This window comes from Takifugu rubripes, chromosome 15 (assembly GCF_901000725.2).
Source record: "Takifugu rubripes chromosome 15, fTakRub1.2, whole genome shotgun sequence".
NCBI lineage: Eukaryota > Metazoa > Chordata > Actinopteri > Tetraodontiformes > Tetraodontidae > Takifugu > Takifugu rubripes.
In genome coordinates this window covers 5,915,307-6,028,139 of record NC_042299.1, presented here as the reverse complement: position 1 = coordinate 6,028,139, position 112,833 = coordinate 5,915,307, and the positions used below count along the sequence as shown (strand labels likewise).

Sequence of the window (112,833 nt, the reverse complement as noted above, 5' to 3'; positions counted from 1 at the left end):
TTAAACATGGGGGCAAATAACCTGAACCTTGCTGGGTTACCCCTCCCCGCCCGGCGCTGGAGCCCCTTCAACAGCATCAAGGTTTGTGCTTACATCACATCCATGAGTTGCTGCAGATATTTTAATGCTGTTTTGGATCAATTCTCAGCAACAAGCAGTTCCACAATAGGACCAGACTATAGATTCATTTCTCTTTGATACAAAAATATTACAGTGAACTTAGTTGTAAATATGGGAGGAAGCTGTTCTGGGAAAAGATTGATTTTAAAACACATCTTATGTTTTAATCATTTTCACATAAAGGTAATTAGCCAGTCATCGTCATCCCTCCTGACTGGATGATGTAGACTTCTTTCTTCAGCATTTTACAGTGTTGCCAAATGTGCTTTAACCAACAAGTCTGACATTGCTGCTGCTCTCAGCTGAGAGGACTTCTGTGTTGGACGGTCTTTCTGGAGTGCACCCTGGCATTGTTCTCTGAGATCAAACAAGCACAACATTTCCTTTCTGCAGTCTCAATGATGAACATAGTCTCAGGCTGAATCTGGTTACCATGGCAGCCTGTGTCTTTCTGACCCCTCTGACCTTCTCTGCAGTTTTTCGTGTTGTGTCACAGTTTGCTGCAGCTGTCACAGCTTCTGGTGTCCGGCTACATGAAGAGCTCTATCTCCACCATTGAAAGGCGTTACGGCCTCTCCAGTCAGAAGTCGGGGGTGCTGGCTGCTTTTAATGAGGTGGGCAGGATTGAGTCTTTGACACGCATCCGTCTTCATTGTCACACTGTTGGATTCATGCCCAGGTGGGAAACACTGTCCTCATCGTCTTCGTGAGCTTCTTTGGGAGTCGAGTCCACCGACCACGGTTCATTGGAGGCGGAGCTCTGCTGGCCTGCCTCGCCTCCCTGCTGATGGCTGTGCCACATTTTCTGAGTGGGCCATATGAATACACCGACAGCATCAGTTGTGAGAGAAAACACTCAAACATAGACTACTTAAAATTTACAGTACGACGGTGTGGTGGGCTGTTGTACTACCACCCACCACCTAGGGCTGTTATATATATTTTCTATTTTTTTATTGACATTTGAATGACAATAGGTTTCTATGTTTCCTAACAGCCTCCATCGACAACACCTCTACCGTCTGCCAATCAGAGAACAATCTCAACACCAAACCTGAGAATCAGAGCTGCAGCCAGCAGGACAACCCCACCCAGCACGTAGTCTACCCACTGCTGCTGCTGGGTCAGCTCCTGCTGGGAATTGGTGCTGTTCCCATCCAGCCTTTTGGCATCTCCTACATTGATGACCATGCAAGCAAGAAGAACTCGCCTCTTTATCTCGGTACAACCACCAAGAACGCACTAGTTTACATATACTGGATATTACCCATTACCCATTCACTCCTACACACACACACATATACTATATATGTGTGTGTGTGTGTGTGTGTGTGTGTGTGTGTGTGTGTGTGTGTGTGTATACACACATACATACATACACACACACACACACTATATACACACTATATATATATATATACTCACTATATACACACTCTTCCATATACTCTTCCTTGCCCTCCTGGGCGGTGCCTCCTTCCTTCAGACTCGGGTCCTCTACCAGAGGCCTGGGAGTCTGAGGGTTCTGCGCAGGATCTTGGCTGTTCCTAGGACTGCGCTCTTCTGGACAGAGATCTCTGATGTGATTCCTGGTATCTGTTGGAGCATTCTACTCAGGTTGGGTGTTACTGCCCCTAGTGTCCCAATCACCACTGGGACCATTGTTGCCTTCATGCCCCACATTCTCTCGTTCCTCCTTAAGCCCTAGGTACTTCTCCAGCTTCTCGTGTTCCTTCTTCCTGATGTTGCTATCACTCGGGATTGCTACATCTATCACCACCACTGTCTTCCGGTGTTTATCCACCACCACTATGTCAGGCTGGTTGGCCACCATCATCTTGTCAGTCTGGATCTGGAAGTCCCACAGGATCTTGGCCTGCTTGTTCTCCACCACTTTCGGGGGTGTCTCCCACCTGGTTTCTGGGACCTCCAGTCCATACTCAGTACAGATGTTCCTGTACACTATGCCAGCCACCTGGTTATGCCGCTCCATGTATGCCTTGCCTGCGAGCATCTTGCACCCTGCTGTGATGTGCTGGATTGTCTTAGGGGCATCTCCACACAGTCTGCACCTGGGGTCTTGTCTGGTATGGTAGACCCTGGCCTCTATTGCTCTGGTGCTCAGGGCCTGTTCTTGTGCAGCCATGATTAGTGCCTCTGTGCTGTCTTTCAGTCCGGCCTTTGTCAGCCACTGGTATGTTTTCTCGATATCAGCCACTTCCTCAATTTGTCGGTGGTACATTCCATGCATGGGCTTGTCCTTCCATGATAGCCCCTCAGGTTCCTCCTCCTTGGTGGGCTATTGTTGCCTGAGGCATTCACTCAGCAGTGGGTCAGTGGGGGCCATCTTCTTGATGTATTCTTGGAGGCTTGTTGTTTCCTCCTGGACAGTAGTTCGGACACTTACTAGTCCTCGGCTCCCTTCCTTTCGCTTTGTGTACAGCCTCAGGACACTGGACTTAGGGTGAAACCCTCCGTGCATGGTGAGGAGCTTCCTTGTCTTGATGTCAGTGGCTTGTATCTCTTCCAGTGGCCAGGGTATTATGCCAGCAGGGTATCTGATTACTGGCAAGGCGTAGGTTTATGGCCTGGATCTTGTGCTTACCATTCAGCTGACTTTTCAGGACCTGTCTTAACCTCTGCAGGTATTTGGCTGTGGCTGACCTCCTAGCTGCCTCCTCATGGTTACCATTTGCCTGCGGGATCCCCAGGTATTTGTAGCTGTCCTGCACATCTGTGATGTTCCCTTCAGGTAGTTCAACCCAGTCAGTTGCGATCACCTTTCCCCTTCTAGATATCATCCGCCCAGATTTGTCTAGCCCGAATGACATTCCGATGTCTTTGCTGTAGATCCTAGTGAGGTGAATCAGGGAGTCGATGTCAGGCTCGTTCTTGGCATACAGCTTGATGTCATCCATGTAGAGGAGATGGCTGACGGTTGTTCCACTTCGGAACTGGTACCCATAGCCACTCTTGGTGATGATCTGGCTGAGGGGGTTTAGGCCTATGCAGAACAGCAGGGGGAACAGAGCATATATATATATATATATATATATGAATATGTAAAAGGGACCCTGGGTGGTTTTGCCCATTACTTCTGTGTACCCTTGAAAATAAGTGGTTACTGTGGTTAATCACAGTCCTTAATTCTGGGCTATTTTTCACTCGGAAATGTTGTTAAAATCAGATTAGTCTAGGCTTCAATTACTGCAAGGTTGGACTACTGTCATTCGCTGTAATTTAGGAGCCCAAAAAGTCGTGAATGTTCTCTTAACATTCAGTGTGTTTCTAGGCTGACTGACTTCGAGGCCCTGTCTGTTGTGTGAAATTGTGCACGCATGTGCACATTCCGGGGTGGCTACTCTGTTGTTTGGGTTGGTCTCAAATGTGGGTAAAAAAAAGTCTGACGAATAATGGGAACAATGTTACTACTCATCCTTTCAGGTGAAATAAAAAAATAATGCACGCTGAGCTGTGTGTTATTATCACATCAAATCAAATATCACATCAAACCTACAGAGATAATCTCATCTCCAGCTGCTCAGGTTCAGCCTCTTTTGTGTAAAGATAAGGGTGATTAAACTTCATGTTCATGTACTTTTCCTGTTGTTTCTAGGGCTCCTCTTGGCTGCGACCTCCATCGGTCCAGCCTTTGGCTTTATCACGGGCTCCATCATGTTGCGCTTCTATGTGGACTTTGACAAGTTGTCCAACGGTGAGAGGAAACGCCGTGCTGCCAACCAAAACATGTGAAATACCTCCACTGAGGTGGAGTTCATTTGCAAGAGTTATTTTAGAAAGAAGGGAGTATTAGCCATTTACAGCTGCCTCTCCTCACAGGGCCATTTCCCTCTGCATAAAACATTACAAAGACAAATGACTTGAGGGTTAAGGTGGGTTCAGAAGTTACTGTCAGATTCAGAAGCTATTTCCTCCATTTTGTTTCCTGCACATTTGGTGTTTGAACTGGATCAAGTTGAAATGAGCAGAGGAACAAATCAAACCAGTCGTGGTGGTGGTTTTAAAATGCTGAAAGCAGAGAGACCCATTCCAAAGAGAGGTGTGAGACAGTCAGTGCAGAGTTTTCTGAACAGGTTTTTCCTGTTGATTTCCTTTGCTGCTGTGAGTCGTTACGCCAACACAAGACAGAACTAAATAACTGAGAGATGTAGTAAAACACGACGCCAACAGGCCTCAGCCCCCTGAGAAAGTCCAGTGTTGATGGCTTCATCTGTTCCATAGACACACATGTGTCCTCACCATTTGTGTGTTGTCATAAAAAGTCCAAAGCTTTAAAAGTCTCTTTTTCTCCAGGCAACATTGACTTGACCCCGAAGGACCTTCGATGGGTGGGAGCCTGGTGGCTCGGCTTCTTGGTGGCATCCTGCCTCATCTTCATCACTGCATTACCTTACTTCTTCTTCCCCAGGAACATGCCTGACCAGGTGAGAACAAAAAGGCTGACAGAAAGAGCAAGAATTTACACTAGTAATCAATCTAGCTTCAAACACACCTTTCTTATGACCAGAGACGCAATGAGTCTCCTATTGTGTCCAAACCATCTTTATGCAAAAATCTTTAAGCACTTAAATGAGTTCATTTTAAAATCCTTCAAAATCTAAATAAATAAATCCCAGCATCCACGTTGAAATCAGCCATCTGTCATTTTAATATCGGTTATTTCAGTGCTTCTCCGAGCAGCTCAGACGTTGACCTCAGGAATGCTTTTAAATGAGGCCGGAAATGTGGACTTACAGTGGAAACCAGGGTGATTAGGCCAACTTTATTTATAGCGCTTTTAAAAACACTGACCATCGGGACCTTGTGTTATTGTTATCAGCTGAATTTTCATTTCCCCTATTGTCAAATGGTGTCTCCTGATCCAACAGAAACTTTTTGTGGTTTATGTTTCATTATTCATGGTCAATTTCTAACAACCCACAGGAGGTCTCTCAACAAAGTTATCTGTTAAAAAATTAAATCTGACTGGACGCCCAAGCTGAAGCTTCTCCGTCTATCGTTGTTACAGACATATTTCAAATCATTTGTTGTCCTGCCATTCCCACAAACAGCTGATGAATATACTTATGATGTTAAATCTGCTGAAGCAGCTAATCAGAATCATCAGGGGGAAAAGTCTTTCTGAAGCTTCTGAAAGGAATATCTCAGTTCTATGGTCCAGCCTCTGCGTTAGTTAGTGTTAGTGTAATACATTAATAACTGCACCAGATTCATCCAAACCAGAAACTCTGGATTAGCTCGGACATGAAAGCATCATCAGGAGAGCAAACCATCTCCAGGACTGCAGGAACACCCCTGAGACCTTTGACCACTCTCTGAGTCAACCCCCTGTCCCTCTCATTGTCCCTGTCGCACCCCCTGTTACTGACCTCAGTCATCATGAAGTGCTGCATCTCTTTAGCATAAAATTCCTCATCGCTGTCAACATTACAGACAACGAAGAGATTGCCAATAAATAGAGCGCTGACCAGCTGTTGCCACGACAACATCAGCAAAATGAGGGAAATGCTGGAAGTCAAGATATGGTGTGATGTTACAGAAGCAGCTCTCCTTCACATGTGCAGCATCTGAAACAATGCATCAATTGATGCATGAAGTGTAACAAAGCCATAAATCAAAGCTCAAATCAAGATTCAAGATTCAAGAGTACTTTATTGATCCCTTTAGGGGGTGTCCATCAGGGAAATTAGCATCTCCAAAGAAACGTACAGCACTGTACAAAATTTCCCACCACCATTACACCCCATTAAACCTATTAAAGATAATAAAAATATAATAAAATAAGAAATAAAATAGAATAAATTAAAAAATAGAATATGAATATAAATATAAAACTATAAAAATGTTCCAGTCCTTCTGTTGGCCCTCCTCCCCCCCTGTGAGGAGTTGAACAGCCTGATGGCTCGGGGGATGAATGAGTTCCCCAGTCTGTTTGTCCTGAACTTGGGGAGGCGCAGCCTCTGGCTAATCAGGCTTCTCTGGCTGTGGATGACAGTGTGCAGAGGGTGGCGGTCATTGTTGGTCATTGTCATTGGTCATTGTCCATGATGCTCCGCAGTTTGTCAATAGTTCTCCTCTCTGCCAAATCAGAGGATCGGTTTGGCTGTGCCTCCACAAACAAAGTTCTCCAACAATTGCTCAATAGCATTCTTTCCAAATGACTCCCTGCTGCCGAATGTCCACGGGGACCTCTGCTAAAAAAAAATTCTGCTCAGCAGGCTGAAGCATTTATCAGTATATTACACTGTCAGCTTTGAATTGGAAGTTGCTTTTTCCTCTTTCCGAGGCCTCTTTTTATTGTGCCTTCTCCGTAAAGCCACTGGAGTTTTATTGAAGGGCAGAATTTTGATTTCTCAGAACTTCAACTCAGAACTTTGATTTCAACACAGGTTCCTATCAGACCAGTTTTGAGCAACATGTTGGCACAGAACTTTTGAAGGTTCCTCTTATGACACTGGTGGGAAGGTTCAGCAGATTATAGTGGTTCTGTGACTGCTGCAGTGAGAGGAAGCTGCTGAAACTCACACAGAACATCTGCAGCTTAGATTCAGATCTCTGTGGTTGCAGGACTACAGAAGGAAAGACAATTCTGAGGCACAACCCTAAGCTCTACATTTACACCCCTTTTCAGCCAGACAGAGCTTTTCCTGTAGAGCCATTGCTACACTTATGAGCAGCCGAGATCAACTGTTCCAAAGGTAGAGCTGTAAAAATCCACATATCAATGGGCACCTGCAACACTTAAAGTCAGTTATCAAAGTCAAAAAAGTGTGTCTGCTGAAGAGAAAACAGATGAAAGTCCAGAACGTCATCGTGTGCAATGACATGGCCATCAGCCAACTTTATAGAATCACCTTGGACTTTTTTCAAACTACCTTCTATATTTTTTACTTCTTGATTCTTACTCTGTAGTAAATTCGTGTATATTTATATTTATACCTCTTAAAGGAGGAAGTACTTATTTATAACTGTGCATCTTGTGCTGCTCTGTCGTTTTTATAGCTTTCAAACTGTGGGATCAATAAACGTTTATCTCATTTAACACCAGTACAGCTACAGGAAGGAGCAAAGTGGTGTTTTAGACATGTCCTGGTTTGTCTCTTTAGTCCCCTGAAAACATGTCAATTGTTGTGTTGTATCTAAAATATCGTTGTCAGAGATTCTGTCTTCAACATTCTAATCATTCTAATACAAAGACTTTTGTTTCTTGACTTTGTGGGTGGACTTACATCAGGCCACAGTGAAGCCCAATGAAAATCATATAGGACATACTGTATTTCATTACATTTTTAGGCACACGATCAAGATGATGTGCACAAGGTTTCCAAACTGGAATTGTGTTATAGTTAAATGAGCAGGTGACCACATCAGAAAAAGGAAAATATTTGGTATTGCTTTTTAACCAGAATTTTGGGGCATTTATCTGAACAACAAAGCTGTTAATGTAAACATGAGAGCAGCCGCGTACCGGCACGTGGCCCAAAACCAAAGAGACTGCTTAGTGGTTCGGAAATGTCTCACATGTGACTTTGTGCTTCCAGGAGGACGCAGACGATGTGGAGCTCAGGCCAGACTGTGTGAAGAAGCAGACAGACCCTATTCAGGAACTCTCTCTTCTTCAGTTCCTCAAAAGTAAATCTTCTTTTCTGCTTCTGCTTCTGCCTGATGAGATGGAGATGAGAAGCTCCTCTCAGTCTTAGTTCATCAACAGATTTGAACAGAATTATTTCTTCTAACACTGAAAAGAATGTTCCAAAGTAATTATTTTTTGTTTTCTCATTACCGGTAGCTTGATTTATTTAATCCTCATCTATCCTCCACCGCCACCTGTCAGGTTTTCCTCAGGTTGCACTGCAAATGATGCGGACCCCCGTCTATCTGCTGGTAATCCTTGCCCAGGTTAACCAGGCAGCGCTGTTGGCTGGCCTCGCCACCTTCATGGCCAAGTTCATAGAGAGACAATTCAGCCAGACAGTCTCCTTGTCTACCATGATGATTGGTAATAGATCTTTAGCTTCATCAACATTTGAGTTTGGGCCCAGAAAATGGAGCAGATTCTGACTTCACTTTCTCTCCCGGTATGTCTCCAGGAGGAGTTTGTATCCCAGTGGCGGTACTGGGCACCATCCTGGGAGGAGTGGTGATGCGAAGGTTGAACCTGTCTGTCAGCGGCGCCAGCAAGTTGTGCACGGGCGCCGTCTTAGTCTGCCTGTTCTCCTCGTTGCCGCTGTTGCTCCTTGGTTGCTCCACCCAGAAGGTGGATGGAGTCTTCCCTCTTGGGTAACTACACAGTTGGTTATTAGGCACCAAGCACACAGATGAGAGAACCGCAGCCTTCAGCACCAACCCCCAGCAGATCTTCAGTGTTCTCACAGTCAAGTTTTTCCTGCTGTAATTTTGTTTTCAGTTCTGGTTCTCCGTCGTGCAGTGCTGGATGTCACTGTCCTCAGGGGGCGTTTAACCCAGTCTGCGGTTCCAACGGCGTGGAGTTCAGGTCTCCCTGCCATGCTGGCTGCAGCAGCATAGAGTTTGATGCCAGCGGCAAACCAAAAGTAAACATTTCTGTCCAGCTCTCTGTCACAGCTTCTAAGAAAACACCACACAAAAATTGAAATAAAAAGGGGAATTCATAGGAAAAGTGGTGAGAAGTGAAGTATCAAGTCACATCCAGTTACATGAAGTCAGTTAACACACAGCTGGATAACACAGTTAATAGTTTACAGGAAATGTGACGTTTTCCAGATACAATTCTCCATTTGGGATTTGGGTGGGAGTCTACAAAGAAATTCTCATTCCCATCATTCATGAAGTACATAAACACATTCAGCCCTGGAAAATATCAAGAGGTTTTAGTTTATTAATTCAGTTTTTTTAGATAATATTTAGTATTTTGTAATGTTGACGCATCCCAGCAGTGCCTCCTTTATAATCCTTTATTCTCTTTACATGTGCGTGCATTGCTTAAAAGACTCAGTCTAAAAAAAAAAAGTCTAAATTGTAGGTGTGTGTGTGTGTGTGTGTGTGTGTGCGTGTGTGTGTGTGTGTGTGTGTGTGTGTGTGTGTGTGCAGAATTACACTGACTGCCGGTGTGTGGATGGTCTGGGCTTCGCCTCTGCTGGGACCTGTGGAAGTGGCTGCTCCCACCTGTTGTTGCCTTTCATGGTGCTTCTCGCCATCACCAGCTTCGTGGCCTCCTTCTCACAGACGCCCTCCTTCATGATGATCCTCAGGTATGTGCTATCCACAGGACCTTCAACCCATAAATAATTTATGTTACAGATAAAAATGTTTTCCCTTTTTAGACTTTGGCTTTTCAATCTGATGTAATAATAAACATTAGATCTGGTTGGAGTTTGTTGCTTTGTGTCTCCACCGCAGGACGGTCCCTGCAGAGTACAAGTCCTTGGCCGTGGGAGTTCAGTACATGATGTTCAGGCTGCTTGGTAAGTCCAGTCTGCCACCACCAACACCACTAGCACTTACTGAAATATTTAAGAAATTTCCCTTCAAACCTGATTATCATATACAGCCATCAGGTAAACTGGTTCAGTTTCAGAAATTGCTCATGGGAAATGTAGTCCCATTTCTTCATTTTCACCTGCTATAGCTGGACTCATTAGTCAAATGTAAATCTGTGTGTAGCGTTTTTACCTGGTCCGGTGTTGTATGGGAGTGTCATTGATACCACCTGCATCCTGTGGGGCCGAAAGTGTGGGAAGCAGACTTCCTGTCTCTACTACAACCTGGACAAGTTCAGACAGAGGTGAGTCTGACCTTCTGTTTTGTTATATTTGTTATTTCTTTGCAGTAACATATTTATCAAGGACATTCAATTCTGCAGTGGAAGGAGAGGAGGACCACAAGGAAGATATTCAAAATGTGATAAAAGAGTATCATGACAGATGGAGGACAATATTACAAATGTTAACAGGCCACGAAGTTAACATTCAAGCAGATGTTATGGCTAATCTCTGTAGCATAGGCCTCTTAGAAACCCAGAGCCTGGCCTCAAAAACAAACAATAGTAGGAAAATCTATCACTTTTATCAGGAACCTTGAGCGGGTCCAAATGCCAAATTCTGTTTTGGCTTCAACAATCAAAAAACTGAAATCCTGAAATCCTTAACCAGAAGACTTTTTTCAGAATAGAGTCTGTGATCATGTGTGTGTGTGTGTGTGTGTGTGTGTGTGTGTGTGTGTGTGTGTGTGTGTGTGCGTGTGTGTGTGTGTGTGTGACGTGTGCAGGTTCCTGGGTCTGATGGCAGTGTTCGTGGGCGGTGCGCTGCTCAGCTTCCTCCTGACGATCGTGGTTCTGAGAAGAAGAGAAAAAGCCCTCCAACCTCACTGCAAAGGAAAGTATGAGCTGGTCAACGGGAACCAGAAAACAACTGAGAAAGATTCATCTGAAGAAAAGGAACTGAAGACCTGAGAGCAGAGAGAACTGGTGTTTCCTGAAAAGCTCATCCACACACTGACATTGAGGGCCTCCACATGTTAAATGGTAGTAATACTCCTTTTCCCATATTTTACTACAAGAAATAGTCAGAAAACTGACTGAGTGGCAGCTCCACTCAAGGAGCTTTTCAAGGAGGAATTCTGCTGTCAGCATTTAACATAAAAAACTGGTCAGAATTCGTTGTTACTTTATGAATAAATCTGTGAATATTTTCATTTATAAGCTTTTTGGGCCAGGTCAGTTGCTCTACTCTTGTGGAGATTGACCCAAGATTCAGAGGATCTGAAATCACAGGTGAAACTGTTGAGATCAGGCACCAAAGGTGGCATGAAGATCTCGCCTCTGCTGGTCTGTCCAGTCAGCAGTGTCCTCATCTTTATGGTACCAAGCCACAGAAAATCACAGACAGAAATCACATGAGCAGTTACCATCAACAACTAAACAATAGAAGATATCTTTTCTCAGTGTCTATTGTGATAACCAAGAGGGCTGATGAGCACTTCTGCTACCAGCCACCAATGGGCCACCCATGACTGCCATTCGTGCTCTTCATCTGCCTTACAATGTGAATTCCAATTTTTACTTCTGAATTAAGCTATATTTTAATGATTCTTTTGTATTTTCTACTTTTAATTTTAATGTTGAAATTGTTTTGCCTGTGGAGGCCACTGGGAGTCAAACAGCCTGGCGAGAAACAGGTGCCTCTGTTGGGCTTCACTACATTGTTTCACACTCATCAGATGACACATTACTGACACATGTGACTTTTGTATGAATTCAGCTCTGAAAGTGCAGTCAAATCTAGTTTTATGCAACTATATCAGTTTTGAATCATTTGTCATTTTTCTAAAATAAACTCTTTGCACAGAGAATAATGTGGACATTATTTTATGTCGTTCAGACCCCTCCTGTAGGTCTTCCTGTCCACTAACTTAAATATTTATGTCTTTCCACTCACATCACTGTTGCTGTAATGTTCTCAGAATGTCAGTAGTGATATAATTCACATGTGATCTGCACAAGAGGGCAGTTTGTGTTTTTAGGAAGTAGTTTTTTACTGTCTAGAAATAATGCTGAGGTCTGTTCGCAGGGTGAACAGAGCAGAGGTGATCCCTGCAAGCTAAAATAAACACATCAGAAACAACAACAGAATGGATGTTTGCTGCTTTTCTGCAACCATTCCATGTTAATATACCATAGTTAATCATAACTACTGGCACACACTGACCAGTAAATCTTGCCTATTCTCTCTTTAACAGCACACAGAGAGAAGTAAAGTGACAGTTCTAATCCCTGTGAACTTTGTCACAGCACTATTATAAAACATTCCTGAGTTCTTATCTCTCACAGTCAGACAAGCCCCGGCTGATATTCTGTTGGCAAAGATTATAACCAACGCTGAAAGCAAAGATGGGCTCATTTTCTGCTGCAAGTTCATGCATGAATCTTCAGCCACAAAAATACTGTCAAAACTTCCACTTGTTGTTGCTCAACAAAGTAAACAGAGTGCAGAACCTAGTGTAGGAGGTTGGGTTCAGTTACATTCCAGGATTATTAGTAATTCGTCATTTGCATCTGTCTTCCCAGCAGATTTGGGTCATTGCATCAGACTAGATCACACGGGATGAACAATATGATTTTATGCAAACAACTGAGATCTGGTAATGTCTAATAATACAAATAACTTGATCCAACCACACTGTGAAAAGAGGTGTGTGATTATTTAATTTAGCAGTTATGAGACAAGAAGGGGCTGTCATATGCTCATGGCCCTGCTGCAGCGCTCCCTTATCATGCAGTTCACACCCGCCACTGATATCAATGTTCCAACAGTGAAGGTTTTATTCTGAATATGCAATATAAAAGACTGTAAATGCCACACCGTCCATTCCAAAACACACACAGACAAAACTCTGACTCTAACCCCAACAACCTATTTGACCATCTCACACTCAAAGGAAATGAAGGAACATCCTTTCAAAATGTGATCAGTATTCTTTAGGTTGGGAAGGGTCATTACACTGGAGTTTCGAAAATAAAGACCTCTCCTTCCTAAGGTGACCCATGCCCATCCCCTTGTTTCCTGCTGCCTGACTTCTAACACTGGTTGTGACACAGTTTCCTCTTGAACTTCTGCAGAAATCCTCTGAGGAGCAGAAGTCACAACTGAGACCTTTGAAACTCATTATTTATCAGAACTAACAGAAGAGGCGGAAATAGATTAAGTGAATGTAAACAAACACCGATCAAATAGTTACTCGTTCTAAGTTGGCAAATAAATGTGTTTGAGTCATAAATACACAGGGACGTGAATAAAGAGATGGAATACTCAGGAGTTATTAGTTTCTGTCCGAGGGGGCGGATTTCTGTTTCTAATGTTTTGTGTCCCTCTAGTGAGAAAACTTGTGATAGCAGGCGCTGACAGGAATACGCCTGAACAAAATCTGAGAGGTTACAGATTGAAAGTTTTATTTATTGTTCATTTTAAACCTGGGATTTGTGAGGAACATCCAAAATGCCCTCACAAGAGAACTCAAGTAAATCCTCTCAAAAGCCTACAAATCTATGTAATAAGAATCTGTTATTGTGACATTCCATGAAATTCACTCAGTGTTGTTTTAGTGACTTGCTATCAGGCAGCTGTAGCTTTACATTGCATATTATTTCCCAATTTCTCATAAATTCCGAATGTTAACATAGACTTCAGATTCTGTTAAAGATTTTTTGAATATGAAATATGAAGGTTTATCAAACTCAGCAGATCATGAGATGGAATCCAAGACTGTTTTCCATTACATATTTTTTTGAAGAAACTGCCACATCTAACCACAAGTATTCTTTTATTGTCATCTTTATTTTCTTACACAAATGAAAACATTTGATTTTTTTTGTACGAAGAGGTCCTTTGAAAGTCTCAGAGTATCGTCAGTGTGTTTGTGAACCCAGATCAAAATATTTCAACATGAAAAATTGATCAAATATCCTTAAATGTATCTGCAACCAAAAGCAAACACCTGAAATCTCTCCTAGGACCTGCTAAGAGTGTGTGTGTGTGTGTGTGTGTGTGTGTGTGTGTGTGTGTGTGTGTGTGTGTGTGTGTGCGTGTGTGTGTGTGTGTGTGTGTGTGTGTGTGTGTGTGTGTGTGTGTGCACATGTGTTAAATTGTTAGGCCAGTAGGGTTGACCACCCTGCCGATGAAGAGCAATGCCCCCGACGTTTCATCCCGAATCAGGTAGAGGAATGGCCGGTCAGCTCGGTAGGACAGGTGTGTTGGTGCCGAACTAGAGGGGGGGTACTGGTTCCCTTCAGGTGCCATCTCCATGACAACCTTGTGGTTGACACTTGTGAGTTTAACAGGCTGAGGTGAGATCTTCTGCAACTCTGTGTTCAATAGCCAATCAGAAAGACCTGCAATGGAGGTAGAGAGGTAGGATGGCTGAGGGTGGGGGGGCAGAAATTGATTGATTTGGGGCCTTTAATGAACTTTTAAACACATTTGATGCTTCTTGTTGCAAGAGGGTGCACATTCAGCCCCCTTTGTACTGTTGCAAGATGGAGGTCTTCCACTCACCTAGGTCCCCCAGCAGTGGAAGCAGGTCTTTGGAGTAGCTGAGCCTGAGGACAGGCAGAGTGAGGGACACCTGGGCAGGAAGAAGCGTCATGGAGAGGTCCTGGACAAACTCAGCGGTTAGACTCTCCTCTAGCTGAGTCATGTTGGATGATAGGTCGTCTGGTAGGAAAAGGAACATGCTGACGTCATCTTGCATCGGGATCTGAGCGATCTGGAGGAGACAGTGGGCTGGGGTCACCTCAGAGGCTACGCTCCTTTAGATGCTCCCAAACTGTGTCAGCTACGACATCACACCATTCGCCCCAGCATATCCACGTGTACATACAGACATGACAGGAGCTGCACCACACTATCAAACACTGACGGATACAGTTACCGTGCACTTCAAATCGGAATCGACGCCCATTTTGACAGGATAGTTATCCTGTTTCATCATGGGGATACTGACAGGTGCCCCATCAGCAACTTGAAAGGTGTCCATTGCTCCACTCTGACTAAACCGCGTCACCCACTTCCCTGTTTGATGACGACAACAAGAACACCACAGGAGTGAGAAGAGGACTGGCAGGCCAATGTGCTTCGGGGAATCTGACCTACCTTTGAAGTAGGCAGCACTAACGGCGTTGGCTCCAGAGTTGCGTGGGAAATTTGAGGCCAGGAAGCCCTGCACCTTCCTGCCTGTCTGCTGCGACACCCAGTCATTGACTTCTTTTATATCCTTTCCCAGCACGGCTTTGGGACGAACGTTATATTGGTTTTCCACAAGCGCCAAGAATTCCTGCTTCAGACGAAGACCTGCAGACACATCCTCAATCAGATGTCTTCTGCTCTGTTTTTGTTGTGTTGTAAATGTCTTCAATTCTGCACCATCGTTTTTGACCAATGACACTCCAGTGTGAACCTACGACGTGACAGGTAGAGGCGTGCGGCGGTGCTCAGGCCTTTGCCGGGCGCCTTGACCGTGGCCAGGATGTTTTTCAAGGTGTCGTGGAGCTGAGGGTCATGCAGGGTGTGGTACCTCAGCGCTCTGAACAGCTGACTCTGAGCATGTTCAGATCCTCCTGGGTAGCATGAAAAAAGTACTCTGCTCAGACTTTGCCTGTTTTGTTCTGGCTTCCTGCTACTACAGCCATCAGCCACAATGTTAAAATGATTGTGTGACCTCTATGCCGATCGGAGATCAAACCACTGTCAGCTATACCTTGAGTCAAATATAGTCCAGGACAACGTGCAGAATGCTGAACTAGAGTTAAATCCCCCAAGTAAAGGTGGTATCTGCACTAGTATAATGTGTTACTACATTATAATTTCATATTAAAGCAGTTTAATAAGCTTGATTTCAGGATTTGTGTTGTCACCCATTGAGAGCTGTGTCAGCACCGCGGAGACGCTGATAGGGGCCAGAAAAACATTGTTCCCAGCTTCCTGGCTAGCCAGAGCACGGAAGAGGTTGTAGCCGAAGTCAGAGGTGGCGGCGCCCATCTTGGTCTGTGCCGTGGTGAAAAGCTCGACATGTTCTTCCTCTGCCACGGACTCCTCAGCCTCTGTCTCTGACTGTAGCACAGACATAAGGATGAACATCAGCAGGTTCTACTGCTCCTGCAGTGTTGGTAGTAAAATCAGACATTTACCTGAGCTTGGCAGAATCTCAGAATGACACCAATCACCAGCAAGAAAGTAGTTCCTTTCATCCTGGAGGACAAACACAGAAAACATTTCAACACAAGTCTGATCAGACAGATTTGGAACATTCCGGACAGACAGTTTGTACATTACAAGAACAAGGTACTACTTTGTGTCCCACAGCTGGTTTACGTTTGTGTGGACGAATGTAAACCAGCTGAAGATTGATGATCCAAGATCAACGACACTATTGTTCAAATCCATCTGAGCTTGAACAAATGTTGCCTGAATTTGTTCATTTATTGGTCACACTGTCACTTTAGCCCTTCTACAAACATCTGGAGTTGGTTGTCTGGAAACACACACACACACACACACACACACACACACACACACACACACGCTCATGCACACGCAAAATGGGAAATCCAGATGGGGTTGCCAAAAATGTCTTGAGGCAGCAGTTCCTTTTTGCTGACGATTCCTTTTCAACTCCAAATCTGAAACTACAAGATTTGGATTTAATACAGAATCAAATAATGATGAGTTTTATTTCTTCTATATTAGGACGTAATATGGAAATAAAATAGTAAGAAATGTATGTATGTGGTTTTTCCAGGGTGTCCCTTCCAGGGATCAGACCTGCAGCTCAAATATCTCCTGCTGTGACCTGAATTATATTCAGTGATGGGTGAGATGGTTAGAAGCTCAAACAAGCTATCAAACAGTAGAACCATTAAACACGCCCAGACCCTTCCAGGCGGACAAACCCTGCAAACAGGCCGTTATGTAAACTGACTGGAGGCACTCCAGCTGTGATTGTGTGTTTTGGCAGCGCGACGCGAAAAAGCTGCAGTAAATTTCATGTTTGGACAATCCATTTAAAAAACAAAGAGAAAAGTCGTTTTACTTATCGAGAATGTAAAAATAAATGGATCTTAGAATGTCTTCAGACTATGTGCGTTGTTCCATATCTGTCGAAAGAATAAGTGGGTGATGATACAATGTGCAAATTGTCTCCTGATCTGTTAAACTCAAGTCTTAAACCATGACCCAAAAGAACCAGAAGCGTAAAACGTCCCAAACGAAGCACGCAAAGGCGCACTCACCTCTCCGCTGCTCTCGGACGCTCCACGTCGCTCAGACTGTCTGCTGTTTGCGGAGGAGAGGTGGCTTCGCTCTGCGGACGCCCCCTTGGATCTGCGCCCGGAGCGCAGCGCGTTCCCGCCGAGGCGAGGGCGCGCAGAGTAACCGGACGCTTCTCTAATTATTCTGGTCTGATTTCATGTTTGATGTTGGTAAATGGCGTCGCACTTCTGCCCAAAGTTTCTGTACTTGTTAAACAGTTCATGAACCCTAACCCACATCTATTTTGTAATAAAAACAAATTCTAAAAACCAGCACTAAATTATAAGGGCTGTGAACAACTAGATCTCTCTTCATTAGCATCTGACTGACATATAGCTGGTTTGCAAATTGCTGACAGACGGAATAAAGGAAAAATACGTATTTCTTTATTAATGAACTGTCCCTTTAATGTTCAGTGTTGTCTCTATAGCTGACATGTTGTGGTTTTATTTTAATGGAGAAAAAACAAAAAACTGTTAACAAGTACACAACGCAAAGGTGAATATCCCAGAATCTTTCAAAACAGAAAAACACATAGAACATTTGAGAAGTAAAATTAAAAGATCATCTAGTTTGGGACAGGTTTCATCATCTTTTTTGCTTTTTCAGTCCATGTTCATGTTCTCACCAGTGGGGGCGCTGCATGCTGCTCTCTCAGTGAACAAGTTGTTGCTGTTTTTGTTATCCACACTAACAGGTTGGTCACTCATGGTTCCATTCACAAGTGGGTCGTCGTTAGACATGCGGTCATTGTCGGGGGCAGGATTTGTGACAATGCCCATGAAGAGGGGGACCAGAGAGGCATCATCCACCAAGGCAAACAGGAAGGGAGAGTTGACAGAGAACATGGAGATGGAGCGCAGGGTGGTAACAACAGTGGCGGCTGAGGCCTTCACACCTTCCTCGTTGAGTTCTACAGTGCTGGCATGGCGGACACTGCCAACCCTCAGAGGGTAGTCAGAAATTCCAGAAAGATTGGGACCAGAAAACAGTGAACAAAGACCTGATGGGAAGACAAAGACAGTTACAGACAGTTGGGTGGATATTAAGATCAAAAGAAATAATTATTTTCTTTCTGCATCTCCTCACCCATGCTTGTCAGTGCTTCCTGGAGCTCCTGGCGGTACTGTAATTTCACCTTGGGAAGGCTGACATGCATTATTTTCTCTTGAGGTAGACGTCTATAGAGGTCGGAGATGTTCAGCTTTGGAAGCAGTGATGACACGTTTCCACTGCCAGGAAGGGGCATGACGACGAGGAAGCTGGTGTTTCCCTTGAAAGCAAAACTGGCAACCTGTATAGGAAAGAATTCAATAAATTCCATCTTTCCTTTATCCTGCATCTCACCCACTACGTTCTAACTTCTGCATGAGGAAAAAGCTCCGTTTGCTCCCGACAGCTGATGCTTCACCTGCGATTTCAGTTCAGGATCATGCAGCAAACGGAAAGGGTACTGGAAAGACTTCATCATGTCTACTGACACAGAGTTCTTGTTGTCCAGGTAGAAGACTCCTTTAGAGGTCTCTAGAGGGTCAAATCGGGTCTGCCATTCACCTGGAGTGAGGAGAAACCATGAGGAATCCTGAAAGGTAACTTTGCTGCTTTGGTTTGGATGGTTCACCTTTAAAATACACAGCATTCATGAGCATCAGCACCACACCATGGGGAATTCTCTCCAGAAAATTTGAAATGTGACCATTGGTGGCATTTTCCACCCACTGGTTGACCTCCTCCACAGAAACCAGAGGGACAGGCCGGGATTGGTACCTGATTAAATGTTATAGATAAAATATAACAAATGTAAATTCTTTAAGTAGAAATGAGCAGCTGATGATCATTTTGTTTCTTTAGACTAGACCTGGCCAGAGATTCCTCCACAAAGGATCGCTTTATTTCGGATCCTGAGAAGAACAAAGTCAGATGCCACTAATCTCACACCAAATGCCTTAAAACCCACAAACTACTCCAAAGGGCTCACACACCTGGCCGCAGGTACATGCGCGTTGCAACTTCCAGCGATGTGTTCTTAAAATGTGCTAGCAGACCTCCAAGTATGTGATGATAACAAGGCAAATTGTGAGCATGAAGAGCCTTGAGAAGTAGGTTTTCTGTTTCGTTGTGAGCTCCTAAAAGCAAATAAAGCACAACTGTTTCAACAAATATGATGCTCTCGGTACAGGCAGATGAGAGATCCTGGAGCTGAAGCTTTTCCTTCTGACAAACAAAGCTGAACGCTGGCTCACCTAAGGTCAGATGAGCGAGGGCCAAGGCCACGCTGAGAGGGGACAGGATGACATTCGGCTGCTGCGAGACAATTGGAAGGTTCTCCAGGAGCTGTAGACCCAACTGCTCTATGGCGCCCCCAAGAGACCTCTGTTCTTCTGTGCTGACCAGCTGGGTCCTACAGTTGTGAGCCTCTGTTGTGTCCTCTTCATCACTGACAGGGACTGAGGCATTAGTAACTCCTGGCGTGGGCTCCTCCTGACAGCAGGAGACCAGGAAAGGTCAGTTTCCATAACAATAAAAAGCAAGTAATGAGAATGAGGATCTTACAGTCAGTCCTGGACAGCACAGACAAAGCAGCAGCAGGAGATGATGAAGGTTCATTTCCAAACAATGTTCCTGGGAAACACACAGAGCTTATTAGATTAAAATAATTGTTTGCAATGAAATGATCCAATCAGGAGCAGATGACAGTTTTTTGACTCCAGTGAAGACCAATGATACCACTCAGGAAAGTTCAGGCATTTAAGTACTTCAACTTTGGCCAGAGAACCAGGAAGAGGTGAGAAACAGTAGATGGTTCTACCTGCACGACCAGCATTGTTTCAGTTTCTACTAGACTATGTTTTTACAACTTCTTCTTACTTGGCTGAGTTTTACTATAATTTCAGCTCCTCCAGTGATGATCATTATGCATGCGTGAGGAGAGAGTCAGAGTCAGGCAAAACCATCAGGCTTGTTTATTCTATATTCTGCCTGTTTAACAGGCCACCATCGAGCCAAATGCCTGTGGACAAGAGTTCCTGCTGATATCTGTTGGTGCATCAGTGTGTCTTGCAGGTCCAGAGTCATTTGAGGTTTCAGATATGGCTGCTGTGTTTACCAGCGGACTAAAGGTTAATATCAGAGCCTTTTTTTTAGATGAGCTGTCAAACACTGAATATAAACCAGAATCCCATGAACTGCATGACTCGAGTGAAAGACTGCATGCACGAATCTCATAGATCACCAACTCTAAAACTACCTTTCTGATTCGCTCCTACAAAAGCTGGTTCACTTGGTGATATGCAGCAGACATTTTTCTTTTTTTTACAGATTTCAAAATGGGGCAAAATACTATACTATCAAAGCAGGTCAGAACTCACCTGGCCTGCTTGCAGAGGCAGATGAAGAGAAACCAAATGTGTCCAAAGACGAGTGAAATAAGAGCTCGGCAGATGTGATCAACCTTCTCGTTTCTGGTAAACGTAGTGGCTGGACTCACAACTGCTGGTCCACTATTGGCTGGTTAATAATCAACTGTGGATGGAACAGAAGTGTACCAGTGCTCACTACACAAGGCTGACACATACAAATAGACTTTATTAGTAATTCCATTCCTCCATATTCTCCAATTCCACTCTGATGCTTTGATATAAACTGCAGACCTCTAAAACACAAAATATAGCTCAGAAATTTGACAGTACTTATGCTACAATAATGAAATAAAAAGTTGGCAACAGGAGAATCTCATTCTGAACTATATTATTGCTCCAATGAAGAGGTAGTAGTTGGTCAGTTGGTTGTGTTGTGGCACACAGAGGCCTAATGACACCAAAAAGCAAAAATGTAGTCTGAAAATATCACACTGGACATACATTTACTAGAACATGTGGGCGTGTATTGATTTGCCTGTTTCCAGCTAAACGCCCCCACAGCTGCTCTGAAGCAATCAGGGTTCTTCCATGTCTGTTCTTAGGAGTATGAGTGGTTATCTTTAACAAAGCATAAAAAGGACAATATGCAAAGAATGTGTTCCATTAATTTTTGTGGTTGATTGCTTTTTGCACATTTCCGTGCTTGTTTACTTTATTTGATTTTAATCTGGCACTGTGGTACCCTTCGGACGGTGGGTAATTAACTTGGGCAAATAGTCCCCAACCACAGGGCCGCGAACCAGCACCGGTCCGTGGATCAATTGGTACCGGGCCACACAAGAAACAATTAAATATTTCCATTTTATGTATTAGCTGAGTCTGAACGATCTTTTATTTTGAAAAACCTTTTGAGAAATGACCGAATTCTCTTGGTTATGTCTTACGCTCCAAAATTGAAACCACAAGCAAGCAAAATGATTAAAAAACAGACGTCTTTGAAAATTTCTTTGCGAAAAAGATCAAGAGAATCAAGAGAAGAGCCCACTTCCAAGAAAAATAAAGCTTTTAACAGACAATATCAGGAGTTCTACTTGAAATATGGATTTATCCCAATTGGTGATTCCCGCGTACCAACCCAATTTGCGGCGACCGGCTCGCTAATGAGGGAATGAAGCTTTCAAAACTACTTCGCCACTTGGAGACCCAGCACCCTAGTTTTTGAAAGAAAACAAGGAACACGATGGGCAGAAGAAATTATTAAGGGCCACTACATCAGTAAATGTGATTGCACTGAGAGCATCTTACCTGGTGGTCCAGTATTCTGGATTAAAGTCATGGAAAATACCCTGCAATCGCCACCACAGCACTGAATACCCTGTTGCCATTTCTGACATCCTACCTGTGTGAAGCGGGATTTTCTGCGGTGACAGCAACCAAAAAAAAAAAAAAGAGTAGACTGGGAATAAGCAACACACTTCGGGTGTCATTGTCTCCCATCACTCCCAGACGGGACCGTCTTGTTGCAGAGAAACAAGCTCAGGGCTCCTATTGATTTGGCATTATGGTAAAATTTTCATAAAAATAAAATGTTCTTTATATTTGTTTTTGTGGCAAGAGAGTAGCGCTTGTGAGTCTTCATGGGCACACTTATCTGACAGTTCAACCCCCCCAGGCCGCAGTAAAATTGTCAAGCCTGCTAAAAAGGTTGGGGACCACTGAATAGAGGAGACCCCCCCCCCCCCCCCCCCCCCCCCAAACAAGCGAAAGGCTGCGCCTCCCCCTAGTGGAAACTGCAGACAGTGCGCCTTTAACTTGGCTTAAACTTAAATTAAATAAATAAAATGCTTTTATATCATTGTATCATACTAAATCACAGAGGTACATATTCTATGAACTTAGAATACTGTAATGGTCAATTACGCCTGAGTCATGTGACCCGGAAGTGTTAAACAACAAGCTGCTTTCTGCAGCGCAAAAAACCGAGAATAACCTATTACTTTTTAATCTAATAGTAGCTGATTTATTATTGATGTCACAAAAAACGATGTAGTGATAAAATGTTGTTACAAATAAACACTTTTCATGAAAGCTGAACTAAACACAACTAACGTTAGGCTAGCGATAGCTAGCCTTAGCTGCAGCTCCAGAGAGCTGTGACGGTAAAAACGACTTTCTTCTGAATTTGTGTGGCCCTTTACATCAGTTTTAGGTGCATTGTAATATTAGAACATTTACCTCGTATGAAAGCTGCGGTTAAGCAATTGTTCATTTCGTCAGTGTTTGCGTAAAAATGGCAGAACTGCATATGACCACGAGGTGGACGCAGCGGACAAACATCTGAAGTTGATGGTTAACAGCAGAACATCAGCCAGTGACAATAACAACGACCGGCTTCGCTTTTCTAAGTTTAACAAAACGAAGTAAAAATAACGCATATTTTAACTTGGTTTTAAATCGCAGGCATGTGTAAAGACCGGTTTGAATGTCTGCTCTCTCCTTGATTTAAATTACTCCACTGCTGATGGTTTTTAACATGTGAAATTTTAAAACAGCACTGAACTACGTTCTGCAAGTATTGCTTCAGAATAACCGTTAAAGTTTGTAGAAATATAACACGAAAAAGAAATTCTGAGCGGAACTAGAAAAGTTCAGAGTTCAACAATTTTGAAAATGAGCTAAAGGATGTCAGACAAACGTCTGAAAGCTCGTTCTGTAAATTTTTCAAACAAGTTTCATCAAAAACTGAGTTTGACAAAAGTTTGACCCAAAAGAAAAACACTGTTTTAAATCAACTACAAACTTGAAGACCCCTGGAGACAGATTCTTAGGAGCTCAACACAATAAACTGCAGTCTCAGAGCACTTCCTTTGTTCAATTGAACCAGCAAATGAATTGACAAAAACTATTTTTTTATTTTAATAAGCCCTATTTGCTAATTTCTTAAAAGACTCAGTAAAGTCTAAATTGTAGGTGTGTGTGTGTGTCTGTGTGTGTGCGTGTGTGTGTGTGTTGTTAAAGTTAATATTTATTTTGCCTGTGAAATTCACTGTGAATTTGTAGATGAGAGGGAGGGAGAGAGAGAGAGAGAGAGAGAGAAATGATGTAACAGTGTGAGCAGTGACAGGAGGGATAAGCATCCGAGACGTCTCCTGGTCATATCATCACCACCATCATCATTGTCATCATCACCACCACCATCGTCATCATTATCATGTCGGTTCTTCCTGTGAGGGTGAAACTGTTGCAGCGAGTCTGGACCCTGAAAGGAGCCATCATCCTCTTCTGCAGCCCGTTCATCCTGCTACCACTCGCTGTCAGCACCACGGTGAGCCCAGTTAACAGTTCCAGTATACTGGGAACAAACCATCAACCTAACAACTAACCTAGAAGAGCTTCAGGCACTTTAAACAACCAGTTTGCTGCTGATCAATAACCAAGAAAGTTGGCAGTTTAAAGTGAATGAAACTGTTTAGATTAAATGTGTTGATTCCACTGAGGAGTAAATCACTCATCATTTTACTGAACTGTTCCCATTTTGAGTAACCAGTTTAAATGTAACTAAAGTTACATTTAACATTTTACGCTCAACATTTTCCAGTACATTTCACACTTGTTTATCGACTGGGTCACTGGTTAAACTGGTTCTGGTTCTCTGTGCAGCCCCTCAGGTTGTGATCACAAGTGTCACTGATTGACAAATGTGGTTTAAAAGTTCAACAGTGAGAAACCAGAACCTCCCAGTCGTCCTGAACTGGAAGTGCTAGAGTTGTGCAGAAATGCTGCATGCTTTCATACCTGCTGACAAAAATCTTTATTAGTTATGCTTTTTGTCAGAGATGGAAATGAAAATATTAAATGTATAAATCTAAATGTGACTTTTAATGTTTTGAGTAATTTTTTGCACCAGCAAATGAAAGAGCCCGTTGTGCTCCAGTAGCTGACGTTTAGTTAATCATTGCTCTTCGTTACTGAATCACTGTCTTAAAAATCAGATTTGATTTGGTCCAAAAGAATTGATGTTATTTTAAAATAAAAGTTGGAAGCAAAGTTTGTAGTTTTTGTCCTTTTCCCAGATACCGACAGACAGACATGCTGGTGCACGTGCACGTGCACATCGGCCTGTGTGTCCTAGTGTTTTACGTGAAATAGAGTCAGTGTTTGAACAGTGTCATCAGCTCCCTGTGAAAAGAAACATCTCTGATCCAGAACACATTTGGACACTTAATTGCAGAACTACTGCTTTATCATGAAGGTTCTCTGGTGGTATTTCAATAGTTTAGAAGGCTTAGATATCTGTGATGACCGTGTGCATGACTGTTACCTAACCTTCTGACACAAATGTGTGAGAACTTTGAGCGGGATTCTGGAGTCGTGCGGGTGAAGGAAAACAGTTTGAGCAGATGGTAGTTTACCATCATGAGATCCCAGCAGGAGTCTGTAGCTCCTCCTGAAAAAACAGCGTCTGATTTCACAGTTTGATGGTGAAAGGAAAGATTCGGTCAGTTATATAGCCGGGCTTTTGTCAACAGATTCAACTTTAGTCTAAACGTCTGTGTATGTGTGTGTGCAGGAGGCAGCCTGTGCTTATGTCATCGCCCTCATGGCGGTGTACTGGTGCACTGAGGTGCTACCGCTGGCGGTGACGGCACTGCTGCCGACCGTCCTGTTTCCTGTCCTCGGGATCATGCAGTCCAAAGATGTGAGACTAAACACAAACATATACACACACACACACACACACACACACACGCACACACACACCCACACACACACACACACACACACACACACACACTTACTGCAAAAACAATGACAATTTGTCAGCCATGCTGTGCTTCATGTCAGACAGCAAAGACATCTTTTTGTGGTGACCAGGTGTGTATGCAGTACCTGAAGGACACAAACATGCTGTTTGTAGGCGGACTGATGGTGGCCGTGGCTGTGGAGCACTGGAACCTCCACAAACGCATAGCGCTCAGAGTGTTGCTGCTGGTCGGAGTCCGACCCGCCCTGTGAGTCTCCACCCGTTGTGCTTTAAAGCCTCCAGCCTCATCCTAATTTAATCCGAATGTTTTGCTGATCGTCCTCCATTTCTCAGGTTGATGCTGGGGTTCATGACAGTGACGGCTTTCTTGTCCATGTGGATCAGCAACACGGCTACCACGGCCATGATGGTGCCCATCGTCCAAGCCATCCTGGAGCAACTCAGCTCTAACACACACCCTGAACCCTCCACCATGAAGCAGAGAAAGAGTGTCTCTTTGCAGGCTGAATTAAGCAACAACAACCTGTCAAGTGTTTCCCCAGACATTGTGGAGAGTGGTACGAGACCAGCTCAGTATTTGAGCACATTTTATTATTTTTCAATCTTTTACTCTGTCTGACACCACTTTCTGAACTCCCAGAGTCAATCAGAAGACACAGCACCTCAGAGAAAATGGCCAACTCAGAGGAGAACAACTTCCTTGGAGAGAACAGACCTCCACCAGAGAATGACAGCGTTCGACCCGGTGAGGCGCTCTTTCACAGTTTGGGTTAAGACGTCATCATAAAATGGTCCAATTTGAAGCGATTGTGTGTCGCAGTGGTGGTGACTGTGGAGAACACAGAGCAGGAAGGTCTGAGTGATGAAGAGGAAGCGAGGAAGAGGATGAGTAAAGGTTTCCTGCTGTGTGTGTGCTATTCTGCAAGCATTGGAGGCATTGCGACTCTGACTGGTACTGGACCCAACTTGATTCTGGTCGGTCAGATGAACCAGTAAGTATCAAGAAGTCATTTAAATGTATCATCCACTAACTGCAGTATTTCTTTTTCATCTTTAACCTGATGGTTTTTATTGGTCTTGTTCTCTGCAGGCTCTTCCCACAGAATGATGACGTGATAAACTTTGCATCGTGGTTTGCATTTGCATTTCCTACCATGGTGCTGACATTGACCCTGGCCTGGTTCTGGCTGCAGTTCCTGTACATCGGCTCCAAGTGAGTCCTCGTCCTTACATTCTCATCATAACAGATTTGATTTAGAATCTGGTAAATTGGTAGATTATAAAGGTTTTCATGAAATTATTTTTTAGCCTGCGGAAGACATGGGCCTGCGGGACAACACAGTCAGAGAGGGAGCAACTGGCATACAAGGTGATCCGGGAAGAGCATCTGAGTTTGGGACCCATGAGTTATGCTGAGATGAACGTCCTGGCCCTCTTCATCCTCATGGTGGTGCTGTGGTTCACACGAGACCCACGTTTCATGGACGGCTGGGCCACCCACATCTTTAACGCCAAAGCAGAGTGAGTCCAAAAGTACCAAATACCTATAAAACTGCATAAGTGTGTATTTCATAGTTGCAAGGAGCCATTTCATATTTGTTTTCAGTATCAGAAATATTTCTGGAGACTATAAAACTAAAGAATTAGAAAGAGTTTTTCTTAAAAAATCAGAAAATTGTAAAAAGGGGAGCTTATGATTGTAGACATAAGTTAATTCCTCTCCTGGCTGGATATTGAAGATTTCAGTCAGAGAGCCAAATGAACCCAAAGTCAGACCTTGAACACACATAACTTGACATGAAGAACAAACAGAGAACTTTTGAGTTACGATCTGAGGGTTTCCAGTCAGTCACTGGCTGTAAATTAACCTGGAAAACCTTTTGTGAAACACTTCTAGTATATTCCTATATATGTAGGAACGTAGCTAAAGCTACAAATGCTAAAAATGCAGCAAAGAGAATTTTGATGGTGGATCTGGTTTTCCTTTCATTCCTTCCACAGTCAGGACTGGTCCCATTAAACCAGATTGGTTTGGTAAAGAGCTGTGGTTCCGAACACAATGCAAAATAAAGATTTATCTTTTTATGTAAAAATATGTAACCTGAGCTCAGAAGGACAAACTGTTCTGGGGTCAGCAGGACAGGGTTGTTTCTGATGAACCTGTTGATTGGTCCAAGGACAGCCATTCATAACCTTCTCATGATCCACTGAACTCGTCGGGAACTGTTTTTTTCCTCTTCGCTGTTGTGGTGTTTTATTGTGACACCCCATTGACGCAGGTTGTCACTTCCGAGAAAAGGGTGGACCTCAGCCTCGGGCCTGAAGGTCCGTTTCTGTCAAAGTTCTCTGCTTTCCCATGGCTCACGGGGGACAGTTGTCCCTGAGCGATACTCGTGACGAACGTTTGTTTATCCGTCAGGAAACGACGGCGCTCGCAGCTGGTTGTCCTGACCTGGTTGTGAATGAAGGTAAAGGGTCACCTTGAGCAGGTTTGTGCAAACCAAAGTTTCAACACTTCAATTTGCGATGACAATAATTCTGCAGCTGGACAAACTCACTCACTGATGAAGAAATGACTGATGAATGAGGACAGGAAGTTTCTGAACCTCCTGTCTCAGCAGCAAATTAACAAATGTTCATTTACAACAACTCAAAGTTTCAGTTGAGAAATGTTTCATTTAAACGTGCTTAAGTTAATGTCAATACTACTCTTGCTGAGGACAAAATCTTCCCTGGAAAAAAACAGATTTTCTCATCGGACTCCTACAATCATGGAAAATCTCTCCCACCCCCCCATAACACAGTGGACAAACTGAGAAGCAACTTCAGCAACAGACTCCTGCAGCCTCGCTGCTCTAAGGAACGGTACAGGAAGTCCTTCCTGCTGTCCGCCATCAAACTGTATAACTCATTCCTCTCTGTCAGAGCTGAGCTCTCTTTACCGGTCTTATGCATCAGCTCAGGTCCAAACCATTCAATAACAATAATTGTTTTAATGTTTATGTTGTAATTTTATTTCTATTTTATTCTATATTTACGTATATATGCTTATAATGCTTATAATATGTATATATTATATATATATATATGCTTATAATATATGCTGTATATATGCTTATAACGTTCTAATCTTATTTGTATTTATTTATTCTGTTTCTATACTTTGTATAGGTTGCGACTACAATTCAATTTCCCTACGGGGATGAATAAAGTACATCTTAATCTTAATCTTAAAAGGTCAGAAACCAGCTGAATTGGTGGATGTGGAGATCAGCCAGCTGCTGTTGCGTGTCTCTACAGTTTGTGATGAAATCTTCATTCACAAACTGAGTATTTCCTCATGCAAAGGACGGATCAATAACAGCCTACCGACAACATAAATCTGTCAAATATCAAAGAGATGAAAGTTGCCCTGGTGATTTTGTGAAGGATTTTCTGTTTTCCTGTCTGTGTTGTCCTCTGCAGGTTTGTCACTGATGCCAGCGTGTCTTTGTTTGTGGCAATTCTGCTATTCATTTTCCCCTCTGAGCCGCCCTATTTCCTGTGTTTCTGGAGAAGCTCTGACACAGGTAACACATGCACACGCCAGTTTACACACAGTGAACATGTGGTAAACGTTGCCACTAAACACCAGCTGTATGGGGCTTCGTGGTGTAGTGATTTAAAATGTTTGTTGTCCAATCAGAGACGCAGTCGTCAAAGGGCCCCGCCCCTCCTCTGCTCACCTGGCAAGTGACGCAGAAGAAGATGCCGTGGAACATTGTCCTGTTACTTGGAGGAGGCTTTGCTTTGGCTAAAGGGAGCGAGGTGTGTGTGTGTGTGTGTGTGTGTGTGTGTGTGTGTGTGTGTGTGTGTGTGTGTGTGTGTGTGTGTGTGTGTGTGTGTGTGTGTGTGACCATGTTTGAGACCATGTTCTACTCATGGTCCCAGCAGAACACTTTCATTCTCTCAACAGGCATCTGGTCTGTCCCGCTGGCTGGGCGATCAGATGACACCACTTCACTCTGTTCCTCCTTGGGCCATTGCCATCATCCTCTGCCTCCTCATCGCCACTTTCACTGAGTGTGCCAGCAATGTTGCCACGGCAACTCTGTTTTTGCCCATACTGGCCTCATTGGTATTTCCAGACACTCATGTGCCGGGTTTGCTGGCACGGTTTTCTTTCTGTCGTTAATACCAGACATTAACTGAAAGGTGTTCTTCTGTGTCCTGATCCAGTCTCGGTCTATCTGCCTGAACCCTCTGTATGTGATGATCCCCTGCACGCTCAGCGCATCCTTCGCCTTCATGCTGCCTGTGGCCACACCCCCCAATGCCATTGTCTTCTCCTACGGCTACCTCAAAGTGTCAGACATGGTGAGCCTTTGCTCCTGTAAGTGCAGGATAACAATAGTCACCCTTAAGCCATGATAACCCTCTTGCTCACCCTTCACAGGCTAAAACAGGAGTTGTAATGAACATTATCGGCATTGGCTGCATCACTCTGGCCATTAACAGCTGGGGTCGCGTGATGTTTGATTTGGACTCTTTTCCATCCTGGGCCAATGCTACAGCACCTGTGTAGATGTACCAACAACTGGTTTCATGAGTCACCTGTGCTGCGTCTGAGTCTCAGAAGACTTGAAAAGTACAGAACCACCTGGCTTGTAACTGTAAACTCATTACTGAGCTTTAATGGTAGCTTAAACTGCAGAACGTCCAATGAAGGTGGGCCTCAAATAATACTGAGCTTTAAAAAGAACAAGAACATGTGAGGAAAATATGTGAGGGCACAGTGTACGTCACAGAATAGATGTCTTTAGTGTCATTTTTTATTTAAAATACACAAACTGTATATTTTCTGACGCTATTGTTTCAAATAAGCAAATCCACTGTCACTTTTTGATGACACTGGAACATGTGGGCCGTTTTTAATAGATAACTGGCCTGTTCAAGGGTTAATCTTTGAAGATGAGAAGAATAGACTGTAATCTAATCTACAAGTCTACAGTCTACAACCAAATCTATTTGGTTATGCAGAATGTGCTGCAGGGGAATTTCAGTTAACACAGGAAACTCTGAACTCATTTGTATTGGCAGTCGTATTGATAAGTAAACAGGAAGGTCCTTTTAAAACTTATCTTCTCCTGATGGTAACAAGATCTTTCCATCAAGTGTTCACCTGCTCCTATTACCTCAAAGCACAGTAGCCCGAATTTGTCTTTTATAAACGTAAGTGTAATCAGATATGTATAAATGAAAACCACAATTTTAATCACATGTAAAATTGCAGAAATACAGTCTGATTCCAAATTGTAGGCTTAGAAAATAGGAATCTTCATTGAAAAATGTATTTGAGGTTTTTTTATTTGCAAATGCCATTAAGCTGTCTTATTTCTCTCATCATTTCATGTTTCTATTTAAATAAATGTGTGGTTAAATGTGAAAGTCTGTGTACACATTGGACATACGTCTAATCGTTTTTTACACATCTCTTTGTCATATTTGACATCAATCAATATTAATTACATTAAAATTAAATATGTGACATAAGTTGATAATTATGTCATACTCATAAATTGATAACTGTTGAATTTAATTCGCAAGTTTAAGTTCGCTATTGTGGCAAATGACAATATGATAATCAAATAACTATTTCCATAAAAATTTAAAGTGCAGGTTGGGGTTAAAGTGCAAGTGAAGGTTTAAAACATGTTCAGCTTCTTGTCAAATACTTCACTCTAGCGGTTAAAGTAGTAAATGCAGCTACCGTAAAATGACGCCAAATGACGTAAGGAGAATGCCGCAAACAAAATAAAAAAACAAAAGACTTCTGTTTCACAGCAAATAATCGCATTTTTAATTTTTTGAGGGATACGTAGTTATCGATTGTTAAATAATAAATAATTACCTAATAAAATCCTCTGGAATTTGTTGCATTTTTCAGAACCGTATCTCTCCGCGTCATGGAAACAGGTTTGAATCATAGTATTTGATGTGTTGTTAGCCTTTTAGCATAGTAGCGTTCCACTAAAAGTAAGCGATATAATTCACACAAGATACTTAACGGTACACATAATCTTTCTGTTTTAATCGAGTTTATGATAAGCGCCCTCAACTGATTATTTCCAGGAAAAAGAACACATTTAGTGGGACATTTCATTAATGCTTTTGGATCAGGGCTACTTAAGGCATTTCTGTAAGCCTTGTCAAATGTAACGAAGACGCTTCAAAGTTTCTAGTTTGACTATAGGATGAGAAAGTTTACAGTCAATGAAAGTTTAAATATTTGGCAGGTCATTTATCAAACACTTGTTTTCTTTCTCCTCTGCTCCAGAGGAGCAGGCGAGGAATCGTTTTCAGACAGAACTGGAGTTCGTACAATGTCTGGCCAACCCCAACTACCTAAACTGTAAGTAACTGTTTTTACAGTCTATTTCTTAATTAGGCTTCTTCGTATAGAGTCCCATTTAAATACAATCCTAGCACACATGTTGACAACAATAACATTTATGCTGTAAGTCTTAACTTAAAAACACAGATGTAATTTATCCTGCGTCAACAATGTAGTGTTTATTTTGTCTCAGTCGAAGGTGACTTCCTAAAATTGTCTTTGTTTTCTGTATGCAGTTTTGGCCCAGAGAGGTGTCTTTCGAGAGAAAACCTTTATTAACTACCTCAAGTACTTGTTGTATTGGAAGGAGCCTGAATATGCCAAGTACCTCAAGTATGTTGCTGGTAGACATGTCATCAGCACACATCATCACAGACCGACAGTAGATCACTGGCTCTTTCCAGTGGATTCATTTACTGAAGAAACTAGTTTGAATGTGTTGGTGTTTCTCATTTTTCCATCACCTCCTCTTCTCCACAGGTACCCTCACTGTCTGCACATGCTGGAGCTGCTGCAGTACGAGCACTTCAGGAAGGAGCTGGTCAATGCTCAGTGTGCCAAATTCATCGATGAACAGCAGCTGCTGCACTGGCAGCACTACTCCAGGAAACGCATGCGTCTGCAGCAGGCGCTCGCTGAGCAGCAGCAGCCTCAACAGCATCCGCCACCACATGGCAATGCTACCACCAAGTGATGAGAAAACTGTGGATTGTAACTTGATATATTTGGCATTGTAAATATTTTCTATCTTCAAATAAGTGTTTCCAAAATGAAGCATCATCATCATTTCTACTAATAAACAATGAATTTCTGTCACCCAAATCTGATTACTTTCTGATGGTTTGGTCTGAAGTTTTTGTGGTTTTGTTTTACTCACCCAATAGTAGAGGGATGTTCAACACTATAATTGTGGATCACAAGAAATACTGTAAATAATTTAACATTTGCAGAATATATGACAACATTCCTAGAGTAAAAAGTACACATGTAAATAAAATCAAAACATTTTAGAACAAGCTGGAATTGACATTCAACTAGTTTTATGTATTGATTTGTTCAGCTTATTAGTTGATTTGATGCTGACAAGGTTGGAACGAAATCGTTTTTATTCAGGAAAAACTCTTGGCCCGTTCATGCCCTTAACCTAAACTATCTATCGACAACGACCCCAGAATGCACTTCCGGTAATCGTTTCTTTGAGAACACCAGTGCAACTCTGATTGGTTGATTGGTGTAGCGGAACCCGGAAGGGACGTGTTCTGAAGTTACGGTGAATTTAAAAAAAATTCAGGACTTTCCACTACTTTTTAACACTACGCGAAGTATTCGAGCTTCTTTACTGATATAATGTTTTATCTTTATGTTCTTAATGCTTGAGCGAAATTTGTGGCGTGTTCCAGCTGTAAAATAATTTACCTCGGACATTTATTCACTTTTCACTCCAGAATTTGGTGTCGGTGAAGGTAACATCCAGTTTATTTATTTCCGTGCTGGTCTTTATTATATTAAACCGATCTCTCTCCAACTGCTCCAACAATCTGAATGCGTTTTTGGTCTAATCAGGGACGTGTTTTAGGTGTATAAAGTAGCATAATAAGCGACCACGTGTACCAAAGAAGCTAAGTAATATAGTCTAGATAAGAGCTCATTGCTAGCTAATAGCCACTTTTGTTGTGTTCTTTCTTGTTTCTCTTTTTGAACTCATCAGTGTGCAACATCCACAGAAACCTACTTTTTGGAGTCCTGCTGGATGTAGGAGGAGGCGAGAAGAGCACCCAAACCTTCTATAATCTCTGATACCCCCCATCATTAAGGCACAACTTTTAACCTCTCTTTTGGTTCCTCTTTGTGACCATTGAGAACAGGTGTCTGCTGTGATTTGGCAGGAGGATGTTGCGGGTGGCTGTGATCGGAGCTGGGGCAGCAGGACTCTGTGTAGCCCGGCACATCCTGTCTCGACTAAATGTCTTCGCCCCACCAGTGGTGTTTGAGCTCAGTGAAAACATTGGTGGCACCTGGTGTTATGACGAACGTGTTGGAACGTGTGACATTGGGCGGCTGATCCACAACAGCATGTACAGAGATCTCCGGTATGAAATGGCTCAGCTCTCTGGCCCCCGCAGGAAATCTAACAGATCAGCTGAGATTTGTCCCCTTTTTCCTGTCAGAACCAACCTGCCCAAGGAGGTGATGATGTTCCCTGATTTTCCCTTTGACTCCCAGTTGAGCAGCTTCCTGCCACACCAGGAAGTCCAAAATTACCTGAGGCAATACTGCGAGGAACACCACATCCGACCCCACATCAGGGTGAGTCCACGGATCTTGCCCCACTTCTAAACATTGATCCAACTAAATTGAGTTTACAACAATGGTTATCTTTCATGTGTGCACCAGTTCAACACAGCAGTGGAAAAAGTGACACCAGTTGTCATGACAACAGAAGGGGATAAGGTGAGGACGACGTGGGAAGTGACATCATCAGATTCCTCTGGGGGTCAAAGGACGGAGACCTTTGACTCTGTGTTTGTTTGCTCAGGGTGAGAAATTTACACTCTCTCAATAATAGAGACTTCCTGTTACCACCTGGGGAAACCACATTATTTACATTTAAACCAGTTGGATAATTTGTTTTTATTTTTAAGGCACTACTCAGACCCTCACATACCCAACATACCTGGGATTAAAAACTTTAAAGGTACAGTACACTAATTATGATCAAGAATTAGACCCAAACCTTGGCTACAGTGAGGTGTCTATTAAATTTTCATAGACAACCTATTTAAGATGACTTAATAACATGGTAAAATTAAAAAAAAATCTTCTTAGAACGTATCCATGTTTATATATTTATGGATTTCGAGAAATTTAGACTAACTTCAAATTTGCTGTCTTTGCAGGGAAGGTGCTACATAGTCATGACTATAAGTATGCAGAGCCGTTCTCGGGTCAGTCAGTGGTGGTTCTGGGAGCCAAAGCCTCAGGGTTGGACATTTCTATAGAACTGGCTAATGTTGGTGCCCAGGTAACGAATGGCACACTGCAGCTGTGCTCATGCTAACACCTGTACAACTGTGATTGATGCTGTGCAAGAAAAATGTGTCAAAGTTTTTACATGTTCGATTTCCTGTGAGTCAGTGCATAACTTGAAGGACTGAGGTGACACAGACAGACCCAGATGCATCAGAAACCCCCCTTTCTCTCTCTGCAGGTTATTCTGAGTCATGGGAACACTCGTCTCACCTTCCCTCTCCCCTCTGGAATTCAGCAGTCTGCCGTAGTGAAGGCAGTTGATGAGGACGGAAACATTTGCTTCCAGGTGATTGTCGTGAGTCTTCAAGTCCACACTGAGCTGGATCAGAACCTCTCAGGTTGTTGTTGTCTTCATGGTGTGATTCATGTTGAGGATTTTGTCACCTGTAGTAAGAGCACGTACACATGAAAAAAGTACAACTTGCTTTTCAGGACGGCTCTGTGGCTTCAGCCGATGTGCTGATGTTCTGCACCGGCTACAACTTCAGATATCCTTTTTTGGACGCGTCTCAGCTTGGCCTGGACATCCAGGACCATCTGGTGTCTCCCATGTACCTCTTCATGATGCCGCCGGCCTTCCCCTCCCTCTTCTTCATTGGCATCTGCAAGATCATCTGCCCGTTTCCTCACTTCAACTGTCAGGTAAGCCCACAGGGCGACAACGAAAAACGCTTTTAGTCGCCAAAAGGCCGAACATCTTTACGGCAATGATGGCAGTTTAAAGTTGAAAGACTAGAAGCTGAAATAGTTGTACTGGTAAATGGCTCCAGTTGTTTTAAAGACATTTAAACTTTAGTTTGAGACCATTTAGGAGGTCAGAGAGAGTTGAGCTTGAGTCTAGTCCGGTCTATGCAGGTCCAGTTTGCATTAGCTGTGCTGGATGGCCGTGTCACTTTACCGCCTGCATCCCAGATGAAAGATGAGGCGCAGAGGCAGCTGCGCTCCAGGCTGGACCAGGGAGTCCAACAGCGCCACCTTCTAGTGCTTGACCAGGATCAGTGGGAGTACTGTAACACTCTGGCCCGTATCGCCAACTTCACGCCGCTGCCGCCGGTGGTGCGCAGCCTTTATGAGGAGACGTGGCGACAGCGCCGCATTCACCCTCAAAACTACCGAAAGCTGAACTACAGGCTGGTGAGTGTCACCCAGTGGGAGCTGATCGACTGATGAAGCAACGGAGACACGTCGATGTCTCAACCTTAAACCTCGGACGTCCTGTTGCCTTTAATTAAAAGGACATTTTCAACCATGATCAGACCAGGCTGGGAGGTAACAGCTTAGCAGGTCCAAGTACTTCAGGACAGCTCATAAAATCCTTTTTTGAAGCTGGACTAATGACTCTTGCTCCAGAACCTTGGAATGATGGTCCTTATCTTCCAGGTGTTTCCCAGCTCTGGATCAGGACTAAAATCATAAAATTCCTTAAAATATCTGCTTTTAAATCTGCATTTATTTATATTTTACTCTCAAATGATCTTTGTGCCTTTTTTATGAAGTTTTACACTAATATGTCATTTGTTTGCTAATTATAATTTTCTAGCTGCTAATCTGGTCAGAACTTCTCGACCACATGGTGACAATGAAGGCATCTGTTTATCGAAATTCAAGTTATATTCTGTCATGTGGACATAAATTTGCTGCAAATGAAAATAAATCTTGTATTTTTATATTCATAAATGTGGCTTTTGTCACGATATAAGAAAATAAATACAGTGGAATCGGTGTTCTGCAGCCTTTATAGGTAAATTATACGGCTTAAGAATTTTAATAGTTCTGAATATAAAATGTAAAATGTGAGTTTGGACTGAAATATTCAGCTGATTAATTATTGGTGGTGGTGGCGGATGCTTGTGTTAACCATGAACAAGGCCGAGGACACGGAGCTGATGTCAACGATGCACTTTAATCCACTGACTGAGCACAACAACATCCAAATACGAGAATCTGATGTCACAGAAGGACTAAAAACAGCAACACCTGAGGCAGGAAGACGCGTCGAGCAGGTTGGACAGACATTTGACCCTTCTGGGCTTTACAGTTTACATAGATTATATAAATAATGTGCAACGAATGTGAGATATTTGTTCTTAAGCACATAAAGAAACAAAAATGTCAGCAGTTTTTTTTTTTTGACAGCACAATCTGGATTTTATACTAATTTTAAGAGTTTAATTCATCTCTAAAATGCTTTGATTATTCATTCCTCTGGGAATCATAAATTTGACATCAGTTTTTCACAAGATTTAAAATGGTTGCATATAAAAGAGAATCACTTTGTAATCAAAGTGTCAACCTTCAGAAGATCATTCGTTTACAGAATATTGACAAGGCCGCAGAGGGACCATTTTCTTTAATGTCTTTCTTGGTTTGTATTGGAATACTGTGTTCTAGAAGATGACCCTTGAAGACTTTGACTCATTTTCCAGATGAAGCTGTCTCTCGTCCTTCTCAGCTGCTTCTGGGTCATCTTCACCTACTCCTTCCTTTTTCAGGATCTTCAGTGGCCACCAGAGGGCGCCGCTTCGGTGAACGCTGCGAACAGTGCGTTCCGCCAGGCAGCAGCAGGGGGCGCCCTTGTCCCCTGTCAGGAAGTAGAGGAGTGCATTGAGCCAAGCATTACAGGATGCAAGCGGACGGGTGACCTTGTAGCAGATGGAGACGGTTTTCATGACATCACAGCTCCCATGCTGTCCTTGCCTCATCAGCAGGAAGAGGGTCCGAGTGACGTGGAAGGGCAGGAAACACAGTGCAAACAGCAGTGTGATAGTCACAATGGTTTTGATGGATTTGCGTCTCCGCCGGATGTAGTAGGAGTACTGTGATCCAGAGATGGAGACTGAGGTTCTCTCCCTTTCCCGAACTCCCTCTGCTGCCCCGTCACCCACTGGACCATCCTCTCCAACCTCGATTGAACTGGGAGGTGAGCGCAAGGTCTGAAATATTGTCCTGACCACCTGAGAGTAGCACCAAGCAATGATGACAAAGGGCACAAAGAAGCCAAGCAGGTGGAGGACTATGCCATACGGGACATAGTCAGCAAATTCTTTGTCGATGGCATCATCCCAGCAGTTCACATATCCCTCCTGTTCCTCCACATGAGTGTGATTCCAATCCTCCCTGTCACCCCCAGCCTCAGCGGCCTGACCCCCGCCTCGCCTGACGTATCCCGTCTGTGCAAACCTAAAGATGGGACAGGTGAGGATGAAGACCACCACCCACACTAGTGCACAGGTGCCCTTCACCACTCGTTTACTCTCCAGGGTGATGGTCCTCATCGGGTGGCAGATCCCCAGGTACCTGTGAACAGATGCTTAGGTTAGTTTGACTTCATAACCCTAAACTTTGACTTCTCCAGACATTTGTGGGTTGCTGGGTTCTTATCATGAGAATTAATATTTTAGGAGCACAAGAGCCCCACCAGATCCTGGAATCTGTCTTTAAAATTAATTTGTGTCTTTTGATATTTTAAATATAAATATATTTTAAAATCTTTTTTCTTCTGAAACTAGGCCAGCTAGTTTGTGGCAGAGTTCCACCTTTCCTGTAAGGGGGTCAAAGTTCAATTAGCTGCCGTCAAAAATTAACAATAAATGAGAGCGGCAGGTTTGTTAAGTGATCTTTGGTGTTTAATCTGCAGAGAGTTTTCAGTCAGGTTGAATAAATCTTCGGTAAGAATTGACAGTTGCGTGATCTAATGATGCTCATGCTAATGATGAGAGGTTTGATCAAGCACATGAACTTTCAGGATTCGTTAAGGAGCTATTGAGGAATTTCTTTTAATAGGTTGATTATAATGGTCACTAGCCTGCAAGTAACTGTCCCAATGGAGTAAAAACACAGTGTAGAAAAGCTAATTTAACTGGGCGTCCTACCTGTGCACAGAGATGCAGGTGAGGAAGAAGATGGAGCAGTAGAGGTTGAAGTAGAAGAGGAAGCGAACGAGGCGGCACATAAAGTCCCCGAACACCCACCGATCCCTCAGCACATAGCTCGCCACCAGGAATGGCAACGATAGACCATACATCAGGTCAGTGGTGGCCAGATTCACCATGTAAATCAGTGAGGTGTTCCATCGACGCCCTGCCCCTCCTCCGCCACCACCACAGCAGCGGTCCTGGTGGCGGCAGGATCGTAGCAGCACCACAGAGTTGAGCGTGAGGCTGAAGAGGAAGGTCAGCGAGTAGCAGACGGGCAGGAAGACGTATTTGTAGGACTCATCGATGCTGCAGGACGATGTGGATGACGATCCAGAAACGTTAGGTGGATGGTTCCCACCAGCAGCTGCCAAGTGGACGTCAGGAGGGATGTTCAGTCCCATGATGAAGGTTATTTCTGATAGGTTTCCCTGGCTGTCATCTTTACTGGGCCCATGTCTGATTATTCTGTCCGTCTGTCTAGAGGACTGCTCTGGGTCTCAAGCATGTCGAAGGACTTCAGTGAGAGAAAATACAGTCATTAGTTTGGAAAAGCTCGTTCAGAGTGTACTGCCGGTGTTTTGCTGATGGAGACGATGTTTCGCTCAATTAGGCCCTCAATCATTAACGAGTGTTTCCAAAAAAAAAGGTTCCTCTCTCTTCATGTTGTGGGTACAACATCACATTTAAGCACATACTGTATACTGTTTTTAGGAGGACATCATTGTAGTAAATGCATAGTTGAACATGGGCATTTAAAACTGATCTAACTTTATTGCTAACGAATCCATTGCCAGCTAAGCTTAGCTGATGGCGCAGATGGCTGCTGTAAAAGTGGGTCATAGTATTCAACATAAACATGTTGCAGCGGTCACATCTGTCAATCATTGTAGCAGCAGTTGTCAATGCTGCCATTAGCTATAAATATCAGAGCTATTGTTAGCCAGCATCAACCACCAGTGCTAATGGGAGCTTTACATGTAAAAATAAAGGTGAAGAACAGAAATCATGTGATTTTAGTCTTCTTACGCCTAAATGGTGTCAGTCTTCCAGGTATATTAGCACAACAAACAAAATAAACTGAAGCCTTATTCTGCCATCAATATGTTCATTTGAGAATCTGCCTGATCATAAGTTGTACATTTCAAAGATTTAAAAAATAAAATAAAATTTCTTTTTTGACTTTTAAAATTCCCAGTTTACAACTACATAGTTGGCTTTAAAATGAATCTATCTGAAAGGACTCAGATCACCGGTGTATTGGTGTCCTACCGTCTGTTGTCTTCTCAGTCCCACCAAGACGTCTGTGTCCTGCATGTGTGTTGCAGTGGGGTCTTTTAGGGTTTATTCTCTGACCTTCAGCTTCTTCATAAATAATTGATCAGCATTCTTTCATTCAGAACTGCAGGACTGAAACACAATCCAGGGACTGCAGAGGCGGTGTCACCTCAGTGCTGCTGCATTTTAAACACACTTTCAGACATAAGATTAGAAATTAAACTGCTCTTTGATGTTAAGCATCATGTCGTGTATTTATAGTTCCATTTAATCTGTACAATTATCATTACTGATTAATAATGTAGCAGGTTTGTTCTGGACATGGAAGCTTTTCAGAACCCAAAGTCTAATAATAAAAATGTCTGGTGTCTCAGCAGGATCACAAGAATTTTATCTTCTTTTTTGCCCTTGGATTTGAATCACTAGAGAAAATGAAAAAAACAAAAAGGGTCAGAAAAATAAATGGCTCACCTTCATCACAGCTGAGACTGTCGGACCTCATCTTCATATTACAAAGTGAAGAGCCATCACTCTTCCTCCTCCTCCTCCCTCTGTTTGTCTTACCACCACCATCTTCATCATCAGCTCATTATTCAATATAAAGGTTCATTTGCTGTAATATAAGTAGTTTTACTGCAGGTTTCCTTCCATCCCTTTAGAATCAGCAATAAAAGATCAAGATGTGAAAATACAAGCCAACACAGTTTATATTTGCTTATAGAAATACATTTGCAATTGATTTTATTTATAGTTTTAGTCACAGTGAAATGAAAAAACAGTCACTTATTTAAGGACGTCGGTTACAGAACATTACACTTTTAAGAGAAAACACGCAGCTTTGTGGGGTTCTTATTATACAAATTGGTCGATGTGAAACTGTGTGGCATTAAATCTATTCTAACTGCCGTCAGAAAGAAGCTTCACATTTTAAAAGAAAACATCATTTAGGTGGTGACGAAAACATCCAGATAAATAAAGAGGTGAAAGTGCATCATTTCACCATTTTTTTGTTAAGAATGTAGGTGAAAGTGTGGCGTTGGCTTTAGTTAAGAGGAATTATTACAGCAGCACTCTGGATTATACTTTGTTTCGTTGTCAGTATTCTTCTATCCAGAGGGGGGCGCTGTAAGCAACAGTTTAAAGTGGAAAGAAAACGTGAATTTGTCTGAGAAATTTTATCTGTTATCCTGAATACCTGTTTATCCTGCTACATATGCTGTGACCATGATGTTCCCTTGTTATAAGAAATAAGTAAACAAAATAAAACATAAGTTAAAATCCCTTATTTGCATATAAATTGATGCATTTGCTCCAACACTCCGTGACTTCCTTGACTTCTTTTTGTTCCCTCCAACAAGGATGCGTGTAAAAAAAAAACAGTAAATAACCACATATGAAATATTTTTGCAGTCAAACCTGAATGTGAACTCTCCCAGGTCTGAAAGTACCGTCAAAGGTCTCAAACCTGCCTTCAAACCTGAGGAAATGACACACAAGAGGTTCCGTCGCACCTTCGGTCTGGTCGTGTTTGTGAACAAGCTTCCAGCTCGGTGGAGGTTAGGGGCAGAACGGGCCTCGTCTCTCATTCTGGGCTTCAAATAGGATAATGAGCAGATTCGAATGTCAGAAGCACAAATTTGAGAACTGACTTGTCTGAGCTTTCACAGGCTCTATTGGTTGGTCTCCTAAACTGAACCAGACTGATGTCAGGACACCATGACGTGTTCTGTCTCAAGATCAGAGTCATCCTGGACAACTGGGGGGTTTTGTCTGTCCTGTAAACCTGAAAGATTTGTCTGCTTGGCCAATCCTGGTCCCAGAGTAGACATTCTCACACCATTGGTGCAGACTGTTCAGACCAGGTCCTGGTGTTAGGTCAGGTCCTGAACATCCAGCAACATGGCGTCCTGCTTCGTCCTCAACTGGTCTCGTACCAATAGGTGAGTCACCAACTCGGAGCTCAGAGCTGGAGGACAAACAAAAGACATGCTGGAAGATCTGAGGGGAAGAAGAGAACCATAAATATGTCGTCCTGGTTTCAGCTGCATCCCAAAGGTCAGGAAAGAGTCTCTTGTGCTGGTTCAGTGCAGTGGACTCGGCTGGCTTGGTTATTCTCCCAGAGCCATTTAAAACAAGCACAACCTCGATTAGCAGGAAGTTTCCACGATCGCCAGGCTGTTTACTACAGAACGGTTCAGGCTCCAGGCCATCAGACTTTGTGCAAAAGAAAAATTCCTCTCTGGAGCTCAAATTTTTATTTAGCGAAAAGTGAAATAAGGAGAAAAAGAGACAATTTCAGATGAGAAGAGTTCCTGATCAGAAGGGTGTGAAAATATCACAACAGGGAGCCCTCTAGGCAATGGAAGTGTGTGTTTATTTGTGTGCATGTGTGTGCACGCACGCACCGTGCACGCCTTGTTGAAGTGATGCTTTCAAACTGATGAGCTGTTCCAATGAACACTCTTGCAGCTCCCAACTATCCAGATGTTTCCGCTTGGCAACAATGCTGCTGCTGGACAGATGCTGTAACACACACGCGCGCACACACACACACATTCTTTTTTCCATCATCACTTTGTACAGTATTGATCTTCATCTGTCCTCACCTGCTTTTGCTTTTCTTCAGCCAACAGTTTGTCCCTCAGCGTCCTCAGAGCTGTGACCACTTCCTGTTTCAGGCCACCACAGTCCTGGTGGACATGAAGGTCAGAGGTCAGAAGAGCAGAAACCTGTTTGTCCGATATTATGATCATTGAAGGAAGCTAATGTCAGCGCTGCATTCAGAGGTTACAGCAGGAACAGGTCAACGCTTCGCTGACGGGACGCCGTCACCTTCTTCCTGCGAGCGTCCTCCTCATCTTCACTGTCGCTATTGTTGATGAAACACAGCTGCAGGTTTCTGTGGTTGTGGAATCTGTAACAAACAGTTTCAGCAGTTTGAGCTGAACTCACTGAAGTGATTCCTGACCGATGGTTTGTTTGTGTTAAGAACAAGAATTTAATCTTTTTCAGGAAAACACTGCTCATTGTTCTTCCAGCTGAACTCCTGCTGGTTTTTCCCAGGGTGAAAGCTGCTGCTGCGCAGCCACAAAGTGGTTGGGAGCATCTCACACCACCAGTTATATTAATCCATGTTTAGGCTGCTACTACAATTCAATTTCCCTACAGGGATGAATAAAGTAAATCTTGTATCTTGAATCTTAAATAGCAAAAACTTGAGCAGCCATTAAAAATATTAGGTATATTAGCATTAAGGAGGAGGTTTTTGTTCCAGCTCTTGATTATGATGCAGTAGAACGTCTGTAAACAATGGTTGCATTACCTCTGCGCCACTCGACACCTCCTGAATTCTTCCTGCTTTTCCTCCCGCATGTCGGTCCACATTCCCCCCTGGCCATACGCCATCCTTCCCCCGGCTCCTTTCTGAGGCAGACGGGAAGACGGAATAAAATGATGTCAGGTCAGCTGTGAGCAGGAAATCATCGGCACCCCACCAGAGAATGCCCAAATATGCATTATGGAGGCCATTGAACGCTCCCACACTTACAGTCACAACAAAGTTCCAGCTTTCAGAAATGTTATCAGAATAGAACCAACAACAGGTGAACACCTTTAAATCTGCCCTTGAAGTGGAGGCTTTAAATGGACAGAGAGTTTTCCTTCTATTGTGAAGTCATTCTTCTGTAGTTTAGAAAGGAACTTGGACTGTGAACTTTCATAGTAAGTGCTGCCTGTGCTAAAGAGTTAGCATCAGACCAGGGAGGGAAAGTCTCACACACTTTCTAGTTTAACAACAGATTTGTCATTGAGAGGAGAAAATACTGGATTGTTGTGATCCATTGGAGCCCAGTTGAAATCTCAATTTCCTTCATGTAAAATCCAGCAGCTCCAACAAGGAAACAACACAGGTTTGAAGCATTTGGGGGAAAAGATGCAAAGCTCCAGTTGAAAGGTCAGTCCATACAATGGCTAACTGCTAATTGTGGCTGACCTTTGAACTTTCCATCCTCTCTTGTTCCTGTTTCTCCAGCTCTGCGATCCGCTGGCTCAGGTCCTCCCAGTGCATGATGGGAAGGTCTGGACAGGCCACGCAGCTCTGTGCTGGGATGTGATTAAGCTTTTCCTCCTCGTCCTCCTCCTTTTCTTCTGCTGTTTCTTTCTCTCCCTCCATCCTCCTCTACAAATAAAACTGTGAAACATTCACATGAACAGAAATGTGAAAGTAAAGAATTACTTTCTCAATTAGTTAATTGTGTTTAAACCTTTGATTTTTAAACACAGTAGAGAAGATTTTAAGACTTTGATAAGTTCCCTTATTATAGCTCCTTATTTGTTATTTACTCATTTACATGTTTATTATTGGTTCAAGCTTTTTATGATGCCTGGTTCGTCCTTACTTGCAGAAGCTGTTGGTCTCTACTTGCATAACAATAAGACACGATGTTTGTGTTAGTTGTGTAATGATGATTCAGACTAAATGGCAATAAACAGAGGAAATAAAGTTAAAATTATATATTCTCTGATTAAATAGGGATGACATGTATAAGATGCTAGGATTCGTTTTAATATATAATTCCTGTTTCACAATAATGTCTAAATTGTAGTGTAGATAAATAAACCGGGGTGGAGATTAAGGTGGAGTTTTTATTCTCAGGTGAAATGACCCATAAGCAGGAGAAATAATTTCTCTGACATGATGTGTATATTTAATGCTGTTTATTATTATTATTATTATTATTATTACTACTACTACTACTACTACTACTATTATTATTATTATTATTATTATACGTTTACATCGTGATCTGACACTATGCAGATATCGTTAATAAAAGATAAGAAGACATCAAAAGTTCTTGACTATATAACCTTTTTATGGGCTTTCATTCAATTTGAACAAGTCAAAGTCCGAAATCAAACTTTTTGAAGACGTTCTGCCTGCTGGAAGCGTCCCGCACTGCGAGTCCGAGTCTGCCCTGTCGTTGAGCAACAGGGGGTCCTCGGAGGCTTTCACCCACCTCGGTCCAGGCGGCTCTGGATCCCTCTGCCATGTCGCTGTCCGTCACCCCCTGCCGCTGAGCGCGGAGAGGAGTTCAGGTTTTACTGCAAAATAACAGGGCAGAGCTAGGGGGAAAGTGTCCTAAAACCAGTATGAGTCCATCAGAAGGAAGCCGGGACCTCCCCCCTGTTCCTTCTGCCTCCCCCGTCCTCCCCTTTCCGCTCTTCCCTCTTTAACCTCTTAATATCGGCGGAGGGACAAAAAGTGAAACAGCAGAACTATCAGAACTAACACGCCACAAATTGAATTACTAGTTTCACATTAGAAGAACTAAAGAGGTGGAACAGATTAAAATAAAATATTTTTTCACAGGATAATTATTACTGCTATTCTTCCTTTTTCAGATACGCCCAGTAATATTAACATAACTTTATTCACACAAATATAAAAACATTGGGCTTCTGGGCCATTTTAGGAATATTTAAATCATCAAAATATTATTTTCATGAGTGAAATCGATTATTCAAGAAACAGAAATTATTTTAATCTCTTCATTCTTCATGAGCTACATGTTTTGACCATTGATATTTTTCCTTTTTACACGTTTCTTATTTTTCCTATTCACGTCATGTTTCTGAAGCAACCTCTTACAAAAAAATACTTTTTCCAACTTATATTAACAAATTGTAGATATTTTATTTACGCTGTTACAGAATTTTAAAAAAATACATATTGTAAGACTGAAGATAGGACCTAGAAAGACACAGTAACCCATATAAGACAAAGGAATGAAATATAAGAGGATTTTAAATAGACACCATACAATACTATTAAAATGAAATGATGAAACTATAACGACGTGGTGCTAAAGGGTGTTACATCTTTCTGGCAGTGAGCATGGGACGTTACCTTAATGCTTACTTTATGTTGATGTTCTTGTCTTTAAATGTAAAACTGGAGAGAAGCCAGACGTGGAAAATGGTTATGTTTTTCCAGCTTTGATACTGGGGTCTGACCCACGAAGACAGGCAGTGAAGGGGTTAAAAGGCGATTCTCCTGGTGTCCAGTTTCACCATTTTTTGGAGATGACGACTCGGAGCAGATGTCGGATTTCTAGGAGAGCAGCAGACAATTTAGTGACACAAAGAAAACTGCACAGCATTTCAGATATTTTCACACCATTTCACTGCTGTTACTGTGGCTTCCTAATACTGTATTTATGCATTAAGTTTCAGGTGGATTGTAATCATTTGGACGTTCTGAAGATGGTGTCATTTAATTTTTTTGCTCTGTTTCATTATAAAATCATCAGATATTCATTGTTGCTTTCACCTGATAGTCCAAAATCTGGACCCTAGCAGGTTTTGTTTTTTTTCCTAGCACCATTTAGCATAAATTAATGACCCCCTATCACGATATCCGTTTAGTGCAATATTTTAAGTCGATATATTTTTAAAGTGACTAACCAAAGCCAAAAAATAGTGAAATTGGAAAGGATAACTTGAATACATTTAATAAAACTATGTCAGCGCCTCAAATTTTCTAAAATGAGAAAGTTTATTTCAAACCCTTAAATTCCTTCAGGTGAGAAACTTTTTGGCTTGTTGGACCCCGGCTGCGGTACTTAGTTTGGCCAGCGAGTGGCGTCGTTTTCACAGATGGTGAACTACCTCTATTTGGTCTATGACTATGTTGTTAAAAAATATTTCTAAGTGTTGAATTTCTGTGGATTTTTGGTTCTATGGAGGACTGTTCAGCGTTTTGCTGACTGTAGGACCGACCGTGACGGAAGACTGCGGGACCTGCATTGGTTCGACCGTCTGGCCCTGCTGCTTAGCGGTTTTGTGATGTCTGACTGGAGGTTTAACTGCGACCCAAGTTAGCTAAACAGCTAATCTTAAAAGTCACGTCATCTGTGTGGACGCGAATTAAAAGTTTCACCGAGTAGCCGGGACAGCCGACTGACTTTGGAACTATATGCGCGTACGAAACTTTACTTTCGTGTCTTTTACGCAGGTTGCGAGTTTCGCTTCGTTTTCCACGCAGCCATTAAAATTTGCGTTGGAGACAGTAGCCAAATGAAGCGTAGTTTGGGCTTATAAATGGCGCTCCCGCAGTCAGTCGTTTGCTGTTGCGGTGCTTTTCACATGAAGATGTGGTAGACACAACGCCGTCGTGGTTCAGCCCGCTGTCTCGGCGGCTCCGGCTTTGGTACTCGTGAGGCCTGCGGGTCGGGCTTCTACCGGGCTTTAGTAGAACCCGACGCCGCTTCCAAAAGGTCGGAAGCCGGTACTTGGCATTCTACCCGCCTGGCCTGCGGACCAAGTGATGGAACGAATGGAAGTGGATCAGTGCGCAGGCGCAGGAGGAGGGGCGCTCCGTCGATCGAACAGCGCCCCCATGATCGCCAGTGTTAGGTTTGTGGCATTAAATGGGTTTTGTTAAAGTCACACATTTACTCCCAGTTTTCTGTTTATATTTAAAACCTACATAAAATATTTAATATCCGCCAAGTTTATAATTATCAGTTCACACTAAAGTTAATGTAAGCAGTAGTTTCTTTAGGAATTTGGGTGTTTATATTTTTAGTATATGGGGTGAAAAAACCGGCTTGAAGAAAATTGGGAAATATTCATGTTTGTAAATCTCTTAGTGACGGGATTACGGTCTTCAGTCCTGCATCCTCGGCTCGATACAGACGCAGCAGTGTGTCCATCAACCCCAGCTGCCCTTCACAGGTCAGTGAGACTTATGGCTCTTGTCCTTTTGTAGTCTTCATTCATTACTGGACCATCCTTTACTCTTATTTTTTTCCTTTAGTTTGTCCCTCTCTCTCCCTTTTCCCTAATTGGGGACAGGCACGACCAGAAGAGACAGGTGAGAACAAGAGTTTAGACTCTTACAGGTTCAGTGTTTCTCACTTTGGATGAATGTTTGTGGGGATAGTCTAAAGTATTATCCTCTTCCATCAAGCTTATTTTGGTGACACTCACATTTTTTGTATTTAAAGGCCAATGCAATGCAATTGACAGCTGTTTATGTTGGATACAGGAGGAGAGTATGGAAATGGTCCCCAGAGGGAGTCTGCAGAGGTTGAGGTACAGCACACTTTTATTTTCTGTTCTGCTTTTGCCAATTAAAGACGATGTTTTAACAGTGTGGGAAAATGACTGCAGCAGGTGTGTCAGATGATCCAGTGTCGCAGAGGCATTTCCTTGTTGTGTTGCTGTTGTGCACTCTAAGGTCTGGCATCTGTTTTCTCCTTGTTTCCAGTGCTTCCAGTCTGATCCCAATTCCTCCAGTCAGTCAGTGGCATGACCACACATCAGAGGTGAGCATCTCTCCTTAACAAGCTAGTAATAATTGTAGGCTGACTGAGACTGTCTCTGAGGTAATCCAGATTCCAGTTGGTGTTACTAGAGTGATCCAGCATTTCTCCTTTGTTCCTCTGCAGTGGTTTCACTCACAGGACAGCGGGGTCACGCCCAACTCCTCCCCGAGTCCTACCCGAAGGGTCAGGTAGATAGATCCTTTTTCTGCGGTGCGTGTTGTGGAAGCTTCTGTCTGAATGAGTCTTCTGACACGTGTGTTCACTGCAGACCAACAGTCAGCACAACAGTGAGATGGCCTGTGTTAACGCCACTCAAGAGAAAAGGTAATTCTCTGATGTGAGCAAGTACCCGCTGAAGTTCTGTTAACTACTTTTGAAAATGCCAGAGACCCAAATCACTGAAATTCCAATGATTTCTGAACAGAAATTATGTTTTATTGACTGACCTCTGACCTTCCAGATTCATATTTTCAAGATCTGCACTCTGAAAGGGACCAGTTAATTATCCCATCGTGTTCCTACTGACTATCAGTTAAAATTTGATCGTTTGTATGAAGAAAAAGGGTTTGTTTTCTTTTTAAAATGCGATGTGACCTGCTGGACCTGAGCATTTGGACCTGATAAAAGAAATTTTCTGATGTTTGGCCAGGATTGAATTTGTTTATAACTCTTAAACAAATATGATTATTTCTGAAAATGACTTGAAGGCAGAACCAAAACAACAATTGAATATCACTACTAGGAATTCCAGAAACATTTGGGGTTTAATTACTAACTGTAAATGCTCTATAAAGGGGTGTAAATGTTTCAAACTTCTAGACATTCCACAGTTTTTGTTATTTTAAAGATCATTTTCTTGACTTTCATGCCTCCTCTTGTTTCCCAGGTGGGGTAGAGTCTGATGGACCCCCAAAGAAGCTTTTTGTTGCTGGGGTAATGGATCCTGCCAGTCGCAGCAGCTACACAGTGAAGTAAGAAGAGCCTTGATGTCACACGTGCAGATGTTGGCATCAGGTTGGAGAAGTAACCCGCAGTTGTTTCTCCCATGCAGTGTTTCTCAGACATCGGTGGAATCCCCCTCTGCAGGAAGCAACATTCCAGAGTGCAGTCCTCTCTCTCCTTCTTCTCCATCTTCTTTCACCCAGTTTACTCCCCAGCAGCACCCAGGACACTAAACCCCCTTCAGCCTGAACCCTTGTCACTGTGTGTGATGAGCCGACCAGCGGCTCACCTGCAGCACCATCGACCCAAAATGCACTTTGTTTCTGCCAGTGTTACTCTAGACCTGGATATTTATTCCATTAGAAAGTGTGTCACAGCCAGTGAGGTGGGAGTTTGTCCATGATGATCCCCCCAAAACATTTACAGAGGATTCAGCATCACACGGCGTAAAGCTGGATTTTTACGTCATTGTGCTGAGAACTAAACACCAAACCACGTCGCTGTAGCCTGATGAAGCCAGAAATGTTCTGTGGAGGAAATGAATCAATGGAACGAAGCTCATTCTGACCAGACAGACATCTACTCACAAAGTCCTCCATCACCAAGACAAGACAAGCAAACATTTTAACACCGCTGACAGAAGCAACGTTCAGGCCATCTTCGCCTTTGATAGTAGGTTAGTAGGATTGAATCCAGACTTGTCATATCAGGGTAAAAATATCTGCTCTAGATCACCCTTTTGATCCAAGCTGAAAAAAATCCACTTCAAAGAGAAGAAGGATGATTTCACACCAAAACAAGCAGAGGATAACATTTATTTTTTTATACCTGAAAAACATGAAATTCAATATCTGAATCAAGATTTTATTTTTTCAATTTTCTATTCTGCCATTGTAGCTTTGATGCCCTGTTTTTACATGACCAGGCCTCAGAACTGCTGCCCCCCCCCCCCCCACAGCTTGTTAATAATGTATCTATATGTGAATATTGATCCACGGTCAACCTGCAGTCTGAGTGTAAATATTGAATCTGCAGGAAGCTGCTGGGTTCTGTTTCTAGTTGGCACCGGTCATGTCTGGCCCAACAAACATGAGCAGTGAACACAGCAAACTGAATGAGTTCTGCAGGCATTCCTCTCTAAAGCCTGCAGGGGTGGTGGCTTAAATACAGGCACCCCCATCACACATACATCATTCTCATAGCACTTAAATTAAAGGGATTGTGCGTTATGTGGCGGTTCATGAAGGCTTTGTATTTAATTTAGTGGCTCATCATTTGACCATAGCCCTGGGATTGACCGAAGGACTGGTTCCCTGGGACAGAATCAGGCCTCCTTCTGACATGAAAAGAACCTAAAAAGAAACAAAACAATCATTTTAAAAACACAATATACAGAATTGTTGCCAAATGTCCAAAACAATTCCATTTGTTGACACAAAGGAGATGTTTTTTCTGAGTAAATACAGTATTTAGGATTTAAAGACTTAAGACCTGTTTCTGTTATATCTTATAATTTTAGATAATTACTCCTGAAAAAATGACCCTGACTTTATTGAGCCGCCGAATAGTTTACTTAATAAACTCCCCTGAGAACTTCCACCCATGTGGAGACGCGATGTTACAGTAATGTGTAAAAATGACTAAGGTTTCAGACGACAGCACAAACTTGACTCAGTAGTTTAACTGCAGCCCAACAAGCTGCTCTTCTTACTGCATTTGCACTTCCTGTCTTGTACAGTTTTCTAAGATCACTCTTCATTGTGCCTCAACATACGTGTCTTCAAAAGGAAACATATCATCGCAGTAGTTTTGCCGCTTTACTTCTGCACCCTGTTTCAGAACAATCATTCCCACTTTGAGTTTGGTTCTCTCTCAATTCAAGCTTTAAATAAGAGAAAATAGAAGGAAGACTGAAAAGAAGCCAAAGCTCTCAGCGGTCCTAATGTTTTAGCGCAGCTCTTTGACAAACAAAAGTTAAAAAATAATGCAAGAATCATCTGAAATCTGTCCAAAGAGGATTCGTTTTGCTTCCAACACACATCCCCGATGCTCACTTGTGTTCATCCATCCAAGTTCATCGTCACTGATTAGCACCATTTCAGTCTTCTAACGTTTAATTTTTCATTTGTGATAATTTGCTGATGACCAGATGGAAATTCATCAGATCATTTAAAATTTTCAACAAACTGATTTTAAAATTTGCTGTTGGAGACACAAAGTCATGACCCGCTTGTGTGTAGCTGGAATTCACAGTGTGATTGCAGATTTTCCACATTCTTTATCAAATCTGTGCAGCCTTTAATTTCCATCAGGTGTTGAAAGCTGTTGTCATGTAACATAAAAATTCTGCCTCCAAAGTATTAATAAAATTAAATACATAACAATACTGTCATTAACAGCTTAGATGACGTCTATGCCAAAAAGTACACAATAAGTGCACAAAATATTTTTGCCAAAATAGGCTGCAATTACAGTTTGACAATGGAAGTGATCAATTATATAAATCAATGATGTAAAACTGAAAAGACAATCTGAAGTTTTCCTCCACTGAAATATAAAAACCTGCAGTCACATCTTGAAGTCCTCTGAAGTTTAGTTTCAAGGAGTTTTCAGTGTTAAAGATGGTTCTAAAAGGAATTTCCTTGGCCTGGAATGCCATCTGATGCTTGCTGAGATGCATACTTCTGGTTTGTCGCATGCCATAATGGAATTTCAGAAGACAAGGTGTTGACAGAATAATCTGAACTTGAATTACACTTTTAAGAGAATGTCTCTGAGGGCAGATCTAATTTCTGTCCTTTTCATTTTGGAAAATTGTTTCAAAGAACTCCCAAGGTCACTGAAAACATCCAGTTCTAACTTTATATTTTTAGGTTTATGTTTCAGCTTTTTTTCTAAAACTTAAAGCACTTTAATATATTTGTGAAGCAAAAATCTAAATTGATGTACTTTTATTTCTCCTCTCAAACGTGACAAAAAATGTACTGCCATTTTGTATGGAGTCAAAAACAAGCGAATTTCAACTTTTAAAAAGGGCTGCTGGCAATCTGGACAGTTGAAAGGGAGCTGAAGTGCATCTCCAAAAACTTCTTGACAGATTGTCTAAATGAGACACGCAAAGATGTATTTTTATGCAGCTGTAAGATATAAAAGTTCACCCTTCATTCCTCCTGTTGTAAAAATGATGCTGATTTATTGTGTAAGTTTGTCTAAGAAATACACATACACGTATATTGTATATGAAAATGATCAATAAAAAGATCAGAAACTTGTTTATCAGTTCTTTATTAATATTCACATCTCAATAAGGGCTTTTGGAGAGACAGCAGGAACTACTAGACAGCCTTCATTAAATAACAAATTCAACACTCTTGCTAATTTAATGTTTGCAACCGGACATGTTGCCATTGAACCTGAAAGTCACTAACATGTCCGCCTCCCGGCCATCTTCCCAGGCAGCATCTGTCTCTGATCAATTGATTTAAGATGGAAGAATAAAGACAAACCAACTGTTCTGAGAACATTCTTTTACTTCACATAATGAAAGAGTGTTCGACATCATTCGAAGCGAGAAACTGATATAAGGACCAAAGTTTATCCTGATCCTCAGCAAAGCCTACTCTCATGAAACAATGTTGTTTTAAGCTGATAACGGTTTAAAACACAAATGTACACACTTCTTTTCTTGAAGCAAATTTCAAATGTGTCATTTATATTGTCGCAATTTTTGTATAAAATACACAAGTCACTTCCAACATGTCGCAGCCGAGTCATTCACCAACGTAAAAAAATACCAACATCTTCATACTTTTAGAGTGTTCTTTCGACTGTTCGAATTCTTTTATCCTCCATGCCTAAAACCTAAAAATGCGCTGTGTGAACATCAGCAGATGGGAAACCAAGAAGAGGTGAAAGTGAGCCCTTCAGGGAGGTGAGGCAGCAGGTCAGCGGGAGAGGAGGGGAAGGTCGCTGGAGTTCATGATGAGGCTGGAGTCCAGGTTCAAACTCTCTGAGGAGACAAGACTGATCAAAGAGGAGAAATGTACTGACTGACACTGATGTCAGAATGAACAGATCTCTAAAACTGTTTACAGCATTTACCACACGCTCATTACAGCAGCTGGATAAAATGAATGTGTGTATGATGCACAGGCAACACACTGACCCTGGTCAAAGTTGAGCTTCTTGTTTGACGAGCCATCCCCCAGTCCTTCGATGTCCACCAGGTCGCTGTTAACGTCTGAATCATTCAATGCGCTGAGAGTCACATCTGCAACAGTAGAGGAGTGAGTCGAGCGTGAGTAGCCTTAATGCACTTCCTGTTTTGGTTTCTCACCTGCTGTCTTCTGTTTCTTGATGGCCATGGACATAGAAGGACTGTTCTGCATGCCTGTAGACACAACCACCTGTGAGGTCGGCACAGCAATCATCGCAGGTGTGGCGGGAGTGGGTGCAGGTGGCGTGGCTACGGCGGTCTTCTTGACAGTTTTTTTGGGTGACTCAGATGAAATTGGGACTCTGTTGTCCTCATACAACTTCCTCTTGACTGTGCTCTTAATTTGGGCTCTGCAAAAGAGGACAGGATTGGAACATGCCTTCAGCTAAATAATGGGTTCTCCCACCAGTTAAAACTAAAGACACCACAGATAAAAAGACATCAATACATTTTTATTTTTTTATAAGAACAGTTTTATTTAAAATACCATCCATCATTTGTTAGGATAAGGAGTAGAATTAAGTGAAAATGTTATAGTCTTCAAATGCTTGGGTACAACAAGTCCACCCAAAGCGTGTGCAGGCATGAGAAGACACACCGTACTTCACTCACACAGTGCGTTCTTTGATCACAGTACTGATGTTGTTCAGATCATCACCAAAGCGTCGCACCGCCAGACGGAGCATCTCGATCTCTGTCTCCGTCCACTTTGCCCTTTGGACAAAGACAAAGGCAATGTCACAACTAATAAACCTCATTTCCTACATCATTATCCACAAACTGAAACATTTAACTTAGGCCAGTGGCTCCAGAAGTTGTTCCAATCATACAACTTTTATTAACAGAAATTTAGTCTTGCGCCTATTGATCGTGCTAATTTACTGCATATGTGTGGAGAAACCAAAAAGAAGTCACACAGATGCTGTGTGCGTCTCACCCTGCAGGGCTGGAGTCTGACACTGGGTGCAGCTGCATGGTTAACTCTCCTAGTTTGGTGAAAGCAGCTCCAGCCGCTGAGAAGATCTCCCCCACCTGCAGGTAGAGGGTAATTTTTAAGATGGATTACGTATGCAATCAACAGTTTAAACCGATCTAGGGATTTGTATATTTAAAAGCAGAGTTATACTGTATGGGCCGACCAATGGAATCGGGAATGAAAAAGGTGGAGCACTCTTAAGGTAAGGTGTATCACAACTTAGATGATCCTTAAAGTCTAAATATTCTGGGGAGTGCAGACATTTCTGTTAACTGATTTTAATCACTTTTCTATGACAAAAAATATTAAATTTTACTTTTCTGTACACAGAGTGGATCTCACCTTTGCAGAGGCAGACGTCATGCCTGATTTATATGGTTGATTGTTTTATCTCCGTAACTTGTCCTTCGATCAAAACAATAGCACGAACACAACTAGCTCCTAGCTAAACTTGGCTTGGGTGACGCCAGCTAGCTCACTGTAGTTAGCGGGCTTCCATTTATATCTTACAAATTTATGCAGATGAACACGGTTTGGGAGATTTGTATTCAATAATCAAGCTGTGAATTCGTTTAAATTAACATGATGCATGTTGAGAAAAAAAATATTTCGTTGTCGCTTAACAAAGGTAAACGGGATAAAGGAAATACCGCGGGACTTAGGAAGTTGGACGCCATTGGTCAGATAACTGAAAAAGGCGGGGTCGTTATACTGGATTCTGATTGGACAACGAGGCGAGCTTCCCGATTCCTACCGAGTAAACCCGAGTTATGAGGATCAGCTGACTGTCCCCTCGTCCTTCGATGGAACATTTCTTCATTTAGTCGTGTAAAATATAACGATTCCTTTAGACCCAATATTCCAACATGCCGTCGCTGCTGTTCTGTGGGCCAAAGATGGCCGCGTGTGGAATCGTGATCAGCATCTGGGGAGTCATCATGCTGGTAAGAATGGCGGTGAGGGATGCGACTATTTGCTGGATTTTATGCTAGGTTGAAAAATATTCGCCAGGACTTTAATGTTTTAATTGAAAACAAATGTCACGTCCCTTTGGTGCTGTTTATTTAGTGACTTATCAAAATTTGGAAAATCTGTATCTGAATTATGTGGAGAAATAGCCAACATGAATGATCTCCTATGGAAACCGAGCGGGCCAAGCTAAATGAGATGATCTAATTCTGAATCAGCACGGTTTACTTTGATGTAAAACATCAACTTTTAATTAAGGGAATTATGCTTCTCTTGCTGCGTGATGTGACCTACTATCAGACTATGGTATACCGTTTAATTGATTTAATGTATACGATTAATTGATGAAGTCTAAAGCTCCGTAGAGTAGGTTCATGATGCCATAATCGAGTCATTAAGCGAACCCTATACCATACCAATATAGAATATATGACGTTTTCCTGATCAGCATACCGTAAATTTTAGTTTACCATGATTGCACAGATTACTTTATCTGACAGGATAGCTTTTGTTCTGCTGTTGGCTTTAGTCTAATCCAGTTATTCCAATTCCAATAATTGAAGCACAAACGGTCAACAATAATAAAAACAAAGGCTTAAAATAAAATGCTGTGCAGACTGGTTTTACTGTCCTCAATCAGCAAGAGTCTTAAATTGCCACTGATTAGGATTTAAATTAGATTTGCTGGGTACAAAACAATACATAGCAATGGTGCAATAAAATAATATATTTTAAATTCATATTCTTATGTATATTGTATTCACCCTCTGTACTATGTACAGGTATACAGGGGCTGAGTATCCATTTACCTGGATTATTGTAAATATACATCCTCTTTGTATATTCCAAATTCTATTCTATTCTATTTTATCTTATTTTTCTCTGCGTGCTCTTGCTGTTGTTGCACTGTAAATTTCCCCATGTGGGACAATAAAGAACCTCAATCTGAATCTGAATCAATCAATCACTCAATCAATCTTAATTTAAATAGCTTCTGTTACAATCCAAATTGTCTCTAGGCGCCTTACAGAATCTCAAGGCCTGAGAAAACTCCCCTTTAACCGGAGGTCCTTGAGCAGGACCAGGCTCATGTAGGGGGACCCTCCTGCTGATGGCCGGCTGGGTAGAGAGAGGAGAGGGTCAGGTCGGGTCAGGTTGGGTCAGATCTTAAAAGTATAGATGGAGTCAGCCTCCCGTACCTGGACAGGGAGCTGGTTCCACAGCAGGAGGGCCTGATAGCTAAATACTCGGCTCCCCGTTCTACCTTTAGAGACTCTGACGACCACAAGTAAACCAGCATTCTGAGAGCGGAGCGGTTTATCGGGATTTTAAGTTATCACTAGCTCCTCCAGGTAGGATGGAGCTAGGCCTCTGAGGACCTTGTAGGTCAAAAGAAAAATTGAAAAAAATATTCTAGATTTACTGGGGAGCCAATAAAGACATGCCAGTTCAGGAGTTATGTGATCTCTTTTGTCAATACCTGTCAGAACTCTAGCTGCAGCACTCTGGATCAACTGGGAGCTTCTTAAAGAGTTGTTTGGACACCCTGAAAATAGAGAATTACAATAGTCCAGCCTCGAAGTAAATGCATGAACTAACTTTTCAGCATCATGCCGCGTTAGTAGTTTCCTGATCTTTGTGATGTTTCTCAGGTGGAAAAAAAGGCACTTCTAGAGACTGTTTTAATGTGTGAGTTGAAGGACAGATTTTGATCAAAAGTTACTCCTAGATTCCTCACAGAGAGACTAGATGTTAATGAGATACCATCTAGAGTGATCATGTGATCTAATCTATCCCTGAGAGGTTCAGGACCAAACACCATGACCTCACTTTTTCCTGAGTTAAGGAGAAGGAAATTTGAGGACATCCAAGAATCTGTCTTTAAGCCAGGTCTGAAGCTTCACTAACTTCTGTCTCCTCTGGTTTCATGGATAAATAAAGCTGTGTCATCAGCATAACAATGAAAATTTATTCCATGCTGTCGAATAATGTTTCCTAAGAGAAGCATGTACAAGGTGAAAAGGATTGGTCCAAGTACAGAACCTTGTGGAACTCCATGGCTAACCCTACTGTATGAAGAGGGGATGCCATGGACATGAGCAAACTGGTATCTATCTGATAAATACGATTTAAGCCAGTCTAGTGCTGTCCCTTTAATCCCAATCACATCCTCCAGTCTATGTAACAGGATGATCAACTGTATCAAAAGCAGCACTGAGGTCCAGCAGAACCAGCATAGAAACCAGATCCATCTGATCTGAAGCTCTAAGAACATCATTAGTAACTTTAATAAGTGCTGTTTCTGTGCTGTGGTGAGCTCTAAAGCCTGACTGAAACATTTCAAACAAGCCGTTCCTTTGCTAGTACTCCAGTAACTGAGTCACCACCTTCTCAAGATTTTTAGAGATAAAAAAAGAACGGTTGGATATTGGCCTATAATTTGCTTACACATCAGGATCCAGTGATGGACAGTTTAATCTCTGCCACCTTTAACACCAATTTTATCCATCAGGCTGTGAGACTGCTGAACTCTCTATCCTCAGCCCCAGCCAGCAGAACCAAAGGACTGTCAGGAGTCAAATTTCTGTACACTAACTACCAGATGACTACCTCTGAATTATGCAAAATGCACACACCAGCTGCAACTATTACTATTATCATTGTTATTACTATTATATTGTTACCATTACTGCTGCTATAAGTATAATTACTACCACTGACTGCCTTGCACTACAAAAACCCCTTACCAATACTTAGAACTGGAGCAGTTCCCTCCTAGTATCATCTTCCTAAAATGTACACTGTTGAAACACCTCGAATGTTACACTCATATTTGTCTTATATCTTCTCTTTAGTACCTGTAAGACCATAAGCCTTAAGCAACTTGCACTTTATTTTATTTATCACTTAGGACTAGACTAGGACATGTTCATGCTCTTGTTTGTTGTGTCTGTGCACTTTAATGTTTATCCTGTCCCGCTCTGTCTTGATACTTGTCTATGCATGGGACAGTGGGAAACGTAATTTCGATTCCTTTGTCTGTCATGGACATGTGAAGAAATTGACAAATAAACCTGACTTGACTTGACCTTGTAGGACCGGGGTACATAACCTGTGTTGGATCGCAATACCTCCTGTATGTAGCTGCCGATCCGCGTGTTCGTTGAATGAAGACTTCGAGAAGTAAAGTATCAATTTCAAAATGTATTTAACAATAGAATCAATTCCAGACACAAATATTACAGAGCTCCGGGCCAGTTCATAACCCTAGCAACAACAGAGTCAATTGTCAGGGCATGAAGTCTGACCCCCTAACTATCCCTTGGCCCAGTCCTTTATAGTCACACACATGCAAATTCACAATGTCCATGCAATCCAATCCAGATCCCCCGCTGAGATGTCCCCGTCCTCTTCCTCCAGTCCCACTTGGTGTTGGTAGAGTTCTTCTCTTCCATTGTTTTCCCAGGTGGCCAGATCCCATTCTTCATGCAAATGTGATCATCATCAACCCCCCTGATGTCGCATTTACAATGAGTGTTTGACGCCTCCTGCCTGACTGGCTCCTGAGATAACAATAGAACAAACAACAATCCTGCAAATGGAATGTCTCTGTTTTTATTACATTTACCAATGAGTCTACCTTGCCTAACTTCTAAGAGAAGACAGAAACATATGGTGAAACACATAACAAGATAAAAACAATTCTCAACAATCCCCCTTTTGGCCTAGCCTAAGCTAGGCCAATACAAACAATTCATTGACAACTCCTCTTGATGTAATGAAGAATAATAGACGTTTAATCATGATGCCATCGTCTTTAGATGTTCCTCAATCCGTCCAAGCGTTCTCTGTGAATTACCTGCTGGGGTACATTGATTCCAATAATACCAGTGTTAGGGTTAATGTGTTAGGGTGTTAGTATGTTAGGGTTAGGGTTAACATGTAATGTTCGCTCTGCAACTTCAAAGTGGCCTGTCCACCTGTGCCCTGACCACTTTGCTTGATGACTCTCAGAAGAACCCACTCAGCTGTGTGTGGAATTCCTGGATCCTTACTGACTGGTTACAGAGGTTGCCTGTTGGGAGAAAACTGAGAGAGTCGTTTTTAGTTGACCAAAATAAAATCTACATTTCATAAAAGTGCCGGGCTGGCCTATGGATTGTAAATCTCTATTCTTAAAATGAGTTCCATTGTCAGATCTAATTTGTTTGGGAAACCATGTGCCGGATTAATCAAAAATTTAATAACGCTTTTTGCCTCTTCTACTTTTACGGGAACCGCCTCTGGCCAGCCAGTGTATGCATCCACTGCGACCAAGAGGTATCGGAACCTATTGACCCTATCTAACATATCAGTGAAATCTATAATTTTCTTGCCCATTGGGGCAACTGGAAACTTTATTCTCTGCATCATTCGTGGTTTCCCGCAGTGTGTCAGGCCGTGGGCCTCTTCCAGAACGGCATCTAACAGACCGGGCGGGAGAACAGGTCTGCCGTCTGGGCCCGCCAAATTCCTTCAACTTTCACAGCCCCCCTTTTCCTTCCAAACTGTTTTTTCATGTGGAGAAGCTTCTTCTTGATCACAACCTATTCTTTCCCTGTCGTATCTTGGAAGAATTTCCTGAACCGTTTTCTCTGCCATCAACAAACTGAAACTTTGTTTATAACCTGCTGCCTTCCTTGCTGCCTGATCTGCCGCCTCATTACCTTTTCCCTCTAAAGAGTTCTCCTTGCTGTGACCTTTGCACTTTACAACTGCGACCTCCGCTGGCTCCATGAGTGCCTGTGTCAGTTGCCTCATCTCTACTTCATGTTTTATAGGTGAGCCTGATGCTGTGTTAAACCCTGCCATATTTATCCCTTCATGTGTGTGTGTGTTATGTGTGGTGCAGTTAAAATCTTGTCCATCCTGGTCTGTCTAAGTGAGGTCATGGTGAATGCTGCTGAGCTGACCAGTGATACCACGCTATGTGTTGTAAGTACCGTCAGAGCGTGACCCATCACTAAATGTGCTGTTTTTTATAAAAAAAAAAAATTGCTACCCCTGCCACATGCCTTACACATGGTGGCTGCCTGTTTTCAATGGGGTCCAGTATTATACTTGCATCCATTAATACGGTACTTTCCTGTCACCCCCTTTTTTCTGAAAGAGAACACCGTTTGCTGTATGTTCTCCTTCAGAAACATCCAAAAAGAAAGTATCTTTATAATCTGGAACTGCCAAATGTGCCGCTGTGGTGAATGCCTGTTTAAGGGCAATGAACGCTTTCTCTCCCTCAGTTGTCCATGTTACCCGGGCTGCCAAATCACGCATTCCCTGTTCATTCACCATTGTACGTAGGGGCGTAGACTTTTCTGAAAATGCAGGAATAAAATGTCTATTATAGCTTGCGAGACCCAGAAATGACAACATTTCCTTTACAGTCTCTCATACCACTCATTCTGTTCAGCAGTAAGGTCAACCTGTGCAGCCACACCTTCAGGCCCAACACACAAACACGGTGATGTAATCATCCAGAAATTTCCCTGTAACTTTTCTCGAAACGCATCCTGATAGACCTCATTATTCCCACGGTCGTAAAATAGGGTGACATGATAGGGATCAACTGGCGGGGCAAAAGGACTTAGCATCGACAACCAGGACCTCCAGCTCTGAAACAATGCCACAACACCGACACCAGGTGAGGTCTCAGGCTCAGTTTCTCCCCAATAAATATCTGCCCACACCCCCTGTTCTGGCGAGGGTGTCGGACTCATCAGCATTTGTCCCTTCACACCTTGGTGTGAAATACAGCAGTTCAGTTTCCGTCCATTAGGAAATTGCACCACAAGACCTTTGTCTCCACACAGAATTGCTGCTCCTGTCCTCACAAGGAGATCTCGTCCCAACAGGTTGATATGGCAATGCGGTGAACACAGTCTGTCCGGCAAAACGAGTCACTAATGGCACAGAAAACGGCAGTCTCTCCGGTCTCCCTGAGAACCCCACAAGCTCGATGGTGTCAGATGAGATCGGCTCCGGTGATAAATTCCATGAGATGGTGGAACACTGCCTGGTACCTCCGGGTAGTTGTGATATGGACAGTCCCTTTGCCAATGACCATACCCTTTGCAGGCATGACACTGATCTCGGCCTAAGTACCCGCCTATCAAGCCGTATCCCTGCCCGCCGTGTCTCCCACACATGCCTCCCCTTGGAGTGGCCCAATACGGGTTTATCGGAGCAAAATCTTGTTGCGGACATAACTGATCTGGCTGCACCTGCCGAGGAAACTGCTGAACCATCTGTTTCTCTTCCTTTTGTTTATCATTAAGCTTTTTCAGTGCTTCATCTAACTGTATTTTTAGGAGCTGTTCCTGCGCTGTCATCACCTCCTCTTTCTTTCCCTGTTGTTTAGCTTTAAATCTGTTGATGTGGTGTGAAAGATGTCTCTCCCAGACATCCGCCGTACTGCCTGGAAGGTCAGGATTTCCTTCCATGGCTTCTTTCACTGATTGTGGAAGTCCTAAAATTATGGCCTGACGGAACAAAGTGGTGTGTAGATTATCTGAGCCAGGATGGCACCCTGTGGCACACATCCATTCCTCTTTACACCTCGTAAGGAACCCATGTGCCGACTCACTTTCCTCCCACTTAAATCTTAGATTCTGCATTGCTCCTGGAGATATTGGAAATACCTGTCTCATAGCTTCACCAACCCTGGTTGCACAAGGTCCAAAACGTGCAGCATTAGGTCTGTCTTTAATGCCTGCTGCTACTTCAACTTTATCCAAATCCCAGAGAGAGACTTGTCTCCCTAGAATTCCTCTAAAGTCTCCCATCGCCAGCTGCATGCTCTGTGTTAAACTAAAAAGTCTGGACATCCACTTGCCGCCTCCCTCTGCGGGTGGGGGCATCTTATCCACTAAACAATTGATATCTGTAATAGCAAATGGAACATATACTGGTTCCTGTCCTCCTCTTTTCTGTATCAGAGGGGCCTGGAACTGTGGCATTCCTGAAACGGGCCCCTTACTCCGCGTGTGTATTTGACCCACCTCCTCATTATTTATGGCCCCTGTCAACGGTTCACCTCTGTACTCACACTCACTCTCTTCCCATAATTCTAATTCACAATTTCCCGTACCCTGATCCTTTTCATATAATTCTGTCTGAGGATGAACATGCTCCAATTCTCCAATAAATGTAGCCGGAATTTTGTATGTATCTATCTTATTCTCACTCTCCTCTTTATCACTGCCATAACTCAATCTTGCCTTCTCCTCCCTGCGGTCAGCCCTGGCAAATCCTCCTGAGGGATCAACTCTTTTTACTTGTTTTATTTGATTGCTAGGTGTTTTAAAAATATCTAAAGTAGATTTTTGACTATCCTGTTTTTTAAATATAGTTTGTTGGGAGATTTTAGGGCAACCCACCTGAGCTTCCTCTCTAAATTCATTTTTTCCTAACTTATCTCCAACCTCTTTCTGTCTCTGTTTGATCCTTCTAACCTGTCTCCAAAGTTCACACACTGTCTCATGTAACTCCTGCAGTTCTTCATCTCTGTCCACATCTAACTGACCACTATTAATAGTCAAAACTGGCAATTGATATGGGGGTGGGGAAGAGGTAGTAGGTAATGATGGGTAAAGAGTGGTGTTAAGTGTCAATGTCTGATTTAAATCTTCTAATGGAGGCTTCTCAACATTAGGCACTCGTGTGACCCCCCCAGATCTGCAATAGTGCACCGCTGCACATGCCACAGCCACAACATGTATCCTTCGACGCCTATCTTCTAACTCCTTACCCTGTTTTTGCCATGATTTTCCTGCTATAAACCCTAATTTTGGATTATCCAAATGATCTTGTAATCTAGTGTGAATTTCTGACTCCCACTTACACAATGCTTCAGCTAAGTTAACCTTCACCTCTGGAGAGGGAAGAATCTTCTGCTTTTGAGCTTCCTTCCACAACTTTTTTATTGCATCCAATTCTCTTTCCCTCTCCTCTTCTTTCATGCCGCTCACCACCTGATCAAGAGTCCACTTCCACTGTTCTTCCACAGACCGAGGATAGGGAGAACATTCTCCCTGATCCCTACACGCTTTTCCACAATCCAGTTCCATCTTTAACTATGCTCCCAAGTGAGATTGAATGTGAATGACTCCAACGGTCAACTCAATGCCTCAGTGAAACAAGCTTCTAGATCAAACGTCTTTGATCCGGTTCCACTCTGGGGGTTAATTCCCAAGGACAAAGAGCCTTTTGATTCACGTTCACTCTGGCACTTTTCCACCCCACACAAAAACACAAATCTCGGGCGTCGGGAGTGTCCGTCCCGTCAACTACGCTCCGAGTCCCAACCCAAATCTTTTTGATATACAGTGCACTGCATACAGCAATACAGCACTGTACTATCTCCGGTTTACTCTAACCGTTACAGCACTGTACTAGTTACGGTTTACTCTAACCGTCTATTCCCTGTGTATTTCAACAGTACTTCCCTGTGTTTTACAACAGTACTTCCGGACTCTAACCGTAATTCCCTGTATTTTCAACAGTACTTACGGACTCTAACCGTATTTACTAGCGGACTCTAACCGTTTATTTTCCGGACTCTAACCGTAATTCCTAACGGACTCTAACCGTAATTCTTAACGGACTCTAACCGTAATTCTTAACGGACTCTAACCGTAATTCTTAACGGACTCTAACCGTACTTATTTACGGACTCGAACCGTAATTCCTGCAGTCGTTTCAATATTTTATATTTGTATCTGGAATTTATAACTAGGACACTTCAATTGACAGTGACGACAAATTTTTGGAAATAGCCAATCTGCAGAGCTTGATTAAACAGGTGTCTGCTTACCTTTTTATTAGGGATCCCTTGTCGTCAGTTGTCCTCCGAAGTGACCGTTGTTGAATTCCTTGCCTCAGATGACTTCTCTCTTCATCACGTCGGGGTCACCAAATTGTTGGATCGCAATACCTCCTGTATGTAGCTGCCGATCCGCGTGTTCGTTGAATGAAGACTTCGAGAAGTAAAGTATCAATTTCAAAATGTATTTAACAATAGAATCAATTCCAGACACAAATATTACAGAGCTCCGGGCCAGTTCATAACCCTAGCAACAACAGAGTCAATTGTCAGGGCATGAAGTCTGACCCCCTAACTATCCCTTGGCCCAGTCCTTTATAGTCACACACATGCAAATTCACAATGTCCATGCAATCCAATCCAGATCCCCCGCTGAGATGTCCCCGTCCTCTTCCTCCAGTCCCACTTGGTGTTGGTAGAGTTCTTCTCTTCCATTGTTTTCCCAGGTGGCCAGATCCCATTCTTCATGCAAATGTGATCATCATCAACCCCCCTGATGTCGCATTTACAATGAGTGTTTGACACCTCCTGCCTGACTGGCTCCTGAGATAACAATAGAACAAACAACAATCCTGCAAATGGAATGTCTCTGTTTTTATTACATTTACCAATGAGTCTACCTTGCCTAACTTCTAAGAGAAGACAGAAACATATGGTGAAACACATAACAAGATAAAAACAATTCTCAACACCTGTCACTAAAGAACAATTGAGCTGGTCCAGGATAGAGCTGCCTTTAATTGGTAAAACACCCATCAACAGGTGTGTTGGGATAGGATCAAAAAGACATGTGGTGGACTTGGATTTCTGAATTAGCAAAGACGCCTCAGAAAAATATATAGGGGTGAAGGAGTTTAAGGGCTCGTTGGAGACCCTGTATGTTCCACCAGTCAGCACAACTGGTGATGGTCCAGTTGTTGGGATGGCCTGGTTAGCTTTCTCTCTGATAGTTAGAACTTTATCAGTGAAGAAGCTCATGAAGTCTTCACCACTAAGGAAAGAAGGGATACGTGGATCTAAAACACTCTTGGTTAATTTGGCCAGTGCTAAAAAGAAATCTGGGGTTATTCTGGTTTTCTTTAATTAAAGAAGAAAAATAAGCTGTTCTAGCCATTCGGAGGGCCTTTTTTTTATAAACTAATAGACAGTCTTTCCAGGTTAAATAGTAGCTATCTATTTTACAAGAATACCGCTTCCTTTCTTGTCTTTGCACTTACTGCTTGAGGGCCTTAAGGTGTGAATTACACCAGGAAGCACACCTCCTCTGATATACTATTTTCTTCATTCTCGGGTGGTGGTGGCTACAGCTGAACGAATGCTAGAGATCATGATTCTTTGTCAGTCAAATGTTATGACTTAGTCAAATGCTATTATGACTTATTCCTACATTCTCAGCATTGTTGCTAGAAATCAAGAAACTTAAATAACATATAAAGCTAAGTTTAGTCCAGGGACTTTAAGTAGATCCTACTGCGCTACTACAGAGGAAAAAGCAAAGGTCTGTTTTTTAGTTTAACTCCTGTCAAAGTACCAGTACACTGTGTGGACCTGTGTAATTAATGTAACCAGTGGTAGTGACCACTGGTCCACGCCAGGGAGCAACTAGTCACAACCATCGAGAAGCTGGTCACGACCACACGGACCATCATAAGCACGATTACTGCTCGCATGTCTACTATTAAGATAACAATAATTAACCTGCAAATCTGGATGTTTTTTATACATGTATTACCAAATGACATCCACACAGATGTTGATCAGGAGTGGGGATTGTCCTCCGCCCAAACACCACCTGGATGAAATCCAGCTGGTCTTCGCTGCAGTGCCACAACTGCAGTAGCTGGTCATTGAGCTGGATTTGCTTAATTGCATTAGTGGATTTGCCGAAATAAACTGGTCCTGGAGCTAGCAGGAAAATTCTGAAATACAGCCAAACCTCTTCTGGGTCGATGCTGCTCCACACTCGGGCCATAGTGATCGATAACATTTGACCACAGAATCGCAGGTCCCTGAGTATATTTGGCTCCAGAAGCAGAGAAGCAGGCAGATGTGCAGACGTTCTGCTTCAAAGTTGGTGACTTGTTGGAAAAGTTGTGATTTCCTGTGTGGTATAAAACTGGTGTTAGGGCTGTTTCAACGAATGCGTCCTTCCGGCTCTCTGCTCTGATGTTACTGATGCTCACATTGAACTATTCTTATGCATTGTTCCAGGCAATGTTGGGGATTTTCTTCAGTGCTAAGTCAGCCGTTCTGATCGAGGATGTCCCATTTACTGAAGAGGACATTCGTAATGAGTGAGTTTTTAAATTGTGTACTTCAAACACTTGATACTCCTCTTATTTCAGTGTGTTCCTTTGATTATAATTGGTTCATCTGGAGCCCAGGTAAATATGCAGAAGCAAGTCTTATTAACCTGCCAGGACCCTTCAATCAGTCAGCTATCACACTTTACAACAACCTCTTTAGGGCCCAAACTGCTGTATAAAAACCAATTAATAAAATGGGCATTGAGATGTAACAGGAACTCTTTTGTGTTCTCCCTGCAGTAAGACCCCCCCTCAGAACATCTACAATCTCTACAACCAGGTCGGCATCAACTGCTTTATTGCTGCTGCCATTTATGTGGTAGTGGGCGCCGTGTCACTCTGCCAGGTGCGTCTCAACAAACGGCAGGAGTACATGGTGACATAAGGAAATGCAGCCAGGACCTGACCTCTGACCGCAACCCCCGATGATCAGACCTCAGCAGCAAGATCATCTTCATCTTTACTGAAGTCTTTTGCAGCTTAATTTGGGGCAGCATTGTTGGTTAGGCAGTCAGAATAAATCCTAATTATTTATTTTCTACTTTGATCTGTGTAGTGCTGTTGTTTGAAATGTTGCATCATTCTGTGAAATTGACCAAATGTTAATTGCCTGGATTCCTGTCGATGTTTGCTGTGGATGAAGGCACATCAACTCAAGTGTTGTGTGCGTCTGGATGTGTGCGTCTGATCTAAATGCATAGTAGATATGACCCTTGAAATCAACCCCATTCTTAAAATTGTGTGACATCATGTCAACTGGATCCTAGTAAAATGTCTTTTTTGTGGGTTGGATATGCTGGATTATCATCTACAATAAAGTGTGTGTAGACATTTTTCGTCTGGCTTTGCTTTGCATGGTTTGCTCATAGTGTGATGATGGTTGTTGCATAAACACCTGGTGATGCTCATTTAATGTGGAAGCTAGGGTTGCCACCTTGGATTTATGGATAAAAAAAATAACGGCCAAATTTTTAAACCGAATGCAGCTAAAAGGTTCAGTATTCTACACGGCGAAGAAGACATTATTTTAAAAAGACAGGAGATCAATAGCATTCCGCACCAACACATCAAAGCCTCATGATTTCAACCCGTTTTTATTCGTTTTTCTATCTTTCTAGAGATCACAGTTGTTTTAATTTGGTTATTCGTGCAAGTTTTGAGTGATGAGTGAGCACTGGAAGCGAATAGCCGGGAAGTGAAGGGATTTTCGTTTCGGGGCCCATGTTAACAGATTGCGTCTCTCACACCGGGCGCGAAGCGCCGCAAATGGCTGCAGTTAGCGCGCACCGTGCAGCGATTGTTTCGGCGCCTGGTCTATTTTGTGCATGAGCCGAGAGCGCGTGCGCACACGCAGGCGTTTTTCAGGAAGGACACTTCGGGGATACCGCCAAACCTGTGAACTCGCTTATCCAGGAAGATAGAAAGACACATCTGTAGACATCAACCTCTACCTTCTTTAAACGGACTACAAAATTCTTCACCTGTGACGAAAAAAAAAAAATCATTTTGCTGGCTGATCGCAATCATTCAAATTCCGAAGGTAACAAGTTAAACACGTTTTTTGTTGGTTTTTCATGCTGGTGTCTTCTGTGCGTCTCATCCATCTCTTCCCTCGCCAGTTTTCTCATCTCCTATTTAAAAACTGGAAAACAAGGCGCTCAAATACAAATGGAACCTGTGAGAACATGAAAGCATCTATAAAGACATTTATCTAATTTGTAGAACTTCGGACTAAGTATCGGGCATTTCTAATTATATAATACGCTTTTATATTAAATCATTCTATTGAAAACTAATTTTAAGCATGTGAAGATTTTCTAAAAACTGTTTAAAATATAGTTACGACTAACTCGAAAGTGAAAGCTGAAGTTTAGGGCGGCAAAATTTGACATAACGAAATGAGCACCAATGAGCAAATAATTCATGTTGATAAACAATCAAACTTACGAAGATAATCAAACAAATAACTACGTTCGTCCACACTCCTGAAATTCTCAACGGAACTGTTAGGTTAACAGTATTTAATTAGATATTACTATTTAAAGATATAATTCTATGAAACTAGACAATTTGAGGGTGTGCCTCACCCTCGAGCTGTCCCTGCCTGTCCATGTCTACCTTTTGCAACAGGCAACAGTGTTGCCCCCACCAAGCCAATTGAGTGCATATTGAGCAGTCTCAGCGCCTACACCAGGGGTGCTCACACTTTTTCAGCATGCGAGCTACTTAAGAAAAGCCAAAATGATCGACCCATTACATTTATTTAGAAAACTACTGAGGATTCTTACAATTTATGTTGCTGTACGTTGCATAACCACATATGTTGCACAAAACATAATTAACTATGTACATTTTTTGCCATTGTGGAAAAACTACTGGGACTTTCCCTTTCTCAGCAGGTATTCGGTTTTTGTATTTTCCATGAAGTAAAGTAAAAACTAAGAAATAAGAGAGTGGTTGCTGCTGAGAAAGTTCTGATGGAGTCTAACAAAAGAAACATTCAAATGGTTCATTCAGGTAGAGGATCAGGAGCAGCATAGAAACAGTGAGATTCCATTAGAGTGTTTGTGTAAAAGACAGGAGAAGGAATTTTGTCATAGGAGAATTCAACAATTGAAAAACATCTAAATGCAGACTTTTAGATCCACCAGGTCACACACACAAAAGCCAGAAGCTGTTGATGTGTGACATTCTTTCAGTTGTATTGCTTTTGAGCGTAAAGACAGATGGTAAATAAAATTGAGACATACATAGGATTTGAAAGACTGGCAGTGCAATGAAATAACATTTATCTGACCATTTCCAGCAGAAGGTCTAATATTCATCTTCTCTCTCTTGATCAGATGTCAGATATTTTAGAGGAGGAGTGGAAACAAACTCTTACCTTCATTTTGGAGGAGTTGGACAATCAACAGTTTAAAAAACTGCTGGAACTTTTGTCCAAGATTCCCAAAGGTCAGAAGACCCCTAAGATCCGGGGAAATATGGCGCAAATAATTATTGAGCACTATGGTCTTAAAGATTCTGTTGTTGCCATTGATGATGCCATGGAAAAGATACCGAGGCGGGACGACAAAATTCAGGAACCATTAAAAGCTTTTGAGGAAAAACTGAAGGCAAAAAAAGAGAAGAATACAGGTGAGCACTTGGGTCACAAATCAGTGGTTCTGAGTAAAAGATTTTAAATTTCAGTCATATCTTGTGATTTTCATTTTAACATACCTGGAATTCTAATTTTAGATGTTTTAATTTGTATAATTTGAGGTAAAAAGAGGAAAAGAAACCCAGTCCAGTTGACAGAGAAAACTACCTTGGATAAAAAGAGGAAACTTGATCCAAATACAACGGAACAAACAGAAGCAGGAGGTGGGTTAACAGAACCGACTGTGTCTCTAATATTAAATATTATGTGTTCACTAACACAGACTTGCTTCTCTTGCATGTCCATGTCAGGATTTGGAAGCTCATTCCAAAGTCTAATTTATCCATCCCTTCCCAATTATTAAGACAACTCAAACTGTTTTTCCTAAAACCATTCTTCATTTTATTTCTCCCTGTTGTAATAATACCGTGACCGGCATGTCTGACATTAGATAATCTGTTATTACACATGACTTCAGTTTGTTCTCAGTTCACTGAGAGGTAAATATCTTATGTAATAACAAAATAATTATTCATTCTTTTTTCATCATACTTTGGACCTCAAAAAAAGGTGTAATGTCTCTAATTTACATGATATTTCCAACTGTATAAACACTTGAAAATATTTTTTTGCATTAACTTTTAGATTCACGTCCTGTGATGACTAAAGGAATATTGGCTGGCCAACCTGCCACAGTAAGATTTCAGTGTGTTTGGCTTGAGTGGAGCAGAAATACATAAACATGCAGACGTTGTGCCTCTAACTGTTGAGCAAGGCACTCACAGGCTAAGACAGATGGTAAAAGGAACTGTGTTACTTAATCATTGAAAACTAATTACATAGATCTTTTCATTTCCAGGAGACAGACACTGCTTCTTGGGTCAGTAAATTCTCACAGATTATTCCCCCATAATTACAGTGATTTAAGATTTTCCTGCTCTTGCTTGTTCACAGAGCAAGTCCATCTGTGATCTGATAGCGGCCCATGAGGTCATCGCCACAGACACCATCCGGGGAAGAATCATGGACAAATCTGAACTGCAGACATACAAAACCCAGAAAAAAGATTTCTTCTTTTTGTTAGTCACAGATGAGACAGCCAGCATTAAAGTGATGGTGTATGGAAAACCACGCTACCAGAAACTCCAGAAAGGGAAGCACTACTTGTTCAGAAAATTAATAAGAGACAAAAAATTCTTCAAAGTTACATCACAGACCATCGTGGCTGAGTTGGGTGCTTTTGACATTCCAAAAGAGGTTGAGGAGGAAGCCAAGCGACTCTCCTTCCACAGCTCCTATGTCTCCATTGAAGAAGTTAAAAAAGGGGATTCGGGAATAGTATCAGTAAGCGTGGAAGGAACCATTACTGAGGTGAGCTCTAGCTTTGGCAGGTATCTGCTGCCCTCTTTAGCTGCTACATGTCCCCAACAGGCTGCATCCCAATCTGTTCCTAAGTATTCCATCCATATTTACTGTTTTAGCAAGTCTGAATCAGTTGTGGAAAGTTTGCCAGTCTTTCCAGTTGTACACGTCTAAACTTAATTTTCTACAGGTCTGCCCCATTGAAGTCATTATGGTTACCGATAATAACGCGAAGAGGAGGACAAAGAAGCAACATTTCCATATAAAAGACAACACAGACTCCATCGAGGTTGTCATCTGGGGTAGAAACGTCAAGAAATGCGAAAACTTGGCTGTCGGCGATGTCGTCAAACTGACAAACGTCAAAATCAACAAATACTTCGACTCCGTGACACTTCAGTCAACTTCTATCACCAACATTGAGCAGGTAGCTCCTCATTGCAGTCCAGATGTTCACTGATGATGAGCTCCAGCTTCCTCTTCTCTTCTCTGTCTTGTGTGCAGGTTCACAAGGTTACAATCCACAACCAAAAACTTAAGATTGTCGCAGTTACCAAATGCCAAAAGAGGCTGACTTACCTGGAGGTGATTTTGGACCAGAGATCTCATACGATGGTGGTGAAAACCAAACTTCTGGCTGAGGCATATAGCCTTAGCCTTGGTGAAAAATTCAGCAGCCATCTGGTGGAGGCACTTCCACTTATGGGAAAAGCACAAATAGTAGGAAATGAGATTAAAGCCATCCAAAATATTGAAGCCAGAATTTAACGGGTGGGTAAACCCATAGCTCCACATTCCTTTGATAAGGTTTTAAGGAGCATTGCAGCTTCCTATCCGTCTCGTTTCCTCCTGTCTTCTCATCTCTGAGTATTGGTTCCTACATACAGTTGTGTATTTACTCCAAATGGACATCTGCTTCTTCTGATTTGTGCTATTTTTTAAACTGTATGACTGTAGAAAATCATCCTATTGGTGGGTCCATCTCCTGTCAGCCACTGAGAAAGGGAGCAAGTGTCACTTCTGGGGGGTCTTTGGGCTTCCGTCACCACTGTTTCCACTCTCAGGTTATCTCGAGCAAATGGCACCAACTGTGGTTACAACCTAAAGAAAATCAATCAGGGGAGACCTTTTTTATATATAAAAAAGGATTTTTATCTTAGGTGTCACCCTTGTGAGTTTTTAAATCTGCCGATTGTTGCAAAGTTAGCAAGGCCTTTTCTTTCAAGCTTAATGTGGCAAGCTTATATCATATCATTTGTAAGGTTGTTTCACATTGTTAAATATATAGACATATCTGCACACCAATGATTGTATTGATGCAGTGTTAACTGATTCTGTACCAAAGAAAATCTGTCATTCACTAATATTTGGATTTTATCTTTTAGTTTAGTGCATGGATTTTAGCAGCAGAAATTTTAAGGGATGTTAAGTAACAAATGATCTTTTGGTCTGGAGGGACACAAATAATCTTGGATATTAATACCTTAATTACAATCAATAACTAAGGTGTAATATTGGATTGGCCAGTGGGCAGAGCCAGTGCTTCCAAAGGCAGGGATGTCGGGAACCCTTTCCTCAAGGGCCGCAACACAACCAGGTTTTCTGTCGTTCTACCCAGGAAAACTGCTTCGACAAAGTGAAGTGGATTTCAACATCCCTGAACGAAAAGCTAGAAAAATTTCTGGAGACCTCTGCCCCGTATCAGGTTATGCAGATGGCCCCCTACAGCGCTGGAACAACTGCAGCATTTGGCAGAATTTTTGATTTACCCATAATAAAGGGGAAGAAAAAAATGTAATCCCTATGACACAACATTCATGTAATAAGAAAACAGTTGTTCATTTTCTATTGTTTATTAAAAATTTCCATCAACAAAGTCTTTAGAAACATGCCTACAGTCACACAACTGCAAAGCAAAAGCTTCTTTTCGAGCAAGGAAAAAAAAAGTTTACGAGAACCAAAAACAGGCTGACGGGTCTGATCGCATTGAAGGAAAATCTGAAGATGAAGCGAAGTCTTTCATTCCAAACTTTGCATCCACTTTTAAATGTGGAAGATAAAATGACCTGAATCTGAACTGGAACTTTGTTTGGGAGGAAACACTTTACTTCAGGAATCGCACACGCACAAACACACACATCAAAAAGAATCTACAAAAATAGACCATCAGGATGTTTATGCTGTCCATCAATCAGCTTTAAACCTCATCACTCTTATTGATATTCAAATTGTATTTATTCACATATGGACACATGAACAGGAGACACTGTCGCTTGATGCAGTTTTTAATCATAATAAAACAAATAAGCAATAAGCCTGCTGCAACATTTCCCAGGGTCACGATTACCCACTGAGGTGGTGAGTGTGTCGAGGTGTCGCACCACCACAGAGGAGGAACCAGGGTCAGTAACAGCAACGTCAGAAGAAAATAAGGTGTAAGGTTATTGGGTCCATTTGTGCCAATCTTCTGGGTGACAGAATAAGAAACTTGAGATAAATTTTACTTGAATCTATAAATATTTGGCTTTTTTCTTTCTTCTTTTTTTTTTTAACACTAGAAAAGTTGGGAAATATACCATTTGGCTGTTTCTAACCTCCTGTCCCTGTTGATGAGGGTCCTGACCAAACAGTCGCTATTTAATCTCAAATGACCCACAATATTCATCCCCACATATTCATCAAGAAAAATAAAGTCCACTGGTCATAAAAGGCATCAGATCCACAGACCTGCCCTGAGCAACTATATACTTCTGAATGTTTTAAAATAGTCCGCTGAAGGACACACACAAACCCACTAACAAGAACTCCATATTAACATTTGTGTCCAAGCAGCAGCAGCACTTTTGTATCTGTCTGACCTCCTCATCTGGTGTCCTGAGCTCATGAACTGACGATGAGCTGTCGCAGGTATGACTGTGTGAGGCCTCGCAGCTCATCCAGCGCGTAATCCTCTGGCATGGGCAGGCGAGTGATGTGTGGCGCCAGCTGGGTCAGGGGGATGCTGGCGGCTCCCTCATCACTCTGCTGCAGGCTCAGTACTGCCCGCAAGATGTTCGCCGCGCGCTTGGCCATTTCTACAAAGAGGGACTGGTTAGGTAAAACCTGCACATTCAGACATGGAGGAACAATACAAGTGCCTCCACAAGCCACACTCAGTTCTACCCGATTGGGCGAGACGATCTCGGGCAGTGCTGCACGGCAACAGCTCTATCCTGCTGCAGAGGGACGTCACTTCTGAGTGGAGACGTTCCAGCTCGTAACCAGCGTTTTCCATCTGGTTACAAAGACACAAACCAGTGTTCTCCGTCAAGGATAACCCAAGTCATTTTCATTCTATTCTATTAATGTGTGTAACCTGTTTCATATTAAATGAATTTAAGTAACAGGAACTCTTAAGTTTAGGGATTCTAATTTGATTTTTTATGAAAATGAATCATTGTGAACAAAAATCATGCAGCTATCAGCCTTACCTGCTGGATCTCATGCAGCATCTTAATGACCCGGATATAGTCCAGGTAGACCCTGCCTGCTGTGTCCCAGTCCTGAATAGTAGCGCTGTGCTCAGGGACTGCCAGCCCCTCCAGGAACTCCAGCAGGTAGTCATGATTGTCATTGATGATGCAGTCTGCAGAACAAAAGGAGCAGCATTATAGAAAACATGACATATTGAGTAAGAACATTAACTTGAGTTGCCAAAATGATTCTACCGACCTGAGGCCAGGTGCTGGATCAGCAGTCGGTGACACTGGTTCCAGCGTTTGGCCTGGTACAGATGCAGGGCCTCTTGGTGCCGGTCTGCATCACAGCGAGCTCGGGTGGCTTTGGCCTCATGGATCCACTGCTCAGGGATCAGCAGCTTCTCTGTCAGGAAGTGCTCACGACGGACTGACTCGTCTGTCTCCTGCAGGGGGCAGTGGAGGGTCAGCATGTCCCTCACAGCTCGCTCCCGCTGACTGAAGAGGCAAAAAAAACCTAAAAAATTATATCAGTGCCAGGAACATTAATTTCTCCTCTAAAATGACAGATTCCCACTGTGGCAAGACCAATATCACCCCAACACATTAGTAATTAAAAAGGTGAGTATCAGATAAGGAAGATGAGTTGAATTTACATGTGATCAGGGATGTGCATCAGGATAAAGACGGCAAGGTGCCAGAGGCCAACACCCTCCAACTGAGCTGCATAGCTGCTGTGGAGGAGGCCCTGACGTGAGGCACTCAGGTGGCTGTAATGCAACGCTTGCAGAACGCCCCACAGGTGCCAGCTCAAACGATAATCCAGGCGTTCCCAGGTGATGGTCAGTGGATCCAGCAGCTGCTGCAGGCTGTAGTGTCTGCAAAAAAAGAGAAGAAAGAAATCTTGTATTGTCAGACGGATGCATTAATCAGGTGACAGTGTGTATTAAAGGCTAAGCTCAGTTATTTTAAAGATCTGATTACATTCAATATTAAATTGATTTGCAGACATGGGGCACTCACCTGTCACTGTAGAGTTTGAGCAGATGAAAGCAGAGGTCATACAGGGGTCGTTTACACTCTTCCTTCTCTTCCTCTTCCTCCATGTCCATTGGCTCTGCTTCCATATAGGAAGGCAAAGGTGCACAAGCATACTTGCCTTCCTCATCTGAACCCTAAACAGATATTGCGACAATGAGAAGTGCAGGAATTTCACAGATTTCTATGAAATTCAGGCTGAAAAACCAGTGTGACACTCACCTTGAAGGCAGCTTCGTATCTGGTTAGGGCATCAGCCACAGAGGCAGTGGGAGGTAGCATGAACCACAGGTGTACAGCCAAACAACGCTTCCAATCCAGCATAGAACAGACATTCACCTCTGCATCAGAGGAGTGCCACACCTGCAGCATGGAGGGAAAACCACGAGACACACTGAAATAACATTCACTGAAGCTCTTCTGGTGTGAAAGAAAGAAGCAAATATTATACCGGTTTCCCAGCAAGCAGTGCAAAGATGCACAATCGTTCCTCAGGCAGATAGCAGTCTGTCTGCATGCGGTTCCAGTCAGCGACCTGAACGAATGCTAGAGATCATGATTCTTTGTCAGTCAAATGTTATAACTTAGTCAAATGCTATTATGACTTATTCCTACATTCTCAGCATTGTTGCTAGAAATCAAGAAACTTAAATAACATATACAGCTAAGTTTAGTCCAGGGACTTTCAGTAGATCCTACTGAGCTACTACAGAGGAAAAAGCAAAGGTCTGTTTTTTAGTTTAACTCCAGTCAAAGTACCAGTACACTGTGTGGACCTGTGCAATTAATGTAACCAGTGGTAGTGACCACTGGTCCACGCCAGGGAGCAACTAGTCACAACCATCGAGAAGCTGGTCACGACCACACGGACCATCATAAGCACGATTACTGCTCGCATGTCTACTATTAAGATAACAATAATTAACCTGCAAATCTGGATGTTTTTTATACATGTATTACCAAATGACATCCACACAGATGTTGATCAGGAGTGGGGATTGTCCTCCGCCCAAACACCACCTGGATGAAATCCAGCTGGTCTTCGCTGCAGTGCCACAACTGCAGTAGCTGGTCATTGAGCTGGATTTGCTTAATTGCATTAGTGGATTTGCCGAAATAAACTGGTCCTGGAGCTAGCAGGAAAATTCTGAAATACAGCCAAACCTCTTCTGGGTCGATGCTGCTCCACACTCGGGCCATAGTGATCGATAACATTTGACCACAGAATCGCTGGTCCCTGAGTATATTTGGCTCCAGAAGCAGAGAAGCAGGCAGATGTGCAGACGTTCTGCTTCAAAGTTGTTGACTTGTTGGAAAAGTTGTGATTTCCTGTGTGGTATAAAACTGGTGTTAGGGCTGTTTCAACGAATGCGTCCTTCCGGCTCTCTGCTCTGATGTTACTGATGCTCACATTGAACTATTCTTATGCATTGTTCCAGGCAATGTTGGGGATTTTCTTCAGTGCTAAGTCAGCCGTTCTGATCGAAGATGTCCCATTTACTGTAGAGGACATTCGTAATGAGTGAGTTTTTAAATTGTGTACTTCAAACACTTGATACTCCTCTGATTTCAGTGTGTTCCTTTGATTATAATTGGTTCATCTAGAGCCCAGGTAAATATGCAGAAGCAAGTCTTATTAACCTGCCAGGACCCTTCAATCAGTCAGCTATCACACTTTACAACAACCTCTTTAGGGCCCAAACTGCTGTATAAAAACCAATTAATAAAATGGGCATTGAGATGTAACAGGAACTCTTTTGTGTTCTCCCTGCAGTAAGACCCCCCCTCAGAACATCCACAATCTCTACAACCAGGTCGGCATCAACTGCTTTATTGCTGCTGCCATTTATGTGGTAGTGGGCGCCGTGTCACTCTGCCAGGTGCGTCTCAACAAACGGCAGGAGTACATGGTGACATAAGGAAATGCAGCCAGGACCTGACCTCTGACCGCAACCCCCGATGATCAGACCTCAGCAGCAAGATCATCTTCATCTTTACTGAAGTCTTTTGCAGCTTAATTTGGGGCAGCATTGTTGGTTAGGCAGTCAGAATAAATCCTAATTATTTATTTTCTACTTTGATCTGTGTAGTGCTGTTGTTTGAAATGTTGCATCATTCTGTGAAATTGACCAAATGTTAATTGCCTGGATTCCTGTCGATGTTTGCTGTGGATGAAGGCACATCAACTCAAGTGTTGTGTGCGTCTGGATGTGCGTCTGATCTAAATGCATAGTAGATATGACCCTTGAAATCAATCCCATTCTTAAAATTGTGTGACATCATGTCAACTGGATCCTAGTAAAATGTCTTTTTTGTGTGTTGGATATGATGGATTATCATCTACAATAAAGTGTGTGTAGACATTTTTCGTCTGGCTTTGCTTTGCATGGTTTGCTCATAGTGTGATGATGGTTGTTGCATAAACACCTGGTGATGCTCATTTAATGTGGAAGCTAGGGTTGCCACCTTGGATTTATGGATAAAAAAATAACGGCCAAATTTTTAAACCGAATGCAGCTAAAAGGTTCAGTATTCTACAGGCGAAGAAGACATTATTTTAAAAAGACAGGAGATCAATAGCATTCCGCACCAACACATCAAAGCCTCATGATTTCAACCCGTTTTTATTCGTTTTTCTATCTTTCTAGAGATCACAGTTGTTTTAATTTGGTTATTCGTGCAAGTTTTGAGTGATGAGTGAGCACTGGAAGCGAATAGCCGGGAAGTGAAGGGATTTTCGTTTCGGGGCCCATGTTAACAGATTGCGTCTCTCACACCGGGCGCGAAGCGCCGCAAATGGCTGCAATTAGCGCGCACCGTGCAGCGATTGTTTCGGCGCCTGGTCTATTTTGTGCATGAGCCGAGAGCGCGTGCGCACACGCAGGCGTTTTTCAGGAAGGACACTTCGGGGACACCGCCAAACCTGTGAACTCGCTTATCCAGGAAGATAGAAAGACACATCTGTAGACATCAACCTCTACCTTCTTTAAACGGACTACAAAATTCTTCACCTGTGACGAAAAGTCACAGGTTAAACACGTTTTTTGTTGGTTTTTCATGCTGGTTTCTTCTGTGCGTCTCATCCATCTCTTCCCTCGCCAGTTTTCTCATCTCCTATTTAAAAACTGGAAAACAAGGCGCTCAAATACAAGTGGAACCTGTGAGAACATGAAAGCATCTATAAAGACATTTATTTAATTTGAAGAACTTCGGACTAAGTATCGGGCATTTCTAATTATATAATACGCTTTTATATTAAATCATTCTATTGAAAACTAATTTTAAGCATGTGAAGATTTTCTAAAAACTTTAAAATATAGTTACGACTAACTCGAAAGTGAAAGCTGAAGTTTAGGGCGGCAAAATTTGACATAACGAAATGAGCACCAATGAGCAAATAATTCATGTTGATAAACAATCAAACTTACGAAGATAATCAAACAAATAACTACGTTCGTCCACACTCCTGAAATTCTCAACGGAACTGTTAGGTTAACAGTATTTAATTAGATATTACTATTTAAAGATATAATTCTATGAAACTAGACAATTTGAGGGTGTGCCTCACCCTTTAGCTGTCCCTGCCTGTTGCAACAGGCAACAGTGTTGCCCCCGGCAACAGTGTTGCCCCCGGCAAGCCAATTGAGCAGTCTCAACGCCTACACCAGGGGTGCTCACACTTTTTCAGCATGCGAGCTACTTATGAAATGACCAAGTCAAAATGATCGACCCATTACATTTATTTAGAAAACTACTGAGGATTCTTACAATTTATGTTGCTGTACGTTGCATAACCACATATGTTGCACAAAACATAATTAACTATGTACATTTTTTGCCATTGTGAAAACTACTGGGACTTTCCCTTTCTCAGCAGGTATTCGGTTTTGTATTTTCCATGAACAGTCCGAAAATGCTGCTCCACATTTCCCTTCTTTGGTATTGCGATGGTAGACTGGCAAATGAGGCAAAAGCACTTTGAAAATGTCATCGTGAAAAAAGCCCTCCCATTCTGCATGAAAGTGATAGGGCTTTATTCTTCTTACTTGGTCCAGCTCCCCAGTCATTTTAATACCCTTTCTTAAGTTTAAGAGAAAAAAACAAAAGTGAAAAAATTAGCAGTAACAAACTGAGTAGCTTGTTAGCTTTGCTGCACTTATAGCCGTTGTTTGCGCATGTACAGTGACCTAAGTGTAAAAAAAATTCAGATATCATTTGACTGGCTGCCTTGTAGATCAATCAAGTGGCGGGAGGGATGATAGGCTGACGTCTATGTTTTTATTGTCACGCAATCATTTCCAAGTGCCAAAGAAATCCCTCCCTTCCGAAGTCACATTTTGAAAGAGTAGGTGGTGGAGAGAGAAAGAGCGGGAAAATATCACCAAGGAAGAAAACAAGCTGGAAAACGGTACAAAAGGGGTTGATTTCAACTGATTTTGACGTGTTTGTAAGAAAATTGTTAGTTTAGCAGCATGATGACAAAAATAACGTACAATTGTATCTGACTGGAGTTATTTTGTGAGAGTTTATAACAAGAGAAGTTTCAGATTATTTCAGAATCTTGTACACTAACTGTTCCAGTTTAGTTATGCAGTTACTTACATGTGCTAAAGATTTTTTTTTTGAAGTAAAAACTAAGAAATAAGAGAGTGGTTGCTGCTGAGAAAGTTCTGATGGAGTCTAACAAAAGAAACATTCAAATGGTTCATTCAGGTAGAGGATCAGGAGCAGCATAGAAACAGTGAGATTCCATTAGAGTGTTTGTATAAAAGACAGGAGAAGGAATTTTGTCATAGGAGAATTCAACAATTGAAAAACATCTAAATGCAGACTTTTAGATCCACCAGGTCACACACACAAAAGCCAGAAGCTGTTGATGTGTGACATTCTTTCAGTTCTATTGCTTTTGAGCGTAAAGACAGATGGTAAATAAAATTGAGACATACATAGGATTTGAAAGACTGGCAGTGCAATGAAATAACATTTATCTGACCATTTCCAGCAGAAGGTCTAATATTCATCTTCTCTCTCTTGATCAGATGTCAGATATTTTAGAGAAGGAGTGGAAACAAACTCTTACCTTCATTGTGGAGGAGTTGGACAATCAACAGTTTGAAAAACTGCTGGAACTTTTGTCCAAGATTCCCAAAGGTCAGAAGACCCCTAACATCCGGGGAAATATGGCGCAAATAATTAATGAGCACTATGGTCTTGAAGATTCTGTTTTTGCCATTGTTGATGCCATGGAAACGATACCGAGGCGGGACGACAAAATTCAGGAACCATTAAAAGCTTTTGTGGAAAAACTGAAGGCAAATACAGGTGAGCACTTGGGTCACAAATCAGTGGTTCTGAGTAAAAGATTTTAAATTTCAGTCATATCTTGTGATTTTCATTTTAACATACCTGGAATTCTAATTTTAGATGTTTTAATTTGTATAATTTGAGGTAAAAAGAGGAAAAGAAACCCAGTCCAGTTGACAGAGAAAACTACCTTGGATAAAAAGAGGAAACTTGATCCAAATACAACGGAACAAACAGAAGCAGGAGGTGGGTTAACAGAACCGACTGTGTCTCTAATATTAAATATTATGTGTTCACTAACACAGACTTGCTTCTCTTGCATGTCCATGTCAGGATTTGGAAGCTCATTCCAAAGTCTAATTTATCCATCCCTTCCCAATTATTAAGACAACTCAAACTGTTTTTCCTAAAACCATTCTTCATTTTATTTCTCCCTGTTGTAATAATACCCTGACTGGCATGTCTGACATTAGATAATCTGTTATTACATATGACTTCAGTTTGTTCTCAGTTCACTGAGAGGTAAATATCTTATGTAATAACAAAATAATTATTCATTCTTTTTTCATCATACTTTGGACCTCAAAGAAAGGTGTAATGTCTCTAATTTACATGATATTTCCAACTGTATAAACAAATATTTTTTTGCATTAACTTTTAGGTTCACGTCCTGTGATGGCTAAAGGAATATTGGCTGGCCAACCTGCCACAGTAAGATTTCAGTGTGTTTGGCTTGAGTGGAGCAGAAATACATAAACATGCAGACGTTGTGCCTCTAACTGTTGAGCAAGAAGGATGGTAAAAGGAACTGTGTTACTTAATCATTGAAAACTAATTACATAGATCTTTTCATTTCCAGGAGACAGACACTGCTTCTTGGGTAAGTAAATTCTCACAGATTATTCCCCCATAATTACAGTGATTTAAGATTTTCCTGCTCTTGCTTGTTCACAGAGCAAGTCCATCTGTGATCTGGTAGCGGCCCATGAGGTCGTTGCCACAGCCACCATCCGGGGAAGAATCATGGACAAATCTAAACTGCAGACATACAAAACCCAGAAAAAAGATTTCTTCTTTTTGTTAGTCACAGATGAGACAGCCAGCATTAAAATGATGGTGTATGGAAAACCACACTACCAGAAACTCCAGAAAGGGAAGCACTACTTGTTCAGAAAATTAATAAGAGACAAAAATCTCTTCAAAGTTACATTACAGACCATCGTGGCCGAGTTGGGTGCATTTGACATTCCAAAAGAGGTTGAGGAGAAAGCCAAGCGACTCTCCTCCCACGGCCCCTATGTCTCCATTGAAGAAGTTAAAAAATGGGATTCGGAAATACTACCAGTAAGCGTGGAAGGAACCATTACTAAGGTGAGCTCTAGCTTTGGGCAGGTGTCTGCTGCCCTCTCTAGCTGCTACATGTCCCGAACAGGCTGCATCCCAATCTGTTCCTAAGTATTCCATCCATATTTACTGTTTTAGCAAGTCTGAATCAGTTGTGGAAGTTTGCCAGTCTTTCCAGTTGTACACGTCTAAACTTAATTTTCTACAGGTCTGCCCCAGTGAACTCATGGTTAAGGGTAATAACGCAAAGAGGAGGACAAAGAAGCAACATTTTCATATAAAAGACAACACAGACTCCATCGAGGTTGTCATCTGGGGTAGAAACGTCAAGAAATGCGAAAACGTGGCTGTCGGTGATGTCGTCAAACTGACAAACATGAATATCAAAAACCTTGAATCCGTGACACTTCAGTCAACTGATATCACCAACATTGAGCAGGTAGCTCCTCATTGCAGTCCAGATGTTCACTGATGATGAGCTCCAGCTTCCTCTTCTCTTCTCTGTCTTGTGTGCAGGTTCGCAAGTTTACAATCCACAACCATCAACTTAAGATTGTCGCAGTTACCAAATGCCAAAAGATGCAGACTGACCTGGAGGTGATTTTGGATCAGAGATTTTATACGATGGTGGTGAAAAACAAACTTCTGGCTGAGGCATATAGCCTTAGCCTTGGTGAAAAATTCAGGAGCCAGCTGATGATGGCACTTCCACTTATGGGAGAAGCACAAATAGAAGGAAATGAGATTAAAGCCATCCAAAATATTGAAGCCAGAATTTAATGGGTGGGTAAACCCATAGCTCCACATTCCTTTGATAAGGTTTTAAGGAGCATTGCAGCTTCCTATCCGTCTCGTTTTCCTCCTGTCTTCTCATCTCTGAGTATTGGTTCCTACATACAGTTGTGTATTTACTCCAAATGGACATCTGCTTCTTCTGATTTGTGCTATTTTTTAAACTGTATGACTGTAGAAAATCATCCTATTGGTGGGTCCATCTCCTGTCAGCCACTAAGAAAGGGAGCAAGTGTCACTTCTGGGGGGTCTTTGGGCTTCCGTCAACACTGTTTCCACTCTCAGGTTACCTCGAGCAAATGGCACCAACTGTGGTTACAACCTAAAGAAAATCAATCAGGTGTCACCCTTGTGAGTTTTTAAATCTGCCGATTGTTGCAAAGTTAGCATGGCCTTTTCTTTCAAGCTTAATGTGGCAAGCTTATATCATATCATTTGTAAGGTTGTTTCACATTGTTAAATATATAGACATATCTGCACACCAATGATTGTATTGATGCAGTGTTAACTGATTCTGTACCAAAGAAAATCTGTCATTCACTAATATTTGGATTTTATCTTTTAGTTTAGTGCATGGATTTTAGCAGCAGAAATTATAAGGGATGTTAAGTAACAAATGATCTTTTAGTCTGGAGGGACACAAATAATCTTGGATATTAATACCTTAATTACAATCAATAACTAAGGTGTAATATTGGATTGGCCAGTGGGCAGAGCCAGTGCTTCCAAAGGCAGGGATGTCGGGAACCCTTTCCTCAAGGGCCGCAACACAACCAGGTTTTCTGTCGTTCTACCCAGGAAAACTGCTTCGACAAAGTGAAGTGGATTTCAACATCCCTGAACGAAAAGCTAGAAAAATTTCTGGAGACCTCTGCCCCGTATCAGGTTATGCAGATGGCCCCCTACAGCGCTGGAACAACTGCAGCATTTGGCAGAATTTTTGATTTACCCATAATAAAGGGGAAGAAAAAAATGTAATCCCTATGACACAACATTCATGTAATAAGAAAACAGTTGTTCATTTTCTATTGTTTATTAAAAATTTCCATCAACAAAGTCTTTAGAAACATGCCTACAGTCACACAACTGCAAAGCAAAAGCTTCTTTTCGAGCAAGGAAAAAAAAAGTTTACGAGAACCAAAAACAGGCTGACGGGTCTGATCGCATTGAAGGAAAATCTGAAGATGAAGCGAAGTCTTTCATTCCAAACTTTGCATCCACTTTTAAATGTGGAAGATAAAATGACCTGAATCTGAACTGGAACTTTGTTTGGGAGGAAACACTTTACTTCAGGAATCGCACACGCACAAACACACACATCAAAAAGAATCTACAAAAATAGACCATCAGGATGTTTATGCTGTCCATCAATCAGCTTTAAACCTCATCACTCTTATTGATATTCAAATTGTATTTATTCACATATGGACACATGAACAGGAGACACTGTCGCTTGATGCAGTTTTTAATCATAATAAAACAAATAGCGGGGCAATAAGCCTGCTGCAACATTTCCCAGGGTCACGATTACCCACTGAGGTGGTGAGTGTGTCGAGGTGTCGCACCACCACAGAGGAGGAACCAGGGTCAGTAACAGCAAATGAAATAAGTCTCGGCTACACAAACGCCAACAGCTGCAATGAACAAAAATGTACGTCAGAAGAAAATAAGGTGTAAGGTTATTGGGTCCATTTGTGCCAATCTTCTGGGTGACAGAATAAGAAACTTGAGATAAATTTTACTTGAATCTATAAATATTTGGCTTTTTTCTTTCTTCTTTTTTTTTTTACACTAGAAAAGTTGGGAAATACACCATTTGGCTGTTTCTAACCTCCTGTCCCTGTTGATGAGGGTCCTGACCAAACAGTCGCTATTTAATCTCAAATGACCCACAATATTCATCCCCACATATTCATCAAGAAAAATAAAGTCCACTGGTCATAAAAGGCATCAGATCCACAGACCTGCCCTGAGCAACTATATACTTCTGAATGTTTTAAAATAGTCCGCTGAAGGACACACACAAACCCACTAACAAGAACTCCATATTAACATTTGTGTCCAAGCAGCAGCAGCACTTTTGTATCTGTCTGACCTCCTCATCTGGTGTCCTGAGCTCATGAACTGACGATGAGCTGTCGCAGGTATGACTGTGTGAGGCCTCGCAGCTCATCCAGCGCGTAATCCTCTGGCATGGGCAGGCGAGTGATGTGTGGCGCCAGCTGGGTCAGGGGGATGCTGGCGGCTCCCTCATCACTCTGCTGCAGGCTCAGTACTGCCCGCAAGATGTTCGCCACGCGCTTGGCCATTTCTACAAAGAGGGATTGGTTAGGTAAAACCTGCACATTCAGACATGGAGGAACAATACAAGTGCCTCCACAAGCCACACTCAGTTCTACCCGATTGGGCGAGACGATCTCGGGCAGTGCTGCACGGCAACAGCTCTATCCTGCTGCAGAGGGACGTCACTTCTGAGTGGAGACGTTCCAGCTCGTAACCAGCGTTTTCCGTCTGGTTACAAAGACACAAACCAGTGTTCTCCGTCAAGGATAACCCAAGTCATTTTCATTCTATTCTATTAATGTGTGTAACCTGTTTCATATTAAATGAATTTAAGTAACAGGAACTCTTAAGTTTAGGGATTCTAATTTGATTTTTATGAAAATGAATCATTGTGAACAAAAATCATGCAGCTATCAGCCTTACCTGCTGGATCTCATGCAGCATCTTAATGACCCGGATATAGTCCAGGTAGACCCTGCCTGCTGTGTCCCAGTCCTGAATAGTAGCGCTGTGCTCAGGGACTGCCAGCCCCTCCAGGAACTCCAGCAGGTAGTCATGATTGTCATTGATGATGCAGTCTGCAGAACAAAAGGAGCAGCATTATAGAAAACATGACATATTGAGTAAGAACATTAACTTGAGTTGCCAAAATGATTCTACCGACCTGAGGCCAGGTGCTGGATCAGCAGTCGGTGACACTGGTTCCAGCGTTTGGCCTGGTACAGATGCAGGGCCTCTTGGTGCCGGTCTGCATCACAGCGAGCTCGGGTGGCTTTGGCCTCATGGATCCACTGCTCAGGGATCAGCAGCTTCTCTGTCAGGAAGCGCTCACGACGGACTGACTCGTCTGTCTCCTGCAGGGGGCAGTGGAGGGTCAGCATGTCCCTCACAGCTCGCTCCCGCTGACTGAAGAGGCAAAAAAAAAAAAGAAATATCAGTGCCAGGAACATTAATTTCTCCTCTAAAATGACAGATTCCCACTGTGGCAAGACCAATATCACCCCAACACATTAGTAATTAAAAAGGTGAGTATCAGATAAGGAAGATGAGTTGAATTTACATGTGATCAGGGATGTGCATCAGGATAAAGACGGCAAGGTGCCAGAGGCCAACACCCTCCAACTGAGCTGCATAGCTGCTGTGGAGGAGGCCCTGACGTGAGGCACTCAGGTGGCTGTAATGCAACGCTTGCAGAACGCCCCACAGGTGCCAGCTCAAACGATAATCCAGGCGTTCCCAGGTGATGGTCAGTGGATCCAGCAGCTGCTGCAGGCTGTAGTGTCTGCAAAAAAAGAGAAGAAAGAAATCTTGTATTGTCAGACGGATGCATTAATCAGGGGACAGTGTGTATTAAAGGCTAAGCTCAGTTATTTTAAAGATCTGATTACATTCAATATTAAATTGATTTGCAGACATGGGGCACTCACCTGTCACTGTAGAGTTTGAGCAGATGAAAGCAGAGGTCATACAGGGGTCGTTTACACTCTTCCTTCTCTTCCTCTTCCTCCATGTCCATTGGCTCTGCTTCCATATAGGAAGGCAAAGGTGCACAAGCATACTTGCCTTCCTCATCTGAACCCTAAACAGATATTGCGACAATGAGAAGTGCAGGAATTTCACAGATTTCTATGAAATTCAGGCTGAAAAACCAGTGTGACACTCACCTTGAAGGCAGCTTCGTATCTGGTTAGGGCATCAGCCACAGAGGCAGTGGGAGGTAGCATGAACCACAGGTGTACAGCCAAACAACGCTTCCAATCCAGCATAGAACAGACATTCACCTCTGCATCAGAGGAGTGCCACACCTGCAGCATGGAGGGAAAACCACGAGACACACTGAAATAACATTCACTGAAGCTCTTCTGGTGTGAAAGAAAGAAGCAAATATTATACCGGTTTCCCAGCAAGCAGTGCAAAGATGCACAATCGTTCCTCAGGCAGATAGCAGTCTGTCTGCATGCGGTTCCAGTCAGCGACCTGAACGAATGCTAGAGATCATGATTCTTTGTCAGTCAAATGTTATAACTTAGTCAAATGCTATTATGACTTATTCCTACATTCTCAGCATTGTTGCTAGAAATCAAGAAACTTAAATAACATATACAGCTAAGTTTAGTCCAGGGACTTTCAGTAGATCCTACTGAGCTACTACAGAGGAAAAAGCAAAGGTCTGTTTTTTAGTTTAACTCCAGTCAAAGTACCAGTACACTGTGTGGACCTGTGCAATTAATGTAACCAGTGGTAGTGACCACTGGTCCACGCCAGGGAGCAACTAGTCACAACCATCGAGAAGCTGGTCACGACCACACGGACCATCATAAGCACGATTACTGCTCGCATGTCTACTATTAAGATAACAATAATTAACCTGCAAATCTGGATGTTTTTTATACATGTATTACCAAATGACATCCACACAGATGTTGATCAGGAGTGGGGATTGTCCTCTGCCCAAACACCACCTGGATGAAATCCAGCTGGTCTTCGCTGCAGTGCCACAACTGCAGTAGCTGGTCATTGAGCTGGATTTGCTTAATTGCATTAGTGGATTTGCCGAAATAAACTGGTCCTGGAGCTAGCAGGAAAATTCTGAAATACAGCCAAACCTCTTCTGGGTCGATGCTGCTCCACACTCGGGCCATAGTGATCGATAACATTTTACCACAGAATCGCTGGTCCCTGAGTATATTTGGCTCCAGAAGCAGAGAAGCAGGCAGATGTGCAGACGTTCTGCTTCAAAGTTGTTGACTTGTTGGAAAAGTTGTGATTTCCTGTGTGGTATAAAACTGGTGTTAGGGCTGTTTCAACGAATGCGTCCTTCCGGCTCTCTGCTCTGATGTTACTGATGCTCACATTGAACTATTCTTATGCATTGTTCCAGGCAATGTTGGGGATTTTCTTCAGTGCTAAGTCAGCCGTTCTGATCGAGGATGTCCCATTTACTGAAGAGGACATTCGTAATGAGTGAGTTTTTAAATTGTGTACTTCAAACACTTGATACTCCTCTGATTTCAGTGTGTTCCTTTGATTATAATTGGTTCATCTAGAGCCCAGGTAAATATGCAGAAGCAAGTCTTATTAACCTGCCAGGACGCTTCAATCAGTCAGCTATCACACTTTACAACAACCTCTTTAGGGCCCAAACTGCTGTATAAAAACCAATTAATAAAATGGGCATTGAGATGTAACAGGAACTCTTTTGTGTTCTCCCTGCAGTAAGACCCCCCCTCAGAACATCCACAATCTCTACAACCAGGTCGGCATCAACTGCTTTATTGCTGCTGCCATTTATGTGGTAGTGGGCGCCGTGTCACTCTGCCAGGTGCGTCTCAACAAACGGCAGGAGTACATGGTGACATAAGGAAATGCAGCCAGGACCTGACCTCTGACCGCAACCCCCGATGATCAGACCTCAGCAGCAAGATCATCTTCATCTTTACTGAAGTCTTTTGCAGCTTAATTTGGGGCAGCATTGTTGGTTAGGCAGTCAGAATAAATCCTAATTATTTATTTTCTACTTTGATCTGTGTAGTGCTGTTGTTTGAAATGTTGCATCATTCTGTGAAATTGACCAAATGTTAATTGCCTGGATTCCTGTCGATGTTTGCTGTGGATGAAGGCACATCAACTCAAGTGTTGTGTGCGTCTGGATGTGCGTCTGATCTAAATGCATAGTACGATATGACCCTTGAAATCAATCCCATTCTTAAAATTGTGTGACATCATGTCAACTGGATCCTAGTAAAATGCCTTTTCTGTGGGTTGGATATGCTGGATTATCATCTACAATAAAGTGTGTGTAGACATTTTTTGTCTGGCTTTACTTTGCATGGTTTGCTCATAGTGTGATGATGGTTGTTGCATAAACACCTGGTGATGCTCATTTAATGTGGAAGCTAGGGTTGCCACCTTGGATTTATGGTCTATTTTGTGCATGAGCCGCGAGCGCGCGAGCACACGCAGGTTAAGGATGGGCGATACCACACTTTTGGGATTCGATACGATGCCGATACTTTTTCTTGTATTTTCATCGATATCAATACCGTTCAATTCTTACTGGCAATTTTTGTCATACAAAATATTATTACATTTAAGACAAATCACAAGACAAATACAGACCAATTTATTATGGTCAATTGATTACTAGGATTTCCTTATCCTTTACCAATACCAAATGAGTAGCTTGTGAGTATCGATATATCGATACCACGGGATCGATCCGCCCATCCTTAACGCAGGTGTTTTTCAGGAAGGACACTTCGGGGACACCGCCAAACCTGTGAACTCGCTTATGCAGGAAGATAGAAAGACACATCTGTAGACATCAACCGCTACCTTCTTTAAACGGACTACAAAATTCTTCACCTGTGGCGAAAAAAAAAATCATTTTGCTGGGCTGATCGCAATCATTCAAATTCCGAAGGTAACAAGTTAAACACGTTTTTTGTTGGTTTTTCATGCTGGTGTCTTCTGTGCGTCTCATCCATCTCTCCCCCTCGCCAGTTTTCTCATCTCCCATTTAAAAACTGGAAAACAAGGCGCTCAAATACAAGTGGAACCTGTGAGAGCATGAAAGCATCTATAAAGACAATTATCTAAGTTGAAGAACTTCGGACTAAGTATCGGGCATTTCTAATTATATAATATGCTTTTATATTAAATCATTCTATTGATAACTAATTTTAAGCAGGTGAAGATTTTCTAAAAACTGTTTAAAATATAGTTACGACTAACTCGAAAGTGAAAGCTGAAGTTTAGGGCGGCAAAATTTGACATAACGAAACCATCCAAATGAGCAAATAATTCATGTTGATAAACAATCAAACTTACGAAGATAATCAAACAAATAACTACGTTCGTCCACACTCCTGAAATTCTCAACGGAACTGTTAGGTTAACAGTATTTAATTAGATATTACTATTTAAAGATATAATTCTATGAAACTAGACAATTTGAGGGTGTGCCTCACCCTTTAGCTGTCCCTGCCTGTTGCAACAGGCAACAGTGTTGCCCCCGGCAACAGTGTTGCCCCCGGCAAGCCAATTGAGCAGTCTCAACGCCTACACCAGGGGTGCTCACACTTTTTCAGCATGCGAGCTACTTATGAAATGACCAAGTCAAAATGATCGACCCATTACATTTATTTAGAAAACTACTGAGGATTCTTACAATTTATGTTGCTGTACGTTGCATAACCACATATGTTGCACAAAACATAATTAACTATGTACATTTTTTGCCATTGTGAAAACTACTGGGACTTTCCCTTTCTCAGCAGGTATTCGGTTTTGTATTTTCCATGAACAGTCCGAAAATGCTGCTCCACATTTCCCTTCTTTGGTATTGCGATGGTAGACTGGCAAATGAGGCAAAAGCACTTTGAAAATGTCATCGTGAAAAAAGCCCTCCCATTCTGCATGAAAGTGATAGGGCTTTATTCTTCTTACTTGGTCCAGCTCCCCAGTCATTTTAATACCCTTTCTTAAGTTTAAGAGAAAAAAACAAAAGTGAAAAAATTAGCAGTAACAAACTGAGTAGCTTGTTAGCTTTGCTGCACTTATAGCCGTTGTTTGCGCATGTACAGTGACCTAAGTGTAAAAAAAATTCAGATATCATTTGACTGGCTGCCTTGTAGATCAATCAAGTGGCGGGAGGGATGATAGGCTGACGTCTATGTTTTTATTGTCACGCAATCATTTCCAAGTGCCAAAGAAATCCCTCCCTTCCGAAGTCACATTTTGAAAGAGTAGGTGGTGGAGAGAGAAAGAGCGGGAAAATATCACCAAGGAAGAAAACAAGCTGGAAAACGGTACAAAAGGGGTTGATTTCAACTGATTTGACGTGTTTGTAAGAAAATTGTTAGTTTAGCAGCATGATGACAAAAATAACGTACAATTGTATCTGACTGGAGTTATTTTGTGAGAGTTTATAACAAGAGAAGTTTCAGATTATTTCAGAATCTTGTACACTAACTGTTCCAGTTTAGTTATGCAGTTACTTACATGTGCTAAAGATTTTTTTTTTGAAGTAAAAACTAACTAGTGGTTGCTGCTGAGAAAGTTCTGATGGAGTCTAACAAAAGAAACATTCAAATGGTTCATTCAGGTAGAGGATCAGGAGCAGCAGAGAAACAGTGAGATTCCATTAGTGTGTTTGTATAAAAGACAGGAGAGGGAATTTTGTCATAGGAGAATTCAACAATTGAAAAACATCTAAATGCAGACTTTTAGATCCACCAGGTCACACACACAAAAGCCAGAAGCTGTTGATGTGTGACATTCTTTCAGTTCTATTGCTTTTGAGCGTAAAGACAGATGGTAAATAAAATTGAGACATACATAGGATTTGAAAGACTGGCAGTGCAATTAAATAACATTTATCTGACCATTTCCAGCAGAAGGTCTAATATTCATCTTCTCTCTCTTGATCAGATGTCAGATATTTTAGAGAAGGAGTGGAAACAAACTCTTACCTTAATTTTGGAGGAGTTGGACAAGCAACAGTTTAAAAAACTGCTGGAACTTTTGTCCAAGATTCCCAAAGGTCAGAAGACCCCTAAGATCTGGGGAAATATGGCGCAAATAATTATTGAGCACTATGGTCTTGAAGATTCTGTTTTTGCCATTGTTGATGCCATGGTAAAGATACCGAGGCGGGACGACAAAATTCAGGAACCTGTAGTATCTGACCCGTTCTATGCAGGCTTTACGGTTGTAAGGCCGTAATGTGTTTAACTCCCAACCTAAGCACAATATCAGGACATCCTCCACATGTGGGACCGGTGGCCTTCTTCCTTCTACAGGAACCTGTGGGCCCCTGGTACCTCGCACTAGGAAGATGTATAGCCTGAGACATCTTCAAGTATTCCCTTTTTTTAGTCATAACTGAACAATACACCATTGAGTTGACCATACGGTATAGCGTGAGAACACCAGAAAAGAATGTGTTTACTGCCCTCTATAAGAAGGGGGAATTGAGGTTGACTCCCCGGAGTTCTTCACCATCGGGACCTCGAGACCTCCCTCGGACAAACTGCAGTGTTCGATTGATGCCTGACTGTTCTCTCCAATAAACATCTTTGATAACCAAGTCAGTGTCTGCGAAGTTTCCTTCCTCATCAACACATCTCGGCAACCACCAGGAGAAGATTCACAACAAAGTATTAAAAGCTTTTGTGGAAAAACTGAAGGCAAAAGAAGAGAAGAATACAGGTGAGCACTTGGGTCACAAATCAGTGGTTCTGAGTAAAAGATTTTAAATTTCAGTCATATCTTGTGATTTTCATTTTAACATACCTGGAATTCTAATTTTAGATGTTTTAATTTGTATAATTTGAGGTAAAAAGAGGAAAAGAAACCCAGTCCAGTTGACAGAGAAAACTACCTTGGATAAAAAGAGGAAACTTGATCCAAATACAACGGAACAAACAGAAGCAGGAGGTGGGTTAACAGAACCGACTGTGTCTCTAATATTAAATATTATGTGTTCACTGACACAGACTTGCTTCTCTTGCATGTCCATGTCAGGATTTGGAAGCTCATTCCAAAGTCTAATTTATCCATCCCTTCCCAATTATTAAGACAACTCAAACTGTTTTTCCTAAAACCATTCTTCATTTTATTTCTCCCTGTTGTAATAATACCCTGACCGGCATGTCTGACATTAGATAATCTGTTATTACATATGACTTCAGTTTGTTCTCAGTTCACTGAGAGGTAAATATCTTATGTAATAACAAAATAATTATTCATTCTTTTTTCATCATACTTTGGACCTCAAAGAAAGGTGTAATGTCTCTAATTTACATGATATTTCCAACTGTATAAACAAATATTTTTTTGCATTAACTTTTAGGTTCACATCCTGTGATGGCTAAAGGAATATTGGCTGGCCAACCTGCCACAGTAAGATTTCAGTGTGTTTGGCTTGAGTGGAGCAGAAATACATAAACATGCAGACGTTGTGCCTCTAACTGTTGAGCAAGAAGGATGGTAAAAGGAACTGTGTTACTTAATCATTGAAAACTAATTACATAGATCTTTTCATTTCCAGGAGACAGACACTGCTTCTTGGGTAAGTAAATTCTCACAGATTATTCCCCCATAATTACAGTGATTTAAGATTTTCCTGCTCTTGCTTGTTCACAGAGCAAGTCCATCTGTGATCTGATAGCGGCCCATGAGGTCATCGCCACAGACACCATCCGGGGAAGAATCATGGACAAATCTGAACTGCAGACATACAATACCAAGAAAAAATATTTCTTCTTTTTGTTAGTCACAGATGAGACAGCCAGCATTAAAGTGATGGTGTATGGAAAACGATGCTACCAGAAACTCGAGAAAGGGAAGCACTACTTGTTCAGAAAATTAATAAGAGACAAAAATCTCTTCAAAGTTACATCACAGACCATCGTGGCCGAGTTGGGTGCTTTTGACATTCCAAAAGAGGTTGAGGAGAAAGCCAAGCGACTCTCCTCCCACAGCCCCTATGTCTCCATTGAAGAAGTTAAAAAATGGGATTCGGAAATACTACCAGTAAGCGTGGAAGGAACCATTACTAAGGTGAGCTCTAGCTTTGGGCAGGTGTCTGCTGCCCTCTCTAGCTGCTACATGTCCCCAACAGGCTGCATCCCAATCTGTTCCTAAGTATTACATCCATATTTACTGTTTTAGCAAGTCTGAATCAGTTGTGGAAGTTTGCCAGTCTTTCCAGTTGTACACGTCTAAACTTAATTTTCTACAGGTCTACCCCAGTGAACTCATGGTTAAGGGTAATAACGCGATGAGGAGGACAAAGATGCAACATTTTCATATAAAAGACAACACAGACTCCATCAAGGTTGTCATCTGGGATAGAAACGTCAAGAAATGCAAAAACTTGGCTGTCGACGATGTCGTCAAACTGACAGACGTGAAGATCAACAAATACTGCAAATCCGTGACACTTGAGTCAACTAATATCACCAACATTGAGCAGGTAGCTCCTCATTGCAGTCCAGATGTTCACTGATGATGAGCTCCAGCTTCCTCTTCTCTTCTCTGTCTTGTGTGCAGGTTCACAAGGTTACAATCCGCAACCAAAAACTTAAGATTGTCGCAGTTACCAAATGCCAAAAGATGCAGACTGACCTGGAGGTGATTTTGGACCAGAGATTTCATACGATGGTGGTGAAAAACAAACTTCTGGCTGAGGCATATAGCCTTAGCCTTGGTGAAAAATTCAGCAGCCATCTGGTGGAGGCACTTCCACTTATGGGAGAAGCACAAATAGAAGGAAATGAGATTAAAGCCATCCAAAATATTGAAGCCAGAATTTAATGGGTGGGTAAACCCATAGCTCCACATTCCTTTGATAAGGTTTTAAGGAGCATTGCAGCTTCCTATCCGTCTCGATTTCCTCCTGTCTTCTCATCTCTGAGTATTGGTTCCTACATACAGTTGTGTATTTACTCCAAATGGACATCTGCTTCTTCTGATTTGTGCTATTTTTTAAACTGTATGACTGTAGAAAATCATCCTATTGGTGGGTCCATCTCCTGTCAGCCACTGAGAAAGGGAGCAAGTGTCACTTCTGGGGGGTCTTTGGGCTTCCGTCAACAGTTTCCACTCTCAGGTTACCTCGCGCAAATGGCACCAACTGTGGTTACAACCTAAAGAAAATCAATCAGGGGAGACCTTTTTTATATATAAAAAAGGATTTTTATCTTAGGTGTCACCCTTGTGAGTTTTTAAATCTGCCGATTGTTGCAAAGTTAGCAAGGCCTTTTCTTTCAAGCTTAATGTGGCAAGCTTATATCATATCATTTGTAAGGTTGTTTCACATTGTTAAATATATAGACATATCTGCACACCAATGATTGTATTGATGCAGTGTTAACTGATTCTGTACCAAAGAAAATCTGTCATTCACTAATATTTGGATTTTATCTTTTAGTTTAGTGCATGGATTTTAGCAGCAGAAATTTTAAGGGATGTTAAGTAACAAATGATCTTTTGGTCTGGAGGGACACAAATAATCTTGGATATTAATACCTTAATTACAATCAATAGCCAGTGGGCAGAGCCAGTGCTTCCAAAGGCAGGGATGTCGGAACCCTTTCCTCAAGGGCCGCAACGCAACCAGGTTTTCTGTCGTTCTACCCAGGAAAACTGCTTCGACAAAGTGAAGTGGATTTCAACATCCCTGAACGAAAAGCTAGAAAAATTTCTGGAGACCTCTGGCCCATGTCAGGTTATGCAGATGGCCCCCTACAGCGCTGGAACAACTGCAGCATTTGGCAGAATTTTTGATTTACCCATAATAAAGGGGAAGAAAAAAATGTAATCCCTATGACACAACATTCATGTAATAAGAAAACAGTTGTTCATTTTCTATTGTTTATTAAAAATTTCCATCAACAAAGTCTTTAGAAACATGCCTACAGTCACACAACTGCAAAGCACAAGCTTCTTTTCGAGCAAGGAAAAAAAAAGTTTACTAGAACCAAAAACAGGCTGACGGGTCTGATCGCATTGGAGGAAAATCTGAAGATGAAGCGAAGTCTTTCATTCCAAACTTTGCATCCACTTAAATGTGGAAGATAAAATGACCTGAATCTGAACTGGAACTTTGGGAGGAAACACTTTACTTCAGGAATCGCACACGCACACACACATCAAAAAGAATCTACAAAAATAGACCATCAGGATGTTTATGCTGTCCATCAATCAGCTTTAAACCTCATCACTCTTATTGATATTCAAATTGTATTTATTCACATATGGACACATGAACAGGAGACACTGTCGCTTGATGCAGTTTTTAATCATAATAAAACAAATAGCGGGGCAATAAGCCTGCTGCAACATTTCCCAGGGTCACGATTACCCACTGAGGTGGTGAGTGTGTCGAGGTGTCGCACCACCACAGAGGAGGAACCAGGGTCAGTAACAGCAAATGAAATAAGTCTCGGCTACACAAACGCCAACAGCTGCAATGAACAAAAATGTACGTCAGAAGAAAATAAGGTGTAAGGTTATTGGGTCCATTTGTGCCAATCTTCTGGGTGACAGAATAAGAAACTTGAGATAAATTTTACTTGAATCTATAAATATTTGGCTTTTTTCTTTCTTCTTTTTTTTTTTTACACTAGAAAAGTTGGGAAATATACCATTTGGCTGTTTCTAACCTCCTGTCCCTGTTGATGAGGGTCCTGACCAAACAGTCGCTATTTAATCTCAAATGACCCACAATATTCATCCCCACATATTCATCAAGAAAAATAAAGTCCACTGGTCATAAAAGGCATCAGATCCACAGACCTGCCCTGAGCAACTATATACTTCTGAATGTTTTAAAATAGTCCGCTGAAGGACACACACAAACCCACTAACAAGAACTCCATATTAACATTTGTGTCCAAGCAGCAGCAGCACTTTTGTATCTGTCTGACCTCCTCATCTGGTGTCCTGAGCTCATGAACTGACGATGAGCTGTCGCAGGTATGACTGTGTGAGGCCTCGCAGCTCATCCAGCGCGTAATCCTCTGGCATGGGCAGGCGAGTGATGTGTGGCGCCAGCTGGGTCAGGGGGATGCTGGCGGCTCCCTCATCACTCTGCTGCAGGCTCAGTACTGCCCGCAAGATGTTCGCCACGCGCTTGGCCATTTCTACAAAGAGGGATTGGTTAGGTAAAACCTGCACATTCAGACATGGAGGAACAATACAAGTGCCTCCACAAGCCACACTCAGTTCTACCCGATTGGGCGAGACGATCTCGGGCAGTGCTGCACGGCAACAGCTCTATCCTGCTGCAGAGGGACGTCACTTCTGAGTGGAGACGTTCCAGCTCGTAACCAGCGTTTTCCGTCTGGTTACAAAGACACAAACCAGTGTTCTCCGTCAAGGATAACCCAAGTCATTTTCATTCTATTCTATTAATGTGTGTAACCTGTTTCATATTAAATGAATTTAAGTAACAGGAACTCTTAAGTTTAGGGATTCTAATTTGATTTTTTATGAAAATGAATCATTGTGAACAAAAATCATGCAGCTATCAGCCTTACCTGCTGGATCTCATGCAGCATCTTAATGACCCGGATATAGTCCAGGTAGACCCTGCCTGCTGTGTCCCAGTCCTGAATAGTAGCGCTGTGCTCAGGGACTGCCAGCCCCTCCAGGAACTCCAGCAGGTAGTCATGATTGTCATTGATGATGCAGTCTGCAGAACAAAAGGAGCAGCATTATAGAAAACATGACATATTGAGTAAGAACATTAACTTGAGTTGCCAAAATGATTCTACCGACCTGAGGCCAGGTGCTGGATCAGCAGTCGGTGACACTGGTTCCAGCGTTTGGCCTGGTACAGATGCAGGGCCTCTTGGTGCCGGTCTGCATCACAGCGAGCTCGGGTGGCTTTGGCCTCATGGATCCACTGCTCAGGGATCAGCAGCTTCTCTGTCAGGAAGCGCTCACGACGGACTGACTCGTCTGTCTCCTGCAGGGGGCAGTGGAGGGTCAGCATGTCCCTCACAGCTCGCTCCCGCTGACTGAAGAGGCAAAAAAAAAAAAAAAAAATATCAGTGCCAGGAACATTAATTTCTCCTCTAAAATGACAGATTCCCACTGTGGCAAGACCAATATCACCCCAACACATTAGTAATTAAAAAGGTGAGTATCAGATAAGGAAGATGAGTTGAATTTACATGTGATCAGGGATGTGCATCAGGATGAAGACGGCAAGGTGCCAGAGGCCAACACCCTCCAACTGAGCTGCATAGCTGCTGTGGAGGAGGCCCTGACGTGAGGCACTCAGGTGGCTGTAATGCAACGCTTGCAGAACGCCCCACAGGTGCCAGCTCAAACGATAATCCAGGCGTTCCCAGGTGATGGTCAGTGGATCCAGCAGCTGCTGCAGGCTGTAGTGTCTGCAAAAAAAGAGAAGAAAGAAATCTTGTATTGTCAGACGGATGCATTAATCAGGGGACAGTGTGTATTAAAGGCTAAGCTCAGTTATTTTAAAGATCTGATTACATTCAATATTAAATTGATTTGCAGACATGGGGCACTCACCTGTCACTGTAGAGTTTGAGCAGATGAAAGCAGAGGTCATACAGGGGTCGTTTACACTCTTCCTTCTCTTCCTCTTCCTCCATGTCCATTGGCTCTGCTTCCATATAGGAAGGCAAAGGTGCACAAGCATACTTGCCTTCCTCATCTGAACCCTAAACAGATATTGCGACAATGAGAAGTGCAGGAATTTCACAGATTTCCATGAAATTCAGGCTGAAAAACCAGTGTGACACTCACCTTGAAGGCAGCTTCGTATCTGGTTAGGGCATCAGCCACAGAGGCAGTGGGAGGTAGCATGAACCACAGGTGTACAGCCAAACAACGCTTCCAATCCAGCATAGAACAGACATTCACCTCTGCATCAGAGGAGTGCCACACCTGCAGCATGGAGGGAAAACCACGAGACACACTGAAATAACATTCACTGAAGCTCTTCTGGTGTGAAAGAAAGAAGCAAATATTATACCGGTTTCCCAGCAAGCAGTGCAAAGATGCGCAATCGTTCCTCAGGCAGATAGCAGTCTGTCTGCATGCGGTTCCAGTCAGCGAGCTGAAGAGCAAGCAGGTCTCGACAGTACTGAGAACCCATGGCCTGAGACAGCATCAGGGACAAACGGTGATCTCCTACAAACAAACGTTTAACCTTTTATCAAGAATTCCCAAGCTTGTATCATACAGGTTTGATTGTATTGTATAAACATTTATGGAATTATTCAAACTCTTGACATTTTTCTTAAACTCACCGTCCTTCTGAGCAAGTTCACAGGCCTCACTGATGCGGTTTCCTGACAAGTAGCTGAAGATGGCACCCGTACGGCAACCTTTCCCTGCCAGAGCCACCTCCTCATCCACCCGGTAGGTGGCTCCCTGGGACAGCCAGGATGAAAAGGTACGCCGCCTTTCCACCTGCTGCTTGTACTCACCAGGCACATTGATGTCTGGCTCCTGCACTGCTGGGCCTAAACGACCCCACAATGCCTTACACAAGGTCCAGACCTCATACCAGTGACCCAGAAGAACTGGAGGAAAGACCATAATTCCAGAGTTAATAATTGCCCCCTTAGTAGTTTGAGCATTCTGATTAATAAATTTTAAAAATTGGGACTGAGATGCAGAAAATTCAGAGACTGAATAATGAGAGCAGTCATGCCACCATGCACAGTACTTCTCTTACAGTCTCTGTTGCTCTGCTTCTCCTTCAGTTCAGTGATCCAGTCAGCATATTCATGCAGTGCTGCCACACCGGGCTGCAGCTGGACGAGAGGGCACATTGAGGAATCTGTAGTACGAACAGTGCTGTACTTCAGGCAAATCTCCAAAGGGTGTTGCAATAGTGCCTGACTTTCCTCTTCTTCCACACTCTTAGTCTTCAATGATGATGAATCAAGACCCCCAAGCTGCTCTAGCACCACCTTGTAGGGGGTCTCTCTTAAACTGCATGAGAAAAGATAGGTTTTTCTTCAAGCTACTTATGTGAATTTAATCATTTAAGCCTGTGTGGTTTAGAAGGTAGGATGGAAACATTGATGTACTGAGCTGGTGTGTCTCTCTTACGGTCTGTTCCTGGCAGTTTTCGGTGGGAAGCTGAAATTAGTCATTTCTTGGTGCTCAAGCATTTTGGATGGTGCTGAACTCAGCCGGTCACCACAATGCACAAGTGTCCACCCAGGACCCCACCCCACCCTGAAAGACCGTCCTGTGAACAGGCCAGCATCCATCAACAAGCTTCCCTACAAAACAAAATACACCATCTGTTACCATTTATCAATGTTGGCAGCTTACCCACAAATGGAACCTATACAGAACATAAGGACTGACCTTCCCCTGAGTGACTGACTCTTTGATTGGGATGGGTCCACCCAGTCGCCGCATACCAACTGTCTTGATAGGAGGTTCAGGAGCATGGGATGGCAGCAAAAAAGACGAAGGGGGCTGCACTGTCAACTTTGTGGACCATTGGACGGCTGTAGGAGGGTTAGGAGAGTCTGGCAACTGAGAGAGGAGGCCAGAGGCGAAACGAGTCTGAAGGAGACCACCCACTGCAGAGAGACATGTGTCATTTCATAGACCAAAAAAGGTTGATCTCCTAGACAGCATCGCCCACAATAAAAAAAAAACAACAAAAGTCTGAAACTTGTGTGTGGACAAAATCAGAAGCTAAAGAGGAGGAGATTTTACACACACACAGAAACAGAGAGAGAGATTTCCCACCAGAGGGTCGGCTTTGAGATCCTGGAAAGATGAGACGAGGGGAAGAAACATCACTGGAGAGCTTTATTGCCCCATAATCCTGGAACAGGTCCTTGTCTTCTTCATCCTCAGCAAACAGAGATGCCTTCATTATCTACAAACATAATAGGAGAAGGCATTTTTCTGATGATTTTTGTCTAGACTTCTTGATGGTAAGTGAGGACATGACATTAACCTGCAGAGTGTGCGGATTGATGCCCAGTGAGGACGCAATGTGGCTGGATGCAGAGATGCAGTCGTGCTCAGCAGAGACTACACCTCCAAGCTTTCCAAAAGACAAGTCCATCTCTTTAAGTGGCAGCTCACCCTCATCCTCTCCACCCAACATGCTATCTGCGGGGAGGCTCTGGGTGATATCAGCCATATCACTGTCCAGTTCCCCAAGTTGACACAGATCTGTGACCACTGTCGACTGAAGACAAACAAAGGGTAAAATGATCAACAAAATTTATTCGCTTTACTGAAGAAAATTTTAATTCACTTCTACAATGTTTTCCTTTTTTTATATAAATACAGGCAAACAAAATAGCCAGAAATACCTGTAAATGCATTGATACAGCATCATTGTAAGAGTTTTTAAGGATAATTTACTGTTATTAACTGTGTAAAAACATTGGTGCATGGCATGTCTGATGTGACATCACTGCGGGACCCTGCATCAGAACAGTTTTACCTCTTCATCGCAAACCAACATCCGTACACGGAACAAAGCACAATACCTGACAATGAATGACTGCTGAGAAAAGTGTTTATGCAAATGCGCTAAAGTGTATGAAATAAGAAGTCTTTCCAAGTTTAAAATAATTTCAGTTCCATCTCAAAGCTTTCACTTTGACACAATAATCTTTAAATCAAAACTGTAGTCCAAAAAGTTTTTGTTAGGAGAGCTTTTTGTGACATGATCACATGTTTAATTAACAGTGCTTGTGATAATGGTGAGTGTTTATGGTGGCAGGCTGCTCTACCTGAGCCTGTGGGGCCACCTGTTGCTGGGAAGAGGGAAACTTCTGTTGCAGACCAGAGGAAGGGACTGACATTGTCTTGAGCTTCTTGGGGTCAGTTTTCAGTGGGGCTTCCTCCTCCTCATCAGAATCTAGAAGACCATATTTGGAGAAATGGGCCACCTGTGGAGGAACGCAGGGTTACACCTGAGAAAATGAGTGCACGTTTGACTAACTAAGACTAAAAATAAGGAATAGGAATTTTCAATTGAGAAACAGGTAACACCACCACAGCACTTCTAAAATCTTACAACCTTGACTTGACTCTTTTACACCCTAACAACTGAAGAAAACAGTACTGGCATCCTGAGTCAGGGCAGCTCTTGTCTGAATATTGCGTGTAACCCAAATACACACACAAGTTGTGTAGATTAGGAGGTACCGACCTCAAACACCCAAGACCCAGTCTCTGGCCTGTATTCCAGGAAACGGGCTCCTTGTTTGCGAGACGCTTTCTCCAGACGACCCTCGTAATTCATCTCTGTCAGCCGCTCAGGGCTTCTGATCTGAGTGCATGTTGTCTTATCATTTGGCCAAACTCCATCCAAAGTCACTTCTGCTCGCCTGTCAGCAAACCAGGAAATAATTTTCCAACATTTTACTGATAAAGGCAATGTCCAGCCAATCATCACAGATACTTTCCCTCTAACGGATGCTTGATTCAGTCTTGGTCTACTCACCTGTTAAGCCCTTCTCCCTGTGGAGGCTTATTTTTATCATCCGGGTAAACGATGACCTCCTTGCGCCTGAAGTGGACGATCTCGTCAAGATTGAGTCCTGTCATGTTCACTTCACCAGGAAAGAAGATGGATCCATATCCTAAGTAGGCCAGTCAGAACACAGCAGTAAGATTCCGGTCAAGATGAGGGATGGTGTCTATGTGCTTGACGTGATGTCAGTTGAGATTAATTACCTTTCCTGCCAACAGAGAAATTCTCAACTACACACTCGCCATTTTCATCCACCATGTCAGCCAGGTCTTCCATGGATGGGATGGTGTAATATCCAATACGGTTTAGAACAATCCCTGTAAGCAGAAGGGTTAGCAATCGTTGAGACCATCAAGTGCACTACAGCTACAATATTACTAATATCACGACTCCTTCACTTGTAAAATTGAGGTCAAGGTAAGTGAGTTTGTTTCTGACCTGCAGGGTGTGGGGCATGTTTAGACTCCTGCTGCGGCTCCTCATCTCTGTCCTCCAGTAGAGAATCCTCCCCCAGAGATGCTGACACATCCTCGCTGCTCAGCTGAGGTATATAGCAACATGTCATTCACAGAAGATAAACACACACATCCACAGACAATGAGGTTAAACTGAACTATAACCATTTTAGAAGAGTATAATTTTCCCTGCTGGGGCTCTGCTGTGTGCAAATTTCAATGTTTCTGTGTGAAGATATAAAACATTCAATCTAGATGCAAATGCTCATCACATCCCCACTTGCTCCTCTAATTCACTCATTTAGAGTAAGAACATTCTTTGCTGACCTCCAGTCCATTCTTTGTTGCTCTTTGCATGTTAAGCTCACTGATGGTGTCTTGCAGGTGATTCTGTGTGCGTCCATGTGGGATGGGCTTTGCAATGGGGTTCACATAGAACTGAGTGACCTCTGGGTCATCATCAACCTGGGAACTTGGCCCCGGCACCTCTCTGAGCTCTTCATCCTCTTCCAAATGACTGCAGAAAAAAAACAAACAGAAAAGGAGTATAAACTAATGCCGTCAGAAGAATAACTATTGCTGAGGTCAAAATGCCTTGCAAAGTGACAAAATGGTTTATTAAAGAATTCAAGGTTATTTCTAAAGACAGCAATCCCAGTATAAAGCAATGTTTAATTTAACATAACGTGTAATAATTTTATCTGATACATCAGCACTGTAATGTGTTACCTGTGTCCATTGTGTGGATATGGGACTGGAGAGGCAAGATCATCTCTTTCTTTGTCGGGAGGACTGCTGTACTGACTACTTTTAAGGTTTTTCAGATCAAGTTTTTTTATGCTTTTCCTGTTGATCATAACAGAAAATTTTCATTAGTTCACGATCTTAGTTTACAATAGTGTTGCTAGCGATCAAATAGCCACCTTGGCTTGAAAGCTCCATTGGTGAGTGAGGGCTCGTCGTCATCCAGGACATCAAAGAGTTGTGACTTGGAGGCACCAGAAGATGAAAGTGCTTTGGGGCGGACACGCGTTGCAGGTCGAGGCGTCAACTTGTAGTGAGTGGGTGTAGTAAGAGCCTTCTGGGCTGTTGGATTTGTTGGTTTCAAGCGCTGTCAATACACAAATGTCATCATGAGCACTGAGAATAGTTTATTTACAGGACACGGGAAAGTGCTGCCTCGGCCATTAAAGATTGTTAAGAAATTAGGTCACCTCCTCTTTCTTCTTGGGGTCTGACAGCTGGTTTCTGAAGAGAGGTGAATCTCCATATGGTGAATAAGTCAGAAGGCTAAGCTGCTGCTGAAGCACTGCCTGCTGAGCAGCTGCTGCATTTGGGTCTGTTAGAGCTGCAGAAAAGTCACCATCAGACATGACACATACTATAATACTGCTGGAATGGACTAGCTCAATATGATGGGTTCAATCTGTTGCACTGGCAGATCACATTAATTCTAGATTATTTAAAGTTTAGGAAATGACGGTCAATCAGTCTTACCAACAGGTTGTTGGGTTGTTCCAAAACCAAGACTACTGCTTCCAGTGTTGAATCCAGCCCCCCCGAATGTTCCAATGGTTCCCAGTGTGGCTCCCAGTTTGTTCTGGTTGTTTCCAAATAGAGATGTCTGTCCTGTTCCCCCTACTAAACATATAACTCGGATCAGGTCCCCGGTACAACTGTGATGCTTAATGTAAGGGTCATACATGCTGCATCACAATTATCTTAATAAGGGGCCCTGTGGTTTAACAAAGTTCAGACCAAAGAAAAAACGTGTTTTTCACAACAGGTTTCTGTTTTAACACTCAGTGTCTGAAGTACAATTTCTACGACCGCAAAACCCCTACGTAAAGAGTTCTTTAAGTTCACATTTTAAAATGTGCTCAAGTTACAGGTTACGCTCAAGTTCTTTTCCTTATCTTGACCATCCCTTTCAGGGTCACGAGGAGGGTGTTGAAGTCTATCACCCTAGTCCATGCTTTTAAAATATGATTATTTTTTTTTACCCATACATTAATTTAAATGAGAACTTTGTTACCAAGTGTTAAACATCGTGTCACATTACAACTGATACACCACACTTTCCTACAATTCATATTTTGTGTGTATTGATTTAGTTTAGAACCTGCTCCAAAGTTGGTTCCCAAACCAGTTCCTAGTCCTCCAGTGGCTGGTTTGTTGCCGAACAAACTCCCTCCAGCAGTGTTTGCACCAAAACCTGAAATTTATCAGAAGGATCAGAAGCAATGTTTCAACCAATTCCATTACTGCTGTGGTCTGAATCAGCATATTTCCATGTCATCACTGGTTAGCATACCAAAAGTGGATGTGTTGGTACCAGCCCCTAAAGTGAGGGCTGGCTTGTTGCCAAACAGCCCGGTACCAGTACCGAAGGATGGTGCACTGGTAGTGGTGGTGCCAAAGCCAGCCGTCTTATTTCCAAATAAATTCTGCAATAACCGCAGATGCACAGAGATTACTATAAAATGACAACACAGAGCCAGTCACAGCAACATGGAAAGTACGATTTATGACACAAGTCCCCCCTTGGGTCTGCAAAACAAAAAATAACTACAACATATAAATATTCCAACCCTGGGTGAGGAGTCCTGCAGTTTGTTGTTGACACATCAGCTAGTAATAACTTTTTTTTTCATTTGTCTTTTCCCACCAACACTAAGGTGGAATGGCTATGAATAAGCAACAACTGGAAGAGGTGTTGAGGAAATACGCAAACATGAACACACGGCATAAAATAACTCACAAATGGGTATCAAATCTGTGGAAAGAGGTGAACCGAATGTCGGAGACAGTAGAGCGTCTGTTGCAAAGGGCATGTAGAGATGAAGAGTGTGCATGCGTGTTGCAGTGGGATGGTTCTTAAGGAGATGCTGTCAAGTGTCTTTACATCTAGCTACTGTTAGAAAGTTTGGTTAAAGGAAAGCCCCCACCTCCAAGACCGTAGATTCAAGACAGTATGATTAGCAAAATAACAAAAATCTACAAAAACAATAATATATAACAACAAATAACATCAGACCAACAGTGAGCTGTACCTGATTGCCCATGTTTCCAAATGCGGTGTTGGTGTTGCTGAATAGTCCTGTGCCCGCTCCGAAGCCAGTGGCAGTGCTAGTTTGAGCAGCTCCAAAGAGTCCACTTGGCTGTGGTGCTGCCGTGTTTCCAAATAAACCCTGGAAAGCAGATGGCCCCCATAATTCACATGCATCTATTCCACTGGAGATCTTGTTCATGTTTCTGTTATAGTGCTAATTAAATACAATTCAGTACTTTAAAACAAATTTAAAAAAAATCCATGACACTAAAAATATAATCCTACAACATCAATAAGGAACTGGCTGGGTATTTTGGATCATTCCATTTTTACCAATAGTCTTTGTTTATTCAAGTTCACTTTATGGGCCATGCTGATAAATCTAACTCTTACCTGTGAAAATAAAAAGGTAAAGGAATCTCTAAACTCTGATAACATGAGACTGGTTATACATACCATGTTGCCTGTGTTGGCTTGACCTATCGAGTTGTTGCCAAAGGAGAAACCAGTGCTAGGGGTAGTTGTGGTATGGCCAAATGGTTTGAACAGGCTACTGCCTGGCGGCTGTGTCTGACTGTTAAACAAGCCTCCTGTGGTGGCGCCAAAGCCACCAGTGGCGGCAGCTGCTGCTGCTGCTGAGGCAGCACATGAAAAAGATGTTAGTCAAAGTTTATTAGGTTTAATGGAGTTGTGCACAAACAATGAATTTGTTGCTAACTTGATGCCCCAAAGGTGCTTTTGTTCTGCCCAAACGAGAAGCCGGTGTTGGAAGCAGATGAGCCAAACAGGCCTGTGCTGGCACTGGAGGTTGCCGTGGCTGGGCCAAACAAACTGCCCGTCCCTGCTGTCATGGGGTTGGTGGGGCCCTTCCTACCTGCCTGGTAGTCTTCCAATCTCAACTCCTGCAATAAAAACAACTCCACTATCAGCACATGTAGATGAATCCAATAGTTAAAAGCAAAATTACAATATTTTAATTTTAGCCTCACCTCCAAGGATTTGTTCTCATACTCTTTCATAGCTGTAATGCACTGGTGCTTTGTGTTGATGCTTGTGGTCACACCAGCTTTTACCATTGTGTCACTACCAGTGGGAGGCTGAAAGGAAAAACGTATTAGTCTCAATTTTTATCCACATCCCTGTTCTTTAGAGGAACCCTTGAGCATTACAATGCTTCCAGCACAAAAGATGTGACTGAAGTACCCACATTGAATTTTATGGTTGTCCCTGGCTGCTGAGTGGAAGAGAAACCAGAATTTCCAAAAAGCGATGTGGTTCCACCAAATGGGTTTGAGGTGGTGTTGGTTGATCCAAAGAGTCCCCCACTGCTCGTGCTGGTTCCAAAGCCTGAAAATGAAGAGAAAAATCTTTACGTTTTGAAATTGTTTCCAATTCTAAGGATGTTTCATGTAAATCCAATCATGAACAGTTGCCTGCATTGATTTTGCAGAGCAGTTTACCATAAAACACTCCAGCCATTAGTTATTTAATTCAAATTAATTTTAAACACACATAATAGCAAAACTCACTTCCAAAGGAAGTGGGTTTGTTTGCACTGAAAGCATTGTTAGGTTGTGAGAAGAGACCGCCTGTGGTGCCAGTCCCAGAGTTGCCAAACAGGCTGTTTGACGTGCCGCTTACTGCCCCAAAACCAAAGCCAGTGCTGGTGGAGGAAGTGGCTGGCTGGCTGAATGTGCTGGATCCAAAAAGTCCACCTTTGAGACACAAACATGAACCAGACCGTCATGAATCTAAGGATTTTTCTTTAAACAGTTGTTGATAAAACTTCAAGACCGTTTCTACAGCACTGACACATTTTCTGTTACCGATACATGCAAAAAAATAAAATAAAATAAAAAACTTTAATGGAATGTTAATCTGAAAACATGAGCTAGTTGTTCAGAGAAACACATGTTTTAATCAACTGTTAATATAATTGGTATAAATTAATTCCGACAGATGATTATTCAGAGATAATCATCTATTTGAACATTAGGCTTATTCACATATACCGAATACAGAGAAAGTAAACAAACCAGGTTTATTCTGTGTTGAACCAAACAGCCCTCCAGTGTTAGTGGTGGTCCCAAATGCAGATGTGGCAAAGCCCCCAGTTGTCCCAAATCCTGTGTCTGTAGCAACAGTGCATGTATGAAACTGCTATATATGTAGCAATTAATTTATATAACATTAAATGTTTGACTGTCTTACAGAATATTGGGATATAAAGTTGAAATCAATTACAAATGACCAGAAACACAAACAGTGAACTGTTTTTAAACTGTAAAAGTAAAATGCTTAGATGAAACTTTAATGACTGTATATAAAATATAATTACTATTTCAGCAATTACAGCTGGCCTCAAAAGGGCAGAGGCCACAAAAGTTAATCTTAAGCTTGTAAACTTTGTTCTATCCGCATAAACTAATATTATCATTAAATTATCATAAAAGTAATAATGATCTTCTTGAATTACTTACTTTGTTGTCCAAAAGTGGATGAGGAGCCAAAGCCACTTGACCCTCCACCAAAAGGAGTACCAAAGGAGTTGTTAAACATCTTGTTGTGCTAGCAGAACCACATAGGCTTTCTGGAAAGACAATATAAAAAGATGGTGATCCCACTACTTTCCTCATTTGTAGCCGGCAAAATTTCCTAATAACTAACTATGATCATTAACGTTGGCCTAAATAACCGATTTCATTGTCAAGTATAACAAATTGTATTTAGAAGCACAAATTATTCCAAATGAAAACTGATTGGTTATTTATTCATATTTTCAGTTACGCCCTTACAACAAATTGTTCATCATGCGTACTGGAACACTCGGATATTGTACGCAGACAGATTGACAAACTGAAGACATAAATATGCAAAATTAATTTTAAGGTCGTAGCAAAGTTTAATGAAAACTTATTCTCTAATCAAAGCAAAGTTGGACCCTGAATTCACAAGATGACCCTCGAACTAGTCTAAACAAGACTCCACGTGTTGTAGACCGAGTTGTGCCGGGAGCCATTTTTATAGTAAATTAATCTCAATATCCCCTCAAAACCATCTCAAACAATATAACAACAATAAACTTGTCACTTTGCAAAACATAGCCGGACCACGAGTTGTACTACGCGAAACCAGAAGGTGGAATAATTTCCGTGTTAGCTAACGCCACTCTAGCTAGTGGGAGTTAGCGTCACGACCAAACCAATGTACACTCTTCCAGTTGAACAAGTAAAAAACGTTTTTAACCGATATGTGCGCACACCACCAGTAAACATCAATATTACCAGATGCACAAGCTTCTAGATGCTGTGTGGGAACCGTACCTACATTCGAGTAAGATAGCTCAAGTGCTAACTACTTAGCAACGCTGTGTAATCGTTAGCAAAACAATGGTAAGACAAACGGATAACGTCATAAACTTTAAATAGTTTCTCAACGGCGATTGGAGTGTTCGGCGTCTCTTGGGTTGTTCTCGGACAGAGTTAATAATCCAATATATCCAGCAATCAATGTCTTTAGCTAAAAATCGGCATAGCCGAGAATTTTTCTTCGTCAAGGAGGGAAAGCTGTTGGCCACAACGACGTCATGACGCATGTCGCACTTCTTCTTGTAGCGTCTCATTGGCGGTTGAAAAAAAAACAAAACCAAAAAAAACCCGAATTGATGCCTTACTGCCACCAACTGGAATGGAGTGTGGATTAAAAATCTGCGATACCCCCTTACAAAAATAAATAAATAAAATCGTGAAATTATAATCTGTCAATCGACTTCGCGATTCTATGGAAATGACATCTGACTCTTTAACACTCACTCACGAGTTCTGTTGTAGAATGTTAATGATGTCAAGTGGTACTTTGATGATTCTAAGATGCCACAGCAGTCACAATTTCCTGTATTATGTTATCCTATTGTAGAAAGTATATTGTTAGTGTCCAAACACAAGTCTCTATAATACCACCATCCTGTCCTTGCTTCCTTCCTTTGTCTTTGCCACCTTTCCCACACTTTGTGTTTGATACTGCTCTTATTTTCTTGTTTATATATTACAATATCTGAGTTACTGTGTGAATGGCTGTACTGTAGACTGAATTATCCTGAATATACCTTGTTTCTTCAGTCCACTGTGCTGCTAATGATCATTTCTCCCACATAAAGAGACTTCCCCACTGATCCTTTTCCCTACTGTAATGTGAAATACTGGGATACTAAAAGCTTCTAATGACTTAAATGAATTCTTTGACGCATCAAGATAACATTACATAACTGATAAAGTTATCAATGCATGCCTATACAACATGTGAAATGTAAATAAGCGCTCTATTCTTGCTCTTTCCAATAACATCAGATCTACTGTGGCAATTGGAAGTATCCAGGGTAGAGGAACTGTAGTACTGATGTTTAATTATGCCATTTCCAGTTCTATTGCTTTTTGCACCACTGCCCATTCAAAGCTTCCACCATCCCTTTTCTCCTTGCCCACAAAAGCTCCATTGAACAGCAATTACTTTGTGGCTGGTTCCTTTTATACTATCACATGCAAAATTAGAAAAATATCTAAAAAAAAATCCAACAAATGTATATTTTACATGGTCTCTGGAAAGTGACTTTAAAATGTTAATTTTTCACATCTTATCGTGAATGTTATCTAACACTACATTTGAAAATTAATTTACATAAATGTTTGTTGTTTATGTTTATAAACTGAATAGGCACTGCCTCTGTCTATTTTAAACTAACAAGCACTTTAGTCTGAAGATTCCAGAACATGCCATTACTGACCTACCAAGTCCTCAGGCCAAGCCCCATCTTACCTGGAGGAGCTAGGGACACCTTAAATTCCCAATAAACCACTCTACTCTCAGAATGCTAGTTTACTCCCCAGTGTCTCGAAAGGTAGAATGGGGGGCCTAGCATTTAAGCCCTCCTGCTGTGTAACCAGCTCCCTGTCTGGGTACGGGAGGCTAACTCCATCTCTACTTTTAAGATTAGACTTAAAACCTTCCTCTTTGAGAAAGCTTATAGTACAGTAATTCTGTAGTTCCAGTTATTATTCTAGACAGACTAATTATATAGAGGGTCATCTAATTGTTAGGTTAACATCTTAGTTATGCTGCTATAGGCCAAGGCTGCCGGGGTCTAGAAACATGATCACCTGACACACTTCTGTCACCCTACTGGGTCATGGCTGCCTCTCCTCTCCTCTCCTCTCCTCTCCTCTCCTCTCCTCTCCTCTCCTCTCCTCTCCTCTCCTCTCCTCTCCTCTCCTCTCCTCTCCTCTCCTCTCCTCTCCTCTCCTCTCCGTTTCCGGTGAGCGTGAGGGACGGGGGTGGATGTGTGAGTAGTGCAGAGTTTGAATTTACAATGCGGTGCTATTTCCTTTTTTTCTATCCTGCATGATCATGTAAGTTATTTAGTTTTGTTTTATTAGCAGTGTGGTTAATTTCGAGACTGTTTAGTTTTTCCATGTGGGTGGCGTTTGGGAGGAATGGCGTCCTCTGTTTCAACTCTAACATCCTCCAAGGTGTGCAGATAGTCCCACCGGGACGTTAGAGGTCAAAGGTCCTCCTGGCTGTTGTGGAGCAGGTGGGAGACGATAGTCTGTCCTTTGCTTCCTGCATGAATAAGATTGTTGTTGTTTTTCTGAGGTCGGAACCACTTGTTCACCAGTTAGTGCAGAGTGGCGTCTTTATCTGGGACCTGCTGGTGCAGGTGTCCTTGGTGTCCTCTGTGCAGATCACCGTGTCTGGCTTCCCACCGTTTATTCCTAATAAACTGCTGGAAACGGAACTCTGCAGGTTTGGGAAGATGGCCAGCATATTTAAAACGGTGAACTTAGGGTGTAAAGACCCTAAACGGAGGCACATTCAGTCTCCGAGGAGGCAGGTGTTCATGTTCCTGGACTCGCCCTCTCAGACTCTGGAGGTGTCCTTTTGAGTCAGATATGGTGACGGCATGTACATGGTGTACGCCAGCTCAGGCCACATGAAGTGTTTCGAGTGTGGAGATGTTGACATAAACACCTCACATGTCCCCATAAACAGCCAGCAGCTCCTCTTGCTGCTGCTGGGCAGCAGCTGGTTGTTGGCGGTGCCCACAGCAGCCACTCCCACGGCAACCACGCCTGTGGAGACGGTGGGGAAGAATGAGTCTGAGGGGGTTTTCTCGTTTGGGACCGACGCCGGTGATGCCATACCTGTCAATGTCCCCTAAACTGATAATGCTGGTGTGGATAGTGGTCCAGCAGGAACAGATGTTGCCTTCTACTGTGGTCACATTGACCGAGCAGCCTATAGCAACATTCCCACAGGCGGTTTCAATGTTCCAGGAACCAACCATCACCAGGTCCAGAGTTCAAAATATGGAACTGTTCCACAGTCAGGCATCATGTCAGGGGGAAGACTTGGAGTTTGACTCGTAGTCAGATGCTGTCTGCGGGAGAAAGTCCCAGGATCACAACCAACCTCTACACTCTGGAGGAGATACTTTTTTTTTTTTAGATGAAACCAAATAATCTGAAGCTATCCAGAGAAGAAACCCAGTCCAGTTGACAGAGAAAACTACCTTGGATACAATGACCTGGATGATTGAGAATCTACACAGACATTTTGAAAGGGGTTGTAGATTATGATTTTCTGCATGAGAAAAAAACGATTCAGGTTTTAAAAAAAAGCACATAATTACACTTAGGAAGGAGAAACAGGTAAAACAAAGTCCAAAATCTAATGATCATAGATCACATGGTGGATTCTTCTGTTGTGGTTCGGTTCTCCTCCCTTCATCTGCAGGAGCGACAGCCAGGGGCGGGCCGATCCCTGGGGAGCGCTGAGCCGCTGACGCACCTGCAGCTCGTTGCCTTGATTCGGCGGCTACTTAAACTCCCCTCTCTTTGCCTCGGGTGCTAGATTGTAGTTTCGCCACAGCGTCTAGCTCCCACCCTCTGTGATCTCCAGTTTTTCGCCTCCTGTTTTCCGTGTTTACTTCCAGCGTGTGAGTTTGTTCCAGTGCCTCGGCACTGCGTTTCGTTTGTACTTTTTCTCGACGGTTTTTTCCCTTTATGTAGGGGTGGGAAAGTGAAGCCTCATGAAGCACTGAGGCTTTCCTAACAATTGTGTCGAAAAACATTCAAAGCTTCGAGACCTCAGTGACGGTGACATCTGGTGGACAACTGAAGCCATAGCAACCTCCAAAGAGCACGACTGAAGCACTAGCACTGTTTCAATCCCATGACACTAATAAAAGTTCATTGTGTGCTCATCCAGGGGTTTTGTTCATTCATATCAAATAATGATTATATCGTCTTTACAATAAAATATGCAGACACTCTCCTCCTTACTCTAAAACACATTCAAGATTA

General features: G+C 42.4%; 16 protein-coding genes and 1 long non-coding RNA gene across 31 annotated transcripts in view; 9 read left to right on the top strand and 8 right to left on the bottom strand.

The window, feature by feature from the left end:
- Positions 1-11,469, top strand: part of slco2b1 (solute carrier organic anion transporter family, member 2B1) — a 13,351-nt gene extending 1,882 nt beyond the window's left edge. For both annotated transcript variants that reach the window (XM_011616781.2, XM_011616780.2), the window contains exons 3-16: positions 1-81; positions 597-734; positions 800-962; positions 1,118-1,342; positions 3,737-3,835; positions 4,435-4,565; positions 7,683-7,773; positions 7,976-8,140; positions 8,232-8,421; positions 8,549-8,693; positions 9,211-9,371; positions 9,520-9,584; positions 9,784-9,904; positions 10,387-11,469. The exon at positions 1-81 is cut by the window's left edge and continues 35 nt beyond it. In XM_011616781.2, coding sequence (XP_011615083.2) covers positions 1-81; positions 597-734; positions 800-962; positions 1,118-1,342; positions 3,737-3,835; positions 4,435-4,565; positions 7,683-7,773; positions 7,976-8,140; positions 8,232-8,421; positions 8,549-8,693; positions 9,211-9,371; positions 9,520-9,584; positions 9,784-9,904; positions 10,387-10,570 — 1,959 coding nt within the window. In that variant the 3' untranslated portion in view covers positions 10,571-11,469. The remainder of the gene's footprint in view (positions 82-596; positions 735-799; positions 963-1,117; positions 1,343-3,736; positions 3,836-4,434; positions 4,566-7,682; positions 7,774-7,975; positions 8,141-8,231; positions 8,422-8,548; positions 8,694-9,210; positions 9,372-9,519; positions 9,585-9,783; positions 9,905-10,386) is intronic.
- Positions 11,470-13,420: 1,951 nt separating this feature from the next.
- Positions 13,421-16,990, bottom strand: serpinf1 (serpin peptidase inhibitor, clade F (alpha-2 antiplasmin, pigment epithelium derived factor), member 1). 3 transcript variants are annotated; one of them, XM_011616779.2, is made up of 8 exons: positions 16,901-16,990; positions 15,800-15,860; positions 15,527-15,722; positions 15,074-15,229; positions 14,766-14,963; positions 14,545-14,684; positions 14,169-14,379; positions 13,421-14,005 (listed from the first exon to the last, which is right to left on the bottom strand). In XM_011616779.2, the coding sequence occupies exons 2-8, from the start codon at positions 15,857-15,859 to the stop codon at positions 13,755-13,757; spliced, it is 1,212 nt and encodes a 403-aa protein (XP_011615081.1). In that variant the 5' UTR covers position 15,860; positions 16,901-16,990; the 3' UTR covers positions 13,421-13,754. The 3 variants fall into 3 exon arrangements, with proteins under 3 accessions (XP_011615081.1, XP_029703881.1, XP_029703880.1); XM_029848021.1 differs by lacking the exon at positions 16,901-16,990 and having other exon boundaries at positions 13,421-13,698; positions 13,739-14,005; positions 15,800-16,894; XM_029848020.1 differs by lacking the exon at positions 16,901-16,990 and having other exon boundaries at positions 15,800-16,894.
- A 310-nt stretch (positions 16,991-17,300) lies between these two features.
- serpinf2a (serpin peptidase inhibitor, clade F (alpha-2 antiplasmin, pigment epithelium derived factor), member 2a) lies at positions 17,301-20,447 on the bottom strand. The gene is made up of 9 exons (XM_029848019.1): positions 20,288-20,447; positions 19,473-19,541; positions 19,163-19,400; positions 18,902-19,045; positions 18,778-18,820; positions 18,541-18,686; positions 18,331-18,473; positions 18,009-18,213; positions 17,301-17,922 (listed from the first exon to the last, which is right to left on the bottom strand). The coding sequence occupies exons 2-9, from the start codon at positions 19,524-19,526 to the stop codon at positions 17,525-17,527; spliced, it is 1,371 nt and encodes a 456-aa protein (XP_029703879.1). The 5' UTR covers positions 19,527-19,541; positions 20,288-20,447; the 3' UTR covers positions 17,301-17,524.
- Positions 20,448-23,387: 2,940 nt separating this feature from the next.
- Positions 23,388-30,486, top strand: slc13a5a (solute carrier family 13 member 5a). The gene is made up of 13 exons (XM_011616775.2): positions 23,388-23,603; positions 24,849-24,977; positions 25,154-25,290; positions 25,377-25,600; positions 25,684-25,788; positions 25,864-26,035; positions 26,134-26,256; positions 26,352-26,564; positions 28,509-28,612; positions 28,729-28,850; positions 28,999-29,160; positions 29,262-29,399; positions 29,479-30,486. The coding sequence occupies exons 1-13, from the start codon at positions 23,490-23,492 to the stop codon at positions 29,605-29,607; spliced, it is 1,872 nt and encodes a 623-aa protein (XP_011615077.1). The 5' UTR covers positions 23,388-23,489; the 3' UTR covers positions 29,608-30,486.
- A 302-nt stretch (positions 30,487-30,788) lies between these two features.
- Positions 30,789-32,238, top strand: med31 (mediator complex subunit 31). Its single transcript, XM_003975912.3, has 4 exons — positions 30,789-30,998; positions 31,360-31,434; positions 31,653-31,749; positions 31,897-32,238. Exons 1-4 carry the CDS (start codon positions 30,989-30,991, stop codon positions 32,108-32,110), a joined length of 396 nt encoding a protein of 131 aa, XP_003975961.1. The 5' UTR covers positions 30,789-30,988; the 3' UTR covers positions 32,111-32,238.
- Positions 32,239-32,642: 404 nt separating this feature from the next.
- LOC101067736 (flavin-containing monooxygenase FMO GS-OX-like 4) lies at positions 32,643-36,192 on the top strand. 4 transcript variants are annotated; one of them, XM_011616772.2, is made up of 10 exons: positions 32,643-32,879; positions 33,141-33,230; positions 33,303-33,506; positions 33,585-33,723; positions 33,811-33,953; positions 34,059-34,111; positions 34,314-34,438; positions 34,625-34,732; positions 34,879-35,088; positions 35,302-36,192. In XM_011616772.2, exons 3-10 carry the CDS (start codon positions 33,307-33,309, stop codon positions 35,611-35,613), a joined length of 1,290 nt encoding a protein of 429 aa, XP_011615074.2. In that variant the 5' UTR covers positions 32,643-32,879; positions 33,141-33,230; positions 33,303-33,306; the 3' UTR covers positions 35,614-36,192. The 4 variants fall into 4 exon arrangements, with proteins under 4 accessions (XP_011615074.2, XP_029703812.1, XP_011615075.2 ...); XM_029847952.1 differs by having other exon boundaries at positions 33,141-33,506; XM_011616773.2 differs by having other exon boundaries at positions 33,125-33,506.
- Positions 36,193-36,523: 331 nt separating this feature from the next.
- LOC101067509 (P2Y purinoceptor 3) lies at positions 36,524-39,562 on the bottom strand. Its single transcript, XM_011616785.2, has 2 exons — positions 38,319-39,562; positions 36,524-37,743 (listed from the first exon to the last, which is right to left on the bottom strand). Exons 1-2 carry the CDS (start codon positions 38,762-38,764, stop codon positions 36,834-36,836), a joined length of 1,356 nt encoding a protein of 451 aa, XP_011615087.1. The 5' UTR covers positions 38,765-39,562; the 3' UTR covers positions 36,524-36,833.
- Positions 39,563-40,346: 784 nt separating this feature from the next.
- Positions 40,347-44,845, bottom strand: LOC105418174 (schwannomin-interacting protein 1). Of its 2 annotated transcripts, none has more exons than XM_029847955.1 (7): positions 44,657-44,845; positions 43,630-43,827; positions 42,961-43,061; positions 42,471-42,552; positions 42,245-42,328; positions 42,044-42,161; positions 40,347-41,636 (listed from the first exon to the last, which is right to left on the bottom strand). In XM_029847955.1, the coding sequence occupies exons 2-7, from the start codon at positions 43,807-43,809 to the stop codon at positions 41,599-41,601; spliced, it is 603 nt and encodes a 200-aa protein (XP_029703815.1). In that variant the 5' UTR covers positions 43,810-43,827; positions 44,657-44,845; the 3' UTR covers positions 40,347-41,598. The 2 variants fall into 2 exon arrangements, with proteins under 2 accessions (XP_029703815.1, XP_011615086.2); XM_011616784.2 differs by having other exon boundaries at positions 40,347-41,604; positions 44,657-44,844.
- A 1,398-nt stretch (positions 44,846-46,243) lies between these two features.
- LOC105418173 (protein FAM122A) lies at positions 46,244-52,184 on the top strand. The gene is made up of 9 exons (XM_011616771.2): positions 46,244-47,054; positions 47,291-47,375; positions 47,458-47,514; positions 47,689-47,735; positions 47,911-47,968; positions 48,092-48,156; positions 48,237-48,292; positions 48,855-48,939; positions 49,020-52,184. The coding sequence occupies exons 1-9, from the start codon at positions 46,966-46,968 to the stop codon at positions 49,141-49,143; spliced, it is 666 nt and encodes a 221-aa protein (XP_011615073.1). The 5' UTR covers positions 46,244-46,965; the 3' UTR covers positions 49,144-52,184.
- On the bottom strand, positions 52,180-54,772 carry bacc1 (BPTF associated chromatin complex component 1). The gene is made up of 6 exons (XM_003975910.3): positions 54,445-54,772; positions 54,064-54,158; positions 53,739-53,840; positions 53,247-53,476; positions 53,076-53,180; positions 52,180-52,919 (listed from the first exon to the last, which is right to left on the bottom strand). Exons 1-6 carry the CDS (start codon positions 54,463-54,465, stop codon positions 52,855-52,857), a joined length of 618 nt encoding a protein of 205 aa, XP_003975959.1. The 5' UTR covers positions 54,466-54,772; the 3' UTR covers positions 52,180-52,854.
- A 50-nt stretch (positions 54,773-54,822) lies between these two features.
- rnasekb (ribonuclease, RNase K b) lies at positions 54,823-67,071 on the top strand. 2 transcript variants are annotated; one of them, XM_029847956.1, is made up of 3 exons: positions 54,823-55,058; positions 66,143-66,225; positions 66,478-67,071. In XM_029847956.1, exons 1-3 carry the CDS (start codon positions 54,969-54,971, stop codon positions 66,620-66,622), a joined length of 318 nt encoding a protein of 105 aa, XP_029703816.1. In that variant the 5' UTR covers positions 54,823-54,968; the 3' UTR covers positions 66,623-67,071. The 2 variants fall into 2 exon arrangements, with proteins under 2 accessions (XP_029703816.1, XP_029703817.1); XM_029847957.1 differs by having other exon boundaries at positions 54,826-55,046.
- Positions 67,072-67,169: 98 nt separating this feature from the next.
- Positions 67,170-72,619, top strand: LOC101067288 (uncharacterized). The gene is made up of 8 exons (XM_029847948.1): positions 67,170-67,777; positions 69,081-69,375; positions 69,502-69,603; positions 70,025-70,074; positions 70,239-70,259; positions 70,334-70,750; positions 70,932-71,168; positions 71,246-72,619. Exons 2-8 carry the CDS (start codon positions 69,081-69,083, stop codon positions 71,507-71,509), a joined length of 1,386 nt encoding a protein of 461 aa, XP_029703808.1. The 5' UTR covers positions 67,170-67,777; the 3' UTR covers positions 71,510-72,619.
- A 673-nt stretch (positions 72,620-73,292) lies between these two features.
- Positions 73,293-76,633, bottom strand: LOC115252585 (nuclear pore complex protein Nup98-Nup96-like). The gene is made up of 9 exons (XM_029847954.1): positions 76,399-76,633; positions 75,686-75,780; positions 75,457-75,597; positions 75,220-75,371; positions 74,853-75,074; positions 74,453-74,694; positions 74,212-74,366; positions 73,904-74,015; positions 73,293-73,815 (listed from the first exon to the last, which is right to left on the bottom strand). Exons 2-9 carry the CDS (start codon positions 75,749-75,751, stop codon positions 73,622-73,624), a joined length of 1,284 nt encoding a protein of 427 aa, XP_029703814.1. The 5' UTR covers positions 75,752-75,780; positions 76,399-76,633; the 3' UTR covers positions 73,293-73,621.
- A 2,228-nt stretch (positions 76,634-78,861) lies between these two features.
- Positions 78,862-83,732, top strand: LOC105419338 (uncharacterized). The gene is made up of 8 exons (XM_029847949.1): positions 78,862-79,642; positions 80,274-80,556; positions 80,683-80,784; positions 81,200-81,249; positions 81,398-81,418; positions 81,493-81,909; positions 82,091-82,321; positions 82,399-83,732. Exons 2-8 carry the CDS (start codon positions 80,274-80,276, stop codon positions 82,660-82,662), a joined length of 1,368 nt encoding a protein of 455 aa, XP_029703809.1. The 5' UTR covers positions 78,862-79,642; the 3' UTR covers positions 82,663-83,732.
- A 391-nt stretch (positions 83,733-84,123) lies between these two features.
- Positions 84,124-87,614, bottom strand: LOC115246531 (nuclear pore complex protein Nup98-Nup96-like). Its single transcript, XM_029847950.1, has 9 exons — positions 87,564-87,614; positions 86,851-86,934; positions 86,622-86,762; positions 86,385-86,536; positions 86,018-86,239; positions 85,622-85,863; positions 85,381-85,535; positions 85,074-85,185; positions 84,124-84,985 (listed from the first exon to the last, which is right to left on the bottom strand). Exons 1-9 carry the CDS (start codon positions 87,612-87,614, stop codon positions 84,792-84,794), a joined length of 1,353 nt encoding a protein of 450 aa, XP_029703810.1. The 3' UTR covers positions 84,124-84,791.
- A 4,549-nt stretch (positions 87,615-92,163) lies between these two features.
- LOC115252586 (uncharacterized) lies at positions 92,164-93,203 on the top strand. The gene is made up of 4 exons (XR_003890921.1): positions 92,164-92,397; positions 92,813-92,862; positions 93,011-93,031; positions 93,106-93,203. It is a non-coding gene; the product is annotated as an uncharacterized lncRNA (long non-coding RNA).
- Positions 93,204-95,323: 2,120 nt separating this feature from the next.
- nup98 (nucleoporin 98 and 96 precursor) lies at positions 95,324-109,083 on the bottom strand. 7 transcript variants are annotated; one of them, XM_029847946.1, is made up of 36 exons: positions 108,763-109,083; positions 107,959-108,068; positions 107,515-107,610; positions 107,008-107,193; positions 106,686-106,825; positions 106,468-106,575; positions 106,197-106,380; positions 105,935-106,116; positions 105,480-105,617; positions 104,741-104,873; positions 104,549-104,641; positions 103,924-104,067; positions 103,641-103,774; positions 103,350-103,537; positions 103,156-103,272; positions 102,754-102,943; positions 102,410-102,512; positions 102,175-102,288; positions 101,942-102,080; positions 101,648-101,825; positions 101,226-101,384; positions 100,436-100,672; positions 100,222-100,354; positions 99,829-100,049; positions 99,565-99,740; positions 99,185-99,444; positions 98,754-99,029; positions 98,477-98,634; positions 98,248-98,388; positions 98,011-98,162; positions 97,644-97,865; positions 97,246-97,487; positions 97,005-97,159; positions 96,697-96,808; positions 96,393-96,608; positions 95,324-95,930 (listed from the first exon to the last, which is right to left on the bottom strand). In XM_029847946.1, exons 2-35 carry the CDS (start codon positions 108,035-108,037, stop codon positions 96,415-96,417), a joined length of 5,484 nt encoding a protein of 1,827 aa, XP_029703806.1. In that variant the 5' UTR covers positions 108,038-108,068; positions 108,763-109,083; the 3' UTR covers positions 95,324-95,930; positions 96,393-96,414. The 7 variants fall into 7 exon arrangements, with proteins under 7 accessions (XP_029703806.1, XP_029703802.1, XP_011615072.2 ...); XM_029847942.1 differs by having other exon boundaries at positions 95,324-96,608; XM_011616770.2 differs by having other exon boundaries at positions 95,324-96,608; positions 105,935-106,113.
- Positions 109,084-112,833: the final 3,750 nt, after the last annotated feature.

Coding starts and splice junctions, on each gene's coding strand:
- serpinf1 (XM_029848020.1), bottom strand. CDS start 15,919: ATGTTCCAAATCTGTCTGATCAGACTTGTGTTGAAATGTTTTCTGTGT. Junction 14,685..14,765: donor TAGTGCTGCCTACTTCAAAG/GTAGGTCAGATT, acceptor GTCATCAAACAG/GGAAGTGGGTGACGCGGTTT. Junction 14,006..14,168: donor TCCACTGCTGGGGGACCTAG/GTGAGTGGAAGA, acceptor CCTCCATTGCAG/GTCTTTCTGATTGGCTATTG.
- serpinf2a (XM_029848019.1), bottom strand. CDS start 19,526: ATGAACCTTCATCATCTCCTGCTGCTGCTTTGTCTGTGCTGTCCAGGA. Junction 19,046..19,162: donor CCTCGCTCATCTGACCTTAG/GTGAGCCAGCGT, acceptor ATTTGCTTTTAG/GAGCTCACAACGAAACAGAA. Junction 17,923..18,008: donor GGAAGCACTGACAAGCATGG/GTGAGGAGATGC, acceptor TCTTCCCATCAG/GTCTTTGTTCACTGTTTTCT.
- slc13a5a (XM_011616775.2), top strand. CDS start 23,490: ATGTCGGTTCTTCCTGTGAGGGTGAAACTGTTGCAGCGAGTCTGGACC. Junction 29,161..29,261: donor TGCCCATACTGGCCTCATTG/GTATTTCCAGAC, acceptor GTCCTGATCCAG/TCTCGGTCTATCTGCCTGAA. Junction 29,400..29,478: donor ACCTCAAAGTGTCAGACATG/GTGAGCCTTTGC, acceptor CACCCTTCACAG/GCTAAAACAGGAGTTGTAAT.
- med31 (XM_003975912.3), top strand. Junction 31,435..31,652: donor CAACCCCAACTACCTAAACT/GTAAGTAACTGT, acceptor TTCTGTATGCAG/TTTTGGCCCAGAGAGGTGTC. Junction 31,750..31,896: donor GAATATGCCAAGTACCTCAA/GTATGTTGCTGG, acceptor TCTTCTCCACAG/GTACCCTCACTGTCTGCACA.
- LOC101067736 (XM_011616772.2), top strand. CDS start 33,307: ATGTTGCGGGTGGCTGTGATCGGAGCTGGGGCAGCAGGACTCTGTGTA. Junction 33,724..33,810: donor ACATCCGACCCCACATCAGG/GTGAGTCCACGG, acceptor TGTGTGCACCAG/TTCAACACAGCAGTGGAAAA. Junction 34,439..34,624: donor TGGCTAATGTTGGTGCCCAG/GTAACGAATGGC, acceptor CTCTCTCTGCAG/GTTATTCTGAGTCATGGGAA.
- LOC101067509 (XM_011616785.2), bottom strand. CDS start 38,764: ATGGGACTGAACATCCCTCCTGACGTCCACTTGGCAGCTGCTGGTGGG. Junction 37,744..38,318: donor ACCTGCATCTCTGTGCACAG/GTAGGACGCCCA, acceptor ATCTGTTCACAG/GTACCTGGGGATCTGCCACC.
- LOC105418174 (XM_011616784.2), bottom strand. CDS start 43,809: ATGGAGGGAGAGAAAGAAACAGCAGAAGAAAAGGAGGAGGACGAGGAG. Junction 42,329..42,470: donor AGGACGCTCGCAGGAAGAAG/GTGACGGCGTCC, acceptor CATGTCCACCAG/GACTGTGGTGGCCTGAAACA. Junction 42,162..42,244: donor CTGAAGAAAAGCAAAAGCAG/GTGAGGACAGAT, acceptor TGTGTGTTACAG/CATCTGTCCAGCAGCAGCAT.
- LOC105418173 (XM_011616771.2), top strand. CDS start 46,966: ATGGAACGAATGGAAGTGGATCAGTGCGCAGGCGCAGGAGGAGGGGCG. Junction 47,055..47,290: donor CCCATGATCGCCAGTGTTAG/GTTTGTGGCATT, acceptor TAAATCTCTTAG/TGACGGGATTACGGTCTTCA. Junction 47,515..47,688: donor GGCACGACCAGAAGAGACAG/GTGAGAACAAGA, acceptor TGTTGGATACAG/GAGGAGAGTATGGAAATGGT.
- bacc1 (XM_003975910.3), bottom strand. CDS start 54,465: ATGACGTCTGCCTCTGCAAAG. Junction 54,159..54,444: donor TGACGTCTGCCTCTGCAAAG/GTGAGATCCACT, acceptor CTCTACCTGCAG/GTGGGGGAGATCTTCTCAGC. Junction 53,841..54,063: donor TCAGACTCCAGCCCTGCAGG/GTGAGACGCACA, acceptor CTTTGTCCAAAG/GGCAAAGTGGACGGAGACAG.
- rnasekb (XM_029847956.1), top strand. CDS start 54,969: ATGCCGTCGCTGCTGTTCTGTGGGCCAAAGATGGCCGCGTGTGGAATC. Junction 55,059..66,142: donor TCATGCTGGTAAGAATGGCG/GTGAGGGATGCG, acceptor GCATTGTTCCAG/GCAATGTTGGGGATTTTCTT. Junction 66,226..66,477: donor GAAGAGGACATTCGTAATGA/GTGAGTTTTTAA, acceptor TTCTCCCTGCAG/TAAGACCCCCCCTCAGAACA.
- LOC101067288 (XM_029847948.1), top strand. CDS start 69,081: ATGTCAGATATTTTAGAGGAGGAGTGGAAACAAACTCTTACCTTCATT. Junction 69,604..70,024: donor GGAACAAACAGAAGCAGGAG/GTGGGTTAACAG, acceptor ATTAACTTTTAG/ATTCACGTCCTGTGATGACT. Junction 71,169..71,245: donor CTATCACCAACATTGAGCAG/GTAGCTCCTCAT, acceptor TCTTGTGTGCAG/GTTCACAAGGTTACAATCCA.
- LOC115252585 (XM_029847954.1), bottom strand. CDS start 75,751: ATGCAGACAGACTGCTATCTGCCTGAGGAACGATTGTGCATCTTTGCA. Junction 74,016..74,211: donor TGCTGCATGAGATCCAGCAG/GTAAGGCTGATA, acceptor CTTTGTAACCAG/ATGGAAAACGCTGGTTACGA. Junction 73,816..73,903: donor AGATCGTCTCGCCCAATCGG/GTAGAACTGAGT, acceptor CCCTCTTTGTAG/AAATGGCCAAGCGCGCGGCG.
- LOC105419338 (XM_029847949.1), top strand. CDS start 80,274: ATGTCAGATATTTTAGAGAAGGAGTGGAAACAAACTCTTACCTTCATT. Junction 80,785..81,199: donor GGAACAAACAGAAGCAGGAG/GTGGGTTAACAG, acceptor ATTAACTTTTAG/GTTCACGTCCTGTGATGGCT. Junction 81,419..81,492: donor AGACAGACACTGCTTCTTGG/GTAAGTAAATTC, acceptor GCTTGTTCACAG/AGCAAGTCCATCTGTGATCT.
- LOC115246531 (XM_029847950.1), bottom strand. CDS start 87,614: ATGTTATCGATCACTATGGCCCGAGTGTGGAGCAGCATCGACCCAGAA. Junction 86,537..86,621: donor GATACGAAGCTGCCTTCAAG/GTGAGTGTCACA, acceptor ATATCTGTTTAG/GGTTCAGATGAGGAAGGCAA. Junction 86,240..86,384: donor CTCAAACTCTACAGTGACAG/GTGAGTGCCCCA, acceptor CTTTTTTTGCAG/ACACTACAGCCTGCAGCAGC.
- nup98 (XM_029847942.1), bottom strand. CDS start 108,037: ATGTTTAACAACTCCTTTGGTACTCCTTTTGGTGGAGGGTCAAGTGGC. Junction 97,488..97,643: donor ATGCACATCCCTGATCACAT/GTAAATTCAACT, acceptor TTGCCTCTTCAG/TCAGCGGGAGCGAGCTGTGA. Junction 96,809..97,004: donor TGCTGCATGAGATCCAGCAG/GTAAGGCTGATA, acceptor CTTTGTAACCAG/ACGGAAAACGCTGGTTACGA.